The following is a 114,244-nucleotide window of genomic DNA, read 5'->3' on the forward strand; positions in this document are numbered from 1 at the left end:
TTTTTTAGTTTAATTGTGATATTAATTTTGTTTTTATCTTTTCCATAATTAAAAAAGATGCATTCACGAGATTTGGTAAGCTTCTAAATATGAGACCATATGCTCCAGACCATGGCCGCAAAAACATGTTTATGTTTGGTTGGAAGAGTTTCCAACAAAGTGAAAATCTCTGCTACAGGCACATCAGTTGAAATTATATTCTGAATATGAGACCATAGTCCTAAAAGACGCCATGCTTGGACCGTAAAGGAACAATAAAAAAATAAATGTGCCATATCTTCTTGATCGAAATCACAACTGACGCAATGTGTGTAGGACATTGTACACCTTTATCTTGAAGCCGCATCCTCGTCGGTAAGCAACCCCTACACATCCTCCATATTAAGTTTTGAAGCTTGGGAAGTGTTTTAAGTTTTCAAATACTTGACCAATTGCTGGGACGGCGAAGGTGAGAAGATTCGATAAGTTCCTCGACACATAAACGATAGGCGCTCTTCACATAATATTTTCCATTCTTTTTAGCCTTCCAAATTAAACGGTCTGACTGTACATGAGCAACAAGGGACGTACTCATGATTTTATCTGCTAATTTTGCACTATAGACCTGTCTGACAACACCTCATTCCATCTCTTCTCATTTGGGAGCATCAAGTAGCATGGTGGACATAATGTGCGCCTACAATATTAGTAGCGATGCATTCTCCATTCAAGACCCAAGGTTCTCCCAAAATAGGGATAGATCTGCCGGTACCTATACTCCAACGAGCACCGCCGCGGACAAGGAAGTGAGCGCGCAAGATACTACGCCACACGTAGCTAGGATTATGACTAATAGAACCTGTGAGATAGATATTGTTTGTAAAATAACGTGCTTTGAACAACCGGGAAACGAGAGAGTCTGGTTCCGTTAGGAATTTCCAACCTTGTTTACCTAGCATGACAAGATTAAAAGTGATAAGATCTTTAAATCCCATTCCTCCACTGGTTTTGTGCACATATAAGTTCTCCCAACTTAACCAATTAATTCCTCATTGCTTAGTGTACATGACCCCACTAAAAGGAATTTATCATCTTTTCAATCGTGTTAATGAAGCATGCAGAAAGTTGAAAAATGCTCATCACATACGACATAATGATTTGCAAAACAGACTTAATCATAATTTCACGTCCTGCTTTAGATAAGCATTAATGATATATTAACATAGTGTGAAATAAAATAAAATAAAATTTTATAATTATACTAATATAAATAAAAGCTTTTCGTGGAACTTTTTCCATTCAACTTTTCCCTTTATATAAACAGTTTTATTTACATATTAATATTTTTTTTTTAATTGAATAACTATAATTTTCAAATATTTACACTTTTATATAAAAAGATAGACGTATTTAGTGATATTTTTCTCCTTATCCTCCACTTAAAGTTTTCTTTTACCATTATATTTTTCTCTACCAATCAAATAACTTATTTTTTTTTTTAAAATAATCAGATAAAATTTTATAATTTCTATTATTTTTATCGATAAAAGCATAATGACAAGAACAATACTAACCAATAAATGTGGTTTTAATTGATTTAGTTCGATATTGACAAGAACAATACTAACCAATCATCGGATTCATCAAATTATTGGCTTTGTTTTTACACCTCCTAAATACAATTGTACACAATTTCTTTTAGTTATAATTTTTTTTATTTGGAGAAAGTGATTAAAAAAATTTCATTTTAAAACTTTTTTTATCAGATAAATTAACTATATTAAATATAAGTAATAAAAGATACATTTAGATTTTCACTTTTCATAAATTTTCGAAGTTTTTCATTAAAAGGATAAATATGTGAAGAAAAGTTGTTTGAAATGAATTTTTTTTAGGAACAATATGAAATTTTAGAAAACTTTAGGGATTCAATTTACAAAATTTCATAAAAGTTTTATGTTGGTTTTTGTATTTTGGGTTTCTAAAGTCTATTTTTGAAAAAGATTTTTCATCCAAGGTTCCAACATTTTATACGCATAAAGGTTTGAAGCCAAAGGAGAGGAGGTGGAAATAATAAACTTGAAGCCAAAGAAAAGCTAACATCATTATGAATAAAAATATATTTTCTTCAATAGTGATTAGTGTCTCTCTCTCTCTCTCTCTCTCTCTCTCTCTCTCTATATATATATATATATATATATATATATATATATATATATATATATATATATATATATATATATATGTTGCTTCAAAGACATACAATTTACAAATCAAATCTAACAACCTCTTTCAAGATTGATGACGAAAGCTTACTCGGTATTTAGTACTTGTTGTACTATATATTTTAGTACAATTTACGTGTTCCATCCTTACAAGTTTTCTAACTTGATCAGTGTGTAAGCAACAATTAAATCATTTGCTTGTTCTTGGAAACTTCCCTAACCAATTAATTTGCTTCTAAGAGTTTACTTGTTATATAAACTATTCAAAGAAATATGACTTTGAAGCTTTCAAAGTCTTAGGTCATTTTAATTTTTCTTTATGTATATAAAACTTTGTTTATACAATTTTTTCAAGTAAACTTCTCCAAACTAAAACCTTTGTTCCAATGTTGGTTCTTCTTCTGAAACCAATTACATTTATTGTGGTAACATTATGTAGTTTATTAACTCGTTTAATCTTCAATACTATTGCTTATACATTTGTGTTGTTAATTCAAGGTTTAAAAAGTTCTGGTGAAGGTTCACTTGGAATATTTCAACAAGTTGCTGAGATCATAAGGGCATGTTTTGAGTTCATTCTTCAGTTATTAATTGACTCAATAATTTCTATAATGTCTTCAATGTTTGATGTTGTTAAAGACACCATCACAGGATCAGTTTCTGCTACAGGTTCTATAGCTGCAGAACTTGCAGAGAAATTGAAGAGTTCATTTGAAGAATCATTGAAACAGGTGCCAGAGCTATTTGAAGAAGTCTTGGAAATGATGTCAAATATGGTAACAGAAGTGTGGAACAATTATAAGGAGGCTGTTGGATATGTTACTGAAAATGCTTGATTTTGGTGGTTATATGATTTGATATTATTTATCATTTTTAGTAACATTGACATTAGGGAGGTTAGTTACTAGCAAGTTTTTTTAAGACATATATATCCTTTAATTTGTTGAAGTCTATATATACTATCTTTTATCTCTTCTTGTTTTTATTTGGATTAGTTCATGTTTGAATTTTCATTTGGAAGAAAAAAATATAACTTTTGCCAAATGCACATGATGGACTTTCTTTAAAAAAAACTGGGGAAGTGAAAATTATTATTAATAACAGTGGTAACCCGTTTGGGTTGGAATGTCACTCCTACGTCGTAGGTAAGGGGAAAACGAATTGTTTATGCGAAAAGGAAATAATTGTTGTGATTCTTTCAATGAAATAACTTTTTAAATTGACTGATTAATTGATTATACAAATTAATAGTGGTTTGATAACATCAAATTTATGTCTAATAAGTAGAACTCGAGTCTAGAAAAAACTCATACGTGTATCGAAGGAAGAAAAAAAAAGAGTAACATGTAATTTTTTAATTTAAATGGAGGTGGGTATTATAATTTTTTTTTTAGGCATAATTTTTTGAAGCCCGGTTCGGTAGAGCCTCTTGCACTTGATGAGATAAAACCGCAAGTGCACGGTCTTACCGAAGTAGTATAAAAGAGTATCGTTCCCACAGGGAGTAGTTCAATTTTAATTAACTTTTCAGAGATGATTAGAAGAGAGAAGAGAATTGTAAGTTGGGGGTTTTCAAGCGTTTGAAAGATAATAATAATAAAAAGAGCCTTGGGATCGTTGGTTTCCTCTAAATGACAAGTCCTTCTCAAACCAAAACTATAAGCTTATAATGTTATGTTAGACCTAATTTCTCAAGACAGTTTCTCTTATGTTCCTCTAGCAACCAAGCATATTTCGCTGACTTGATTACTATCAGATTTTGGTTCCTCTAACAACCAAGCCTATTTCGCTGACTTGATTGTTATTAGTTCCCTTGAAGATCGAAACTATAAGTCTCAAAGATTGCAAAGCCTATTTCGCTGACTTTGCAATCCTTGTCTGAATTCACTTGTTCGAATATCAAAGCTCCACTTTCGTTTTATGAATTGATATTTGAAATAATGGACAAACAATTATCAAACCCTCCACTTTCGTTTCCATAGTTTGATAATGGTTGATCCATGTTAAAGCGGCGAATTCAGATAAGAAATTAGGGTTACATAAGATTAAGGCTTAGAGCTTGGTTTGATTAGGATTATGTCATTTAGACTTATCCAACAATCCCAATACAAGGAGAAGTCTACTCACTCATGTTCATCGTAGACATGGGGGAGAAGAGAGAAAGCATGAAAGTAAATGACAAGAAAATAAAGGGAAAAGAAAAGAACTTTAATTAGAAAAGCAATTGTCACTTATTGTATTCCAAGTAAAGATGAATATTTGTGATGGATGCCTACTCTATTTATAGCATTCGATCGACTTAAAATCTAAGCTATTACATTTGGGCTAAAAATAGAGTAGCTTAAAATATAAGCAAAAGCAGCAAAAGGCACTCTGGAGGGTGGCACGGCCGTGCCAAGGCTAGCACGGGCCGTGCCAAGCTTCTGACTTGTGGGAGACATATTTTTGTTTCTCAATCTTCATATTTTTGCATCCAATCGGCTCCAAGTCCCTTTCTTTTGCTCCAAGATTCAATCCATCCAATATTTTTTCCTGAAATATAATAAAATGCAATTTAAAGTAAACTATCCTAAAAAGAAAATAATACTAATATAAAATCAAATAAAATCTAAATAAAACTAGACTAAAAAGCATATTAAAATAGTCAATAAATGACTCATCAAACTCCCCCACACTTGAATCTTTGCTTGTCCTCAAGCAAAATGCATAAACATAGTAGCACAAACAGTTATATCAAATGACAATTCAATTAAAGCACATGTCTCCTCAAGGGCTTAAATCCCAAATGTACACTAATCACAAATTCAAGCATTTCTTGTAATTTTTTATTCAACCCAATGATCAAGTTTCAAGTGAGTGTGTGTGTGTGTGAAGTCCAACCCTTTTCTTGCTCCTGTATAAGATAGGCATTATTAGGAAACATGGTCTAATCCTAGCACTAAACCAACCAAGAAAGATTCATTCTATAATTCATATAAGAGAGATGGGAGTATTTGAGAATCTTTGTTCTTTGCCATTTGCACATTCAAGTTCTTTATTTAAGGAACAACATCTTCACGTAGGAAGTCGGAGGGCCTACCCCCTTCCCCAATCTAGATTCAATGATGCTTTTTAAAGTTTTTCCTCAAGATAACAATCATCTTCACGTAGGAAGTCGGAGGGCCTACCTCCTTCCCCAATCTAGATTCAATGATGAGATCTTGGAATTTATTTTGGCTTTTTGGCTTTTTATGAACTCCCTTATACTAACTTACTCATTGGAGAATTTTATTCACTTTAAAACAAGATGTGGGTATATCAAGAAGACTTAAAACACAAGAGTTTGCTTTTATGTACAAGAATCAATCAAATAAGAGGAGACAATGAAAATTTTTGTGTCATGATATTTTCAATAAAAAATAGCTACTTAACCATGCCTTTTACAATAAAACAAAACAAAAGAATAAAGTTCAAGGGAGTTTGGAAACACTACGACTAAAGACACTTTATTAGGCTCCCCCCACACTTAGGAGAAGCATTGTCCTCAATGATTCAAGATAAAAGAAAAGTAAAAGAGAAGGAGAGGTAGAAGAAGAAGAAGAAGAAGAAGAAGGAGGAGGAGGAGGAGGAGGAAGAGAAAGAAGGGAAGAGAGGAAGAGGAAAGCTCACATTTTTATCATTGAGGTCCATATGGAGGACCTTGGAGGTGAAAATGGTGCATCATGTTCCGAAGCATTTGGTTATTTTCTTCGGATATGCGGTTGCCCCTTTGGACATCGTTCCTTATGCCCATTAGTTCAACACCTTGCCTTTGTTGCTCGGTGCTTATTCTTTCGACCTCGGTAGTCATCCATGCCCATCTTGCATTTTCATGTGTTTCACCTTCATCAGGGTCATGGTGCTCCTCATCATGATGCAATTGTGCACCTTCCTCTTCTTGGTGCAAGTGTGCACCTTCTGCTTCTTCATTATGTTGGTCTATGTGCACCTGTGGGTCATCATGAACATACAACAAATTTTCTTCCACCTCGGTGTTAGTCCGAGATGGGTTAGGCAATAAAATCAAAGTGGGCACATTAAGCTTGAGTGTATAAACAAAGGGGATTCGGGGTTTTATGAAATTCATAGAGATAAGGGTTTCTATGTTGAGTCTATTGTTACCCTCAATCTTGTTTATCCCTTGGTCTTCACTTACGCCTAACCGTCTAGCTATGTATGTTATGATACCACCAACTACTATTTCTCCCCTACTATCGGACCTATTTCCTATAATGGAAAGGTAGTCAAGCAAGTAAAAACAAGTGTTAACGGGTTGGTTGTGCAGCATAGCCCAAAGCATGAAGAGTTCATCGTTCCTAGTGTTCCCTAGTTCTGTCCTTCCCCTAATAGTGCAAGCCATTACCCTTTGAAGGTACCTAAGTACGGGGTTGTGAATGTTGCTAGCTTTGTTGGCATGTGTGTTAAACTGGTCAAGACCTGTAATTCGCTCCCAAAAGGCGGCGGGTTGATAGTTAACCGGTTTTAAATTTTGATCCCAAGAGTCGTGGATGAACCTCGCATTGGCGAAGCCCATCTCATCACAGAAGTGTTGAAGAGACATCTCGTAATCAATATTCATAAGCCGGAAAGAAAATCTATGATTAGGGTTATCGAAATTCAACCTATCTTTCGTAAAAACAATAGAACTTAAAAATTCATAGGTGAAATTCTCATACCCTCTCATAGGTTTCAACATATCAACCCATCCTAACCTTTCTAGCAGATTAAACACATTATCTTTAATTCCTAGCTTATTCAAGTCATGGTTATCAGGGTATCGGCAAGGATGTAAAGGTTTAGAGATTAGAATTTTATACCTATCCCTTTGCTTGTTGTCCCTGAAGGTGATGCCATGATTCTTGGCTTGCGTTTTCTTCTTTGGAGGAGGTCCCCCGGATGAGCTTGCAACTTCTTTACCACTTCTCTTTGAAGCCATTGCCTTGACCTTGCTTTTGGTGTGGTGGTGGTGATGGTTTGGGTGTGGGTTGTTTTGGTGAAAAAAGGTTGGTTTAGTGATGTGGTGAAGGTTTAAGTGAGTTTGAGGGGTTGGGTTATGGAGATTGGTGAAAAATTTCAGGTTTTTGGGTTAGGTTTATTGGGGTTACGAATTTGGGTGATCTTGTTTGGATGGGTGAGATTGGTTTTTGAATGGGGGGTTATGATTGGAATGGTGTTTGTGATTGATTGGGTAGAGAAATTTTGTGAATTGGTGATATTTGGGGGGGGGGGGGGGGGGGGGGGGGGTTGTGGAGGTTTGAGGTTGTATGGTTATGGAGGTTTGAGAGAGAAGGTTGAAGGTAGAGGGATGTTTGTGTTTGAGAGTGAAGGAAGAAGAAGGCCAAAAGGTATGGTTATACCTACCTGAGATCGGGCACGGCCGTGCCAAGCTTAGCACGGGCCGTGCCAACATTCTGGAATACGGGCCGGTTTTGGTGTGTCAAGGTCTGGCACGGCCGTGCCAAGGTTCTGGAAGGCGAGGCTTCAAAATTTTCTGTTTTCTTGAATTCTACTCGGACAATGACCTACAAAATAATTTAAAATAACAAAAACAAAACAAAAGCAGTTAAATGCGTGGGTTGCCTCCCATGAAGCGCTTCTTTATAGTCATTAGCTTGACGTTTAAAGAAAGTGTCCATTAGAAAGGATCAAAGATGTTGTATTGTGTAGATGACGCTAAAAAGCGTTCTTTCACATTATGTTCTTTGACCATATTGCAATAATAAAGGGCAGGACCTTCCTTAATGTTTTCAAACTCAAATCCTACCATGTCTTCACTCACTTGAAAAACTATCCTACCACTCTTACGTCAACTATAGCACCCGCAGTAGCGAGGAAGGTTCTTCCTAGGATCATAAGGAAATCATGGTCTTCCTCGATGTCAACAACCACAAAGTCAGTTGGGATGTATATCCCTTCTATCTGAACGGGGATTTCTTCAACATATCCAGCTATTGGGATAACAGAACGGTCGGCTAACTTTAATATCATCTCGGTATGTTTCAACTCTCCTATTCCCATCTTTTTAAAGAGGGATAGAGGCAACAAACTAACACTGGCTCCTAAATCACATAAGGCTTTGTCAACGGTCGCTTTCCCTATCACACAAGGGATGGCAAAACTACCTGGATCTCTAAGCTTTTGGGGTTGCTTCTTGACGATTGCACTACTTTCCCTAGTTAAAGCTATTGTCTCTTTGTGATCTATAGACTTTTTCTTTGAAAAAATTTCTTTTAAAAACTTGGCGTATAGAGGCATACGAGACAAAGCTTCAGCGAAGGGAATCTTAATGCAAATCTTTTTAAGTATGTTTAAGAATTTAGCGAATTGAGCCTCCAAGTTGAGCTTAGTAAGCCTTAATGGGTTAAGGGCCTTGTTCTTATCAAGTGGTTTCTTTATCGCATTCTCCTTACATAGAAGAAGGTGCGAGTGGTTATATTCAGAGACTTTGTATATACCGGCCTCTTTCTTAGAGGGAGTGGGAGTGGTGACGGCTCTCTCGTTGGTCCATTGGTAGTGATTCTGAGCCATGTCTTCAATCAAAGCGTAAGCCTCCGTATAGTTTTTGTTCATTAGAGCTCCACCTGCAGCTACATCAACAGACATCTTAGTGGTATATGACAAGCCATTATAAAACGTGTGGACTATAAGCCACTCTCTAGGCCATGGTGGGGACAAAGTCTAAGCATTTCCTTGAAACGCTCCCACGCCTCATAGAGAGACTCCCCATCTTTTTGATTGAAACGCATGATTTGGTCTCTAAGCTTAGCGGTTTTAGATGGGGGGAAAAATCGGGCAAGGAATGCTCGCCTCATATCGTCCCATGAAGTGATGGAACCGACTTCTAGGGAATGGAACCAAGCGCTAGCTCTATCCCTTAAGGAAAAGGGAAAGAGATGAAGTCTTACGGCTTCTTGGTTCTCTTTTATGGTGCCACTGAGTCTTAGGAAGGAAGAAATATGGAGATTTGGATCCTCAGTGGGTGATCCAGAAAACTGATTTTGCTGCACCAAATTGAGTAGTGCAGGCTTGATTTCGAAGTTATTACCCGCAACTGTTGGGTACACGATAATAGCTTGTGGCTCTTCCGTTGAAGGAGTAGCATACTCTTTGAGAGTGCGTTCAGCCATAGCAGTATTATTTTGTGCCTCTCTCTTTTTCTTATGCAAAAACCTTTCGATCTCAGGAATAAATTTTCCGAGACTTTTACTTCTTCGCATAAGAAACCGAGAACCCAAGAAGTTAGTGGTAATACAAAAGAAAGAAGTAGAAGAAAAGAAGAAGAGAAGAGAGTTCTAATCACAAACAAAGAGTTAATCAAATTAGTTTACTCCCCGGCAGCGGCGCCAAAAACTTGTTGAGATAAAACCGCAAGTGCACGGTCTTACCGAAGTAGTATAAAAGAGTATCGTTCCGACAGGGAGTAGTTCAATTTTAATTAACTTTTCAGAGATGATTAGAAGAGAGAAGAGAATTGTAAGTTGGGGTTTTCAAGCGTTTGAAAGATAATAATAATAAAAAGAGCCTTGGGATCGTTGGTTTCCTCTAAATGACAAGTCCTTCTCAAACCAAAACTATAAGCTTATAATGTTATGTTAGACCTAATTTCTCAAGACAGTTTCTCTTATGTTCCTCTAGCAACCAAGCCTATTTCGCTGACTTGATTACTATTAGATTTTGGTTCCTCTAACAACCAAGCCTATTTTGCTGACTTGATTGTTATTAGTTCCCTTGAAGATCGAAACTATATGTCTCAAAGATTGCAAAGCCTATTTCGCTGACTTTGCAATCCTTGTCTGAATTCACTTGTTCGAATATCAAAGCTCCACTTTCATTTTATGAATTGATATTTGGAATAATGGACAAACAATTATCAAACCCTCCACTTTCGTTTCCATAGTTTGATAATGGTTGATCCATGTTAAAGCGGCGAATTCAGATAAGAAATTAGGGTTACATAAGATTAAGACTTAGAGCTTGGTTTGATTAGGATTATGTCATTTAGACTTATCCAACAATCCCAAGACAAGGAGAAGTCTACTCACTCATGTTCATCGTAGACATGGGGGAGAAGAGAGAAAGCATGAAAGTAAATGACAAGAAAATAAAGGGAAAAGAAAAGAACTTTAATTAGAAAAGCAATTGTCACTTATTGTATTCCAAGTAAAGATGAATATTTGTGATGGATGGCTACTCTATTTATAGCATTCGATCGACTTAAAATCTAAGCTATTACATTTGGGCTAAAAATAGAGTAGCTTAAAATCTAAGCAAAAGCAGCAAAAGGCACTCTGGAGGGTGGCACGGCCGTGCCAAGGCTAGCACGGGCCGTGCCAAGCTTCTGACTTGTGGGAGACATATTTTTATTTCTCAATCTTCATATTTTTGCATCCAATCGGCTCCAAGTCCCTTTCTTTTGCTCCAAGATTCAATCCATCCAATATTCTTTCCTGAAATATAATAAAATGCAATTTAAAGTAAACTATCCTAAAAAGGAAATAATACTAATATAAAATCAAATAAAATCTAAATAAAACTTGACTAAAAAACATATTAAAATAGTCAATAAATGACTCATCAGCACTCCCCAAGGTCCGACCATGTTCTTAAATAACGCATAAATTTGGGAAAATACGTTTGTTCTTTCACCCCCAACAAATCGTTGATAATTCCAAAATTACCCTCATTATCATTTAATTTTTACATTTATATTCTTCACTCTATTTTCAACATTTCTGTGTCCAAGATGAGTTCACCCCCACAAACCATGGCAATGCATATTTCCCGGAAAACTATTTTGAACATGTCTGTTTAATTCATTTTTAAAAGCGAGAAAAGTTTTAAGGCCATTTCAAGTGTGTTACTTTTTCGGAAAACACAAATATCAATTTCTGAATTATATAGTCAGAAAGCGTATGTAGAAAAATTCATTTTTTGTCAAGAATTATATTGTTTTTTACTGAAGTATAAAATATTGTCGGACTTAGGGGGTGTATTGGATTATGATTTTAAAGGACAATTTTTGTTTAAAAAAGTCTTGAAGATTTTAAAAGACTTTGCAAGATTTTGATGACTTTGATGATTTTAAAAGACTATTAAGGATTTCAATGGATTTAATTCATAAGATTTTAAAGGATTTGAAATGATTTTATGGATTTCAAGAGATTTCAACCGATTTTATGAATTTTAAGAAATAATTGAAAAAAATATCATAACACACTCTCTTTCACAAAATCTCAATAAAGACTCTTTTATTTATTTTATTTTATTTTTTACGGGAGAGCTAGAGCTAGAGAGAGAGTGAAGGAATCAGAGAGAGCGAGAGAGAGAGAGAGAAGTTTTTTACGGGAGAGCTAGAGAGAGGTTTTTTTACGGGAGAGCTAGAGAGAGAGAGAGAGAGAGAGAGAGAGAGAGAGAAGGGGAGAGAGAGAGAGAGAGGAGAGGAAAAGAGAGAAGGGAGGAGAGAGAGGGAGAGATAGTAAAATCTTAAAAGAAAAAAACAATCCTAAGAAATCTCATGTTTTCATGAAAGACTTTTTCATGCTAAAATTTCACTAGAAAATCCCACAAAATCCATCAAAATCTGATTTATTAAACAAACCTTTGAAATTTGAATGATTTTGAATACCACTAGACTTTTTTTAAGTGATTAAGAGTCTTGATTGAATACCACAAGACTTTTTTTAAAGGACAAAGAATTTTGATTGAATAACACAAGACTTTTTTAAAATTGGAAAGAGTCTTGATTGAATACCACAAGACTTTTTCATGATAAAAAAGTCTTTTAAAATCCCTTAGATACATGATCCAATACACCCCCTAAAAATGATTTGAGTTATGTTTGATTTCAATCATCTGACGTGATAATTTATTTACTCTCTCAATCATATTATAATTTTGTTTTTTTTTTTTGTTTTGGAAATTCATATCATTAATTCAATTTTTCAGGACAACCGATGATGATATTTTATCCAATAGCGTTTGTGTTGTGATGTTTCCAATATAAAACTCACATATCAATTCAGTAGTATTTTTTTTCCGACATAAAAATCAACGTTCAATTCAACTTAAACAAGTTTTCAAAGTAATATTCTAAATCAAATCAATGTAAATAAATCGTTGTTGAAATTCTCCGGTAAAATCAACACACATGAAGAATGCACATGAGTTTTCCAAAATCTAAAAAAAAAAAATCTGGAAACTTGAGTGAATGCAATTTTATGTGAAGGTGAACCGGACATGTTTAAAATAGTTTTTCAAAAAATATGTACTGCCATGTGATGAGTCTTTTATTATCTATTTTAATATGTTATTTAGTTTCGTTTTTAATTAGATTTAAGTTTATTTTATATTTATATTATTTCCTTTTTGAACTATTTTACTTTAATTCCATATTGTTATATTTTAGGAACGAATATTTGATGGATTGAGTCTTGGAGCAAAAGAAATGGATTTGGAGTTGATTCGGTACGAAAATACGAAGATTTGGAGACAAAATATATCTCCCCCAAAGTCAGAAGCTTGGCACGGCCGTGCCACACTCCAGAACTACTTTTGCTGCTTTTGCTTAGATTTTAAGCTACTCTGTTTTAGTTTACTTGTGGAACATTCTAGTGATTGCTTAGATTTTAAGTCGAATGTAAACTATAAATAGAGTAGCTAGCCATCACAAATATTCATCTTTTCTTGGAATGCAATACGTGACAATTGTCTTTCTAATAAAAGTTCATTTTACTTTCTTATTATTTACTTTTATGTTTTCTCTCTTCTTCTCCTTGTCTACAATGAACGTCAGTGAGTAGACTTCTCTTGTCTTGGGATTGTTGGATAAGTCTAATGACATAATCCTAATCAAACCAAGCTTTAAACCTTAATCTTATGTAACCCTAATTCCTTATCTAAATTCACCGCTTTAACATGGATCAACCATTATCAAACTGTGGAAACGAAAGTGGAGGGTTTGATAATTCTTTATCCATCATCTCAAATATCAATTCATAAAACGAAAGTGGAGCTTTGATATTCGAACAAGTGAATTTAGACAAAGATTGTAAAGGCAGCGAAATAGTCTCTACAATCTTTGAGACATATAGTTTCGATCTTTAAGGGAACTAATAATGATCAAGTCAGCGAAATAGGCTTGGTTGTTAGAGGAACCAAAATCTAATAGTAATCAAGTCAGCGAAATAGGATTGGTTGCTAGAGGAACAAAAGAGAAACTGTCTTGAGAAATTAGGTCTAACATAAGGTTATAAGTTTAATAGTTTGGTTTATGAAGGACTTGTCATTAGGATGAACCAATAATTCCAAGGCTTTTATCTTTTCTTTTATTATTTGCTTTTAATTAAAAATACAAACCTTTCTACCTTATAAAATCTTCAGTCTAATCATTATCTAAAGTTAATTGAATTCATAACTCCCTGTCGGAACGATACTCATATTTTACTACTTCGGTAAGACCGTGCACTTGCGGTTTTATCTCATCACCATAGTATGTGGGGGTGAACTCATGTGGGACTTATGAATGTTGAAGATAGGGTGAAGAATATTTGTGTAAAAAATTAAATGATAAAGAGGGCAATTTTAGAATTATTGATGATTTTTTGGGATGAAGGTATAAACGTATGGGTATAGGGTATAATTTTCATAAGTTGGACTTTCCCAATCTGTTGAAATTTTTTAATTTGATTCTTTTTGGATCTTTGTTAAATAATGCGTTGTTTTATTCTTTTTAATATCTTGTTGAGATAGATTATTTTAACTTTACTAAAAAAACCTACATACTTCCCTAAAAAAAATTATGCCTCCTAACATTATCATTTAATCACGTTATAAAAGAGGCAAGCAATCTTGCATTCATTTGAAGTCATATGTGTTAGATTAAACAATTGCATCTTTCATACTACCCAAAAAAAAATTGCATTTTTATGTAATGAAAGTTTGGTGGTTGAAGAATAAGATAGAACCATTTTTTTTTCATCTATCTTTGTTTTCCTCATTCATTCCAGAGGGGTGGTTTAGGGCTAACTTTTTGTCCGAAATAATCCCTCTCAATCGTTTTTCTTCATTCCTTTTATTTAAATAAGTGATTTTCACTTATATTTAGTTTTTTCCTTTTGTGATTTTTCCGTCTTAGTACGACTTTGGTTTGTTCGTCGTTTTGATGCGGCTTTCTTTTCTTTTTCCGTCTCGTTGGATGTTCATTCGGTTCAGATCGACAAATTAACTCCAATTCAGTGAAGATTCAATTGATAACTTTGGCGTCTTCAATGTTACCTATTTGAATGCATGAGTATTTCTAGACACTTTGCCTTCGTCATATTTGTAGGCTTTGCCATAATTGTAGGTATTTTTCCATTGTATGCTATTACCGTGGATGCCATGAGTTTGTTTGTAAATTCATCCTACTCGATTTTAGCGATTTTGAATTTGTCTTGTTTGATGTGTTTCCTATCAATTTGAATAAATGTCTTTTTTAGTAAAAAAAAGGTAAAGAAAGTTTTGGTTCAATCAAGTCTTCCAAATCATTTCAATTATAAAAGATAATATGTTTTAATTCTATAAAATAATATATTATAATTAAAGGTAAAAGTGGAATAAAAAGTTATTCCATTCCATCGACTTTTCAAATAAAAAAATCGAAATTCTATTCCGTTAAGTAATAAAATATCTAAACAATAGAGTGAAATCTCTATTCCACTTCATTATGTTCCGCTCCATTTCATTGTTTACATTTTGCTCAACTTTAGTTGTTTTAATATAAGGTTAAATATGTTTTTAGTCCTTACAATTAGAGTGACTTTGAAAAATAGTCATTTCCTTTCAATAAATGTTTGTAAAATCCTTAAATTCTTATTCCTTTTCCAAAATTGGTCCCTATGTTTTATTAACAGAAGATATGACAATGAGTGGGGCCCATTTTTTCATCTTATGTGACAGATTCAATTGTAAAAAATAAATAATTCAAATTTAGTCTAATAAACCAGACAACATTCATCTTCTACATCTTCATATTTCTCATCTTCATTCTAAAATCATCTTCATCCTTTTCTTCTCTTAAAACCAAAATATAATAAAAAATCAATCCAAACAAAAATTTAAAAACAACAACATAAGCTAGTAGTAATAGCAACAACAACAATCTCAATGAATTTCTTCCCTCTTTTACATACCCCAAAAACAAACTCATTTTTATTCACCCTCATCCAATCATCATCGGTGACGGAGCTTGGTATGGGCTGAGGTGGGCCACGGCCCACCCTCCCAAAAACAAAACAATTTTTTCTTTCTTTTTGAAAATACTAAAACACCCCTTGTATAAAAGAAAAATCCAAAATGGCCCACCCTCTCCACTAGTCGAGCATGGTCCTTCCTTCCCTCAGGCTCTTCTAACATGGTGTTTCATGCAATTTTCAATTTCAACTTCATCTCTTTTTATTGTCTTTTCCTGTTCCGCTTCCAATTCACCCAATCGACGTTTCCATAACCGAGTTGAAAGCCCTCATCGCAGTCTCTCTCACTCTCACACTCCTTATCTCAGTTTTTTCACTTCCAATTTGAAAGTTTATTTACCGTATCTTGTTGTTTTGAATTGATAGGTGTTTTGTTGTTTTATGTGTTTTGTTTTGTTGTTTTTTCACTCCTTACCCCCAGTGGTTTTGACCGCCTACCTGTCTGTATGGATGGGTAGACGAAGTGCAGGATTAGTTGCTTTGGTGAGTTGCTTGGATAGCGGGAGCAATCTCTGTTATCGGTTCCGTAGAGTCGTAGGATAGGCTCTGATCTAGGATTTTGTCTTACGATTTATTATAGATTGTCTATCCTGGATTTATTTATGTTTTGGAGGATTTTATGTTGATGTATTTGATCTCATGACATGTATAATTTTGAGGTGTATGGTTTATATCCGCTGCGACTGTTGAGAATTTTTATACATGCATGTTGTTGTTGGCGTGGCGTCTATTTCTTGAATATTTATATTATTCGCGTGTTTTATCGCTTTAATAAAAATAGGACGTTACAGTCAACATAAAAATACATTGTTTTTAAAAATGTGAACTATATATTAATAAAATATATGTGAGTGTGAACTATATATTAATAATAATGTATTTAAGTAGTTTTTTTACAGGAAGATGTCAGTATATATTTATTTATGAAACTTAACGTGAGCTAATAAAATATATATTTGAGTATACGAACTATATTAATGAAAATACATGTGAGAATATGTATTTTTACGGGACAATGACAATAATTGGTTAAAATCAATTTTTTAGTGGAATTGGCTAAAATTATTGTTTTTAAATATCGTCAACATAAAATTACATACTTTTTATTTTAAAAATGAGAACTATATATTAATAAAATATATGTGAGTGTGAACTATATATTAATAATAATGTATATGAAGAGTGTTTTTTTTTTTTGTTTTTTTATAGAAATATGTCGGTATATATTTATTTATGAAACTTAACGTGAACTAATAAAATATATGTGAGTGTGAACTATATATTAATAATAATGTATTTAAGTAGTTTTTTTACAGGAAGATGTCAGTATATGTTTATTTATGAAACTTAACGTGAGCTAATAAAATATATATTTGAGTATACGAACTATATTAATGAAAATACATGTGAGAATATGTATTTTTACGGGACAATGACAATAATTGGTTAAAATCAATTTTTTAGTGGAATTGGCTAAAATTATTGTTTTTAAATACCGTCAACATAAAATTACATACTTTTTAAAAATGAGAACTATATATTAATAAAATATATGTGAGTGTGAACTATATATTAATAATAATGTATATGAAGAGTTTTTTTTTATTTTTTTATAGAAATATGTCGGTATATATTTATTTTTGAAACTTAACGTGAACTAATAAAATATATGTGAATATATGAACTATATTAATAAAAAATACATGTAAGAAAAGGTATTTTTACGGGACAATGAGAATAATTGGTTAAATTTTTTTTATAGGGGAATCGGCTAAATTATTATTTTTTAAATATCATCAACATAAAAATACATTGTTTTTAAAAATGAGAAATATATATTAATAAAATATATTTGAGTGTATGAACTATACATTCTTAAAAATGTATGAGTATTTTTTTTATCGGAATATATGAGTATATGTTTCTTTATAAAACTTATCGTGAACTAATAAAATATATGTGAGTATATAAACTATATTAGTGAAAATACATATGAGAATAGGTATTTTTACGGGACCCATGAGAATAGGCAAATTCTATAGTACATTCAATAAATTTGGGTGTATCGGTACACCAAGTCGTAAAATTAATAATAAATTAGTTGTTTTATTGAAGAAAAATAATTATTTTCTATCATTGACAACTAAGATAATTAAATTTTATATACCAAAAGCTTCGACGAAATAAAATTTAATTTTTAAGAATTTTTATTACTCATAACAATGAATATTGATTATTTTTTATGACAAAATGTAAATTTTGTAATATGATCCTTATAAACAATGAAATGATGGTTTTTCTTATGAAATGATGTTTTCTAAAATATAAATATTGACAAATACTTTTTTATTTCATTAAAGTGATCTTTAATTTATATAATTTGTGAAACAAGAGTATTAGTACACTCAAAATTGTGAGTGTACCATAGAAGTTCCCATGAGAATAATTGGTTAAAATTAATTTTTTTTAAGGGAATTGGCAAAAAAAACATCGTTATTGTATTTAAATTATCTAGACGATACTAAAAAAATCCACAATTCATATTACTATATTTCTTCTGCATCTACGTCTATGAAATATTTTCCTATGTAGTTCGTAGAATCAATTGATATTGCCTTTTTCTTTTTAAGTTTCACTTACTATCATATATATATAATTCATTACACTTGCATCAAATAATTATTGTCGAACAATATACATAAATACTAAGATTTAAATACATTTTATTTTCTTCACCATGAACAAAAATAATTTCACTTTTCCAAGGCACCCGTGTCGATACGCGTTGTGAAGCTGCGCTACCCGTACTGTAGCACGGGTATCTCGACTAGTTTTTGATAAAACAAGTGCTTTTTTCAACACTTTTAATCTCAACCATTAGTTTTCTATTTTGTCACATATCACACATCCATAATAGTAAATGAGATAAATGGAGCAAACTCAAATGGAACTAAAATGGACTCAAATTGAGTCTTTTAGCATACAATTCAGATTTGGATGTTATCAACAACTTGTATTTTGTCCTCGTCTTTTTAATAAATAAAAAATGGTTGGTCTCATTCAATTTCTTATTCATCTACACAAAACTCAACCATTCACTTTCTAATAAACCCAAGTCCCTCAATCTTATCTTTAGCTTCTCTTCTAGCGGCTCTCACTCTCTCACATACTCACAAACACCAAACACGGTCGAATCAGATCTACATCTCCTTGAATATTTTAAAAGTTAAAAGCACGGTTAACAATTTTAATGTTCATGGCTTCCTCAAGTTCTTCTTCCAGCACCAACTTATTCGTTGCGGACCATCCTGTGGGGGTTGAATCTCGTGTACAAGAGGTTATTCAACTGCTGAACACCGAACCATCAGAAGAAACTCGAGTGATTGGGATATGTGGTACTGGAGGGATTGGCAAAACAACAATTGCCAAAGCAGTTTATAATAAAATCCATCACCATTTTGAGGCAAAGAGCTTCCTATTAAATGTCCGGCAAGTTTGGGAACAAGATAATGGCGAAGTTTCTTTACAACAACAACTTCTTTCTGATATCTACAAAACAACAGATATAAAAAAGATAGAAACAGTTGAATCAGGAAAAATGATATTGCAGGAAATGCTTCCACAGAAGAGGATGTTACTTGTGGTGGACAATGTGAATGAACAGCATCAATTGGATGCTTTGTGCATAAGTTGCAAATGGTTTGGTCAAGGAAGTATAATAATCATCACAACAAGACATAGTTATATGCTTTATTATCGAGTTTATAAAATGGAACCGATGAACATACATGAATCTCTTGAGCTTTTTAGTTTGTATGCATTCAAGCAACCAAATCCTATTGAAGATTTTGCTGACCTTTCTAGAGAAGTTGTTATGAACTGTCATGGATTGCCGTTAAGTCTTGAAGTCATTGGGTCCTTTTTGTTGACTACGAGAAGGAAAACAGAGTGGAACAGTGTATTAGAGAAACTCCAACAAATTAACAGAATGTATCACTTAAGTCATGCCAGAGTCCAAGAGATTATAAGAATAAGTTTTCATGGTTTACGTGATGGTGATGTGGAAAATATGTTTCTTGATATAGCTTTAAACTTATGTGGGATGGACCAGGATGATGTGATTAAGATATTAAAAGACAGTGTATATTATTCTGCAGAAATTCGAATAAGAGTCCTTCTACAACGAAGACTTGTAACTGTGGATAGCAAGAACAGGATTTGTATGTATGGTCCAGTACAACATTTTGGAAGAGATATTAATTGCAACGCTAGTTTCAACGTGTAGCGTAAGATATGTTTTTAAGATATGTATTTATCATTAATATATGCTTTTTTGTTTTTATAATAAATAAATAGTTTTGAGGGAACCGGAAGCAAAGTGGACGTTAATCAGTTTTTCTGAAGTTTGTTTGTGAATAGAAATTATATATCAAAGTTCAAGATTAAAAATTAATATATCCTCCCCTGTCACTATTTTCAGCTATTACGCCAGCTTTGATATTTTTTATTTTTTTGGCTTAATTGCACTTTTCTTCCCTATCTTTTGCTAATTGTGCAATTTTGCACCTTTTTTTTAACCAATTTTGCACCCCATATTTTGTCAATTGTGTTTTGTTCAAAATCATCATTAAAAGAGGGAAAAAGGGCAACAAATCGGATGCAAAATCAAAAAAACAGAAGAGGGGTGCAAAATCGCACAATTGGCAAAAAGATAGGGGGCAAAAGTTCAATTACACACAAGAAGGTTCATCTAACCAGAAAGATGGTAAAAAATGGGGTGCAAAATCGCACAATTAGCAAAATATAGAGGAAAAGTGCAATTAAGCTTTTTTTTTTTTATAATAAATTTCAGGGAAAGCTGTACGACGTGTACGACGTGTTCTTGAGTTTCAGAGGGATAGATTGTCGTGCAAAATTCATTTCACATCTCTATACTTCTCTTCAAAATGCCGGTATTCATGTTTTCAAAGACAATGATGAGATTCAACGAGGAGATCAGATCTCATTCTCACTTTTGAAAGCAATTGAAGAGTGTAGAATTTCTATAGTTGTTTTGTCTAGTAATTATGCTAATTCAAGATGGTGTATGTCAGAGTTGGACAACATCATGAAAGTTAGCAGAAGGGAGGGTCGGATGGTTATACCAGTGTTCTATGAGGTAGATCCCTCAGAAGTACGACATCAAACCGGCATGTTTGGAGACGGTTTTGAAAAACTCATCTCAAGAATTCCGGTGGATAAATATACGAAGATGAATTGGAAAACAGCGCTCCTTGAAGTTGGTAGTACAGCAGGGGTTGTCATTCTAAATTCCAGGTAATAAATTTAATTGATTTGTCTTTACTTAGTATTGTCAGCTCCTTTTGCTAACAACTTTTATGACAATTATTTTTTTCTCTCTTTTTATTGGTCAACAACAATAGAGAGAAAAAGGAAAAAAGAAAGTAAGAATATAATGTGAGTATGAGAGAGAAAGTTGTTCAAAAGTTGTCAAAAAAATTGTACAAATATCATTTTTCATTTAAATTATTGTTGTACTCCTATGCAACTATCTGTCTAGAAATTTTCCAAAAAATTGTTCTTAATCCAATTGGTATTTCTAATAGTATATATGCTATATCTCTTCCGTAAACTAAAAACAATAAATCTTTAATTTTTAAAGAATTTTGAATTATAGCCAATTTAAATGATTCAATTAAATTACTTTTATTTTACATTATTTTTGCTTGGATGAAGTAATAAAAAATTGGGTTTTGTTAACGAGTGTCCTAGGGCACTCTTTAAGCATTTTAAATCATGAAATTATTCTTTAAAAAGGTGAAATAGTTCAATTTTCAATGCATTGAATACACAACTTTTCATAAAAAGTTACCATTTATGACCCTTAAAAAGTGCTCCGGGGCAATCGTTAACATGTCATCATTTTTGGACAATTTTATAAATTTTAATTTTTTGGACCAAATTTAAAAATTGAAATTATGGGTCAATTTGGAAATTTTAAAAATTTTGAGGGGCCGAAGTATAATTCTTGGAAAATTTGAGAGGTCAATTTGCAATTTTATGAAAATTTATTGGGATCAATTTTAAAATTTCAAAAAAATCGAGGATCAAAACGCAAAAATTTGAAAAAATTATAACCATGAAGAAATTCGAAATTCTTAACTTTTAGGTGTCAATTGCTCTAAATTTAACTTGAACAAAATACTTCATAAATTTCCATCATTTTGAAATTTTTTCAAATTATCATCCAAACAATGAAATTCATCCCTCAAAACATTACATTACCTCAAAATGTCCCCCCATCAAAACACACTTTTGGGACAATTGTCAAATTTTATAGACTAAAATATGGTTTTAGTTCATTCAAATATGACTCGTTTTGGTTTAAGTCCCTGTAAAAAAAAATTGTAGAAAAAGGTCTCTGCAAAGTATTTTGTTTGTTTTTAAAATGGTCCCTCCATGGACCTTTTTCTACAATTTTTTTTTTACAATGACTAAAACTAAAATGAGACATATTTGCAGGGACTAAAACTATATTTTAGCCAATTTTATATCAAATTGGTACGTATGCAATGCAATGCAATGTGTTTGCCTAGTAGGCGTGTTAACTGTTAAGGCCACACCAAAGTAGGACTCCCTGCCAAACCAGCTTACTCTATAATGTATCGATGGCAGTTGAAGATTTGTTTGGCAGAGAGAGAATCAACCTTAAAGGTCTGTTTGATTCGAGAATTAGGAGGGGAGATATTTTAATTAAAAACGCATTTGGTTCACAAGGGGAGGGGAGGGGAGGGGAGGGGGAGGGATTTTAAAATTATTTTACTGTTTCACACTTAAACTTAATTAAATAAAAGAAATTATTTGTTTTTACAATTTCATAAAACGACGAAAGACAAATACACATCTAGGCCGTTTATTTTATCTCAAATTGGCTCATATATTTTGCACAACAAGACATGAATAAGTGATTTAACAGTGAAAAAAAGGAACAACAAACAATAATAAACTGAATTAAAATAAGATAATAATAATAATAATAATGATAATAATAATAATAACAAGGTCGTTGGCAACAACAAAATAGTAGTATGAGTAGTTTGTAGTGTACATGCAACAAATAAGAGTTGTTACAAGAAAATAATGAAAATATAACAAAATAAGAGTTGATAGATAATAATAATAATAATAATAATAATAATAATAATAATAATAATAATAATAATAATAATAATAATAAAAGTTGTTACAAGAAAAATATAACAAAATAATAACAAAAATTGTTACAAAAATAAGATATCTAATAATAGTAAGATTGTTACAAAGATAATATAATCTAATAATAATAAAAGTTGTTACAAGGTTAATATTTAAATTTGAAATTAATTTAAGGATAATTATGGCAATGCAATAAATTTTTAAAGAGAATAGCTCCCCTCCCCTTCCCTTATAAAAATTGAACAAAACACTTCAAATTAAAAATCTCCCCTTCCCTCCCCTCCCCTCCAAAATTCTCGAACCAAACGGACCCTAATTAAATGAGTAATAGTCAATTTCCCCCTGAAATTGTAAGTTTCATCAATTACCCCCCTGAAATTAACAAAATTTCAATTACCCCCCTGAAATTTCACAACGCTAGTCAATTTACCCCCTCCGTCAAATTTTTCTGTTAGTGAACATGACGTTTTGCAAATACCCCCCTGAAGTTTTGCACTTATGTGCAAAATGCCCCCCAAACTTTTAAATTTATATTTATTTTTTTTCTTAAAAACAAACAATTAATAGTTAAATATTAAAGTTAACTATTAATTTTGGAGTTTGGAAAAACTACATACATATATACATCAAAATAGGGGAAAATGTGTATTTTTAAAGTGACAATAATGATTATTTCTAATACACAAATTATTATTGTTAGAGGTTTATAAACAAATTAAAAATCAGATTTAAATTTATATTTTCTCCTTCACCATCTTAGTTTTTAACTCCTCCAACTCCTTCAACAATTTGCTCAAACCATTTAAACTACACAACCCCCAATATTAATCCACAAATCATTCCATTATCCTCTAGTCCTCTTATACAAAGGTTATATTATCGTTCATGCGCTTACTATTGGGTTCATAATTTGTAGGAATGAAAGTGAGGATATCAGGAAAGTAGTAGCCCATGTTACCAAGTTACTAGACAGAACAGAATTATTCGTTGCAGACCATCCAGTGGGGGTAGATTCTCGTGTTCAAGATGTTGTTCAACTATTGAACTGTCACGAATCAAAAGACCCTTTACTGCTTGGAATATGGGGTATGGGAGGGATCGGCAAAACAACAATTGCTAAAGCTGCTTATAATAAAATTCGTCACGATTTTGATGCAAAGAGTTTCCTCCTAAATGTCAGGGAAGATTGGGAACACGATAATGGGCAGGTTTCTCTACAACAACGACTCCTATCTGATATCTACAAAACAACAGAAATAAAGATTCGTACTCTTGAATCGGGAAAAATGATATTGAAGGAAAGACTTCAGAAGAAAAAGATATTTCTTGTGTTGGACGATGTGAATAAAGAGGACCAATTGAATGCTTTGTGCGGAAGTCACGAATGGTTTGGTGAAGGAAGTAGAATAATCATCACAACAAGAGATGATGATTTACTTAGTAGGCTTAAAGTTCACTATGTGTATAGAATGAAAGAAATGGACGACAATGAATCTCTTGAGCTTTTTAGTTGGCATGCATTCAAGCAACCAAATCCTATAAAAGGTTTCGGTAACCTTTCTACAGATGTTGTCAAGTACTCTGGGGGATTGCCGCTAGCTCTCCAAGTCATTGGGTCTTTTTTGTTGACAAGGCGAAGAAAAAAAGAGTGGACGAGTTTATTGGAGAAACTAAAACTCATTCCCAATGATAAAGTGTTAGAGAAGCTCCAATTAAGTTTTGATGGTTTGAGTGATGATGATATGAAAGAAATATTCCTTGATATTGCTTTTTTCTTTATTGGGATGAACCAGGAAGAAGTAACTACGATATTGGAACACTGTGGGCATCATCCAGATATTGGAATAAGTGTCCTAGTACAACAAAGCCTTATAACTGTTGATTGAAAGAACAAAATTGGAATGCATGATTTACTAAGAGACATGGGAAGAGTGATCGTCCGCAAAAAATCAAGAGAGGGAGGCAAGGAGCCTAGTAGGTTATGGCGTTACAAGGATGTTCATTATGTGTTGTCAAAAGACACTGTAAGATCTTCTTATGTGATTTTTGCTTTATATATCTGTCATCACAAAGTCTTGAAATATATAATATTTCCTTTTATTGTTATTTCTATTTTAATAGTTGTTTATTTTTCCTTATGCCACTCATTAGATTAAGGAGTTGATTAGTTGTATTCTCTTCTATAGAAGGAGCACAATTTTCATTGAAAAATAACTCTAAAGTTATAGAGTAATTTCTACATGGCATCAGAACTCCCGATTTTCGGGGTCTTGCTTCCACATAAACCCTAGCCGCCGTTATTACGGTACTTTTTGTTTTTCTGGTTTTTGATATCCAGAAATCACTGTTCACGTGTGCCCTGTTCATACCGTGATTACTGTTTACGTACACTGTTCACATCGGTATTATTGTTTATACCGCAATATTGTTCATCCGTGCATTATTCATAAAATAAAATAAAAAACTCAGAATCTTAGCTTGCAGTTTTCTGAGTCGGATCAAAAAGTGAAAATAGAAAGGGGATGAATAAATCTAAGGCTAGAAGAGAAATGATGCGGGAAACAGTGATGACGGGTAAGACAATTTTCAACTCATCAACCGAAGATCGTGCACTCCAAGATACTTCGGATCGAGTGCAAAAATCTTCCTCAAACTCACTTACGTTCACAAATGAACAATATACAAGCTTCTTGAGTCTCAAACAACTTCCGGTATGTTTTCTTTCGGTTCCATTGCCCAAAAAGGTAATTTTTTAGAGTCAACCCTTCTTAGTGTCAAACCAAGTCGTACTTGGATTGTTGATTCAGGTGCTACCGATCATATGACAAGAGAGTCTAGTATGTTTTCTTCCTATAGTCCTTGTGCAGGTAATTTAAAAATTAAGATTGCTGATGGTTCTCTTTCAGTCGTGGCAGGAAAAGGTTCTGTCATTATTTCTCCATTGTTAACCCTTCAAGATGTTTTACATGTCCCAAATTTGTCGTGTAACCTATTGTCTGTCAGTAAATTAATCTGGGATAAAAGGTGTCAAACTCATTTTTTTGATACTCATTGTTTGTTTCAGGATTCAATCTCGGGGAAGACGATTGTCAGTGCTAAGAAGAATGGAGGACTCTACTACCTTGAAGATGAACTTGAAACTGGACATCAACTTGGACAAATAAGTTCTTTCTCTGAATCCTTTTTTGTTTCAAATAATAAGGATGATGTTATGTTGTGGCATTTAAGATTGGGGCACCCAAGTTTCAAATATTTAAAAATCGTATTTCCGAAATTGTTTTTTGGTCATGATTTTTCTTCTTTTCAATGTGAAATTTATGAATTTTCAAAACAACACAGAAGTTCTTTTCCTGTCCAAACATATAAACCTTCAAAACTTTTTTCTATTATTCATAGTGATGTTTGGGGGCCTAATAGGATTAATTCTTATCCAACAAAAGATGGTTTATCACCTTTACTGATGATCATACTAGACTTTATTGGGTATATTTATTAAAAGAAAAATCAGAGGTAGGACAAATTGTCAAGAATTTTATTAAATTAGTGCAGACTCAGTTTAATTCCACTATACAAGTTTTCAGAACTTACAATGGAACTGAATATTTTAACACAGTTTTAGGAAACTTTTTTTTTTATGGAAAATGGGATAGTTCAGCAAAGTACATGTGTTAGCTCACCCCAACAAAATGGAATCACAGAGAGGAAAAATAGGCACCTTCTTGAAATGGCTAGAGCCTTACTTTTTTTCCACTAAAGTTCCAAAATACTTATGGGGTGAGGCTGTATTAACTGTTGCACACTTAATAAATTGTATGTCATCTCTTGTTTTAAACCTTAAGACTCCTCTCGAAACCTTTTAAAAATTCTTTCAAAGTGCCCCTATTTCAGCCGATTTGCCTTTAAAAATATTCGGATGCACTACTTTTGTCCATGAACACAAACAAATAGGCAAACTTGAACGCGTGCTAGTAAACGTGTCTTTGTTGGATATTCCCCCACCCGAAAAGGATATAAATGTTTAGATCTCAATTCTAAACGGTTTTTGGTAACTATGGATGTTACTTTTTTTTGAAAATAAACCTTTTTTTTTAGAACGATCATCTTCAAGGGGGGAAATCAAATGAAAATTCATCTTATTTTTTTTGAAGATTTAATTCTTTTCGAAAATATGTTTATGTCACATAGTTCTAGGCCATTTGTATCTAAAGAAAATGCCCCAGATAATGTAAGTGAACATACTCCTTCCATGAGTGAGGATGTCACAAAATTAGTTGCAACAAACCAAAATTCTAATAATGACTCTTTGGAACCTAATGATAATCAAGAATTGATTCAAATGTCACTACATGAACATCCTTATAATGAAACAGAAAGAAAGTTTGGAGAAGTTGAAGGAACTTGGAAAGGAATAATTTATGGAAGAAGGAACCATGATAAGGTAGTAGAAGACTTGATTCCTCAGCACAGTCATGAATCTGAACCGAGGGAGAATCAACCTATAAAAACAAACAAAGGTAAAGGTAAAATTTCTCCATTTTCATGATCCTATTCTTGATTTTCCAATAGCTCATAGGAAACCAGTTAGGGCTTGCACCAAGCACCCTATGTCTAGGTTCGTATCATATTCAAATTTATCCTCCTCTTTTTCTGCATTTACCTCTCATTTGTCTTGTATAGAAATTCCAAAGAATGTACAGGAAGCTCAAAATGTTCCAAAGTGGAAGGAAGCTATGTTTGAGGAGATGAGAGCTCTTGAAAAGAATAACACTTGGAATTTTATGACTTTACTAGTTGGAAAGAAAATTGTGGGTTGTAAGTGGGTGTTTATTGTAAAATACAACTTTGAAGGTTCAGTAGAAAGATATAAGGCAAGGCTGGTTGCTAAAGGGTTTACTCAGACACATGGCCTGGACTACTCAGATTTTTGCTCATGTTGCAAAGTTGAACACTATTAGGATCCTCTTATCTCTGGCTGCGAATTTTGATTGGCATCTACATCAATTAGATGTAAAAAATGCATTTCTTAATGGTGATCTAGAAGAAGAAGTGTACATGGATGGTCCTCCAGGTTTTGAAGAAAAATTTGGGTCAAAGGTGTGCAAATTGAAAAAATCTCTTTATGGTTTAAAGCAGTCTCCAAGAGCTTGGTTTGAAAAGCTTACTCAATCAGTAAAGAAACAAGGATAGACTCAAGGGAAGTCATATCACACTTTATTCATATTGTACACTCCTGGTGAGAAAATTACTATTCTAATTGTTTATGTTGATGATATAGTTCTTACTGGAGATGATGTGACAGAGATGGAGAGACTAAAGAGAAACCTCGCAACAGAGTTTGAAATCAAAGACTTGGGATCTCTAAAGTACTTTCTTGGCATTGAAATAGCTAGATCAAAGAAAGGAATATCGGTATGCAACGGAAGTATGTTCTTGATCTCTTACAAGAAACAGGTATGAGTGGATGTAGACATGTTGATACTCCCATGGATCAAAATTTGAAACTTTGGGAAAAGGGGGACACACCTGTCGACACAGGAAGATACCAAAGGTTAGTTGGGAAATTGATTTACTTGGCACATACAAGGCCTGACATTGCTTTTCCCGTTAGTGTTGTTAGTCAATTTATGCATGCCCCTTATGAAGAACACGTTGATGTTGTCTATAGAATTCTGAGATATTTGAAGGATGCCCCCGGAAAAGGCCTATTCTTTAGCAAAACCAATGATAGAAATGTGGCTATTTTTACTGATGCTGCTTAGGCAGGATCCATTACAGATAGAAAATCGACTTCGGGTTATTGTACCTACGTGTGGGGAAACTTGGTAACATGGAGAAGTAAGAAGCAAGATGTAGTTGCTAGAAGCAGTGCAGAGGCTGAGTTTATAGCAATGGCCGAAGGAATTTGTGAGGGTCTTTGGATTCATTGAGTTCTAAAGGAGCTAAAGATGACAGTAGAACTTCCATTGAAATTATATTGTGACAACAAGGCCGCAATAAGTATAGCTCATAATCCAGTTCAACATGATCGGACGAAGCATATTGAAATCAATCGTCACTTTATAAAAGAGAAATTAGATTCTGGAATACCATGTCTCCCTTTTGTGCCTTCAAATCAGCAAACAACTGATTGATATCTATGCACCAACTTGGGGGGGGGGGGTCCTTTTACTGTTATTTCTATTTTAATAGTTGTTTATTTTTCCTTATGTCACTTCTTAGATTAAGGGTTGATTAGTTGTATGCTCTTCTATAAAAGGAGCACAATTTTCATTTAAAAATAACTCTAAGGTTATAGAGTAATTTCTACACAAAGACATAGAGTATATAAGCATTTTAGTCCGTAAAATTGTTAAGGTTGGTAAATTTACTTCCTCAAATTACGAAATACCAAATTAGTTTCTTCAATAAAGAATATCAATCCATTTAGTTTCTGCGTCATATTATTTCTTGAATAAACCTCCATCAAAACCAATAAAAGAGATAGATTGACATTAAACTTGTGGCGCAAAATTTGAAAGAATGACTAAATTGATCGTCTGTTGCAATTTCAGGGACTAAAATACCTATTTACTCAAAATAGATTATCCAAATACCACTTACCTAAACTATCTATTTTATTTTGGTTCACAGAAAACTTTAGATGTCAAGGGACTGACTTTAAAGATGTCAAGAATGGACGCCACAACTTATTTGGAAACTAAAGCATTCGAGAAGATGAATAAGCTTAAATTGCTTCAACTTTCTGGTGTACAACTTAATGGAGATTACAAATATCTTTCGAAAGATCTTATATTGCTTTGTTGGCATGGATTTCCTTTAAAATGTACACCAGCTGACTTTCATCAAGAATGTATCGTGGCTGTTGACTTAAAATATTCCAATCTGGAACGAGTGTGGAGGAAGTCCCAGGTACAAGTTTAGTTTTCTTCTTGATCTTGTTTCGATACTAATTAATTTTTCTCTTAGAAGTAATAAACAGGAGTTCACTTCAATGGTTCACTGTACATCTACTTAATTATTTTTCTTATAAGGAAATCAAAATAATAAAAGACAGAGTAGAGAGGGTCCTCTTACTCTTACACATCATATACTTGCAAGAATACTCAGCTATACAAAAATAGGAAAGAACCAAGGGGAAAAAAGTTGGACATCCTCAATAGGACGTCCATTCATCTCTATTGGAAGTCCTAAAATTACTATCATTAGTTTACTCAAAGTTAAATCATCTCCCTGACCTGGTATTTTTGCTAAAACTTCAATATGATGAAGAGAGGTTAATATTTGTTAGGAGGAAAGGCTAATAGTCATCTTTTAATAATTGCTCTTAACAATTCTATTTGTTTCTATCTAATTTTTTTTTTTTTTTTTACAGTTCATGAAGGAGCTGAAGTTTCTTAATCTTAGTCATTCTCATAACCTGAGACAAACCCCGAACTTTTCAAACTTGCCGAATCTTGAAAAGTTAATACTCAAAGATTGCCCAAGTTTGTCCTCGGTTTCTCATAGTATAGGACTTCTCAAGAAAATTCTTTTAATAAATTTGAAAGACTGTACAGGCCTTTGTGAACTTCCAAGAAGCATCTATAAATTAGAGTCGGTCAAAGCTCTCATTTTATCTGGATGTACAAAAATTGACAAGTTGGAAGAGGACATAGAACAGATGACATCTTTGACCACCCTGGTTGCGGATAAGACTGCTGTAACAAGAGTGCCCTTTGCAGTAGTAAGATCAAAAAGCATTGGATTTATTTCACTGTGTGGATTTGAAGGATTAGCACGTAATGTGTTTCCTTCAATTATTCAGTCTTGGATGTCTCCAACAAATGATATCTTGTCATTAGCTAAAACATTTGCAGGCACACCAGCTCTTGAACTCTTGGATGAACAAAATGATAGTTTCTATGGTCTACCATCTGTTCTTAAAGATCTTCAGAATCTTCAACGTCTTTGGTTGGAATGTGAGTCAGAAGCTCAACTAAATCAAGCTGTTGCAAGTATTCTGGATAACTTACATGCCAAAAGTTGTGAGGAATTGGAAGCAATGCAAAACACAGCACAATCCTCAAATTTTGTGACTTCAGCATCCACTCATTGTTGCAGTCAAGTTCGCGGTTCAAGCTCACAAAATTCCTTGACATCACTTTTGGTTCAAATTGGAATGAACTGTCATGTCGTTAATACGCTCAAAGAAAACATTTTCCAGGTTCTCTCTTTCTCCCTTTCTTATTTGACAGTTGCCACACACACACACTCCTCTCTGTATTTCTCTGTATATCACATAATCACACACTGACACACATGTAATTTAGATATTCTTCGAGAAAACATTTTACTTTCTTCCTCTGTCACCTCCTCCCTCCCCTGTACACCCACGGTGACACGGTACACCTATTTTTATCTATGTGTATATATATCACTGTCACACACCTCTTTGTACTCTCACACATTTATAAGCTGGTGAATAATATTTTTATAATTGATTGTTTCCTTATTTATCCCATTTACTCTTAAAATTTGTCATGTACTATTATTTAAGTGTATAACTAGAATACCAATAGAAGTATAGAACCAATGTGGTTGAATAATGTTTCATTTTCTCATATGTGGTATGTACAGAAAATACCTCCCAATGGGTCTGGTTTACTCCCCGGTGACAATTATCCTAATTGGCTAGCCTTCAATGATAACGGTTCTTCTGTAACTTTCGAAGTTCCACAAGTGGATGGGCGTAGCTTGAAAACCATCATGTGCGTTGTCTATTCTTCTTCTCCTGGTGATATAACATCAGAAGGCCTTAAAGTTTTGTTGGTGATAAATTGCACAAAGAACACCATTCAGCTCTATAAGAGAGACGCATTATTAGCTTCCTTTGATGAAGAGATGTGGGAGAGAATAGTATCAAATACAGAACCAGGTGATATAGTGAAGGTTATGGTTGTTTATGAAAACAAATTTATCGTGAAGAAGACTACAGTTTATCTAGTCTATAATGAACCAAATGATAAAAAGATAAAGCACTGCCTTGAGTCAGATAATAAGGACATTGGATCTAGTGGTGATGGAAATGTAAGTAACAATGGTCTAAATTTGTGCTTCCATATGCAGATTTTTATTTTATTTTTTATTTTGTTATAATGTAAGGAGCCAATGAGAATTTATGAATCAAATTGGATTAATTGGCAGTGTCATTTCTTATAACCTATTATTTTGTTATTAATTCAATCTACCTTTTTGTTTTGAGTCTAGATATTTGGTAGACTCTTCTTCAGACTTCCTTCCCTTGTTCGAACTGTTCTGATTTCACGACCTCTCTGGCTCTGTTTTCCTGTTATTCTGTTTTGGTGGACTCGCATTCTAACAAACGAAGAAGATTAAGGTAGGAACCTATATGACTGCATCCTATTACAAAGTGAAGCCTTGTATTAATAATGATTTCTTCTTGCTAATATTTGATATACTTGCTGATATAGACTATTTTGTATGAAACAGGAAATGGCATCCCAGAGCTCTCAAGGGACGAAATTACTTTGGGAGATGTCCAACAATATTTTAAATTGTCGTCGTGGTTAACTTTAATGTTGCAGAAAATTACAGACAAATATAGTTGTAGATACCTCAAAAGCATTTAAGTTGCGAATGAAAATGCAGTTGCGGACTACAATTTAAAACCAAGAAGTACAAAAAAGAAGCGGAGAACATGAAAGATGGGTTGATGTCAGTCAGCAGGGCATATGAGTAGGATGCAAAGCAAGTCAAGCAGTAAAATTGATGTATCAGACAAAGCTAACAAGAAGGGGTAGAAAATTCAAATAATAAGGAATGTTCTCCCAATACAAATGAGTCATAGATCAGAGTATCTTTCTTTGATCTTCATTTCATTTGTGTTGTTGATATTTGGATTTGTGTTGAAAGGGATAGGGGGATTGATCTCCCAACTCATATTTATTGTTAGAGTTGTGGATATGTGCTTCCTGGTCCTGGGAGACATCGATAATCGTATGTTCAAACCCTAGGCTCTCTTGGATACGTTCTTTTTTTTGGATACGTTCTGGATAAACATATTAATTTATAACTTCTAGCATAAGCGCTATCGTGATAATCATTTATGGATAAATTATTTTTTATCATAAAAGATAAAATAAAGTTAAATTGGTTTGGCATAAGTTGTTTTTAAAAACCTATCTTGAAGAATTTATAAAAATGGGTTCAAAACAGCTTACAAACAATGAAACAAGTGATAAGTTTGTTTTGTAAATGCTCTCGAAAAGTCTTGTGGTGCTTATGTTATGTTAGTAGATAAAGTAAAATATGCAAATTCAAATAGCCTTTACTAATCCAGTATATTTAGACTCTTCCTTATTAAGCTCTCAAGTAGCAGTAATTTATTTTTAAAATGTATAACTTAACGTGCATGAAGTACGTTTTCATTGTGCTACTATTCTTTTAACTTGCTTAAAGTTCGGTCTAAACTTGCAAATGAGTCGAGTTGAGTCAAATTTGGTTCAATTCGGTTCGATAAAAATTAGATCAACACAAAACTCAACTTGAGATTGTCATTAGTTTTTTTAGCTCAAACTCGATTCGATTCAAGTTCAGGAACAATTCGGCTCGAAATTCTGTTCCCTACTTTATTCTTAGTTGAATTAAGTCATTCTTTTTAAGGAAAAGTCATATTCAACTATCACATTGATTATATATTTGATACTGATAGTTGGTTAGATCCATTTTGGTCGTTGGAATCTTAAAACATTAAACCTATTGACGTATCCTTAAGATATTTTGCATTAATTAGGAACTGGTTATATGATAATTCTTCTAGAAGCGAACACACTTTCTAGCCTAAGCTTCTCTGAGTTTGACACAATTATCATTTTTCCACTTAAAACCCCTCCTTTTTTTTTACACACACACGTTATACAATGGTTATTTATATAATCGTTTATGCACTTGCTATTTTGTTCACATTTTGTAGAGATGAAAGTGAGGATATAGGAAAGTAGTCGGTTAGGTCTGTTTTGTTCGTCAAATGGAGAGGAGAGAGAATGATACTTAGAGAAGAAATTACGGAAAATTTGAGACCAAAATGTAAAATTTGAAAAATTATAAGAATTAAATTTTTTGAAATTCTTAACTTTTAGGTGTCATTTGAGATTCTCTAAATTTAATTTGAACAAAATACTTCATAAATTTCTATCATTTTGAAAAGGCTTAATTGCACTTTTGGACCCCTAACTAATTTAAATACAAAACAGCCCCCTATGTTTTGATTTTTTGACAGTTTTGGACCCCCAGTCCATTGTTGACTCGGTCAACACTGACGTGGCACCCTAAGTAAGGTGCCACGTGTCAATTTTTTAATTTTTTTTTGTCTTAGGGGTTACCAAAGTTATCATTCAAATCGGGATACACAAAGTTTATAACCCCTTCGATCTAACAACAACCGACAATGTTTTCGATATAAAGGTTTTCCAGTACCACCGTAACCATATAAGAAAAAGAAACCACCGTCGTCAGAACCATCAGATTCCTTGATCTTGTCATGCACGCATCTTTGTTCATCAGTCAACATCAGTAACATATCAGCGCGTGTCTTTTCCAGTTCATCCTTGTTGTAATTTAGCTCATCGACGATAAGCTTGTTTGTGAAGGTTGGCATGTTTGCTGCGTTTGGCTTGGGCATAGATTTGAAATCAGTAAGCGAACGTCTGTTTTTCTGAAGCACATTTCAATTTCAAACAAACACAAGTTCTTCAAATCATCGGCACCGATACGCAGATTTGTATATTAAATGTAAAGACACAAAATTAATATTAGAACCTTTGCATTCATTTGCGTACAGGTTGAAGAGAAAGTAAAAATCTAAGCTTTACATGAGAAGCCTTTATATTTAAATGTATCATTATGTGTTGAAACATGCTTATTTTCTCCTCTGTCTTTCTCCTAAAAACTCAAAATGCTAGGGAAAATTGTAGCCTCTTTTGAATAATATAAAGTATTCTAACATAACAATAAACACAGTTGCATCAATTAAGACGTCTTCGATATAAAGATATCTTCCTTCCAAACAACACTTGATTCTAAAACTCTTGATTCATCATATGTTAGTGTTTTTTTTTTTAACATAGAACACAAACCTCTAAGAAAATTCAAAAAGCAAGTGAATTGTTTTGGTCTCATAGCCTCTTTCTATAGATTTTCAAGCTCACTTTGAAACACCGAACTCAAATTATTTGCCATGATTAGAACAAAAACCAAAACAACCACCATAAGTAACAAAAAAAAGTGAAATACAGAGCTTAACATCATGAAAAAACACACCATAAAAATATATAATCTCATGCTAGAAATTATATAAAACAGAAACTCACAACCCTGTTTAATTCTTCAACTATTTTTAATCAAAGCTTAAATCTTTTCAAAACAAAAATTAACAACGACCAATCGAGCAAATTGATTGGTTCAAAACTACAGCACTTGAAAACCCAATTGCTCTATTTTGATTCTACGCTAAATAGTTGCCGAATTAAAGCTCATGTAATTCAGAGGGAAAACAATAGAAAACTTCAAAAGTATATAATAAAAATCATCAAATGTTCCAAATATGATAAAAAAGAAGAATCAAGGAGACCAATAACACTCATCATGGGAACATTTTAGGATCGAAGAACCTTCGAGACTTTTAGCACGAATCTCGGCGAAAGAACTTCATCCTTCGGTTCTTTTTCAACTGAGTTATCTAGCTTCATGACTTATATTACATTCTTGAGAAAAAAATCATGAGATTAAAACTATATTATTGGAATCAAAAGAAACAATCATGAGAGAAAATAATCATCAAAGAAAAAGCACAACAATAAACACGTTTCAGTTTTCAATTCAGAAAAAAAAAAGTAGTCCTTGATCCACAGCTCCGCGGCTTTGAAGACACACAGTTCCTACACTCCACCGTAGTGCCACCACACCAATGTATTTATCATTCATGAGCCAAATCACGATACAACCCATTTCCCATGGTGGGCATGACTTCAGTGACACGATTTCAAGACGGTTAGGTAGGATGATTTCAATTCTAGGTCAGAAATGGAAGATATTTTAATTACAAATTTATGATTTAAAAGAAACACAAATTTAAAATTCAATAAAAGGAAACCTAATTGGAAGGGTGATTGTAAGAATAATACCTCTTTGCAGATTCCTGATCTTCTTCAGCGGCGATAAAAAGAAACCTTTTCCGTCGATCAAAACTAAATAGATTTTAGCGACCTTTGATTAGGAGTAATCTGAGAAGAAAAATAACATATTCGTTGAAGGTATTACGGCGACAATGATTGTAACGGATCGCCACAGCTGACGACGTGGAAGATGAGACAACGGAGGGAGGCAATGGAGAGAGAGTTCGGCAGTGGTGGGTGAATATTGGAAAGTGGAGGAGAATATTGGTGTGAAGTGTACGTTACCAATGCACTTGTGACTTAAAATTGAAAGAAAGTGTTTATGAGGAACAGATGGATTTGGAGCCAAAAAATTAGAAATAGGGTTTGGCAATTAGGGTAAACCTAGGATTATACTCCGTCCGTTTCAAAATATAAGCAAATTTTACTTTTTAGGTTCATTCAATTAATGATACATACATCATTAATTGAATGAACCTAAAAAGTAAAATTTGCTTATATTTTGAGATGGATGGAGTATATAAAGGATTATAGGTTCAGTTCTAGTTCCCATGTTGCCCCTCCTTACATAAATATATTCACTAGTTTGTCGTTAAGTGATGAAATTAACCATTCAATACCTCATAAATAATTTTCTCACTTGTTTATAAATCAACATTATTATTATTATTTTTGAAAATCCACATTATTATTATCTAAAAATAAAACTCTAATTAATAAATTTAACTATTAATTAGATCTTGGGTCGTTACATCAATCATGGATGTTTTTCTAATATATTACCTGGAATAAAATCATGTGTTTGTTTTGCGTATTTTGAGGTGGAGCTGTAAAAAAAAGGGTGGCGAGAAGATTTAAACCAAAAGAAAAATAACATTTCTCTTTTCTTTAAACATCACAAATTTATTTTCCTTAAAAAAAAAAAATCAATCACAAATTTATTTAGTTTACTCTCTTATATATGGGACATGATATGAATGATACAAATGTGTTGGTATATATACAGGAATGTGATTAATCAAGAAAGTCAAGCTGTTTGTTGATAAGAATTTTGTTAGTCATAGAATTTTGTTAGAGTCATAATTCAGTTTAATTTGATGAATGGTAGTGTTAAAGTGTTCCTGGTGGTGATGTGTATTATTGTAATTGAGAAATTAGGTTATAAATTTTAAAGGAATGTGTAATTGTTAAAGGTGTTCGTTTAACAACCGAATTAGAAGTCTATGTGGAGGTAAGCATCACCACGTTGAACCGTAAAAGCTTAAAGATGGTTGATACACACAAACACGAGACTGATGAGTAGGGGCGGATCTAAACATTTCATGTATGTAGGGCTAAAATTTTAAAGAAACAAGATCAAATATCTTCATGTGTCCTTTAAGTTTCATGTTTGTTTCAGATAGATCCTTTAAGTTTCTGAGGTTTCAGATAGGTCCTTTAAATTTCGAGTTTGTTTCGGATAGGTTCTTTAAGTTTCTAAGTTTTCAGATAGGTCTTTTAAGTTTTGAGTTTGTTTCAGATAAGTCATTTCTATCAAATCAATTATGGCTTAACGGAGGTTGATAGAAAGAACATATCTGAAAGAAACTCGAGACTTAAATGACCTATCTGAAATCTTAGAAACTTAAAGGATCTATCCGAAACAAACTTGAAACTTAAAGGACCTATCTGAAACCTTATAAACTTAAAGGATTTATCTGAAACAAACATGAAACTTAAAGGATCCGGAGAGGTATTTGGTCAAGAAACAATAATGCAAACTATATTAAAAATAAAAAACAAAGTTTTATTTATAAGGGGTAATAGTCATTTTGGTCCCTGAATGTGTAAGGAATAGTCATAATAGTCACTCAATGTATCAAAATTTTAAAATATCTTTGATCATGTGCATTTCGTTAGTCCAAATAGTCTCTAACATTAAAATACGTCGTTAATATTGTCATATTAATCATTCAATATACTTACTTATTGTCATTTCATGGATTATTTTGATTAATAAAATGCAAAATCAGAGACTATTTTAGAATTTCCTACATTCTATGTAGTACTTTTTATAGTGTATTAACAAAAAGTCTCGTACCGACGTTCACGTCTATCCATATTTTAAATTTATATTTTACTATATATATAATTTTATATTATATACTTTAATTTAATTTTTTTATTTTTGCTTTTACAAATTTAATTTTGTAGTCGAATTACCTTCATTCTTTGTAGTCCTTTAATTCAAGTTTCACTTTCATTATTCAATATATATGATTTTAAATTTGACTTTGAAAAAAAATGTTGTTAAAGGAAAATTTGTGGGTTCCTTATTATTTATGATGTAGATTTAATTTGAAAAATAATTTTGTACAAAAAAAAATTGAAAAAAAATTGAGTTATGAAGGGAGAAAATTTCCTTAAAAATATTATATAAATGTTACAATATAATATTAATGTTAATTTAATATAAATGTCAAAATAAATTAGTAAAATCTATGAAAAAGTTAAAAAACTTCTTTTTTTTTTTAGCAAAAATAAAAAAACTCCTTTATCCTATAATATGTGTCCGGTTTTTTTAAATATTTCAACTTAAAATAAAACGACCATTTCAAATTTCAATACAATATTATTTACTTTTTTTAATTGTATCCTCTATTGATTCATGTTATACAGGTAAATTACGTAAATTCTAGTATATTATGTAATGTAATTTGTTGTAGTTCAGTACTTTCTCACTTGAATTCAATGTTTATAGAGGTAAATTAGGTTTTATTTCTAAAATTAGGTATTACATATAAATTCTTGATTCTATCAATCCATGTCTAACTTTTGTCCCTATGCTTTAAAGTTAACCATGGTTGAATAACTACTTAAAATATCCAAAAATTATACAATTATACTGCCAGATACATCAAATCTCTCACGTGGTTTACAACAAATCAACATGTTTCTCAACACTTTACTTGATTCATACATTGACCACTCTGATAGTCAAAAAAATATAACGAGAATGCCTGACTGTAGCAAAATGCTTGCTACATTAAACTGTGGTTTCAAACACTCTTGGGATATCAATAGGATGTTGGAAAATGAAAGAATTGGAAAGAAATTACTATTGATGCTTTTGGACACTCTAATCAAGGGTTTTGTTAAGAAAAACATCCGATAGTTAGAGTTGAAGGCTATTTCAGATACTCTTAAGCTGTTAGAGAATTCACTTTTGACGGGGGAGATGGAGTATCGAGTCTCTTGATCAGGGCTGTTCCTTGGGGGTGCAAACAACTCTATAGAGCTGGGCTTTCGAAATTTTGGGGCCCAATTTTTTTATTTTTTTTTTATAAATATAATGCATCTGATAATTGTATATATATAAGTAACGTGTAGATATGTTGGATAAGTTCAGATGACTGAGTGGTAATAGTGTTTGTTTTTGCTTGCAATTTTTGGCCGATACTTGTAGAATAAAATAACAAAACTCTAACAACAAAAATTATAATTATTCTCTAAAAAAGTAAAATAAAACAACTTTTTTTTTTCCTCTTTAAAAACTGTGTTTTTTTTCTTCTAGGGACCTATATTTACTTTTAGAGCCGGGTCTCCAATATCATAGGAACGGCCCTGCTCTTGACTAGCAGCGAGGATAGTAGACCCTAAAAAAAGAGAAAAATGTCATCCAAATCCAAATTGATTTGAACCCAAAACTTTTTTTTTCTTTTGAAATGTGAAACAAAAAATTGAAGCGTAAACAAATTGATCTTACAAATATACCTCTTTATTTAAATTTTTACAAAAAAGGGTGACAAAAATAAAAACAATCTATACATGTATCCAATTTTTTTTACATTTTGCATGTATAAGAGACGACGACATTTTGAGAGATGGGAGGTGAGAGTTTTGATTCAGAAGAAAGTGATTGAAATGAGCGTAAGAGCTAGTCATTAAAATAGACCATTAGAATATTTTATGTGGTATTATTTAAAAAGATATCATTTATTTGGTATATCCAGAAGTCCTAGTTCAACTGGCAAAATGCCGAAATTGTTAGGCCGGATATCATGACCGGGGTTCGAACCCTGGTACCTCCACTTATGTGTGTGAGTTTATAATGGCTTTGCCATTTCATCTATCTACCAAAAAAAAAAAAGATACAAAATTTTGATGTAGTACTTTTTCTTCTAATTATACCAATGATTTATGTGTTAACCATTTTATCTTTTTAATAATATTATTTAAAATTTTAATTAACAATTTAGTTTTTCTAAAGAAATTAAAAATTTAGTTAAATATCATTAAAATAGAAAGAATCCCATTATAATAGGGAATCATTAAAAAAGAATAATATTCATTCTAAAGAGAAATTTTTTGACTTACTAAAATTATTTGAGTGTGGAATATGCTAAAAAATTATAACTAGATGATATTTTTTTTAAAATGAGGGCGTAATAAGCTGTTTTGTATAAATAAGTTGTTTTGAATAAGTGGTTTTTGAAAATGAGATCGTAATAAGCTGTTTTGTATAAATAAGTTGTTTTGAATAAGCTGTTTTTGAAAATGAGGATATATTAAGCTGTTTTGTATAAATATGTTATTTTGAATAAACGATTTTTGAAAATGAGGTCGTAATAAGCTGTTTTGTATAAATAAGTTGTTTTGAATTAGCAGTTTTTGAAAATGAGGTCGTATTGAGCTGTTTAGTATAAATATGCTTTTTTTGAAAAATAGATCGTATTAAGCTGTTTTGCATAAATAAGTTGTTTTGAATAAGCTGTTTATGAAAATGAGGTCGTAATAAGTTGTTTTGTATAAATATGTTGTTTTGAATAAGCGGTTTTTGAAAATGAGGTCGTAATAAGCTGTTTTGTATAAATAAGTTGTTTTGAATAAGCGGTTTTTTAAAATGTGGTCGTAATAAGCTGTTTTGAATAAGCTGTTTTTGAAATAGAGGTTGTATGAAGCTGTTTTGCATAAATAAGCTGTTTTGAATAAGTATTTTTTGAAAATGAGGTCGTAATAAGCTGTTTTTGCATAAATAAGCTGTTTTGAATAAGTTGTTTTTGAAAAAGAGATTGTAATAAGGTGTTTTGTATAAATAAGCTGTTTTGAACAAGTTGTTTTTTGAAAAGAGGTCGTAATAAGCTGTTTTGTATACATAAGCTGTTTTGGATAAGTTGTTTTTGAAAAAGAAATCGTATTAAGTTGTTTTGAATAAGCTGTTTTTTATTTTTATTTTTTAAAAGAGGTCATAATAAGCTGTTTTGTATAAATAAAGCTATTTTGAATAAGTTGTTTTTTAAAAGAAGATCGTAATAATTTGTTTTTCATAAGATAAGCTGTTTTTTAAAAAGAGGCCATAATAAACTGTTTTGTATAAATAAGTTGTTTTTAAAAAGTGATTGTAATAAGCTTTTTTTTTTTTTTTTATAAATAAGTTGTTTTGAATAAGTTGTTTTTTAAAAATAGATCGTAATAATTTATTTTTCATGAGATAAGTTGTTTTGAATAAATTAGAAGTTAAATTACAAAGTATAACAATGTATTGATTTTAAGAGGAAAAAGGGTAAAATAATAAAATTATAACATAAGCCCTCCATCTCCTTTCCTTACTGGCTTTTTAACTCCCAAATAAGGGGAAGGTTTTCCCTCCTTTCTCCCTTCCCTCCCTTTCCTTCCCTTCTCCTCCTTAGTCTTTCCTTTCCTTCCCCTCAAAACTCGCAAACAAAGCCTTAAGTGTGGTGATGTATGCGGATTATGCTACTGTGAAATTTTTTGATACATTACTCGTATGATTTATCTTAAATGCTGTAGTCCTTTTAAAGGTCCTGATGTTGGGTGTAAATTTGTTGTTGAATTTTCTGACTCTATCAAATGTTTTTTTGGCATATATGATTTTTTTTTTTTTTTAAAACGAACTTCCACATGCACAATGGCAATTAAACTCAAGTGGTTGATGAGCACCACCAAGAATAAATTGTTTAAAAGAATCTAAATTTCATTCGTGAAATAATTCTTAGTTAAATTTTATTTAACTTCCAACCAAACTCCAGATTATCATGACCTCTTTCACCTGAGAATCGGAAGGTTAACACCAAAAGAAATGAAGCACTAACTTGTCTCGTAAAAATTGGTGCAGAAAAGTCATTAGTGTCTTCCTTAATGGTTTGGATTTGGAAGGCTTTGCTTTTGAGTTTGCGTTAGTTGGTTTTTTTTTTTAATAAATGTTATTTGTAATGTAAAACTTGTATATATAGAATGATATATTATAAAATAAATTAAAAAATAGAAATTGTGACATTAAAGAAAGAATCTTGAAACATTGTCGTTTTGTACTGAGAATGACCGAAAATGCCAACTATCTTTTTTTGGAGTGCATCTTTGCTCCATTTAGGGAGCCTCCATTTATACCATTTCACTTCATAGATGTTGGACATGTGGCAAATATAAAACCAATGGTTGAGATTAGAAGGCTTAGAAAAAGCATTTATTTACCGGAAAATAAACACACGCCTCTGCTCTTCCTCCTTTGCTCTTCCTCCATTGCCGACCCTTTACGTCAATCATCATCTTCTTCCTCCATTGTTCTGTTTCTCTTTGTTCTATTTTTCTCATTATCACTGCTTATGTCTCTAACTCTTCTTTTTGATGGGTCATAAAAATTAAGTATGATTCCAAGTCTGGAATCAACAACACAACCACCGTCTTAAACTCTCTATTCTCTTCAAGCCACCGTCACCAATTTCATCTCTTCTGGTTTAGTCGGTTTCTTCTTCTTCTTTTTTCATGAACATCTCTCTTTTCATGTAGTAACTATTTTTCTTTTCAATTTCAATCTTTACATATTAATTAGCCTATTTGTAAGTAACTAATTGAATAAACAAAATTGAAATGGTACCAACGTCATGATTCTGACCCTTTTGATAGCAAACAAAGTTGAACGGATGATCAAAGGATGATTTTTTTTAAAGACTAATCCATAGTCAAATTCTTAAAAGTTTGTAAATTTATTATCTTAAATTTGAGATTGTATGGTGCCCCATGTTAGTAAATTCAGATTTGACCAATGTTTCAATTGTGAACCTGAAAGAGATTTGGTAATGAAAAACACAAACCAGAAACAAGAAAACAACACAGACGTTTTGTACCGGAAGTGGAACGACGGTGCCTTGGTGGCGGCGCCGGCGAAAGGGAGATGGAGGGGCGGTGTTTTTATGAGATGAAGAAGAAATGCGTGTTGTAACATTGGAGGAAAAGAGGATAGGCGTGTGTTTTTGTTTTTCAGTAAAGAAATGTTTTTTCTAAGCCTTTTAATCTCAGCCATTAATTTTATATTTGCCACATGTCAAACATCCATGAAGTGAAATGGTATAAATGAAGGCTCCCTAAATGGAGCAAAGATGCACTCTTTTTTTGGGTACAAAAATGGAAACTATTTTATCCTTTACGAAAGTAAAAAAAAATGGATGATGCCTACTTTTAATATAACTACTTTTAATGTTGTCATGAGTTTTCAAGCAAATTGAACCAAATTATGTTTTGTATCAAATGAATAAATTGTTAAATAGCAACCATAAATTGACCAAGCCATCGATCATGACATATTAAGGTCAAAGTGATTCAAGCAAGTTTTGCATAACACCATGTCTTATTGGGGACTTATTTGCTCCCAAAATACATGATATTCCTCTTGAATCTTAGATACCATGAATTCTTTTTGCAATTGTAAGAGGTATTTATAAATAATAGCTATATGAAAATCCACATTATTGTTATTATCTAAAAATAAAACTCTTTAATATAATTTTAACTATTAATTAGATCTTGGGTCGTTACATCAATAATGGATGTTTTTCTAATACCTTACCTTGAATAAAATCATGTGTTTTTTTTTGTTGAAGGAAGTACAATCATGTGTTTGTTTTGCATATTCTTTGAGGTGGATATGTAAAAAAAAAAAAAAAAAAGATGGCAAGAAGATTTAAACCAAAAGAAAAATAGAATTTCTCGTTTCTTTATTTTTTTAATTTAATTTTTATATTTCTCTTATATCAAACAACATCACAAATTTATTTAGTTTTCTCTCTTATATATTGGATATGATATGAATTATACAAATGTGTTGGTATATAAATAGGAAAATGATTAATCAAGAAAGTGAAGTTGTTTGTTGATAAGAATTCGGTTAGAGACATAATTAAGTTTAGTTTGAAGAATGGTAGTGTTGATGGCATTTGTGGCGGTGATGTGTATTATTATAATTTTTTTTGAGGTTAATGAGTTTTGGTCAAAAATTGAGAAATTATGTTATATATTTTTTTGTGAATTTATACTCAAATCATACCAATAATTAGATTCATTGAACGAATGGAATTCAATAACCAAAAAATCCAATCAACAAAGTCTAAGATAAAACCACAATCAAAGCAAAGAAATACAAGATAAAGAGAGTTGAGGAACAAACACATCAAAATTTGGTTAACCAGTTGAGGAAAAAAAGTTGTTCATTTAAGTGTGTGAATTATGAGGATTATGATAGAGATCCATTTTTTCGATTCATTACACGAATCATTTATCTTATATGGTGTAGTCCTTTTAAAGGTTTTGATGTTGGGTGTATATGTATTCTTGAATTTTCTAACTCCAACAAATATTATTGTGTTATGAAAAATTGAGGGAAAATTATTTTATTAAAAAATATTTTGTGGCAGCAAACAATAAAGTCATAACATTTAACTCTTTTTTCCATGTTATTTTTCCTTTATTCTAGTCACAATCATGACTAGAAAAAAGGTGAAACTTTCCTCTAATGTAAATGATGCTAGTATAAAAGCAACATACAAAAAAAGGAAGAAGAGTTTATTGAATAAAGTTTGATGAACTAAGCACCCTTTGTGGAATTGAAGCTTGTGCTATAATGTATGGCCCTTATGAACCACAACTTGAGATTTGGCCATCACCAAAGGGATTTCAAAGTGCTCTCAAAATCCAGGACTATACATGAATTGGAGAAGAGCAAGAAAATGGCGAATCAAGAGACTTTCATGAAACAAAGTGTTATGATGGCCAAAAAACAAGTTAAGAAGCCAAGGAAATAGAATAGGGAGAAAGAGATAACAATGCTCTTCGTTCAATGAAAAATTGAAGAAATAAAGACCACAATAGAGAGAAACGGTATGGTTTACGAGTGTGGTCCATATTATATATGTTCTTCGATTTTTAATTAAAACATGAGCATTGACATCTATTTATCCCTATTGTCTTTCCTTAGTTTCTTCGTTTGTTCTTTAATCTTCAAAACCCTTTGTTTCTTGAAAGTCTCTTGATTCATCATTTTCTTTTTCTTCTCCAATTTAATCATAATCCTGAATTTTGATAACACTTCTGACTCCCCCTAAGTGATACCTAAATCTAAGGTTATGGTTCATAATGGTCCTAAACTATAGCTCTAACTTCAATTCTACAAAGGATGCTTAGTTCTTCAACCTTATTCAACATACCCTTCTTCGTTTTCTTGTATGTTTCTTTTCTTGCAGCATCATTTACATTAAATTCAAGTTTTACCTTTTTTCTAATTATGGTTTTGACAAGAACAAAGAAAAAAAATTGAAAACAAAATTTGATTGTTGTGACTTTCTTGTTCAATGAAACAAAAACTTTATTCTTATTAAAATGAACTTTTTCCTCCCTTCTTATAGCACAAAAATATTTGACAAAATTAAAACACTTACCAACACACTTACGCCTTCCACATAAGGACCTTTAAGAATCTCTTTAACTTCACTTTTTTGATTAATTACTGTTCCTCGTTCCCCTGTATAAACCAACACATGTGCATCATCATATAAGAGATAAAAAATAAATAAAATTAAGATATTGTTTGATACAAGAGAAATAAAAAAGAATAAATCATATATGTGATAAATTGATCTTTTATCCCGTCTTATTGTAATAAATTAGTCATAAAACGTACACATCTTATATTTTTCTTTCAATTTTATGTTTGCCTTAGTTAAAAAGAATTTACATGATTGTTTTGATATTAATGTTCACACTAGCCGGTTATATTGCTTATTAATTTTAGACAGTTTGCTTTTCTGATTTCTAGAAGTTTCTGATAATACATGGAAATGACCGAAAAACCCAACGATAGTTAACTACCTCCAGTTTTTTAGTTATGTGTCAGCGGTTACCGCTAAAAGTATTTTAGATATTTCCATGTGTTATTAGGAACTTTTGAAAGTCAGAAAAACAAATTTCAAATACATGTTGGATGGATGTGTCATGATTGATATATCTTAATTAATTTCGGTTGGTTTTGGCATGATTCATTATCTAGCCCAATTTAATTACATTGGTTTGAATTGTCTCAACAACATATATTTTTGAGTATTACTTTTCCCACCCTATAGGATTTTTGCGCGCCCTGCGTTTTTTTTCTTCCAAAAATGCTCTTAAGGTAGTCGGATTTCATAATCCGGAATCATGTTTACTATTTCGGATTTTATAATCCGGACAATTCTTATGTATAATCAGCCATCAGAATCTCTCACATTTCTCCAGTTTTGAGTTTTACTTTTAAAAACAACAAAAACACTAAGTAAAAAAAATGCTAAAAACCTGTCAAATAAAATCCTAAAAATATAAAAATAGCTATTTGTAGGGGTTTTTGAGACCAACACAGAAGTGGTTTGGTTATGACGCAACCGCGAGGCTGATCACATTGGCGGTAACCGCGGCTACATGGTGGAAGAAGAATTTAGATGAAGGGGGTAAGGCTGAAGAGGGCGGCGGTGAAGGTTAGAGAGGTCAGAGCAAAATCAAGAAATAAGAGAGAGGTTAGAGAAGAAAAGTAGGTTTGTTTTGCCAAACAAGGCTGAGATTGACGGTGTTTGAGGGATAAAATCCGGCGGCGGCGAGAAGGAAAAAGGCAAAATCAATTCACTGCTTATAACTCACACATCGTAGTATTTTTAGTCAAAACAAAAATGCTACATTAAAGTTTTGTCACTCTCAGTAAAAAAACAAAAAATGCTCAAACTAACAAAGGATTATAAATTAGTTAAAAATAAGACTGTTAAAAACAAGATGGTTTGATGAAATAAATTGCATTGGAAGATGACTTGGTTACAGTTTGGTTCAGGTTAAACCTATTTTTGTTTCCACAACTTTCTGAATTGGTCTTATTGATAACCAAACCAACCAATATTTTTTTTGGTTTGTATCGGATCAGGACTCAGAAGTGAGAATCAGATTATTATTATTATGGTTCATTATTAAACCAATATTGAACTTTATGCTCATGCTCGCTAATTCTAAGAGTAATACACTTTGTTAGCTAGTCACACCCTTACACCAACATACATATATGTGTATGTCTATTTACTGAAAGAAAAAAAATAATAATAGCATAATCAACAAACCAGAAGAAAAAGTAAAAAGAATTCCAAAATAAAAGAAATACAATTGTCTTGATAGATCCAGGCTTGTTAAATAATAAATAAAGAACAAAAGGATTTAAAAAATATTAAAGACACAGTCCAAACTGCAACATTCAAAACACTGTGAGAACTGAGAAGGCCAGGTTCTAGAACTTGCCAACCTTTTCCACTCTAATGAAATTCTTTCTTTTGTGCCTGATAATAGAAAGAAAAAAAAAAAACGTGATTAATCAGCTAAATGATGAAATGACCTAAATTTAAAACAAAAATTCAATCAAGTAAATAGTTGAAAAATAAATTTACTTTCAACTAGTCGAAACCAAGCTTTCAACATAATTTTTGGCACAAAACCACCGTACTAGATTTCTAATTCTAATTTCCTCTCCTCTATTATCTCTCAAGTTATAGAGAATGGCCGAGTTGGCTGCATCAAATGCCAATATTAGTGTATCACCATTCTCAGAAAGACATAACGGGAAGAAGGACAACGGACAAGGATACTGCAGGGAGCTTCCATTATTTTCATCGTAATCAATAGGAAGACTTAAGTAACTAATTTTAAGGAACTGAGTCCATGACTTGTCAACTCCAAATTCCTTCATCTGCCATATGATAAAATGGGTCCCATGAAAATCATGAGAAAAACATAGGGAGTCCATCAAGAAAGATAGAGTGGGCTCAACAGACGTCACTTCATCAAAACCAAGAGGGAGTAGAAATTGATTGTATGTCTCCGTCCTCAAATCAAGGGAGATGATCACAAATTGGTCAATAGTAATAGATTTCAATTCAAAATTACATGGGCATGCGTTTCGAATGGCCAACCAGTTAACAGTGCCACTCACATACACGCCAGCATTAATACCCAGATGAGTATGGGGACAAGTGGAAATATCCATAAAAGGAGCCACAGGAAAACTTTGAATATGTCTCCAAACATTATCGCCAAAATTGAAAACTCTCACCTCGTTGATCTTTTCATAGAACGCCACAATCTTATAATCGTTAATTGAATCATCATAACCAAACCAAAACCGCCAAAGTGTATAGAGTGACTGTGTGTTTATCATCTCATAACGACCACACTTACGAAGGTGAAACTCGTCGTGAAGAAACAATATTTTGTTAGATAATGTCTTGGTTGCTGGGTTCCATAAATATAGAAAAATCTCTTCATAATTAGAGTTGGTAACGTAACCGTGCAAGCAGAGCAGTCCATTGCAGGAACCAACTACTTCGAGGCGTCTGTCTAGGGGGAAGCCAGGTTCTTCCAAGAAAGGGCTGTCGAGGAAGCAAGGTTCATGAAAGTAAGGGTTATGGGCGAGGGTGATGGAGGTGTTTTGGATCAAGCGATGCAAGGGGAAACATACCATCTTAACATCATCATAAATTAATGTAAGGTGTGTGTTTCTTGCAGATCGATTAAGGTGGAGTTTGACGAAAGTAGGATCAGATATGAGAGTCTTCCATGACTTGGAGACGCACTTGAATCGCGTAAGAGACTTCACGTCAAGGAATGATAGGATTTCTTCGATAAGGTCATTGTAGAGGACTCCAGCCCGTGACTCAACTTGATGGGAATTCATCAGAGCTTTGCTGCTGGAAGTGAAGACCGCTAGAGTTCACCGCTAGCCCTAACACACACGACAATATCTTTTTATTCACACAAAACATCCTTATATTTTTATTTATTTTTAACAGAGAAAAAAAAAAGGAGATAATTATACGAAGATTTTGTTGCATGCTTGCACCTTTTTATTTTATTTTTTTATTTTATTCAAACTAGTAAGTTATATTGCGGTAATCTATTTCTTCTATTATCTTCTAACTAAGAAATAATAACAAGCAAAAATAAAAATTATTTGACACCTAGCATTATTTTTATCCCTTTGTATCTTACGAATCAGTTTTAGATGAGAGAGAATGTAATTGTCGAAATATATAGATACTTTTGTAACGAAAAATATCTTTTATATAGTTGTATCTAAAAAAACAAAGAATTTTAAAAATAAATACATAATTCTTATTACGATAAACAACACAATAGATTCTGTTTTTTTATAAAATCTCTAAAAAAAACTAATTATGAAAAATGTGAGAGAATGTAACTGTCAAAAGATATGGATACTTTTGTAACGAAAAATGTCTTTTATATAAACAAACTAAATTTTTTTTAAAAAATATATAATTTTTATTACTATAAACAACACAAAGTTGACTCTGATTTTTTTATTATAAAATCTCTAAAAAAAATAATCTCTAAAAAAATAATCTCTAAATTCTTAAATGTAAAAATCACTTTTATTTTTATTCATAACAAATTACATACATAACGAGGGAGTTTGTTTTAACTTTTTTAAAAAAATTACGTTAAAGGGTATTTTATACGTTTGTTACAACTTTTAAAAAAAATTATAATGTACAAAAAAATCTAAAATTTATCTATTCTCTATTCATGAAAATTAAAAACCAACAAAAATACAATTATGTCTCATTATAATTATTTGACACATAAGCATTTTTTAACATTTTTGCCTCTTTTGTAACAAACAAATCTCGTTTTGATGAGAAAGAATATAACTGTTAAAAGATTCGGATACTTTTATAACAATCTATTTGACACTTAAACATTTTTTAGGCCTTTTGTGTCGTTTGTACCAAACAAATCTCTTTTAGATGAGAGAGAATGAAACCGTCAAAAGATTTGTTTGAAGGGGTAACCGTCAAAAGATTTAAATACTTTTGTGACAAAATATATCTTTTATATAGTTGTATCAAAATAAACTAAATAATTTTTAAAAATATATAAAAAAAATGATAAACAATACAAAATAGATTATGATTTTTTTATAAAATCTCTGAAGAAATAATCTCTAAATTTTTCAAAGCTGAACAATAACAAGATCTGGCGATTTGATGAACACTAACTAAGATGATATTTTTTCATTCACTACAAATCAAATCTAGTCCAATTTTCAGAATTATAACACTTAGAATTAGAGAAAGTTAGTCTCACCTTTACCTTAGGTTAATCGATCGAAATCTTCTCCTCTTTGGTTCTCCTCTTATCTTGGTTTCTCCCTTTTTCTTCAAAAACAGGTTTCACGTGAAAACTATTCTGACTCTAGTTTCTCCTATTTATTTCCTCAACCCTCTTTATCTTATTTCCACTAATTCCACTAAACTCTAAATTCCAAAACACCCCCTTTAGCTTAATATTATTTTATTTTCAAATCTTATTCTATTAAATAATAAAATAAGCCACGTAATAAATCAACAATACACCACATAATCATTTAAATTACATAAATCATATAAATAGTGTAACGCCCTAGTCGATATTTTTATTTATTTATTTTTATTTATTTAGAGTCTTTTATATGATTTTAAATAATATTTGTGAATTATGTGGTGTGTATTATTTTATTATATAGTTTATTTTATAATAGTTAGAATAAGTGGGAAATTAGTATTATTTTGGTGAGTGGGGAGTTAAATAATATTTATTGGAATTAAGGGGGAGTAAAATGAAATAAAGGGAAGTTAAGAAAGAAAAGAGTCAGAAACATTTTTTTACGTGAAACTGTTTGTTTTGGGAGAAAAGGGATAGAAGAGCAAGTAGAGCCAAGGAACCAAATTGATGTGCATTTCTTTCAATTGAATTAAGGTAAGGGTGAGTTTTACTTCAGTAGTATAGATATTGAATTCTGATTTGAGTTTAACAGGTTTTTGGTGAGAATTAGGAATTATGGGTTTGTGGTGAATTAATGATTTTGGGGTAGAGATTGTTGTTCTGATGTTAGAATTAGGTTATGGTTGCATATAGTACTTAGGTACCGTTTGGCCAGACTTTTTTTCCGTCTAAAAGCTACTTTAAAACAAAGTTAAAATAAAGCTCTTTAAGAAAAAGACTAAAGCTGTTTGGTTTCTTTATTTTTTTTAGTTCTAAAGTTATTTTTGAGTTAAAAGCTGTTTGGCAAAATATTATACAAAACTTTGAATTTATTATTTTTTGGTGGTGTCTGGGGTTCGAACCCGGGACCTTGCATATATTTATGCATTGTCTATAAATAAAAAAACTTTGAAAAAATGTTTAAAATATAAAAGATATATTTTTACCAATACTATATTTACTCAATGACGTTTATTTTGTGTAACATGGATACAAATTTGTATCATCATATAAACGACTTGTTAAATATTTGAATTGGAGAAATAATTTAAGGAGGCTCAAATAATAACATAAATAATATCAAAGTAGTTTGGAAAATTAAAAACAATAATCATCTTTTTTTTATTTTAAAAAAAAGACATAAATCATCACAAACTCAAACATTTCTACTCTCCATCAACGCAACTCCTATTTGATTTCTAACTTTATTCATGTAGCCTCCATCTTGCACTCTTCCTGGATTATATGAACTGATTTCTTCATTTATATTGCTTTCTTCGTCATGCTCAATCATATATTCAGAGATAACATCTATAATATGTATATGTGTGTGTGTATATATATAATGAGAATAATTGATTTTTTCTTTTCCAATTATACTCTATAACAAATTTTGTTATAAGAATACCATATTTTTAGTGTTGATCAAAAAGATAAGAATTTATATTATATAATATTATATTTGTTACATTGTTGGTGTCATTGAAAAAGATATGTTTAGTTTTTTTAATAAGAAAAAGATATGCATAGTTTGTTACAATACAAATGTGTAAATTATATATAAGTATAATTTTTTTAGGCAACTGCACTTGTACTTTTAATTAAAATCAAAATTTTATAAAAATAATTATACACATTACACAACACTAACAAAAATTATACGCATTAGCATAACAAAAAAAAAAAAAACAGAACGAGGAACATAAAGTATTACTCTAAACGCTAATGTGTGTGTGTATTTCCGTGGTTGAAGAAAGGGAATAAAAATATTCGGTGTCATTCATTGATAGCGTGAATACAAATATTTGCGAGGTTTTGATGATAAAAAGATATTGAAATTAATATATAAGTGATAAAAAGATAATAAAATTCCTTAAAAAAATAGATAATAAACTTAAATGGAACGTCATTAAAAAATTAAATGAACCGGTTAAATAAAATAAAATGGAAGAAAAAAGCATATTGAAAAAATAAAACAGAAGGTTGCCGACTGGAGTTGAAGAGAGGTGCTTGTGAAATAAATTGGGGAGAAATAGTTTTTTGAAGTAGCATTCAACAACTTTTGGTTAAAGCTCATTCCATTCAATTTTATGCATTCTAAAAAAAGTACTTTTTTTCGAAGGTACTTTATTGAAATTGTGTTTGGCCTAGCTTCTCCTTAAAAACGTAGAAAAGCTGAAAAAAAGTCGGGCCAAACCGTACCTTAGTTCTGCATCTGTAAACCAATTTGCGGAGTGAATTGGAGGAAAATGGGATTTTTGGGAAAAACCTGCATTCTTCCCGTACAGAAGTTCATCGCCCGCCTCGCGAGTAGCCTTGTTCGCCAAGGCGAGTGAGCAACTTCATGGCTCGCCTCGCGAGCAGAACCACTCGCCATGGCAAGTTAGTGAGTGAGATTCTGGATTTTCAAATTGTTGTTATAAGCTGTGTTTTGGTTAGTTTAATGTACCTAAATGATTTTAGAGAGGACTGGAGCAAGTTTTAGATTAAAAAGATGAATATGGAGCTTAGAATTGAAGTTTTAGTAAGAAAAATGTCAAAACTCCCGGGAGCACCATATTTTCGTTCGCCTCGAGTTCGCCTTGAACTCGCCATGGCGAGTAACCCGTTTTCTGAGTTCACCATAGCGAGCAGATGTGCTCGCGAGGCGAGTTGCCCAGTTTTGAATGCTGATTGTTTATTAAATGAATGGTGATGAATGATATTGATGTTTAAGCATGATCATGATTAATTGTGCATTTTTCTGGAATTACTGAATTGATTCTGATGATTGTTGTTGACAGAATGTATGCTTTTATTGAGTTAAGTTATACATGAGTTGCATTATGGAGTTGTGAGTCATATACATATATATGCATTTGGTCGAGTTGTATGTAGATATACACAAGTGAGTCAGTCGCATATGCATAAAAGCGGGAGAGCTTCTGCCCTGGAACGCCTTGTCGTTCAAAGCGGGAGGACTTATGTCCTGGAACACCTTGTTGTTCAAAGCGGTGAGGACTTATGTCATGATGAATGCTTTAACCATTCAAAACAGCGGTGAGGGCTTCGGCCCTGATTATGGTACCACATGCATATTTGCATTTATTGAGAAGTCTAATGTGTTGTCTTAGCAGTGTTGTTATGTCAGTTGCATGAGTCAGTGTTGTCATGTCATTTGCATGAGTCGGTATTGTTGGTTGTAAATGTCATTTGATGATAATGATGTTGTTTGATGATTATATATTTATACATATATTATGATGAATTTGATTTGATGATGATGATCTGGTTATATTTAGGGGGTTAGATTCAATTGATGAATTTTAATATCTATATTTTATTGTTGTGAATCTCACCCCTTCTGCTTGAAAATGTTGCCCTTCCTATAGGTAACTTGCAGGTGATACTGAGTAGTCGGTGGTGGCTCAAGTGTCGTGTCTAGGGCTCTGACACATTCGGGATGGGTTTACCTTGTTTTATTTACATTCCTTATGTATCAATTTTGGAACTTGCTGTTATAGCCCTACTGTTGTTTGAATTTATTTGATGAGGCTTTTATGCCAGGATAATTTTATGGAGAATTAAACAGTTGTTGTTGTTGTTTTGATGAGAATATTCCGCTGCTAAATAAATGATGATTTCGATGATTGTTTAATAAATAGTTTTTATATTCTATTTAAGAATTTTGAAAATGTAGTGTGACATGCCCGTTTGGGTTTTACTCTGATGTGTGTTTAATTATTATTTAATTACTTTTTTGGTAACGGGGTGTTACAAATAAACTCTAAACTCAATAAAATAATCAAATAATTAAATAGGGCATTACATGTAAAGCATGCCGCCATCGTCGATCCTAAGCCAGGATCAAACTCTCCATGAGATTCCTAGTTACATGACTTATAGTTTTCTTGTTTGTAGACAAAGCTGATTCTGAATTTCATTTCAATGAATAACTTGTATTCACGGGCTTAATATTCGCCGGGAGTTCCCTCCCATAGATATTATATGGTCCTATACCACCTTATGTCAACCCCATATCCAATATCCATGCGCTTAATATTCGCGGGGAGTTGCCTCCCATATATATAATACAATTCTATACCACCTTATGTCAACCCCACAAGCCTCTTATCCATTCGCATTGCATATCGTCATCAAAATGGAAAAATTCACATTGCACTAGGTTTAGGGATAATCAGATTCGAACCGATGACTTCCACCACGTCAAGGTGAAACTCTACCGCTGAGTTATACCCCTTCCCTTGCCCCAATCGATAAAAAAACCGACTAATCCTAAGTCAAAAGGTCGAGAAAAAACTGGCTTCTTTTCACAATCTTACGCATATGAAAATAATGGACAAAATGGGATTTGGATTCAATTGTCAACTCCTTCTATCTGAAATAGGATTACCATGGATTTGAACAATAGCACATGATTTTCCCCATCTAACTAAAGACGATTTTCTATGAACAAGATTTGGATCAGTGTTCTATACAATACGCGTAAGAAAAGAACCCAACTCAGTATTCTTAAAAAAATGGATAAATCAGAACTAAGGATGAGATGGATGAATCCTTCTTTCTCGTGCCAACGATCTTACCATTTGCGAAGTAACTGGAGTTATTTTTCCATTCCCATTCTAAAAATTCTTATGAGTTTCTAACCACCACCACCACCCCCCCCCCCCCCCCCCCCCCCCCCCCCCCCCCCCAAAGACCCTAAAAAATGTAAATTTTCTTCTTCTTAGGAACACATATACATATAAGATTTATCACTACAACAAGCATAATGGTAATCCATCCATTAACACATAATTTGTAACTTGCTATCCTCTTATCTAGTATTCAATGAAAAGGATGATTCATTCAGATCGACATCAGAGTCCAACCACATTGCGTTGCCAAAATCTATGTTGTATATTAAGAGGTTGACCTCCTTGCTTTTAGGATGGTACAATCCTCTTGCTGCCTTTCTCCTCAGCCCACAGCGATTAAATGGAAGACTCGTGCCAACAGTTCATCACCCAAGAAAGGACTCACTGAACCGAGATCACTAACTAAATACTAATATATATCATAGAATATAAAATACTAATGAAATAGTAATAGAACTGTCTTTTCTGTATACTCTCTCTGGTTCCGTTGTTATCACACGCTTTACACAATTACAATTATTGATCATATAGACAGATAGATATCTTTTCAACATAGGTCATCGAAAGCATCTCGAAGACCCACCAAAGCACGAAAGCGGGGATCTTTCCCAAAAAGGATTTCTATTCTAAAGGGTGCATAACCGCATGGATAAGCTCACACTAACCTGTCAATTTTAGATCCAATATGGGATTTTATTTAGAATGTATTGGGAAGGAATTGAAATGTAATAAGATTGATTCATAGAGATCCAAAAGAAAAAGAATAATCTTCTACTTTAGAGAATAATAAAAAATGAAAAGTGTTCAATTAGAACATGAAAACGTGACTGACTGAATTAGTTCTCGTTATTTTTTGGGAACGAGTGGAGAATATTGAACGAGGAAAAGGATCCAATTACTTCGAAAGAATTGAACGAGGAGCCTATGAGGTGAAAATCTCATGTACGGTTCTGTAGAGTGGTAGTAAGGATGACTTATCTGTCAACTTTTCCACTATTACCCCTAAAAAACCAAACTCTGCCTTACGTAAAGTTGCCAGAGTACGCTTAACCTATGGATTTGAAATCATTGCTTATATACCCGGTATTGGCCATAATTTACAAGAACATTATGTAGTCTTAGTAAGAGGGGGAAGGGTTAAGGATTTACCTGGTGTGAGATATCACATTGTTCGAGGAAGCCAAGATGCTCTCAGAGTAAAGGATTGCCAACAAGGTCGTTCTAAATATGGGGCAAAAAAGCCAAAATAAATTATTTTAGCCCCTATAAGTTATAAAAAAATGGATTCTCCCTTTTACGATCATGTCACGACGAGGTACTGTAGAAAAGGTTAACCGTATTATGAAACACCTATGAATAATTTATTTTTTTTAAGAAAAGGGCAAAATGGTTATTCTAGATAAATAAAAAATTAAAATGCATTAAAAATCATAAAATGGAAGTTTCTACAAATGAAATTTTGTACAAATAAAAGACATTAAACGTGAGTGAGACCAAACCACCATTACTTCTCCTTCTCTCACTCTAACACCAAACCCTCTCTCTCTCTCTCTCTCACACACACGCACAAACAAAATTCACCATTGTATGTATCTCCTTCTTATCCTTCTATCACTCAAAAGACCAAAATCTCTCTTGCCTCTCTTCTCAAACCCTTTCACTTTCTCGTCTCTAAAAATGTACTCTTCTAACTCTCTCTTTCAAAAACAATTATGTTTTAAGTTAGAAAACAAACTCCAAACTTCACCTCCTTCGAATTACAAGCAAACACACACTAAAATTCTCTTAATTGATCGAAAGACCAAAATTGTAAAGAGTATAAATATGAGTTTGTTACCGATTGCAACTAACTTTTTCATTTCAAATTTTCCCACTCAATTTCACTCTCACTCTTTTCTCTCTCTGGTTCATTGCTCTTTCATCCATGGTTTTCCCTCGAGGAATGGCTTCAGATACTGGAATCTACAACCTCCATGATTTTTCAGGTTCTGTTTAACTTTTCCTTCAACATTTATAACTGTAATCTATTTTCAATTTCAATTTTGCATTTCTATATTTGCTATGAAGTTAGGTTTCGGTATTATTATCAATTGAATTTTGTCTTAAATTCTTCATGATTTTATTATGGTTATGTTATGTATGTAATGCAGTTGTCTTGAGAAACATGCAATTGTTGTATAGTTGAATTCAATTCATGTTATAGAGGTAGCATAGCAATAATCGTTCTTGTTATCAAGATTTATGTTTTCTTCACTTAGGGATTGGTGTGTGTGATTCTGAATTTGATGGAAAGCTCTTTTCTTAAGGCATTTCATATTTACTTGTTTGTGGCTGACCTAGGGCCTGTTTGGATTGAGTTATTCGATCTTATCTACTGACATAAGTTTTGTTAGACTGTTTTGGAGAACTTATGAAACCAACTTAATAATCTGTTTTCACCTTATTTTCATAAGGCCTCCAAGATAGCTTATGAAAACACCTTATAACCTATTTACAAAAAATAAAATTAACTTTATTTTATTTTCTGTGCCAAAGCTGTTTTATAAGACTTATACATAGATTTGCTTTTTCATAAGACTATTTGTGCCTGTTTTCATGGAAATCCATATGATAGCAGTGGCAACAAAGAGTCTTTTACTTGAGCATTTTTGGAATTAAAACAGTTCAGTTCCCTTAGATCATAGGTTTTAGCCTTCACTTCATTACCGATGTATGAGCATTCTATAAATGTCTGATGTGATAACTGGATTCTAGAAATCCATGATCATGCACAATGGGATAGATGTTTGTTATGACTTGAATTCCATGATCAAATGCAATTGGTTCCTATTTTTACTTTCATTTTCTTTTTTCATAATGCCTACCTTGCTGCTCCTGATTTTTCGGATGCGTATTTTTTTTTTGGGGTTAAACAGTACAATATAAGTTTCTTTTTAAAAGATATCCAGAACTTGCTTAGATTTAAAATCTTCAGTGTCTTTGATCTGTGTTAGATACTGGTTCAGATGTGAAGAAATACCGATGATAATTATCTGTTATTATCAACAATGAAGTGAGTTTCATGGAAGTCCATCTGATGGCAGTGGCTATAAGAGTCTTGTACTTTTAGTGATATAACTAATATTTTTTAATATTATTTTGAAAATGGAGTTCAGTTCCATTAGAATATAAGGTTTAGGCTTTGCTGCATTACAGATTTATGAGCATTTGGTAAATATCTGATTTAAGTATGACAACTATGTTATAACTGAAATTAGATATCCATGATCATGCACAATGGATTTTCCTCTTTGAGACATTTGCTTTTGTATTGAAGAGATAGACATGGTGTACCATTTAAGCTAGTAGCTGTTAAATATCCGTTTTGAATAAAGCTTGTACATTTAATGCATTTAGTAATTGGTGTGGGTTTTCATCTAATCTGCCTAGTGATGCTGGATGATTAAGCAATTACTTTCGTTTCTATTTGACTAACATTTCATATTTTACCTACCTGGTAGTTTTGCTTGTTTACATGACCATTTGTGCCTGTTTTCTTTTTAATGGAAAGTGGAAAAGAATCCTGTGGTGTAGGAGTATTAAGTGTTGAGCAATGCTATTGTTTACGAAACTTATAGGCAAGAAAGCGAAAAATTGCTCTTAGAATAATGACAAAAACAAAATTGTGGTACATAGTACAACACGTGCGCCATTTTGCAAAATTATGGGCCCAGATTTATTCTTTGCTTATGAAAATGTTAGTCAAGTATAAATGGGACAGTCCTTTATTTATGACCACAAATTTGAAGTAGAACCTTCTATTAGGTCGTCATTTCTACATTACTCCTAATGATTTTTATCTAGCATGCAATAATCTAAATTTAAATTTAATCTAGCATGTATTTTGCTTGAAAGTCCTAATAATGCTAGGAAACTGCGCAAGGGCTTTGGCCTTGAGTCATGTAACTATCATATCTGTTATTAGGAATGAAATAACTTGCATGGAAATCTCATCTGATGGCAGTGGCAACAAACAGTCTTTTACTTGAGTATTTTTTGAATAAAAATGGTAGTTCAGTTCCCTTAGACCATAAGTTTTAGGCTTTACTTCATTACAAATGTATGAGCATTCTGTAAATGTCTGTTGCAGAACTTTTTCACTTGAATTAAATTAGGTATCATCTCTAAAATTAGATATTAAATGATTCTATTTTTTAATCCACCACTTTCTGAAATTAGGCAATCAAACTATGTACTGTTGAAATTTTGCTTTGCTACTCTTATGCTTAATTTGTTTGTTATTTGTTAATCTAGGTTTTTGTAATCAAAATTCCTTGTCAAAGGAATTGGTTCTGAAACGCGATAAAGATGAGTTAGAGCTGGACGTCATAGAGGAGATCATGGCTGCTTGTACCTACAATAAGAAAAAACACCTCTCTAACGAGGAAGTTGGAAGAGTTATGGTGGAACTATTGGGTAAAAAGAAGATTGATGATTCTGTTTTAGAGGAACTTAGGAAAATGTTAAATGACAGGCCATCATGGGTTAACTTTGTAAACTGCATGTTAGGATTTGACTCGGTTGGAACATTTGCTAAGGAATTGAGCATGTTTTGGACTCTTTACAAGGCATTGCAGCATTCTCATTCTGTAGATTGGAAACATAATGGTGTCATAACACCGACATGTGCAATGTATCTAATCGATAGATTAGCACTTCAGGCCTCACTTTGGAGCCAAGGTGACTACCTCTATGCCACTAAGTCAACCGTGGTTGAATGGATACTTAATGAGAATATCGAGAAATATTCAAACATACCGTCAAATACATCAGATCATCTCTCACATGGTTTACAACTAATCAACGAGTTTCTGTACAATTTCCTTGATTCATATACTATCCACGCTTGTGGTCAGAAAAGTAGAATGAGATGGATGGATAACACAAAAGGGGATTCGAATGTTCAAGATACCGAAACTGATCTGGTTGTATGGCTGACTGCAGCAAAATGTTTGCTGCATATAAACCGTGGTTTCAAACTCTCTGGGAATATCCATTGGCTGTTGCAAAATGAAGGGATTAAAAAAAAATTACCCTTGAAGCTTTTTGACACTTTAAGCAAGGGTTTTGTTGAGAAAAATATCAAGGAGGTGGAGCTGGTGGCTATATCGGATGCTCTGAAGCTGTTGGAGAATCCACTTGTCATTGTGGAGTTAAAGAGAAGCTATAAGAAAACAAACAATGCTCCAAGTTCTGCTATTCTTCTGAATTTTGAGACTTGGCAGGACAGGAGTAATTTGTGGAAGGAATTATTTCCCTTTGAAGTGGATCAGCAGATCAAAAGTGAGAAGAGGAAGGGCATTGAAAAACCTTCTTTGAATAACAAGATGAAAGGGAGTGAGGCAGGTTGCTCAAGTGAAGTGGAGCAAATCAAGAGAGAGAAGATGAAGGGCCCTGAAGAAGCTTCTTCAAAGAAAACTGATTTCAGTTGGTTGGATATAATAACGAAATTCGATCTTGACAATGGAAAAAGCGAACGGGCAAAATTGGATCTCATGCGCTACTAGGTATGTGGTGAACTTAATAATCTGTTTTCAGCTTGTTTTCATAAGACCTCCAAGATAGCTTATGAAAACAACTTATAACCTATATACAATATAAAATTAACTTTATTTTATTTTTTGTTATAGAAATTTAGCTTATACACAAGTGCTTATCATGCATGATAAACACTTGTGTTATAAGCTACATATAAGATGTTTATCCAAAAACGGCCTTATCTGGCAACGTTGGTTTTTAAGTGATGGGGTTTTCCCTGAAACTTCTATGTGATGCTGGGAAACTGTGCCTGGGATATGAGTTATGTTGAAATGTGAAATGAAATTCATGTTGATCCCACATGGAATTGGCAAGTAGTTTATTTTTGGTTTCATGTTCAACTGGTATATGCTTATCATTTTAGCTGCATTTGTATGGGTAGAGATTGCAGCTGCCATGATGTACATGTTGTTTATCGGTTTTAACTATATGATTATAATCTTTTTGAATGCCATTGCTCTGTGATTTTATGGCAAGATGGTTATAATATTTTTGAATGCCATTGCTATGTTATGATAGATGTATATGAATTGAATTCCATGATCTAATTCAATGTGTTTGTATTTTGTTTATATTTGTTTTCTTTTTAGTATTTAGTGATACCTATCATCCTGCCGATTTTCAGGAAGCCCATTTCTTTTGGGTCCAGAAATACACTTTTCTTTTAAGTCTTTTTTAAAGAAATTCAGAGCAGGTTAAGATGTAAGATCTTCAGTGTCTATGCTGTGTAGTGAGTCTCATACTTCGTATTGGATTATTCGATAAATTTGAATTTAATCTAGCATGCATTTTGCTTGAAAGTCCTAATGATGCTAGGAAACTGCGCAAAGGCTTTGGCCTTGAGTCATGTAACGATCATATCTGTTATTAGGAATGAAAAAAATTTCATGGAATTGCGATCAGAATTGCCATATGATGGCAGTGGCAACAAACAGTCTTTTACTTGAGTATTTTTTGAATAAAAAGAGTAGTTTAGTTCCCTTAGACCATAAGTTTTTTATGCTTTGCTTCATTACAGATGTATGAGCATTCTGTAAATTTCCGATGTATGAATGACAACTATGTTATAACTGGATTCTAGAAATCAATGATCATGCACAATGGGTTTTCCTATTTAAGATGTTTATTTTTTCTATTTAAGAGATAAACTTTTAAGCTAATGGCTCTTCACACGACACTATTTTAAATGATACAATTTAACATTTTATACAATAATTTTGTAATCTGGATCTATTTGGTTAGCATTAGTTTTATTTATATTTGACCGCCGCATTTTCATGGCATCTATATTATTGATGTCATTGTGAGTTTCGTATAACACTCTTTTCTAAAAGCCTTCGATACTTACAATAACTTTTGTGTTCATAGTTGCCTAGTTCTAGCAACATGCATTTCTAGGTGAAAGGCTTTGAGTTCTGTTGAACTGTGAAATGCATTTCATGATGATCCCTCCTGATGGAAGTGGCGGATTGTTTTCTTCAGTTGTCATTTATGAATTGTTTCATATTGAGTGAAGTTTCAATTGACTATTATTTTGAAATTGTACATCCTTGTCATTTTAGTAACTTAGTTGCATTTGCATCTGCAGAGATTGGAGCTGCTATGATGTACCAGTTTTTAACCCATTTTAATCCAAGGCAAGGTAATTATAATCCTTTTGAATGATGCTTTTGCTATGTGATAGACGTATGTTATGACTTGAATTCCATGATCAAATGCAATTGGTTCCTATTTTTACTTTCATTTTCTTTTTCATAAAGCCTACCTTACTGATCCTGGTTTTTCGGATGCATATTTCTTTTGGGTCAAACAGTACAATATAAGTTTCTTTTTTAAAAAGATATTCAGAACTTGCTAAGATTTAAAATCTTCAGTGTCTTTGATCTGTAGCAAGGCTTATACTTCATATTGGATTAGTTGATAAATATGAATTTAGTCAACCATATATATTTTTCTGGTAAAGTCCGAATGATGCTGGGAGACCGGCAAGGGCTTTGAGTGACATAGCTATCGTATATGTTATTATCAACAATGAAATTAATGTCATGGAAATCCCTTATGATGGCGGTGGCTGCCTTGTACTTGACTATATTTATTTTTATATTATTTTTAAAGCGGAGTTTAGTTCCATTCGACCATGAGTTTTGAACTTTGCTTTATTACAGATGTATGAGCATTCAGTAAATGTCTGATTTAAGTATAACAACTATGTTATAACTGGAACCTAGATATCATGATCATGCACAGTGGATTTTCCTGTTTGAGTTATTTAATTTTCTATTGAAGAGATAGACACGGTGTACCATTTAAGCTAGTAGCTGTTAAATATCCATTTTGAATATTAATCGTGCACATTTAATGCTTTGATTTAGTAATCTGGGTCTAATTGGTGTGGGTTTTCATCTAATCTGCCTAGTATTGCTGAATGATTAAGTAATTACTTTCCTTTATATTTGACTACATTTTCATATTTTACCTACCTGGTAGTTTTGCTTGTTTACATGACTATTTGTGCTTCTTATTTTTTTAATGGAAAGTGGAACAGAATGCTGTGGAGTAGGACTATTAAGTGTTTCCTTTCGATGCTTGAATTAAATTATAAAAAAGTACAAGAGCTTTTTGATGATTGCTTTCCTTGTAACTTGCATATTCTATTATGGATTGGATTGCAGGGTGACAACTATTAATTGTACGGCTCAAAAGAGAGGATAGAGACAATGCAGGAGCTTCTTCAAAGAAGCTGAAAAAAGAAACTGAAAATGACTGGAGTTTGTTCAAACGAACTTAAGAAGAAAGCTAATACTGAAAACAGATTTTCCTTTTGAATCTTTGGAACAGGCAGATTATTAGACTTGCAAAATGGTGGTAGAAAGGTTTAGTACATAATGGTGATGCATATATGGTGATGGTTGATACTAGATTACTAGTGTATGTCTATATGTTGTGCTGTGTCTTTGAAGTGTCTATATGATTCTAAAACTTGCATGTCTATATGCATTTATATGCGTTCTTTAGCATCATCTATGTTGTCGTGTGTATGCAACAGAAAGGTACAGTACATAGTGGAGTTCAATGCATTGGCTACATATAAATAAATGAAGGTTTTTTGTTGTTAAATGTCGAAGTGTGATGAAATGATTTTAACGACAAAAAAAAGAAGTTTAACTTAAGATATTATAGGATATGAAATGCAGTATTATAGGATATGAAAAGCGGTATTTAAACGGTATATAGAAATTTAACATGTACTGCATTGATTTATGTATATAGAAATTGATTTATATTAACTTTTTTGGATGTAATGAAGTGTTATAGGATATGAAATGCGGTATTTAAAAAAAGTGGTACCTATAATAAATAAATAGCAATTTTCTTAAAAGCAATATCCATTAGCTTAAGATTCAGAATGGTAAATCGAAATTCCAACCGAAAGATTAGTAAAGAGAGGAGTTTTTTTTTTGTTGAAAGACGAAATGATAATATCTACTAGAAAATCACATATAAGTGGAGATTTTTTTTTTTGAGACTAACAACATTAAATAGGACAAAATTAATATATTTTTTACAATAAAGGATAAAGTTAGTTAATTTTATATAGAACCAATGAATGAAATTTACTTTTTGTTTATATTTGAAATTTGAGTAGTGAAAATTTGATCTCTTTGAGCAAATAATTAGGGGTTTGCATCCTAATTTTTGTATTAAAAAAAACTCAATCCACCTCATGTCTCTATAGGTTGACTTTTTTTTTATCAGATTCTCTATCAGGTCTTTTAATGCATAGATTATCAAACCGAATAAAAATACATAAATTACTTTTTTGCAGGGAAAAATACATGGATTATTTTTTTGAAAGAAAAAATACATGGATTAATAAAACCAACAAAACGCAATGCACATTTGGTATATACATTATTACAAATTAATCTAAGGCGAATCAAAGATTGAGTTTTGTTAGCCATTACCGCAAGAGCATTAGTTAAAGAATTCATAAATAAAATTGTCTTGAAAATTTGTATTTTTACTTTAAGCAATAATTACGCTACTTCTTATATATATATATATATATATATATATATATATATATATATATATATATATATATATATAAACCCACTTGTTTTTGTAGTTTAATCAATATTTCTAGACATCGTTTAACATTCTTCTTCAAATTTTAAAGAGTTCTCTTTACGATAAAATTTAAAGAAATGTTAGGAACATTTTTTTTCCCCTTTCATGGTTCTAACCAACAATCATTTAGGTGTAGATGTGTCTTACAAATTAAGTTCTCAAGCATATGCTCTTATTGAGTGAATTAATATATCTCTCACATTTTGGGAATGAGACCCATAAAAATTCAAATTGATTTCACTCAATAATGTTGGTAACACTCCTCTATATACATATATCATTCAAATTAATATATCTCTCACATTTGAAAATTATCTAAATGTTGTTGAGTCAACGTTACATTCTGATGAATATTTCCGAAATAGAAAACATTGATCACTTGGAAAGCTTAGTCAAAATGTTGTTTTCATGTACTTAGAAAGCTTAATTCTGCTCTAAAGGTACCATTGGCTCAGTTATGAATAAAAAGTTTGGCTTATACTGCTTAGTTTTAAGCTTAACACCCTTACCTTAACCCTTTACAATTTAGAATGGAGAGAATGAGAGGATTTTTTTTTTTTCTTTTTTTCTTTGGTCTCTTTAGGTAATTATAGGTTCAGTTCTAATTCCCATGTTTCCCCTCCTTACATAAATATGCACTAAGTGATGAAATTAACCATTCAAGCCCTCTTAAATAATTTTTTCACTTGTTTATAAAATCCACATTATTACTATTATCTAAAAATAAAACTTTAATATCATTTTAACTATTAATTAGATCTCAATCATGGATGTTTTTCTAATACATTACCTTGAATAAAATCATGTGTTTTGTTTTTTTTGTTGAAGGAATAGTGCAATCATGTGTTTGTTTTGCATATTCTTTGAGGTGGATATGTAAAAAAAAAAAAGATTACATGTTGAGTCAGAATCTCTAATATCAATTATATTAGCCGAGTTATAAGCTGGTGTCAGAGTTATAAGCTGGTGTTAGCAGTCATACAATCTCTAATATCAATTATATTGGGTCAGAATCATAAAAGCATTACACACAATTTATATTGAATAAACTAGAATAACTTTCATAATGATTCAGAGCTACAGATTACATGGTCATGAGTTAGAACAGAATCATCTATGACCTAATCAATGGAAATTAGCCACTCATAATAAAAGAATTTAAGCAACAAGGTTAAAAGAAATTACAAAGAGATGTTTTGCTCATCAGAATTTCTTCAATCCGTGATGCCTACTGTCTTCTATCTCTCTATGCGTGCGTGTGTCTTGCTTCTGACATCCATTCTTTCCCAAAACCGTCCTTTTCACCGAAAATCAGATCCTCCCCTTATGTGTTGTGCAGCTGGCTTTATATATATCCTTCTATATTCTAAAGTGTCATTTTCCTTTTGTTCCAACTTGTGGCCTCGGGTCAAACATCACTTTTGGGTCAAAGCCCAATTGCCTTGTTTCTAACCTCACGTGCTTCCCTTTTGTTACAATTTGTAATCCTTTTCCACATTAATTCACAAACCATGTTTTTGTTTATTCTCTACTAACCATATTAATTTACCAATAGAACATTACTTGACTCATTAAATTAATAACAACAATTTATTTAAAAGGACTCTAATTTAAGTACTAAACTAATAAAAATTGACTAAAATCTCAATTAAAAGTGACTCAAAAAATAGTGTATGACTGACTATCATCACAACCCCAAATTTGAACCGTTACTTGTACTCAAGGAACCAACTTAAAATGAAAAATAACAGTAAAATAACACTTACTTCACCAATGGGCATATCAAAAGTTCATCTCCCTAGTTAGCAAGTGATAAGCTAACTTGCTTGGTAACACATCCATTCCACAACTTCTCGCAACAATATTGAAATATAACATGGTTCACTTAGTCGACATGTAGAACTATACTATATTACCAAAACTTGAAAAATTTCTAAGAATCAATCAAAGTCAATATTATGTACACTTTTAAGGACTTTTTAGGTTATAACGGGGCTTAGGTTAGGGGTGGGATCATTTGGAAAGTAGGTTTAAGAAAACAATGGAGTTAGACATCATCCTACTGATCTAAAGCACACCACAGACCACAATATCATATCAGGGGACTAGAGATTTTTTTTTATTTTTACTAAATGAAACAACTAATCACTTTTTGACTATTAAGCATTTTTTTTTTAAGCTGCAAATTTGACAATTCAGCTTATTTTATCATGCTTATTATTATTTTTATAGCACAAAGTGATTTTCTATTCCGCTCTCTAGTACCCCTACCCCAAACTTAGAGTGTTGCTAGTTCCAGGAGCAACCCCAAACTTGAACTTTTCAAAATAACACACATAAACATGCCTAACTCCAACAAAATTTTGGGTACATTCCTAAAGTCTCTAGGCTTGTAATGTGGTTAGTCACCGAAACAAGGGGTCTAAATCCTAGTGGCTCAACTTGGTTTAAACAAAGGATAATTCAATATAAACAAAACAAAGGTGGGCTACAAAGGCTCAAGGTACTAGCAATTTGCCTTAGTGTGTATAATATATGACCAATCAATTACAAAGAAAAATCGCAAATCATAGAAATAGCATCTACATGGAAACACTCATATTTGTAAAAATGAAAAATAAATTTCGGCCATAACCTGACAAGCTGAGGTTTCTGGAAGTTGTGGTTACCTAAGCATCTTTTCTGCCGTACGCTTCCCTTATAGATCATGCAAACACTACCTCCTTTGAACTTTTGACAAACCATTGATGAAATCTTTGTTACTGAACCGGTAACTTTAAAAAAAAGTAAATTCATTAATAATAAACGATGAGTTATTGAACAAAATAAAATAAAAAATAAGAACTGACGTGGACTTTTTTTTTCGTCCATCTTTTCACTTTTTTTTTTCTTTCTTCTTTTTTTTTTTTCGTTTTTTTTTTTACTGAATATAAATACCTGGAAAAAAAACATTAAAAAAAGGATGAGTTGCCTCCCATCAAGCGCTTTCTTTTACGTCATTGAGCTTGACGCTTCAACCACTGTTAGGGTGGCAAATATGACAGGAAAAATATATCATCCTTCTTCTTCGTTTTGTTTGGTAGGAATTCCATGAACTTCATAGAAAGAAGCAGATGCTTCCATGCTCCCATTGTTAAACTTTTGAAATTTAAGCTTTCCCACCTTAAAGAAGGATATGTATTCATTTGCACATGAGTGAGTTCTTCAGACCCCATTTGCTGAGACTTCAGGTAGAGACCAACCCTCATTACTTGTGGATTGTCGTCCACCAAAGTAGCTTGACACTCAGTCTCCATCTCAACCAACTTTTGCTGAGACTCGTATGCTTTCTCAACAAGATTACCACATTGAACTTCAAATTTCTCAAATGAAACTTGATTTGACATCAAGAAACCATCTAAAATATTTTGAAGTTGAGAGTTATAATCTATGTTGACCTCTTCATGCTCTTTTTCTTTAACTATGAATTGCTCCTCACAAAATAGACCACCATGATAACCTCCACAAAATTCACAAGTCATACTCAATCTTGTTTCCAAATCCTTTATATGTAGAGAGATCATCAATTTTTCATAATAGAGGATATTGATCTCTTCAGAATGAACTAGTAATCGACTATCCCACATGGCTACAAAACTCAGAGAAACCTTTCAGTAGCAATGCACAAAGAAATAGATATGACGAGCATAAATCATAATATTTTTTCTATATATAAACAAAAATATAAATGACAGAAATCCTAAATAATAATAACGAAATTGCCTCGTTGAAATAATTCAACAGTCCCCGGCAGCGGCGCCAAAAACTTATAGAAAATTAGCAAGTGTACTAATTTATATCGAAGTAATAATTTAATTCGTATCCACAGGGACTGTTCTAATCTCTACTTAGCAATTTCATTAATATTTAGGATGTATGTAAATGGGGGTTGCCCTAGGCAGTTGGTTTGATTGCATAAAAAGTAAATAAATGACTGAAGAATAAAATCGGTTTGGAGATGTGTTTAAAGAAGGGATTAAGTCTTTCGATTCATCTGTCCATCGCTCATTAGTAATCTGCATCTAAATCATATGATTGCTATTCAGTTTACGACAATTAACAAAATAGCTCAGGTCAATCCCTTGACTCAGAACCCTCTTTTCTAATTATAATTCCCTAATTCCTCAGGTGAACCTATAATCATAAAAGCATTACGCACAATTTATATTAAATAAACTAGGATAACTTTCATAATAATTCAGAGCTACAGATTACATGGTCATGAGCTAATACAAAATCATCTATAACCTAATCAATGGAAATTAGCCACTCATAATAAAAGAATTTAAGCAACAAGGTTAAAAGAAATTACAATGAGATGTTTTGCTCATCAGAATTTCTTCAATCCGTGATGCTTACTGTCTTCTATCTCTCTAATGCGTGCGTGTGTCTTGCTTCTGACATCCATTCTTTCCCAAAACCGTCCTTTTCACCGAAAATCAGATCCTCCCCTTATGTGTTGTGCAGCTGGCTTTATATATATCCTTCTATATTCTAAAGTGTCGTTTTCCTTTTGTTCCAACTTGTAGCCTCGGGTCAACCATCACTTTTGGGTCGAAGCCCAATTGCCTTGTTTCTAACCTCACGTGCTTCCCTTTTGTTACAATTTGTAATCCTTTTCCACATTAATTTACAAACCATGTTTTTGTTTATTCTCTACTAACCATACTAATTTACCAATAGAACATTACTTGACTCATTAAATTAATAAAAACAATTTATTTAAAAGTACTCTAATTTAAGTACTAAATTAATAAAAATTGACTAAAAACTCAATTAAAAGTGACTCAAAAAATAATGTATGACTGACTGTCATCAAACAGGAATGTGATTAATCAAAAAAGTGAAACTGTTTGTTGTTAAGAACTTTGTTAGAGTCATAATTAAGTTTAATTTGAAGAATGCTAGTGTTGATGGTGTTCCTTGCGGTGACGTGTATTATTGTAATCTTTTTGAGGTTCATGCGTTCTGGCCAAAAATTGAGAAATAAGGTTATAAATTTTGTTGTAAATTCATATTCAAATCACACCAATAAACTTAGGCTCATTGAACGAGTACCGATGGAATCCAATAACCAAAAAATCAAACCAACAAAGTCTAAAACAAAACCACAATCAAAGCAAAGAAATACAAGATAATGAGAGTTGAGGAACAAACACATCAATATTTGGTTACGCAGTTTGGCCCAACAACGACCTAACCTGGGAGAGAGAGATCTCCAATACACTATCAATATGTCATCACAAAGAGTTGCGAAAACTTTGTTTTATCAAGCTTTGCAAGAGAAAATCAAATTTCTATCATTTTCTCTTTTTTTTTCCCTTGGTCAGAAAAGTTACAAAAGTGATAAAGGAATTCAGCTCCCAATATTTTGCATGAACATCCCATAAATTTCTCTCATTCACCCTCTAACAATCACTCAATCATTTTTACTCTACCAAGTTGTTTCACATGTGCTTTCCAACCCGTAACTCTCATCCCATAAGGCATCAACCCTTTTCCCGTAGAATGTGCATTGTGTATCTTGTAGCATGCCCTACATGTTTATTGTGCACTATAGAATGCCTTGTGTGAACAAGGCGTATGAGATAGTGTTAGAATCCGCAAAAGTGCTCCATACATGTCAATTTGATCTATTTTCACATTCATATTGCCTTGGAAAAAAGGAAAGCATTTTTCCACATTCAACATGAGATTTTAAGGCATAAACAACAACTTTGAATTGGTTATATTACCTCATTAGGAAAGGTTGATTGCAATGACGTGAGAGATTATAAGAAAATTGTTGAGGAAAAAAGGTTGTTCATTTAAGTGTGTGAATTATGAGGATTATAATAGAGTTCCATTTTTTCGATACATTACACGTATCATTTATCTTAAATGGTGTAGTCCTTTTAAAGGTTTTGATGCTGTGTGTACGTGTTCTTGAGTTTTCTAACTCCAACAAATATTTTTGTGTTATGAAAAATTGAGGGAAAATTATTTTATTAATAAATATTTTGTGGCAGCAAACAATAAAGTCATAACATTTACTCCTTCTGTCCCAAATTGTATGTCGCTTTAGAGAAAAAAATTTGTCTCAAATTATATGTCGCTTTACAATACCAATGCAACATTAATGTTACTTTTCCTATTATAACCTTAACTATTTATTACTCTCTCTTCGTTCAATTCTTTCATTTATCTTTCTCATATTATTATTAAGGACAATTTTGTAAAACAAATCATAATATATCTTTTCCACACAATATTAATTACATTTCTTAATATGAGTGAAATGTCCAAAACGTCATACAATTTGGGACGGAGGGAGTAACTCTTTTTTCCATTTTATTTTTCCTTTATTCTAGTAACAATCATGACTAGAAAAAAGGTGAAACTTTCATCTAATGTAAATGATTCTAGTATAAAAGCAACATACATAAAAAGGAAGAAGAGTTTATTGAATGAAGTTTGATGAACTAAGCACCCTCTGTGTTTTTTGAATTGATAGGTGTTTTGTTGTTTTATGTGTATGTCTTTATAAAAATTTTAAGGTATGTAATTTATTTATTTTATCAACTTTGTGCTTTTGTTTTTTTATTTACGACGTAAATTTTGTGTTTATATATTAAAGTTTGTACTTTATCGTTTATTTTAGCGGCCCATCCCAAACTTTTTTTCTGACTCCGCCACTGATCATCATCTCTCAAGAGTTATGTCCCTTCATCACTCACCATATTTAAAATGACTGCCTAGAAAATCAACAAGAAATCCATAAGCTAACAAAATCAGTCAAAGCTAAATCTGAAAAATCATAAACTACTCGCGTCATTATTTCCGATGATGATTATGAGAATTATGCTGGAAGATCTGAAAATTCATATTCTTAGTGATTATTTTTCGATTAAATATTCTTGAGCACTTTTGTGAAATGGAAAAGAAGACACAACATTTAACTAATAAGGATTTATCTTCTCTAAAGTGAACAACACACTTTAAAATGTAAAGTGGGTAATCAACGGTAAATATTTTAGATGCATCATAAAAAAATCACAAGTTTGTTGTAGTAACAACCCTTGATTTTTCCACTTTTTTTTTATAAGGCAAGAGTCCAATGGCATGAAAAAGGAAGAGAAGATAGTCCAACGGATTCGTTGACACCAAATCTCAACCATTCATTTAAGTTTGATCAAAGGCTCATAATTCTCATTAAATGGTCTCCATAAATTTTCAACTTTCTTGATGCATAGAATCATGCTCTTTATTTTCATTTAAGGTAAATGAATATCGCTTTGTATCAATTAGTGCTTGAAAGACCAGCAATGTAATCAACCACCACTTATTCAAGAATCGTTTCTTCTAATCGGTCTCAAATTATCTACTATACAGTCACCAATTATTCACACCTAGAAGAGTAATTGGCTGCTCCTTTGCATCTTCATTCACCTATAGCTAAATTGCTCATATGAATCACAACCTACGTAAATTTACTAAATCAATTGAAATCTAATTGTATATTTTTATGTTTTTCTTCGATTGTTGGGATTCAAGGCGTGGAAAATATACATGAATGAAAAAGCAATTGCAGATATGGATGCATAATAGATAAAATCAAAAGTTATAGATTTGGTTAAATGAAAAATCCCTTCAAATTAAATAGAGTTGGCTGCCAATTATCGGTGTACTGAAAACCACAAGTTGCTATCTTTGATTGGTATGAATCAAGACTAGAGGTGATTGGTAGTTGAGATTAGTCAGAACATACATGCTTCCATTGTTGTTCGTTTAATGAGTGTGTGATCATATGAAAGTATATGGTGAAGGCTCACCTGAGTTAATTTAAGAAACAATTACAACCTTTGGATTAAAAAAATTGATGGTTGAGATTTGGTGTTAACGAATCCGTTGACACCTGGTGTCAATGGATCCTGACTATATATATATATATATATGACATATCAAGTTAGAGGAGTTGTTAAAATGAGAGATGAGAGGAATAAACCTCAACCATTAGATCAAAATCAATGGCTCACATTAAAACTCTTATTTTAGGGACTCATAGACTTTAATTTTTCTCAGTTTCCCATTGTCTTTTCATTTCCCAGTTTTCTTCATCTCTTTCTTCGCCGTTTTCACTCTTCATTATGCAGCTGCAATTGACTCATCACTAGTTTCTCTTTGATTGTTAGCATAATCACATTAATCATTATTATGAAAAATTCAATTTATGTAACTCATGCGGTGACAAAACAAACCCAGTAATGCTACTCTTTACCATGACTCCTCCATCACAAGCCTATTGCAATTCCAATTGGCCGGAAGATGAATAGATTTGACGACATCCCCAATTTCGTCGTTGGTGTTCATGTTCGCCGGAGTTCATCGTCCGTGTTCCTAATCGCCGGAGTTCGTCGACGGTGTTCCTGTTCCTTTTTGGATCTAAGTTTTGATGTTCTTTAATATTACTTGCTAAATTGGATCTTTCATGATAATTGGTTGTTAAATTAATGAAAGAACAGCTAGAAATATATAAAAAGAAAGAAAAAAAATGTATTTTAGTGATGAACCAGGTGGAGAGGAATACGGTAAAGAAGGAAGGTGAAGAAAACTGAAAATTGGAAATGGGTAAACCAAGGGATGATGGAGAAATTGAGCAATATTAAAGCACATAAGTCACTACAATAAGAGTTTTAATGTGAGCCATTGATTTTGATCTAATGGTTGAGGTTTATTTCTCTCATCTCTCATTTTAACAACTCTTCTCACTTGATATGTCCTCTCCAAATCAAAACCTCGGAACACCACCGTGGGTGACAGTGACACCAAAGAAACCGACCCTGTACGAGTTTTGAGACCAACACAGAAGTTGTTTGGTTATGACGCAACCGAGAATGATCACATTGGCGGCAACCGCGGCTACTTGGTGGAAGAAGAATTTGGATGAACGGCGTAAGGCTGAAGAGGGCGGCGGTGAAGGTTAGAGAGGTCAGAGCAAAATCAAGAAATAAGAGAGAGGTTAGAGAAGAAAAGTAGGTTTGTTTTGCCAAACAAGGCTGAGATTGGCGGTGGTTGAGGGATAAAATCCGACGGCGGCGAGAAGGAAAAAGGAAAAATCAATTCACTGCTTATAACTCACACATCGTAGTATTTTTAGTCAAAACAAAAATGCTACATTAAACTTTTGTCACTCTTAGTAAAAAAACAAAAAATGCTCAAACTAACAAAGGATTATAAATTAGTTAAAAATAAGACTGTTAAAAACAAGATGGTTTGATGAAATAAATTGCATTGGAAGATGGCTTGGTTACAGTTTGGTTCAGGTTAAACCTATTTTTGTTTCCACAACTTTCTGAATTGGTCTTATTGATAACCAAACCAACTAATTTTTTTTTTGGTTTGTATCGGATCAGGACTCAGAAGTGAGAGTCAGATTATTATTATTATGGTTGATTATTAAACCAATATTGAACTTTATGCTCATGCTCTCTAATTCTAAGAGTAATACACTTCGTTAGCTAGTCACTGTAACAGCCCTTTTTTTAGCTAAATTTATTTTAATTATTTTTATTATGTGTTTTATATGTTTATGTGTGAGTTATCATCATTGGGTGCATTTTTATGGGTTTTCGTATTAGAAGAGTATTTTGGTAATTTTGTGAGGATGGGTAAAATTATAATTTTTAGTGGGAATTGCTTTTAGTAATTAGTGAGAATGGTTATTTCATTAAGTTACTAGAGAAAGTCGAGATTTTACCGTTAGTGACATTTTACCGTTATTAATTAAAATATCGTTTGGAGTGTAGTAATATTTTTGGTTTGAATAGAAATGGGTTAAGCCCACTAGAAACTAAGTTAAGCCCATTAGTAGAGATAACACTAGGGTTGTGTTAGAAGAATCAATTCATTCATTTCACAAAAATATTTCTAGAGAGAGGTAGAGAGAAAGAGGTGAAGAGAAGAGCAAAAGGGTTTTGGAGAGAAGAGCTTTAGGAATCAAGTGGGTGACTTAGGAGCTGAATTGAAGCAAGAGTTTGGGTTAATCTTCTTCTAAGGTAAGGGGGTTAGTTATTATCATAATCATGTACAATTTTTGCATTTTCTCATGTTGTATGAAAATGGGTTGATGAACAATTGTTGCTAAATTCGTGCTCTTGCTGTGATGCTATTTTCTTGTGCATGAATTGATGATTATGGTATGTTTGTGGGTGAAATTACATGTTTCAAAGTATGTATAAATGTTAAGTTATGAAATTATACTTAATTGATGAAATTTGATATGTTTTGATTGAAATGAGATGTAAATCATATGTAATTGATGTTGTTGTTGCTGAGATATGTTGTTGATTATGATTTATGGCTTGGGTGTTCATATATCATAATTGTTGATGAGAAATAAGATGTTGGTGGTGGTTTTGTGAAATTGATGAAGTTGAGTTGAGTATTCATGTGAAGGACCAAATTGAACTTTGATATTTATGGTTGTTGACTGAAATTTTGTTATTGTTGGATGAATTGAATCTAGGAGAATTTCTGTTTTCATGTTGTGGTTATGTTAGTTGAGTTGTTGGGAGAAAACGGGTTTTTCATGTGAAATGTCGATGTTTAAGCGTTCTCGCCAATAAGTGATTATGTGAGGTTTTGGAAAATGACTTTTGGGATGGTTGGAACATGAAATTTTTGTAGATTATGATAGTGCCAAGTGTTAGGAGCATGTAGGTGAAAACTGCATCGAAAATGGATTAACGGTTTGATTTTAATGCGCGAAAACGTAGAAGTTGAATTTTGCATAGTCTGCTACTGTCAAAATCATGAAGCGATCTTACAGATCGTGAGGTGATTTTGACAGAAACAACAAATTTTCTGCATAGCCTGATGTTGTCGAATCATGAAGCGATTTCGCAAATCATGAGGCGATTTTGACAGCAACATCAAATTTTTCTACTCAGTCTGATGCTGTCAAAATCATGAAGCGATCTTACGAGTCATGAAGCGATTAGGGCAGCCTAGAAACCTTAAAAATGCAATTTTCTTTGATCCAATTGTTTCCAAACTTATTTCTATGTATAGGGACTTTATCCTAATCATCTAGGGGTGTTTTTATGGAAGAATTAACCTTGTGAAAAGGGGATCTAGTGAATCTTTATGTCGTACTGTCTTATGAATTGTTGTGACCATTCTTGTATGACTAAGTGAAGTTGTATGAATGGATGATTGTATTTTGGATATGATAATTATCATGAGAGGTGTATGCCATCTTACTTAAGATGTAAGGAATGTTTGAATTTGTGAAACTATATGTGATAGTTGATGATTGAATGACATTGTTGATTATTGATAATCATGTTGATGGGTGATGGTGAATACTATGATTTATTTGTATGTGGGCATGTTTTCTTGATAATGCAATGTTGTGGAGATAATCAATATAATTGGGTGTCGTCCTATATATTGAGTTGAGATTGTGAATTGTTGTCGCATTATCGAGTCCTTATACATGTCCATGCATCATAGTCGAGATGAAATGATGTTTTATTCATTATTGGGCTCCGGCCTAGCAGAGATCTTTTGGGATCTAGTTTTAGGGCTTCGGCCTGGCAGAGATCTTTTGAGATCTGGATACGATGTTTTATTCGTTATAGGGCTTCGGCCTGGCAGAGATCTTTTGAGATCTGGATTTGGGTGACGACCTTTTTGGAGATTCGGTACCACATGCATTTATGTGTCAATAAGTGCATAACATAGCATGAGTCCTATGTGAATTATGTGATTGGTGATGAAATGAGATGAATGAATGTTGATAATGATTGTTCAATGATTGATGTTTGTGAGTGAATATTTATGATTGGATAATTACTCATGCGATTGATGTATGCTGATATGAGTTATCAAGTCGTGATATAAGTATTTATGCATGACTAATATTATTCAAGTACATGATATTATTTGATTTGATTATTATCTGGATTATGATAATGTAATGCTCACCCCCAGTGGTTTTAACCGCCTACTTGCCTGTATGGGTGAGTAGACGTTGTGCAGGAGTAGTGCTCGGTGAGTCTTTGCGTGGGATATCGGGAGCTTTCTCCGATATCGGGTCGTGTCGGCTCTGATCTAGGCTTGTCGTGTCGGTCTAGATTAGGTTGTTTATATTTTCCTTTGGATTATCGTTTTGTTGATGACTACCCGTATGTTTGGGTTTTGAGATTTATTTTTGAAATATGGTTTATTTGCTCATGGCATGTATATATTTGATCACTCAGATTTATATTCCGCTGCGACTGTTGAAGTTTATATACATGTCTATCGGTTTTTGAATTTTGAATATGACGTAATCTCTATTTCTTGAATAAATGTATTATTCGCATGTTTAATTGCTTTAATAGAAATAGGAGCGTTCCAGTCACACCCTTACACCAACATACATATATGTGTATGTCTATTTACGGAAAGAAAAATAAAATAATAGTAGCATAATCAACAAACCAGAAGAAAAAGTAAAAAGAATTCCAAAATAAAAGAAATACAATAGTCTTGAGAGATTCAAGCTTGTTAAATAATAAATAAAGAACAAAAAGGATTTAAAAAAAAAATTAAAGATACAGTCCAAACTGCAACATTCAAAACACTGTGAGAAATGAGAAGGCCAGGTTCTAGAACTTGACAACCTTTTCCACTCTAATGAAATTCTTTCTTTTGTGTCTGATAATAGAAAGAAAGAAAGAAAGACAAAAAACATGATTAATCTTTGAGCTGAATGATGAAATGACCTGAATTTAAAACAAAAATTCAATCAAGTAAATAGTTGAAAAGAAATTTACTTTCAACTAGTCGAAACCAAGCTTTCAACATAATTTTTGGCACAAAACCACCGTACTAGATTTCTAATTCTAATTTCCTCTCCTCTATTATCTCTCAAGTTATAGAGAATGGCCGAGTTGGCTGCATCAAATGCCAATATTAGTGTATCACCATTCTCAGAAAGACATAACGGGAAGAAGGACAACGGACAAGGATACTGCAGGGAGCTTCCATTATTTTCATCGTAATCAATAGGAAGACTTAGGTAACTAATTTTAAGGAACTGAGTCCAGGACTTGTCAACTCCAAATTCCTTCATCTGCCATATGATAAAATGGGTCCCATGAAAATCATGAGAAAAACATAGGGAGTCCATCAAGAAAGATAGGGTGGGCTCAACAGACGTCACTTCATCAAAACCAAGAGGGAGTAGAAATTGATTGTATGTCTCCGTCCTCAAATCAAGGGAGATGATCACGAATTGGTCAATAGTAATAGATTTCAATTCAAAATTACATGGACACGCGTTTCGAATGGCCAACCAGTTAACAGTGCCACTCACATACACGCCAGCATTAATACCCAGATGAGTATGGGGACAAGTGGAAATATCCATAAAAGGAGCCACAGGAAAACTTTGAATATGTCTCCAAACATTATCGCCTAAATTGAAAACTCTCACCTCGTTGATCTTTTCATAGTACGCCACAATCTTATAATCGTTAATTGAATCATCATAACCAAACCAAAACCGCCAAAGTGTATAGAGTGACCGTGTGTTTATCATCTTATCACGACCACACTTACGAAGGTGAAACTCGTCGTGAAGAAACACTATTTTGTTAGATAATGTCTTGGTTGCTGGGTTCCATAAATATAGAAAAATCTCTTCATAATTAGAGTTGGTAACGTAACCATACAAGCAGAGCAGTCCATTGCAGGAACCAACTACTTCGAGGCGTCTGTATAGGGGGAAGTCAGGTTCTTGGAAGAAAGGGCTGTCGAGGAAGCAAGGTTCATGAAAGTAAGGGTTATCGGCGAGGGTGATGGAGGTGTTTTGGATCAAGCGATGCAAGGGGAAACATACCATCTTAACATCATCATAAATTAATGTAAGGTGTGTGTTTCTTGCAGATCGCTTAAGGTGGAGTTTGATGAAAGTAGGGTCAGATATGAGAGTCTTCCATGACTTGGAGACGCACTTGAATCGCGTAAGAGACTTCACGTCAAGGAATGATAGGATTTCTTCGATAAGGTCATTGTAGAGGACTCCAGCCCGTGACTCAACTTGATGGGAATTCATCAGAGCTTTGCTGCTGGAACTGGAAGTGAAGACCGCTAGGTTCACCGCTAGCCCTAACACACACGACAAAAGTTATATTTTTTTTGTTTTGTTTAAGGAACGACCATAGTTATATAAATAGTACTTATTAGATAAAAACAAATATTAATTATAAATTTAAATCTAATATATTTTTATGAAATATTTTAGGGGAATATATTTATATGAAATTTATTTTAACGGATTTCATGGTCAATCTTTAAGCCATATCTTTTTATTCGCACAAAACGTCCTTATCTTTTTATTTATTTTTAACAAAGAAAAAAAAAGGAGATAATTATACGAAGATTTTGTTGCATGCTTGCACCTTGTTTATTTTTTATTTTTTATTCAAACTAGTAAGATATATTGCGGTAATCTATTTTCTTCTATTATCTTCTAATTAAGAAATAATAACAAGCAAAAATACATAATTATTTGACACCTAGCATTATTTTTATCCCTTTGTATCTTACGAATCACTTTTAGATGAGAGAGAATGTAATTGTCGAAATATATAGATACTTTTGTAACGAAAAATATCTTTTATATAGTTGTATTGAAAAAAACAAAGAATTTTAAAAATAAATACATAATTCTTATTACGATAAACAACACAAAATAGATTCTGTTTTTTTATGAAATCTCTAAAAAAATCTAATTATGAAAAATGTGAGAGAATGTAACTGTCAAAAGATATGGATACTTTTGTAACGAAAAATGTCTTTTATATAGTTGTATCCAAACAAACTAAATTGTTTTCAAAAAAATATATAATTTTTACCACTATAAACAACACAAAGTTGACTCTGATTTTTTTTTATTTTTTTATTATAAAATCTCTAAATTCTTCAATGTAAAAATCACTTTTATTTTTTTTCATAACAAATTACATACATAATGAGGGAGTTTGTTTTAACTTTTTTTTAAAAAAAAACTATTTTTTAAAAAATTACGTTAAAGGGTATTTTATATGTTTGTTACAACTTTTAAAAAAAATTATAATGTACAAAAAAAACATTTTATATGTACAAAAAAATTACTCAGTGACAGCTTCCCCTGTTTTGTGTTCTTGCGTCTTTTTCACACATTTCTGTTTTGATTTGACCTTTGGTGTAAACATGAAAGTTGTTGATAATTGTGTTATCTTTCCAGTGGTCTTGGTTTGACATGAAAATCTTTTGTGGATAATTTAACATGTTTTTACGAAGATGTATGAATGAATTATTGTTGTTAAATATGATGTTATTCATGTTAATGAATTGTGAGATTAATTACAATGTGAAGTTGAAGTTGCTGTCGTTGCATTTAGTTGTGTCATTGCATAATCATTGTCAAGCGAAGGGGGTTGTAGCCTGTCAAGCCGAATCACGACAATAGCGAAGGGAGTTGTAACTCTGTTATTTATAAGTGAATGGGTCTGTAGCCCGTCAAAGCCGAATTCCAGCATTAGCAAAGGGAGTTGTAGCTCTGTTGGTACCACATGCATAATCGCATGGCATTTTATTTGTTGAGTCGCTGTTGTGCATTGTTGAGTCGTTGTTGTTGTATTGTTGAGCGAAGTTAATTGATGATTTGTAGTTGGACTTATGTGAATCATTGTTAATGATGAATTGCTGTTGTTTTGTGTTGGTAAATTCTTCTACATGAATTATTGCTTATTAGCATTGTTAATGATGAATTGTTGCTGTTTTGTGTTGTTAAATTCTTTTACAGAATTATTGCTTATTATTATTGAATGTGAAATCTCACCTCTTCTGTTTGAATGTTGCCTCTACGTGGGTAACGTGCAGATAACCAGGAGTAATCGCTAACGTGAGTTGATTCCTCGTGTCGTCATATGAGTCATGCTCTGATACATAACGGGATGAGGATGTTTATGTGTTTTGTTTTTCCTTTCTTACGTATCTTTCTATAACTTGATGTTGGACCACTTTTAGGTGGATTTTATTTATGTTGTTGATGTTGAGGCCTTAGTGCCAAGTATTATTTAAACGTTGAATATTTTCCGTTGCAACAATATTGTTTTAATTATTGAAAGCAGTTGTTTAAATAAATAGTGGACTTAACTCTATTTACATTTAATGATATTTTGAAGAGCGAAATGTGACATCTTGTTGTGATGAACTCTGATTTATTTAATATTATTTTTATGTTGGGAAAACGGGGTGTTACAACATGAAACAAAAGAAGGGAGCTCCTATCAACTTGTTCTGACCTAGGATAATAATCTTATGAGTGTCGTTCCACCTGTCACTTCACCATTTTTAAACGAGGAAAGGTCATCCAACAATTTTCGATTGTTAATGGCTCTTCGCTTCTTTATGTTTATTGAGGTGTGAGGCAGTGTAAAACCAAACAACCTAGAAAAGTATTAGTTCTCTCTGAAAAGGGTGTTACGAAGATTTTGTTGCAAATTTGTTGATTTCCAACTTCGGATTTGTTGTGATTCAAGGTGTGTTGTTCAACCTGACCATATGCCCTTGGAAGTTCCTGGATTTTGAGCCTATGAAATCCAAATAATCCCCTGTTCCAATCAAATCCTTTGCACAAGTTGTGAAAAACTCAGTTGATATATCTCACAGTCAACTGCCACAACCTTGTTTGAAGGGAGATTTTGTCTCTATTAAGATTTATGAGGAAGAGTACATGAAAGGAGTGGATGGTTGTAAAAATGACCCCCATGGCAGATTGATTTTGAAAACGGGGGAGAAGTCTCCTATTGCGCGAGCTTTGTGATGACATATCATCTTACGTTATTCTTAGCATGTTTTTCAGTCAATTTCAGTAGATTTTAGCAGCAAAAAGGAGGAGTATTAGAACGACTGCCTATGATTTCAGGACTTTTGTAATATTTTCTATATTTGAGTTTGTAATTCTAGTTTTCTTGAAACATAGCTATTTGTAGGGGTTTTTGAAGTAATTCACGAAGAAATCATGCAAATCGGCAAATCAAGAACATCTGAAGAATTGTCAAGACTTTGGGAAGACCAAGAATTGTCAAAACTTGTATGTTTGTTTTTGTTGGACTAAAAGAATATGCTCGCCATTCAAGACTCTTTCACTTGCACCCATACTTGCCCAGTCCAAGACTTTGTGAATTTTCAGACCCTATCTAAGGTCTTTTTTGCCTCTGACAATACATTTGCAGAAGGCTTCCTCTTTCTCACAGTAACATCAGCATAAGAAACATTGACCTCGTCCTCCAAAACTTCATCGCTAGCCACATGTTTCTTGACATTAACAATTTCAAGCTTAACACATTCTTGCTCAATCTCACTAATATGTGCCTCTCTTTTCACCAACTCAAGCCATCCCTTCCTCAAATGAAGAAAAATGGCAATATCCATGGAATTCTAAATAAACAAAAAAAAAATTAAACGTCGATAAAAAATAAATATCCATGGAATTCTCGCTGAGTCAGATGAACAATGTTGTTGATAAATGTTTGAGAGTTAAAATTTACAATGTGGCAGACATCTATGAATATTTTTTTTGAAGAAAAGGGCAAAATGGTTATTCTAGATAGATAAATAAAAAAATAAAAATCACAAAATAAATATCCATGGAATTCTCGCTGAGTCAGATGGACAACGTTGTTGATAAATGTTGGAGAGTTCCTTTAAAAAAAATGTTGGAGAGTTAAAATTTACAATGTGGCAGACATCTATGAATATGATTAATCAAGAAAGTGAAGTTGTTTGTTGATAAGAATTTGGTTAGAGACATAATTGAGTTTAGTTTGAAGAATGGTAGTGTTGATAGCATTTGTGGTGGTGATGTGTATTATTATAATCTTTTTGAGGTTAATGAGTTTTGGTCAAAAATTGAGAAATTATGTTATAATCTTTTTTTTTAATTTATACTCAAATCACACCAATAATTAGATTCATTGAACGAATAGAATTCAATAACCAAAAAATCCAATCAACAAAGTCTAAGACAAAACCACAATCAAAGCAAAGAAATACAAGATAAAGAGAGTTGAGGAACAAACACATCAAAATTTGGTTAACCAGTTTGGCCTAACAACGACTACATCTGGGAGAAAGAGATATCCAATCCACTATCAATAAGTCATCACAAAGAGTTACGAAAAATTTGTTGAGCGAAGTTAATTGAATATGTCTCCAAACATTATCGCCTAAATTGAAAACTCTCACCTCGTTGATCTTTTCATAGTACGCCACAATCTTATAATCGTTAATTGAATCATCATAACCAAACCAAAACCGCCAAAGTGTATAGAGTGACCGTGTGTTAATCATCTTATCACGACCACACTTACGAAGGTGAAACTCGTCGTGAAGAAACACTATTTTGTTAGATAATGTCTTGGTTGCTGGGTTCCATAAATATAGAAAAATCTCTTCATAATTAGAGTTGGTAACGTAACCGTACAAGCAGAGCAGTCCATTGCAGGAACCAACTACTTCGAGGCGTCTGTATAGGGGGAAGTCAGGTTCTTGGAAGAAAGGGCTGTCGAGGAAGCAAGGTTGATGAAAGTAAGGGTTATCGGCGAGGGTGATGGAGGTGTTTTGGATCAAGCGATGCAAGGGGAAACATACCATCTTAACATCATCATAAATTAATGTAAGGTGTGTGTTTCTTGCAGATCGCTTAAGGTGGAGTTTGATGAAAGTAGGGTCAGATATGAGAGTCTTCCATGACTTGGAGACGCACTTGAATCGCGTAAGAGACTTCACGTCAAGGAATGATAGGATTTCTTCGATAAGGTCATTGTAGAGGACTCCAGCCCGTGACTCAACTTGATGGGAATTCATCAGAGCTTTGCTGCTGGAAGTGAAGACCGCTAGAGTTCACCGCTAGCCCTAACACACACGACAATAGTTATATTTTTTTTGTTTTGTTTAAGGAACGACCATAGTTATATAAATAGTACTTATTAGATAAGAACAAATATTAATTATAAATTTAAATCTAATATATTTTTATGAAATATTTTAGGGGAATATATTTCTATGAAATTTATTTTAACGGATTTCATGGTCAATCTTTAAGCCATATCTTTTTATTCACACAAAACGTCCTTATCTTTTTATTTATTTCTAACAAAGAAAAAAAAGGAGATAATTATACGAAGATTTTGTTGCATGCTTGCACCTTTATTTTTTTATTTTATTTTTATATTCAAACTAGTAAGATACATTGCGGTAATCTATTTTCTTCTATTCTCTGCTAATTAAGAAATAATAACCAGCAAACATACATAATTATTTGACACTTAGCATTATTGTTATCCCTTTGTATCTTACGAATCACTTTTAGATGAATCACTTTTAGATGAGAGCGAATGTAACTATCGAAATATATAGATACTTTTGTAACGAAAAATATCTTTTATATAGTTGTATTGAAAAAAACAAAGAATTTTAAAAATAAATACATAATTCTTATTACGATAAACAACACAAAATAGATTCTGTTTTTTTATAAAATCTCTAAAAAAATCTAATTATGAAAAATGTGAGAGAATGTAACTGTCAAAAGATATGGATACTTTTGTAACGAAAAATGTCTTTTATATAGTTGTATCCAAACAAACTAAATTGTTTTCAAAAAAATATATAATTTTTATTACTATAAGCAACACAAAGTTGATTCTGATTTTTTTTATTCTAAAATCTCTAAAAAAATAATGTCTAAAAAAATAATGTAAAAATCACTTTTATTTTTATTCATAACAAATTACATACATAATGAGGGAGTTTGTTTTAACTTTTAAAAAAAAAAACTATTTTTAAAAAAATTACGTTAAAGGGTATTTCATACGTTTGTTACAACTTTTAAAAAAATTATAATGTACAAAAAATCTAAAATTTATCTATTCTCTAATCATGAAAATAAAAACCAACAAAAATACAATTATGTCTCATTATAATTATTTGACACATAAGCATTTTTTTAACATTTTTGCCTCTTTTGTAACAAACGAATCTCGTTTAGATGAGAAAAAATGTAACCGTCAAAAGATTTAGATACCTTTATAACAATCTATTCTCTAATCATGCAAAGTAATAACGAGCAAAAATACAATTATGCACCATTCTAATTAATTATTGGCAAATTCTATGGTACACCAAAAAATTTGAGTGTATTGGTACACCAAATCAATAAATTAATAGTTAAATATGTTATTTTTTGAAGAGAAAAAATATTTTATATCACCTATAATTATAATAATTAAATATCATTTACCAAAAACATCGACAAAATAAAATTTAATTTTTCTGAATTTTTAGTACTCATAATAGAGAATTTTGATTATTTTTACAATAAAATGTAAAAAAATTAGTATGATGTTTATAAACAATGAAATAATGTTTTTTCTTAAGAAATGACATTTCCTAAAATATAAATATCAACAAATAGCTCTTTATTCTATAAAAGTACTAGTTAATTTAAAGATTTTTAAAGTAGGAGTACCGGTACACCTTAATTTGCGGGTGTACCGTAGAAGTTCCCTTAATTATTTGACACTTAAACATTTTTTAAGCCTTTTGTGTCGTTTGTACCAAACAAATCTCTTTTGATGAGAGAGAATGTAACCGTCAAAAGATTTGTTTGAATGGGTAACCGTCAAAAGATTTAAATACTTTTGTGACAAAATATATCTTTTATATAGTTGTATCAAAACAAACTAAATAATTTTTAAAAATATATAAAAAAAATTACGATAAACAACCCAAAATAGATTCTGATTTTTTTATAAAATCTCCGAAGAAATAATCTCTAAATTTTTCAAAGCTCTGGCGATTTGATGAACACTAACAAAGATGATATTTTTTCATTCACTACAAATCAAATCTAGTCCAATTTTCAGAATTATAACACTTAGAATTAGAGAAAGTTAGTATCACCTTTACCTTAGGTTAATCGATCGAAATCTTCTCCTCTTTGGTTCTCCTCTTCTCTTGGTTTCTCCCTTTTTCTCCAAAAACAGGTTTCACGTGAAAACTATTCTGACTCTAGTTTCTCCTATTTATTTCCTCAACCCTTTTTATCTTATTTCCACTTATTCCACTAAACTCTTCTAAATTCCAAAACATCCCCTTCAGCTTAATATTATTTTATTTTCAAATCTTATTATACTAAATAATAAAATAAGCCACGTAATAAATCAACAATACATCACATAATCATTTAAATCACATAAATCATATAAATAGACTCTAAACCCAATAAAATAATCAAATAATTAAATAGGGCGTTACATGTAAAGCATGCCGCCATCGTTCATCCTGAGCCAGGATCAAACTCTCCATGAGATTCCTAGTTACATTACTTATAGCTTCCTTGTTTGTAGACAAAGCTGATTCTGAATTTCATTTCCATGAATAACTTGTATTCACGGGCTTAATATTCGCCGGGAATTCCCTCCCATAAATATTATATGGTCCTATACCACCTTATGTCAACCCCATATCCAATATCCATGCGCTTAATATTCGCGGGGAGTTGCCTCCCATATATATAATACAGTCCTATACCACCTTATGTTAACCCCACAAGCCTCTTATCCATTCGCATTGCATATCGTCATCAAAATGGAAAAATTCACATTGCACTAGGTTTAGGGATAATCAGATTTGAACCGATGACTTCCACCACGTCAAGGTGAAACTCTACCGCTGAGTTATACCCCTTCCCTTGCCCCTATCGATAAAAAAAACCGACTAATCCTAAGTCAAAAGGTCGAGAAAAAACTGGCTTCTTTTCACACTCTTACGCATATGAAAATAATGGACAAAATGGGATTTGGATTCAATTGTCAACTGCTTCTATCTGATATAGGATTACTATGGATTTGAACAATAGCACATGATTTTCCCCATCTAACTAAAGACGATTTTCTATGAACAAGATTTGGATCAGTGTTCTATACAATACGCGTAAGGAAAGAACCCGACTCAGTATTCTTAAAAAAAATGGATAAATTAGAACTAAGGATGAGATGGATGAACCCTTCTTTCTTGTGCCAACGATCTTACCATTTGCGAAGTAACTGGAGTTATTTTTCCATTCCCATTCTAAAAGTTCTTATGTGTTTCTAACCCCCCCCCCCCCCCCCCCCCCCCCCCCCCCACACACACACACACACACACACACACACACACACACACACACACACACACACACAAATTTTATTCTTCTTCTTAGGAACACATATACATATAAGATTTATCACTACAACAAGCATAATGGTAATCCATCTATTAACACATAATTTGTAACTTGCTATCCTCATGTCTAGTATTCAGTGAAAATGATGATTCATTCAGATCGACATCAGAGTCCAACCACATTGCATTGCCAAAATCTATGTTGTATATTAAGAGGTTGACCTCCTTGCTTTTAGGATGGTACAATCCTCTTGCTGCCTTTCTCCTCAGCCCACAGCGACAAAATGGAAGACTCGTGCCAACAATTCATCACGCAAGAAAGGACTCACTGAACTGAGATCACTAACTAAATACTAATATATATTTATATATATAGTAATATCATAGAATATAAAATACTAATGGAATAGTAATAGAACTGTCTTTTCTGTATACTCTCTCTGGTTCCGTTGCTATCACACGCTTTACACAATTACAATTGATCATATAGACAGATAGATATCTTTTCAACATAGGTCATCGAAAGCATCTCGAAGACCCACCAAAGCACGAAAGCGGGGATCTTTCACAAAAACGATTCCTATTCTAAAGGGTGCATAACCGCATGGATAAGCTCACACTAATTAACCTGTCAATTTTAGATCCAATAGAGAATTTTATTTATGAGGTATTGGGAAGGAATTGGAATGTAATAAGATTGATTCATAGAGATCCAGAAGAAAAAGAATAATCGTCTACTTTAGAGAATAAGAAAAAAAGAAAAGTGTTCAATTAGAACATGAAAACGTGACTGACTGAATTAGTTCTCGTTATTTTTTGGGAACGAGTGGAGATTATTGAACGAGGAAAAGGATCAAATTACTTTGAAAGAATTGAACGAGGAGCCTATGAGGTGAAAATCTCATGTACGGTTCTGTAGAGTGGTAGTAAGGATGACTTATCTGTCAACTTTTCCACTATTACCCCTAAAAAAACCAAACTCTGCCTTACGTAAAGTTGCCAGAGTACGCTTAACCTCTGGATTTGAAATCATTGCTTATATACCCGGTATTGGCCATAATTTACAAGAACATTCTGTAGTCTTAGTAAGAGGGGGAAGGGTTAAGGATTTACCTGGTGTGAGATATCACATTGTTCGAGGAACCCGAGATGCTCTCGGAGTAAAGGATTGCCAACAAGGTCGTTCTAAATATGGGGCAAAAAAGCCAAAATAAATTATTTTAGCCCCTATAAGTTATAAAAAAATGGATTCTCCCTTTTACGATCATGTCACGACGAGGTACTGTAGAAAAGATTAACCGTATTATGAAACACAAAAAAATTATTGGCTTATGAAATTATCTATCGAGCTATGAAAATGATTCAACAAAAGATATAAACAAATCCACTAGCTGTTTTACGTCAAGCAATACGTGGCGTAGAAAAAACCAATGGATATTTACAATGTGGCAGACACCTATGAATAATTTTTTTTTTTTAGGCTTAATTACATCTTTGGTCCCTTAAATAATTATGAAATTTCACTTTGGTCCCTTAATTAATAAACGTCTCAAAATGGTCCTCTAATTCAGCTCTGTTCGCCAATTAAATCCACTCCGTCAGTTTTTATTATTATTATTATTATTATTATTATTATTATTATTATTATTATTATTTTCTAACTCAATATTCAAGCCCGACATAAAAATAATCCCAAAATTGATAGCAACTTTACGCATCAATTTTGTTGTTTCAGAACAATCTTAACTTTCGTAAAGCCTAACCCTTCCGCCAATGACTAAGCCTCCGCCATCCGCCTTGCAACATTTGTGAAATTAAGGTTTTGATTTTTGTGTTTAAAATAAGATTTGAGGTGAATATAACATTAATTCACGATATTTGAAGATATATTTTAGTAGAATTTTTTTATTTAAAGAAAATGATGAAGATTCAAAGGAAGAAGATGAAGATGATGAACAACTGCCCATTTTGATTCATAAAATTTATCAGTTATATTCAAAAAAATTATTCTTCCCATGTTGATTGTTCAATTTTGTCGTTCCCAACTGCCGCATTTTTCAATTTTCGTGAGAATCGTCATGATTTCAAATATCGTGAGAATTGTTGTTATTTTCAGTACAACGTCATGTATGATGACTTGATTTTTCTTTTTGATTTGATTTTTCTTGGTTGTGAGGTAGTTAATTATAACAATTGAGTAAACCATCCATTGTACTTTGAGGGCTGCTAGCAGGTGTTGCCGTTGTGATGTTGTGGGTGTTTGCTAGCATTTTTTTGGTTGTTGCTGAAATGGTTATGTGATGAGGCTTTTGTTCTTTTATTTGGATTTAAAGGCTTTTGCTGATAGTGAGACAAGTCTATGTGTGTTAACAGATTTTATTAGGTTGACTGCTTAAATAAATAAATAAAAGTCACGATACCTGATGCGGTTCTAGAAACAACGACAATTCTCACGATAATTGGAAATTACAGCAATTTGGAACGACAAAATTGAACAATCAAAATGGGAAGAAGAATAAAAAAGAAACAAAAATTGATCAATATGGAAGAATAAAGAAGAAGAAATTTGAAAGAAGGAGATGTTTTTGTTCTCACGTTCGGGGTTCTGGAATGGAATAAATTTTATGAATGTAAATGATGAAGTTAAGAACATCCAGATGAAAGAAATTTGATGTAAAATTTTATTTGTTATAAGTCTTGTAGTGTAAATTAATTAAGATTGAACACCTTAATATAAAAAAAATTAAATTAAATCATTTGTTGTTTCAAAAAAAAAAATTAAATAAAAATTAAAAGTATTAAAAGTTACCTTATGATTAAGATTAACTCTCCTTCAAAAAAAAAAAAAATTAAGATTAACTCTTTTATTTTTAGAAAAAATCTACTCATTTATTTGAAATTTAATGTTACCTATGTATATTACATTTTGATTGGTTGATATCATGAGAGGGTAACGTAGGCTTCACCCAAAATATCCCCACTCATATATATATATATATATATATATATATATATATATATATATATATATATATATATAAAAGGAAAAAATTAATACAAAATGAACTGAGGGATATAAACCTAACCCAGCCAATCCACACAAAGTGTATGCCAATCCAATCGGATGATACAAAAAAATAAAAACAACATCGGTGGATGTCTAACGTGTGATGTATGGACTAATCATCAACACGAAATGGATCTAAGAACCAACAACTCCTTGCGACAACAACAAGCATAGTGTCTCTTTCGAGCAAACCAATCTAACATCAAAGGTTGATGCAAATTTTTAAACCTCTCCCAAGTTATATAGTGCCAAACTTCGTGAAGGTGAGAGATTCGACCGCCAACACGGATACAGAACCCCACGCCTACAACCCGCTATGCTACGACAAAAAGCTTCATGACCATTTCTAGCCAAATCCATTAGAAAGCAACCCAAATCCAATTGAAGGTCAAATCGAGGGATGGTCATTCAATGAGTCTGAGACCACGAGCACCGCTAACACGGTAACACCCGCACCCACCAATCGCAGAAACAATGGACAACATGTACATGACCATTTCTAGCCTAGAAAACCTATTAAGAAGCACATCCATGATCTTGGAGGAGTAATACAACACTGAGGGATGACCCAACCAGCACAATCAATCGCGAGCATCATAATCAAACTAGAGACGGATCTGCACAAAAACAAACCCATCTTTTCAGTCATGGTATATGAACTGACCGCCAACATGGACATACAACTGCCCCTGCAACAACAAAGCACAACAAGCATCACGACCCTTTCGAGCACGACAAACTCTAACGACAGTGAAGAGACATCTGAACCACGTTAAGACGAATCAGCACAACAGCATAACGAGTCTTATGATTCAACAAAAGCATGGCATGTCCCCTGAAGGCAGCCACACTGTCTTTTTTAGAACCGTGGTAGCATGAACTACCGCCTTTGAGACCAAATCCATATCAAAAGCCTATATTTTGAATGAACCACTGCGAATGAGAAACCAAAAGCAGGGCTCGTTTTTAAGAAACCAAATCAAAACCTCAGAACACCACCGTGGGTGACAGTGACACCAAAGAAACCGACCCTGTACGGGTTTTAAGACCAACACAGAAGTGGTTTGGTTATGACGCAACCGCAAGGCTGATCACATTGGCGGCAACCGCGGCTACTTGGTGGAAGAAGAATTTGGATGAAGGGCGTAAGGCTGAAGAGGGCGGCGGTGAAGGTTAGAGAGGTCAGAGCAAAATCAAGAAATAAGAGAGAGGTTAGAGAAGAAAAGTAGGTCCGTTTTGCCAAACAAGGTTGAGATTGGCGGTGGTTGAGAGGTAAAATCCGGCGGCGGCAAGAAGGAAAAAGGAAAAATCAATTCATTGCTTATAACTCACACATCGTAGTATTTTTAGTCAAAACAAAAATGCTACATTAAACTTTTGTCACTCTTAGTAAAAAAGCAAAAAATGCTCAAACTAACAAAGGATTATAAGTTAGTTAAAAATAAGACTGTTAAAAACAAGATGGTTTGATGAAATAAATTGCATTGGAAGATGGTTTGGTTACAGTTTGGTTCAAGTTAAACCTATTTTTGTTTCCATAACTTTTTGAATTGGTCTTATTGATAACCAAACCAACTAATATTTTTTTTGGTTGTATCGGTTCAGGACTCAGAAGTGAGAATCAGATTATTATTATTATTATGGTTGATTATTAAACCAATATTGAACTTTATGCTCATGCTCGCTAATTCTAAGAGTAATACACTTCCTTAGCTAGTCACACCCTTACACCAACATACATATATGTGTATGTCTATTTACTGAAAGAAAAAAAAAATAATAGCATAATCAACAAACCAGAAGAAAAAGTAAAAAGAATTCCAAAATAAAAAAAATGCAATAGTCATGATAGATCCAGGCTTGTTAAATAATAAATAAAGAACAAAAGGATTTAAAAAATATTAAAGACACAGTCTAAACTGCAACATTCAAAACACTGTGAGAACTGAGAAGGCCAGGTTCTAGAACTTGCCAACCTTTTCCACTCTAATGAAATTCTTTCTTTTGTGCCTGATAATAGAAAGAAAGAAAGAAAAAAAAAACATGATTAATCTTTGAGCTGAATGATGAAATGACATGAATTTAAAACAAAAATTCAATCAAGTAAATAGTTGAAAAGAAATTTACTTTCCACTGGTCGAAACCAAGCTTTCAACATAATTTTTGGCACAAAACCACCGTACTAGATTTCTAATTCTAATTTCCTCTCCTCTATTATCTCTCAAGTTATAGAGAATGGCCGAGTTGGCTGCATCAAATGCCAATATTAGTGTATCACCATTCTCAGAAAGACATAACGGGAAGAAGGACAGCGGACAAGGATACTGCAGGGAGCTTCCATTATTTTCATCGTAATCAATAGGAAGAGTTAGGTAACTAATTTTAAGGAACTGAGTCCAGGACTTGTCAACTCCAAATTCCTTCATCTGCCATATGATAAAATGGGTCCCATGAAAATCATGAGAAAAACATAGGGAGTCCATCAAGAAAGATAGAGTGGGCTCAACAGACGTCACTTCATCAAAACCAAGAGGGAGTAGAAATTGATTGTATGTCTCCGTCCTCAAATCAAGGGAGATGATCACAAATTGGTCAATAGTAATAGATTTCAATTCAAAATTACATGGGCACGCGTTTCGAATGGCCAACCAATTAACAGTGCCACTCACATACACGCCAGCATTAATACCCAGATGAGTATGGGGACTAGTGGAAATATCCATAAAAGGAGCCACAGGAAAACTTTGAATATGTCTCCAAACATTATCGCCTAAATTGAAAACTCTCACCTCGTTGATCTTTTCATAGTACGCCACAATCTTATAATCGTTAATTGAATCATCATAACCAAACCAAAACCGCCAAAGTGTATAGAGTGACCGTGTGTTTATCATCTTATCACGACCACACTTACGAAGGTGAAACTCGTCGTGAAGAAACACTATTTTGTTAGATAGTGTCTTGGTTGCTGGGTTCCATAAATATAGAAAAATCTCTTCATAATTAGAGTTGGTAACGTAACCCTACAAGCAGAGCAGTCCATTGCAGGAACCAACTACTTCGAGGCGTCTGTATAGGGGGAAGTCAGGTTCTTGGAAGAAAGGGCTGTCGAGGAAGCAAGGTTGATGAAAGTAAGGGTTATCGGCGAGGGTGATGGAGGTGTTTTGGATCAAGCGATGCAAGGGGAAACATACCATCTTAACATCATCATAAATTAATGTAAGGTGTGTGTTTCTTGCAGGTGGAGTTTGATGAAAGTAGGGTCAGATATGAGAGTCTTCCATGACTTGGAGACGCACTTGAATCGCGTAAGAGACTTCACGTCAAGGAATGATAGGATTTCTTCGATAAGGTCATTGTAGAGGACTCCAGCCCGTGACTCAACTTGATGGGAATTCATCAGAGCTTTGCTGCTGGAAGTGAAGACCGCTAGGTTCACCGCTAGCCCTAACACACACGACAAAAGTTATATTTTTTTTGTTTTGTTTAAGGAACGACCATAGTTATATAAATAGTACTTATTAGATAAAAACAAATATTAATTATAAATTTAAATCTAATATATTTTTATGAAATATTTTAGGGGAATATATTTATATGAAATTTATTTTAACGGATTTCATGGTCAATCTTTAAGCCATATCTTTTTATTCGCACAAAACGTCCTTATCTTTTTATTTATTTTTAACAAAGAAAAAAAAGGAGATAATTATACGAAGATTTTGTTGCATGCTTGCACCTTGTTTATTTTTTATTTTTTATTCAAACTAGTAAGATATATTGCGGTAATCTATTTTCTTCTATTATCTTCTAATTAAGAAATAATAACAAGCAAAAATACATAATTATTTGACACCTAGCATTATTTTTATCCCTTTGTATCTTACGAATCACTTTTAGATGAGAGAGAATGTAATTGTCGAAATATATAGATACTTTTGTAACGAAAAATATCTTTTATATAGTTGTATTGAAAAAAACAAAGAATTTTAAAAATAAATACATAATTCTTATTACGATAAACAACACAAAATAGATTCTGTTTTTTTATAAAATCTCTAAAAAAATCTAATTATGAAAAATGTGAGAGAATGTAACTGTCAAAAGATATGGATACTTTTGTAACGAAAAATGTCTTTTATATAGTTGTATCCAAACAAACTAAATTGTTTTCAAAAAAATATATAATTTTTATCACTATAAACAACACAAAGTTGACTCTGATTTTTTTTATTTTTTTATTATAAAATCTCTAAATTCTTCAATGTAAAAATCACTTTTATTTTTTTTCATAACAAATTACATACATAATGAGGGAGTTTGTTTTAACTTTTTTTTAAAAAAAACTATTTTTTAAAAATTACGTTAAAGGGTATTTTATATGTTTGTTACAACTTTTAAAAAAAATTATAATGTACAAAAAAAACATTTTATATGTACAAAAAATTACTCAGTGACAGCTTCCCCTGTTTTGTGTTCTTGCGTCTTTTTCACACATTTCTGTTTTGATTTGACCTTTGGTGTAAACATGAAAGTTGTTGATAATTGTGTTATCTTTCCAGTGGTCTTGGTTTGACATGAAAATCTTTTGTGGATAATTTAACATGTTTTTACGAAGATGTATGAATGAATTATTGTTGTTAAATATGATGTTATTCATGTTAATGAATTGTGAGATTAATTACAATGTGAAGTTGAAGTTGCTGTCGTTGCATTTAGTTGTGTCATTGCATAATCATTGTCAAGCGAAGGGGGTTGTAGCCTGTCAAGCCGAATCACGACAATAGCGAAGGGAGTTGTAACTCTGTTATTTATAAGTGAATGGGTCTGTAGCCCGTCAAAGCCGAATTCCAGCATTAGCAAAGGGAGTTGTAGCTCTGTTGGTACCACATGCATAATCGCATGGCATTTTATTTGTTGAGTCGCTGTTGTGCATTGTTGAGTCGTTGTTGTTGTATTGTTGAGCGAAGTTAATTGATGATTTGTAGTTGGACTTATGTGAATCATTGTTAATGATGAATTGCTGTTGTTTTGTGTTGGTAAATTCTTCTACATGAATTATTGCTTATTAGCATTGTTAATGATGAATTGTTGCTGTTTTGTGTTGTTAATTTCTTTTACAGAATTATTGCTTATTATTATTGAATGTGAAATCTCACCTCTTCTGTTTGAATGTTGCCTCTACGTGGGTAACGTGCAGATAACCAGGAGTAATCGCTAACGTGAGTTGATTCCTCGTGTCGTCATATGAGTCATGCTCTGATACATAACGGGATGAGGATGTTTATGTGTTTTGTTTTTCCTTTCTTACGTATCTTTCTATAACTTGATGTTGGACCACTTTTAGGTGGATTTTATTTATGTTGTTGATGTTGAGGCCTTAGTGCCAAGTATTATTTAAACGTTGAATATTTTCCGTTGCAACAATATTGTTTTAATTATTGAAAGCAGTTGTTTAAATAAATAGTGGACTTAACTTTATTTACATTTAATGATATTTTGAAGAGCGAAATGTGACATCTTGTTGTGATGAACTCTGATTTATTTAATATTATTTTTATGTTGGGAAAACGGGGTGTTACAACATGAGACAAAAGAAGGGAGCTCCTATCAACTTGTTCTGACCTAGGATAATAATCTTATGAGTGTCGTTCCACCTGTCACTTCACCATTTTTAAACGAGGAAAGGTCATCCAACAATTTTAGATTGTTAATGGCTCTTCGCTTCTTTATGTTTATTGAGGTGTGAGGCAGTGTAAAACCAAACAACCCAGAAAAGTATTAGTTCTCTCTGAAAAGGGTGTTACCAAGATTTTGTTGCAAATTTGTTGATTTCCAACTTCGGATTTGTTGTGATTCAAGGTGTGTTGTTCAACCTGACCATATGCCCTTGGAAGTTCCTGGATTTTGAGCCTATGAAATCCAAATAATCCCCTGTTCCAATCAAATCCTTTGCACAAGTTGTGAAAAACTCAGTTGATATATCTCACAGTCAACTGCCACAACCTTGTTTGAAGGGAGATTTTGTCTCTATTAAGATTTATGAGGAAGAGTACATGAAAGGAGTGGATGGTTGTAAAAATGACCCCCATGGCAGATTGATTTTGAAAACGGGGGAGAAGTCTCCTATTGCGCGAGCTTTGTGATGACATATCATCTTACGTTATTCTTAGCATGTTTTTCAGTCAATTTCAGTAGATTTTAGCAGCAAAAAGGAGGAGTATTAGAACGACTGCCTATGATTTCAGGACTTTTGTAATATTTTCTATATTTGAGTTTGTAATTCTAGTTTTCTTGAAACATAGCTATTTGTAGGGGTTTTTGAAGTAATTCACGAAGAAATCATGCAAATCGGCAAATCAAGAACATCTGAAGAATTGTCAAGACTTTGGGAAGACCAAGAATTGTCAAAACTTGTATGTTTGTTTTTGTTGGACTAAAAGAATATGCTCGCCATTCAAGACTCTTTCACTTGCACCCATACTTGCCCAGTCCAAGACTTTGTGAATTTTCAGACCCTATCTAAGGTCTTTTTTGCCTCTGACAATACATTTGCAGAAGGCTTCCTCTTTCTCACAGTAACATCAGCATAAGAAACATTGACCTCGTCCTCCAAAACTTCATCGCTAGCCACATGTTTCTTGACATTAACAATTTCAAGCTTAACACATTCTTGCTCAATCTCACTAATATGTGCCTCTCTTTTCACCAACTCAAGCCATCCCTTCCTCAAATGAAGAAAAATGGCAATATCCATGGAATTCTAAATAAACAAAAAAAAATTAAACGTCGATAAAAAATAAATATCCATGGAATTCTCGCTGAGTCAGATGAACAATGTTGTTGATAAATGTTTGAGAGTTAAAATTTACAATGTGGCAGACATCTATGAATATTTTTTTTGAAGAAAAGGGCAAAATGGTTATTCTAGATAGATAAATAAAAAAATAAAAATCACAAAATAAATATCCATGGAATTCTCGCTGAGTCAGATGGACAACGTTGTTGATAAATGTTGGAGAGTTCCTTTAAAAAAAAATGTTGGAGAGTTAAAATTTACAATGTGGCAGACATCTATGAATATGATTAATCAAGAAAGTGAAGTTGTTTGTTGATAAGAATTTGGTTAGAGACATAATTGAGTTTAGTTTGAAGAATGGTAGTGTTGATAGCATTTGTGGTGGTGATGTGTATTATTATAATCTTTTTGAGGTTAATGAGTTTTGGTCAAAAATTGAGAAATTATGTTATAATCTTTTTTTTTAATTTATACTCAAATCACACCAATAATTAGATTCATTGAACGAATAGAATTCAATAACCAAAAAATCCAATCAACAAAGTCTAAGACAAAACCACAATCAAAGCAAAGAAATACAAGATAAAGATAGTTGAGGAACAAACACATCAAAATTTGGTTAACCAGTTTGGCCTAACAACGACTACATCTGGGAGAAAGAGATATCCAATCCACTATCAATAAGTCATCACAAAGAGTTACGAAAAATTTGTTTTATAAAGCTTTGCAAGAGAAAATCAAATTTCTATCATTTTTCCATTTTCTTCGGTTGGTCAGAAGAGTTACAAAAGAGACAAATAAATTTTGCATATTCTTTGAGGTGGATCTATAAAAAAAAAAAAAAAAAAAAAAGGATGGTGAGAAAATTTAAATCAAAAGAAAAATAACATTTCTCTTTCCTTAATTTTTATAATTTATTTTTTGTATTTCTTTAATATCAAACAACATCAGACATTTATTTTCCTTAAAAAAACATCACATATTTATTTAGTTTTCTCTCTTATATATTGAACATGATACGAATGAGACAAATGTGTTGGTATATAAACAGGAATGTGATTAATCAAGAAAGTGAAACTGTTTGTTGTTAAGAATTTTGTTAGAGTCATAATTAAGTTTAATTTGAAGAATGATAGTGTTGATGGTGTTCCTTGCGGTGACGTGTATTATTGTAATCTTTTTGAGGTTCATGCGTTTTGGCTAAAAATTGAGAAATAAGGTTATAAATTTTGTTGTAAATTCATATTCAAATCACACCAATAAACTTAGGCTCATTGAACGAGTACTGATGGAATCCAATAACCAAAAAATCAAACCAACAAAGTCTAAGACAAAACCACAATCAAAGCAATGAAATACAAGATAATGAGAGTTGAGGAACAAACACATCAAAATTTGGTTACCAAGTTTGGCCCAACAACAACTTACGTCTGGGGGAGAGAGGTTTCCAATCCACTATCAATATGTCATCACAAAGAGTTACGAAAACTTTGTTTTATCAAGCTTTGCAAGAGAAAATCAAATTTCTATCATTTTCTCATTTTCTTCAATTGGTCAGAAAAGTTACAAAAGTGATAAAGGAATTCAGCTCCCAATATTTTCCATGAACATCCCATAAATTTCTCTCATTCACGCTCTAACAATCACTCAATCATTTTTACTCTACCAAGTTGTTTCACATGTGCTTTCCAACCCGTTATTCTCACCCCACAAGGCATCAAGCCTTTTCCATTTTAAAGGATTATGATAGAGTTCCATTTTTTCGATACATTACATGTATAATTTATCTTAAATGGTGTAGTCCTTTTAAAGGTTTTGATGTTGGGTGTATATGTGTTCTTGAATTTTCTAACTCGAACAGATATTTTTGTGTTATGAAAAATTGAGGGAAAATTATTTTATTAAAAAATATTTTGTGGCAGCAAATAATAAAGTCATAACATTTAACTCTTTTTTCCATTTTATTTTTCCTTTATTCTAGTCACAATCATGACTAGAAAAAAGGTGAAACTTTCCTCTAATGTAAATGATGCTAGTATAAAAGCAACATACAAAAAAAGGAAGAAGAGTTTATTGAATAAAGTTTGATGAACTAAGCACCCTTTGTGGAATTGAAGCTTGTGCTATAATGTATGGCCCTTATGAACCACAACTTGAGATTTGGCCATCACCAAAGGGAGTTCAAAGTGCACTCAAAATCCAGGACTACACATGAGTTGGAGAAGAGCAAGAAAATGGCGAATCAAGAGACTTTCATGAAACAAAGTGTTATGATGGCTAAAAAACAAGTTAAGAAGCTAAGGAAATACAATAGGGAGAAAGAGATAACAATGCTCTTCGTTCAATGAAAATTTGAAGAAATAAAGACCACAATAGAGAGAAACGGTATGGTTTACGAGTGTGGTCCATATTATGTATGTTCTTCAATTTTTAATTAAAACGTGAGTATTGACATCTATTTATCCCTATTGTCTTTCCTTAGTTTCTTCGTTTGTTCTTTAATCTTCAAAACCCTTTGTTTCTTGAAAGTCTCTTGATTCATCATTTTCTTTTTCTTCTCCAATTTAGTCATAGTCCTGAATTTTGATAACACTCCTGACTCCCCCTAAGTGATAACTAAATCTAAGGTTATGGTTCATAATGGTCCTAAACTATAGCTCTAACTTCAATTCTACAAAGGATGCTTAGTTCTTCAACCTTATTCAGCAGACCCTTCTTCGTTTTCTTGTATGTTTCTTTTCTTGCAGCATCATTTACATTAAATTCAAGTTTTACCTTTTTTCTAGTTATGGTTTTGACAAGAACAAAGGAAAAAAATTTGAAAACAAAATTGATTGTTGTGACTTTCTTGTTCAATGAAACAAAAACTTTATTCTTATTAAAATGAACTTTTCCTCCCTTCTTATAGCACAAAAATATTTGACAAAATTAAAACACTTACCAACACACTTACGCCTTCCACATAAGGACCTTTAAGAATCTCTTTAACTTCACTTTTTTGATTAATTACTGTTCCTCGTTCCCCTGTATAAACCACCAACACATGTGCATCATCATCATATAAGAGATAAAAATAAATAAAATTTAAGATATTGTTTGATATAAGAGAAATAAAGAAGAATAAATCATATATGTGATAAATTGATCTTTTATCCCGTTTTATTGTAATAAATTAATCATAAAACGTACACATCTTATATTTTTCTTTCAATTTTATATTTGCCTTGGTTAAAAAGAATTTACATGATTGTTTAATGTTCACACTAGCTGGTTATATCACTTATTAATTTTAGACGCTTGTTTTTCTGACTTCTAAAAGTTTCTAATAACATATAGATAATGACCAAAAAAGTCAACGATAGTTAACTACCTCTGATTTTTTAGTTATGTGTCAGCGGTAGTTAACTACCGCTGAAGGTATTTTAGACATTTCCATGTGTTATTATAAACTTTTGAAAGTCAGAAAAGCAATTTTCTTAATTTCAAATACATGTTGGATGGATGTGTCATGATAAAATATAGTTTGGGTTGGTTTTGGCCTGATTCATTATCTAGCCCAATTTAATTACGGCTAAAATATAGTTTTGGTCCCTGTAAATATGTCTCGTTTTGATTTTAGTTGCTATAAAATTCTTTTGTTGTTTTTGGTCTTTGCAAAATATTTTGTTTTTGAAAATAGTTCATGTCCCTCCAGGGACTATTTTCAAAAGTAAAATATTTTGCAGGGACCTATTTACTAATAAATGGGTTCAATCATCATGTGTCACATGTGCAAATCATCACAGAAGTGAGGCAGGGGACCAAAACCAAAACGAGACATATTTGCAGGGACCAAAAACAACAACAAAAATTACGGCATTAAAACCAAAACGAAGTATATTTACAGGGATCAAAATCATAATTTAGTCTTTTAATTACATTGGTTTGAATTCGGTTTTTTACACCAAACCTATACCAACCAAACTCGATGATGATCAAGCTGATTTGGGTCATGTCATTAGATCCATGAGAAATACTTTTAAAAAAATTAAAAATTATAATCAAATGACTTTATCCTAAATGTTAACACTTAAATTTAATTGAAATGATTTTAAATCAACATATAAAAGTCTTAACTATATTAACAAAATTAAAAAAAAAAATTAAAAAATTTATGAACTAGTTTGGTTCTCTTGTTCACAAATTTGGAATCAAAAACAAATTATTAAAATCAAACCACTTTAGGTTTAAACAAGGTAGTTCGGTTAGAATCCTAACTTGAATTTGGATAAAATTCCGATGGGATTGTTTTGATTCATTGGTTTAAACAAATCATCCAAACCCATGAAAACGCATACCCTTGACTATTTTATTCGTCCAATTACACCTTCAAACTAAAAATATACCAAAATTAAATCATATTCAAATTCTATAAGTGATATTCAATAACTCCAAAAAAATTACTACCAAACACCAACGATGAAGTTTGTTCGGTTACCATAAATTTTTCTCCACAAGGTAATAATACATGTTCATTACGGTAGTAAAATAAATAATAAATGTACGAGAGTGAAAATAAAAAAATTATGAATTGCATAAGTGGATTTACCTCTTAGAAGATCAACTATACAGAAAAAGTGAGATAAAAGTGGAGTAGTGGAAGGCAGCAGGATACACACAAACACGAGAACGATGAGATTTGAAATTTATTTTGTTTGATGTGTAGACTAACACCTTAGTTATTTAGTTGAATTTCCTTCACTCTACGTAGCCCTTTTTATAGTGTATTAACGAACAGGATTAATTATAATAATAAGATAGAATTTAAAAAATATTTTGGTATTTTCTGAAATAGATATTATTATAATATTTTGGTATTATTTTGGAAAAGGTAGTAGTATAATAATAATAATTTTATTATTACAAAATCATAAAAATTATTATTCACTATAAAACTTAGTATACCTATTAGTAAAACTAATAGTAATAATTTTATTAATATATCTTTTTTACATAGATATAAATTTAAATTAGTAAAACTAATGAAAAAATTAACATCATTTTTAATAATAGAATAAAATATTTATAGAAAAACTTTATTATTAATACTATTATAGAAAAACATTTTAGTATTTTTCTAAAATAGGTATTAGTATAATAATAGGTATATTGGTAGAATATTTTTGTAGGTATTGTGATAAATAATTATTATCATAATAAAACACAAATAGGCAAGTAGAAAATTTGGACCCAATGCTCGTCATGTCATACAACACTATTTTTTTGTAATTTGATTTCACATCCGTATGTGGGTGCGCTGGATTATGCTAGTAGTGTAAGGTTGATTGTTCAAGATTGGGGTTTGTAGTTTCTTTATACCCTTTAGGATTATTTTGTTTTATCGATTTGGGTTGTTTTTTCTATTGTTTATACCGGGATAAGGTCTTATATCCCTCTAGTCTTTTGCACTATTTCTGTTTAATTTTTATCTACTTAAGGTGTCGCAGATCGACCTGCACCCCATTTGTTTTAAAAAAATACTTCATAATAAATATTATTCTTGAATAGGTATGATAAGTTTTTAACAACTACAAGAATAATAATAACAAATTTAGTATAAAAAATGAATAAAACAAATTTTTTTATATGCTTGTTGAATCTTAGACAAATATCATGTGATGACTTAATTTTAATTTGCATAAATTTCATATTTTTTCAATTCAAAAATTTAATTTTTTTTTTTTCTCTTTCATAAAGTTGTTCTTACCACCAAAGCAGAAGGTTAGTGTTCCGAATTGGGCCTCAACTCACGTCACCAGCCCGATTCACAACATCCCTCTAGATTAAAATTCACATATAAACATCTATTATTTGTTGGATTTAGCTACAAGTTCGTGAAAATTTCTTTTATCGGTACTATTTGAATTATGCTTATTTAATATAGATCGTTCTCAATACTTTTCAGTTTCTTTTATCTTGAATCATAACTAGGTTAGAAATCTTTGACTAAGTTCACCTTTTTAGTTAAGACCGGTATATTTTATATTCTAGAGTCGGTCGTCGAGAGATTGAGAATTCATCTTGTATGACTATAATAATTTCCTACTAGTTCTAGAGAAGCAATGTTGCACAAAGGGGCTTAATCACAAACAACAAATCTTGCATATCCCCCTCCCCCAATTTACTTTATTTATTAGTACCGAAAAGACGGCACTTGTGTGCCCGTCTTTCCACTATTTTTATTGCGCTAACGTTTGAAAATTAAGAACGGTGTTTTTTTTTTATGAAATTTTGATTTTGATTAAAAGTAAAAATATAAATGCTTGTTGCATTCAAATTGTAACAAAATAAACTAACCATGTTTATCTATTTCAATGACACCAACAATATAACAAAAAAAAATCTAAACTTTTATTTTTGTAATGACATCAACAACAATCATTATAGAAAAAAGTTATTTAAAGGTATATTTGGGATAATGAAAAAGTTAGCCCAAAATCTCATATTTTCTTTATATAAAGTAAGTAAGTACAAATATATTCATCTAATTTGTTACATTTTTTAAAGGATAAAGGAAAAAAATTGGAAAGATAATCATATAGTTTGTTTCACTTGAATTTTCTCTTATCTCTTTGTTATGTGTTATTTGTATTGAAAGTTTATGGTAATTTTGAAAAGATAAAAAGTCAGCCCAAAAAAACCAAAACATGTTATTTTCTTTATATATAGTATAGATAAATTTGGTTGATTGTCGTGTCGAAAACAACAATCTACGTGGAGATGATAACATACTACTTTATTACTTAAAAGAGTTTCTTGCACATGCCAAATTCATCATCAATCCACTTGTGTTATTTTAAATGCTTGTATTACCTGTTTGTGTTAACCTGTACTTTTGTGTGAACTTACTTAGTTAGATTTTAGGCTTAATTGATCTGTCGGTCCCTTAACTTATTTCTTTTTTTCAATTTGGTCCCATAAGTATTAAATTTGTCAATCGCGTCCCTTAACTTAGCTGACGTTACCTAATCTAGTCCTTTCCGTCAGATTTTGTCAAAAAACGTTAGTTTTGTACATGTAAGCGTGCCATGTGTAAAAAAACTTAGATGAGTAAGCATGTATGAGTCAGCAGTATATATGAGGGCTAAAATTGTGAGGAACAAAAATTAGGGTTTCAAAAACACAATTTCCCCTTCTTCTCCTTCTCTCTCGCGCCTCTCTCTCCATTTCCATCTTCTTCTCTTCTTCTCCTTCAACTTCTTCGTTGGCAAAATTCAGGGTATGTCAAAACAAGGATCCAGAACACAGTCACGGGTTTGGGTACAGGATGAAGGTTTTGTTTCAACTGGATCCAGTTTTAGGAGAAGACCAAACATGGAATGTAAGTGTGGAGATTTTCCAATAATAAGAACAGTGAATGATACTTCAAATCCGAATTGTGGTAAGAAATTTTGGAGTTGCAATAATTACAGGAATTCATTTGAAAAAGGGTGTGGGTTCTTTAAGTTGATAGAGGATGAAGAATTTTGTACAGAGTCCAAAGATGAGGGATTGGAACTAAAGCTGAAGAGTGAGAAAACAAAGAGGAAGAACAAGAAGTTGACGATGGATTTAGCAAAGACAAAAAATTGGTTAAAGCTGTCACTTGCTTTTGGCTTTGCTTCCTTTGGGACCTGTTTGGTATTAGGGACAATTATACTATGCAAATAGGTCATAATTGTTAGTGAATTAGTCTGTGATGAAAGTGTTGTTAGGGATTGTCACTGGTTTAGGTTCTTATTGTAGTTTTCTTGTTTTGTTTGCAACTATGTTATGTTATTAGGTAATGAATTGTAAGTCTATATGAAGATTAATGAAAATGATGTTATTTGGAAAAAATTCCAAGCATTTAACCTGCCAATTTTTATCATTGTTGGAAATAATATTGCAATGTGATAATGATATCAAATTCCAAGCAAATTTTTGATATCATTAGTATGTATTTAACCTGCCAAACTCTATAATGTCACAAAATTGAGAACCAAAATATAGCTGATATCATTAGTACTTAACCAAAAAATAAGGTCTTAGCCATTACACAATTTGTGCAGAATATGACACCAAAAGCAAATTAGATGTTCTAGACATAACATGTTCTAGACATTACATCAATACTACATAATCAGAATTACTTAAACAAAAGGGCATAAACTAAGTTAGATGTTCTAGACATTACACCAATATGCATAACCAACAGTACTTAACCAAAATGGGCATAGGCTGTTCTAGACATTACAGTTACAAAAAGATAAATTTAATGTGCTTGGTAAAACATCAAATTTACATAGGTTGTGTAGAGGCCACACCATCTTTTCTTGCTTTCTGTCTTGGTTTCTTCACGGCAGGAGGTTGAGGTGATACAACCCTCTCCTTGGTCTTTCTCTTCTTACTCTTTGGTGGCTGAGTTAATGGATTTTGAGTTGATGCACTAGGCTGCTGAGATGGATTTTCAGTTGATGCACCAGGCTGATGAGTTGTTGCAGCCCTTTGCCTTCTTTGAGTTGAGTGAGTAGTACTTTGATTAGTATGAGCTGTCTTAGTTGTTGCAGTGACCTAAGATGGAGCTGATTGTATTGTTGTCTGCTAAGTTGGAACTGAAGTAGTAGTTGCCTGCTGAGTAGATGTAATACCATTTGCACCTTCAGTTGGTGGTTGAGGTGGTGGTGGAAGTTTACAGGTTGACTTGTTATGGCCAAGTTATTTACACCTGCTACATTTGATGCCATATGTTGCCCTTCTCATCTCAGTGTCAGTCTTCCTTAATTTTCCAGCTTCTAGTCTTCTCTTCTTCTTTGGCCTTCCAGGTTGTCTTTTTATGGGTGGTGGTTGTAAATCAGTATACTCAGTCCTCACCCATAAATTCTGTCCATTAGCAGGGTATATAATGCTACTATAACATTCAGCATATCTTTCCTTCCTGAATTCAATAGGGACATATGACTCAATGTCCAAGTTTTGGTGTTTCATACATGCCATAGCATGACAACAAGGCAGTCCTGTCAGAAGCCATTTTCTACAATCACAAACCTGTCTTAACAAATTGACAGAATATTTGTCTCCTTCTAAAGATATGTGTGTGACTTGATAGTCATTTTCACCACCACGCCTAATATGCCAAAAAAACAACATATAACACTTAAGAAAATATACACCATAACTTAAATCATTTAATGTAACAAAGACAAAATTTGATGTAATGAAAATATTACCTTACAAGCCAGTTTCTGGTATAAGATGATTCCTTGTCAAGCTTTTTCTTAATATTAGGCAGAACACCATCTTCATACCTTGAGATTTTTTCTCTATTTTTCTGCCATCTTTCCATCATATATATTCTGATTTCCTCCATGTTAGTAATCACAGGTTTAGACCTTGCATTCACTATGACTGAATTAAAGGCTTCTGACATGTTATTCACCAAAGTATCACACTTTGAACCAGATTTAAAGAAGGCTTTGCTCCAATGTCTAGCTGGAATGTTCATTAGATATTCAAATGCTCCTTCTGAGATGGATTTGATCTCCTTCATCTCTCTTTCAAATGCATTAGCATATGTGGCATTTGCAGCTCTCCACATCAATTGCTTCAGTTTCATCCCTGGGTGCTTCTTTCTGAAATTGTTATACAGATGTCTGACACAAAACCTTTGTTCAATTCCATATGCTAATTCATCAATAGCTGGTAAAAGACCCTGTTTTACAGTTGAACTTGAGTTAGTCTAAAATGTAAATTTGTAATAAATTAAGAAGTTACCTTTTGCTGGTCACTTATAATTGTATATGTCTTGAACAGTCTAGTGCCACCCAAATCATCAATCAAGAGTTTTAAGAACCATGTCCATGATTCTATAGTCTCACCTTCTACAATTGCATATGCAATTGGTAGCATTTGATCATTAGGATCCCTTCCAATAGCAGCCAGCAGCTGACCACCATAATACCCTTTGAGAAAACATCCATCAAGGCCAATTATGGGTCTGCACTTCATGAAACTTTCTTTGCATGCTTTAAAACATACATAAACCCTTTGAAAGTGAGGGCAGAATACTACATTAGGGTTTTCCAAATCACCCTCAGTCCCTTCAAATGGTACAGTTGTAACTCTAATAGTAGATCCTTCATTTGATCTCAGAAGTTCATGACAGTAGTCATACATCCTTGTGTATTGTTCCCTAAAAGATCCATCAACAAGTTCTTTTGCATAACTCCTAGCTCTGTATGCTTTGCTAGAGCATACACCCACATTCCACTTTCTATGTGTTCTATTGATTATATCAGAAATACCCAATTTAGGATCCTCTTTGACCCTTGTATGTAGTTTTCTGCCTAGCCACTTTGCATTCATCAGCCTTGGATTATACTCTTGACTACAACTATGTTTTCCAATTATCTTTCTCAGTTGCCATGTCTCTTGATCTGGTATCTTAACACAGGAAAGTTCCCAATTGCATCCAGGTTTGCATCTGACCCTTACCCTTATCTTATCATTCTTCTTAAACTTGAGACCTTTACCATCATGTACTGCAAATGTCCTGACAGCATCTATAAACTCAGCTTTGGATGCAAAGTAAGTCCCAACCTCCCACTTATAGTCCAACATATTATCAGGTTGCTTGAACAAAGGGTACTTTGGTTTCTCAGCACCTTCCTCATCACTATCAACACCACTATCCAATTCATCACTATTGTGTTCTTCACCTTCACTAAAATGGGCTTCCCTACTTGACTGACCAACTTCCTCAACATTGTTAACAGAGTTCCTGAGACCTTCAAGAATTTCATCTTCAAAAACTGGACCCTCCAAATTCACAACCTTCTTTGGCCTTCCTCTCCTTTTCTTTGGATGAGATTCCCTTTCTTTTCCCTTTCTTGTATCTGTATTGACAGAATCAACACCTGCATAATAACCAAATCACCCTCAGTCCCTTGAAATGGTACAATTATAACAATGTTTCTGCAATCATCAAAGAACATCATATTGACAAAATTATTATAGATCACATGGAGCAGCTTAGGATGTTTCAATCAATGCATTGCCTAAAAATTTGACTATTTAAGCAACTTCAAGACAGCTTAGGATGCATGTTTTAGCTTAAAAATAAACATGGTTTCTATCAGTCATTCAGGCCATAAGCAAATATGCAGAAAAACAAAGTACACTAAAACCTAATTAAACTTAAACCAGCCTGGTCTTACATAATTCAAGCAGTGCCACTTGGAGGTAATATCAAAAGCTACTATTCAGTGATAAAGTTTTCATAGTATATGCACCAGCAATATTTGAATAATAACCATTTATAATTTAAGGTGAGGATATATACTTACCAGAATCAACACCTGCACCTGTAGCAGGTTGTGCATTAACAGAAGCAACATTTGCACCTCCATCAACCACATTTCCATTAACAGAATTAACACCTCCATCAGCCTCATTTGCACCTGGATTTCCATCACCTACAATCACATTTTCTTCACCATCAACACCTTCAAAATGTTCCCTCACTGGATCATCATTAAATGCCTCACCCCTTACTTCTTCATCATCAAGTCCTCCTATTTCATTGTCAAAGTTCCCTGCTAGGCAACAATCATCATCTTCCTCACCAGCAAACCTTATATCCAGAGCACTGTCATCACTCTCACATCCTTCATCTAAGTTTTCCTCCACATCAATTGGTTCTGCACCAACTTCCACACCACCTGCATCAGTTTCTTCATCAACAGCAGGTTCTGCTTCAGCTTCCACACACCTGAACCAGTCTCCTCCACACCAGTTAGTTCTGCATCAACAGAGGGACCACTTGCACTACCTTTACCAACACTAGGTTCTGCATTTATATCCACACAACCTTCCTCATTTATATCAGCACTGATGAGATAAAACCGCAAGTGCACGGTCTTACCGAAGTAGTACGAAAAGAGTATCGTTCCGACAGGGAGTTATGAATTCAATTAACTTTAGATAATGATTAGACTAAAGGTTTATAAGGTAGAAAGTTGTATTTTTATATATTTAAAAGAAAATAATAATAAAAGATAAAAGCCTTGGGGTTATTGATTCATCCTAACGACAAGTCCTTCTCAAACCAAACTATTAAACTTATAACTTTATGTTAGACCTAATTTCTCAAGACAGTTTCTCTTTTGTTCCTCTAGCAACCAAGCCTATTTCGCTGACTTGATTACTATTAGATTTTGGTTCCTCTAACAACCAAGCCTATTTCGCTGACTTGATTGTTATTAGTTCCCTTGAAGATCGAAACTATATGTCTCAAAGATTGCAAAGCCTATTTCGCTGACTTTGCAATCCTTGTCTAAATTCACTTGTTCGAATATCAAAGCTCCACTTTCGTTTTATGAATTGATATTTGAGATGATGGATAAACAATTATCAAACCCTCCACTTTCGTTTCCACAGTTTGATAATGGTTGATCCATGTTAAAGCGGTGAATTTAGATAAGGAATTAGGGTTACATAAGATTAAGGTTTAAAGCTTGGTTTGATTAGGATTATGTCATTAGACTTATCCAACAATCCCAAGACAAGAGAAGTCTACTCACTGACGTTCATTGTAGACAAGGAGAAGAAGAGAGAAAACATAAAAGTAAATAACAAGAAAGTAAAATGAACTTTTATTAGAAAGACAATTGTCACATATTGCATTCCAAGAAAAGATGAATATTTGTGATGGCTAGCTACTCTATTTATAGTACATAATTGACTTAAAATCTAAGCAAGTATATTCCTAGAATATTCCTCGGTAGATTGTGCGCCAAAATAGAATAGCTTGGAGTCCAAGCAAAAGCAGCAAAAGGTCTCTGGAGGGTGGCACGGCCGTGCCAAGGCTAGCACGGGCCGTGCCAGGCTTCTGACTTGTGGGAGATATATTTTGTTTCCCAATCTTCGTATTTTCGTGTCCAATCTGCTCCAAATCCCTTTCTTTTGCTCCAAGACTCACTCCATCCAATATTCTTCCCTGAAATATAACAAATTGCATTTTAAAGTAAACTATCCTAAAAAGGAAATAATACTAATATAAAACTATATAAAATCTAAATAAAACTAAACTAAAAAGCATATTAAAATAGCATATAAATGACTCATCAAGCACCACCTACATCATTTAAGTCCACACAATCTTCCTCATTTATGTCAGCACCACCTACACCAAAATCCACATTTACTCCACTAACATCCTCACCAAAATCATCCAAACAAGGCCCATTTTCTTGGAAACATGTGTTACCTATGATTGGGCCATCATGTATTTCACCAACCAATGTGGGACCAGTTTCACATTCTTTCTCACATGTGGTCCCCACACAGTTGGGAATATTCCTCCATCCATTTTCCACTTCTGTATGGCCTACAACAGATGGTCCATGTTCCTTTTCTTTCCCTTTTGTGGACCCTACAAATGTTCCCTCAAATTCTTTTTCTTTACCACTAGTGGACCCTACAACAGATGGGCCAGCTTCCATTTCATTCTCATGAGCAGAGGGATCAGTATATTTTGCATGCTCAGCCATAATAGGGTATTCAATTAAGGGGTCTAGGGCAACTATCTCAGGCTTACACACAGGGTGAGTTACATATAAGTGGACTCTATCATAGTGTTTAGCAATGTTTTTCATCCTTCTAATCCCACTGTCATCCCTTAACCTAGCAATCTCACCATCAATGTGTGGGTCATAATACCATAGAGCCTCAATTATGGGGTAGCCCATTTCCTTTACCTTCCCTATTATTGCAAAATAAGACCAGAAATCTTCATCAACAGACCAAACATCCTCACAACCATAGTAGTCTAAGTTAGTTAACCCAGTAAACCTACCCTGGTGGTGAAACACAACCTCAAATCTACCTTCCATCTGTTTTAACAATGGATAAAGAATACTCAAATCAGAATATTGGCACAAATTTCGAAAATAAGACAAAAATTCATTGTATTTCAATAATGGCTACTTGACAGATACATCCAAAACAAGGAACAGTAAACCCTAAACCAATAGAATACACAGACAAAATCAACCTTTTTCGTTTTCAAAACCCTAGAAATTCGTAACCCCAAAAAAAGAAACATAAAACCCAGAAAGTATAACACAGACAAAATCCACCTTTAACTCAAATACCTATAAACAGTCAAAAACATCCAAAAGTTTAAGCTTTTTCGTTTTCAAACATGTATAAACAATTTAACTCAAACATAGAAACTCAAATAACAACCCACAAAACCCTAACCCTAACTTTCGTCTCCCAAACCCTAAACAGAAGAAGAAACAACGAAGAAGAAGAAGAAGAAACAACGAAGAAGAAGAAGATACGGAGAAGAGACAACCCAAAAAACCGTAACCCTAACTTTCGTCTCCCAAACCCTAAACAGAAGAAGTTACAACGAAGAAGAAGAAGAAGAAACAACGAAGAAGAAGAAGAAGAAGAAGAAGAAGAAGAAGATACGGAGAAGAGAAGACGAACCTGAGGATCTTCTTCACCAGCCATTCCCGTTCCTTCGTTCTCACCAAGTTCTTCTGATGATTTTCGCTTTCTCTCACTAAGTTTCTCGTTCTCTCTCTACGTTTCTGGAAAACAAAGGGTTATGCCACGTAAATGCCTAGCTGGACTGGACTTAACGTTTTTTGACAAAATCTGACGGAAAGGACTAGATTAGGTAACGTCAGCTAAGTTAAGGGACGTGGTTGACAAATTTAATACTTATGGGACCAAATTGAAAAAAAGAAATAAATTAAGGGACCGACAGATCAATTAAGCCTAGATTTTATTTCCATCCATTCTTTTGTTCTTTTTATTTGATTTCATTTTTTTAAAAATATATTTTATGAGTATGGATGCATCTGATTTTGTTTTATAGGGATTTTTTTATTTGGAGAAAAATAACTTTTATCATTTTATTAAAAATTAAATCAGTAATATATGCTGGAATCTCATCAAAGATACGAAAGCTAGGATTTGATGTAGTTGCCTTAGTTAATTCATGGGCAACCACATTTGCTTGCCTCCTAATAAACTCAACACGAGAGTTTGTTAAATATGAATTACAGAAATGTATACTATTATCCATGATGGAACCAAACTCGGTGATATCTCCCTTCTCTCTATTAAAATAATCAGCTACTTTTTTCGAGTCAACCTCAAAATCAACATCTGTGGGTTGAAGTTCATGTATCCACTAAATTGCATGGTGTAGCCCTAATGCTTCTCCAACTTCTGATAACAATGGTGTAATCCAAATGGTTTTTGAGAGGACATGGTTTCCTGCTGAATCTTGAATGCACATGCATATTCCTACCTTATTGCTATGGTTAGAAAATGAGGCATCAACATTACATTTAAGTCTACCGCTCCTTGGTTCCCTCCATCAGGTATCTCTATCTCTGTTGGCCAAAGTCTGGTCACCATATTGATGGAGACCTGTAGTTGAAGTTGTGTCTACCTGACTTGAAAGATTTTACTTGTGATTAGAGCTCCTTCAACCTTCTAGGAGTTGCTTGGCTCATTCAAGGATTGTGATACTCGAGTCTGACACATGTTGCCACAACTTAAGATTTCTAGATTTTCAGATGCTCCACATTATGGTAACGATAATTTCTATTTAGGTTGATGACAACTACTGCAATAGATTGAATATGATGTTTGGCGCATTATCAAAAAGATTCAGAAATGGAAAAATCAAATGTCAAACATTAGGTGTACTTCATACATCTATGGTCGTCTTGAAATGGCAAAATATTTGGTAGATATCCTCATGGGTATGTTATACGTGATACAAGTTGATGGATTGAAGTTGTGTGTTGATATAGGTTCTTGATTTGATGATGTTCATTAGATAGTTTTATTTGATGATGTTTTATTGTTAGTATAAGCCTTGACTCTTGTTAAAGCACCTAGCAATTCTTTCTCTTTGTGTCATATGTTCCCTTGGTGTCTTGTGTGTCGTTTGCTTGTAGAAAACTTCATTTTTCATGGTCTAAATGATTTTCTGGCCAATTGATTCGATTCACACTATTCTGAATCGTACCATGAAATGTTTCTTCCATTTTTCATGTTTGCATGTGCATTTTGAATCAATTCATGAACAAATGAATCATATTATCATGAGTCGATTCAGTCTTGGTTGATTTGTATCACTGTTTTCTTCTGGTCCTGATTTTTGCCTTATTGAATCAATTCACACTTGTTTGAATCATATCAAACTTCATTTGGGGGCATATGAATCGATTCACATTTTGTTTGATTTGTATCAGTCTTCATGGCTCGGCTTGTTTGTCTTTTGTTGTCTGAATCGAATCACACATTAAGTGAATCGATTCACTATATTGTTTTTGGCCAAATTTGTGCACTTACCACTCTTCACTATATATACTCATATTCTCATAACACCCAAACTACTTAATCATTTGCATTTATTCTCTCTAAAGTCTCTAAACCTCATTTTCCATTTGTTCTTCAGATTAAACACTTTTTCTAAGAATCATTGTGGTCGTTGAGTCATAGATTGCTAGAGTGCTATAGAGATTGTAAGATGATTGCTTTCAAGGATATTGATTGGGAATCAAAGATCTAAAGTGAATTGAGTAATTTCATTCCACCTCCAAGGGTATTGGGGTTCTTTCTAACCTTCTTGACTTAAAGGGGGTCCAACCACCGGACGGAGCAAAGAAGAGTTCGAGTGAAGATCTTCAAAGATTGCACGGGTGATTGAGGATTCGAAGACTTGAAGAAACACCAATTTCAAAGGGTATTTGAAGATTGGGGGAGTGATTGCATGAGAATTGAAAATTAGGGTAATTGAAGGAGTTCTTGTAATCACAACATTGTAATCAAACATTCAATTTTAGTGGAAGTCCTTGGTGGAGACGTTTACCATCAAGAAAAGTAGATGTATCCCGAAGTGAGGACGAAATGGAAAACTACTGTAAATCTCGGTGTCATTTCTGTTCCTTTTCCTCTTTAATTTCGTTTGTTTTGAGTATATATTTGTTTGATAATTATTAGAATTGATTTGAATGTGATCTTGTTTCATTTTGTTAAACTTGACTTAATTCATTGAATTCGGTTTTCTCTTAATTCACATTGTTCACATTTGGATTCAATCTAGTGTCAATTTACCAAACACCTATACCTTGTATTCATTAGTATAATTGATTTAAACTGATATTAGGTTTGGTTTGAGAATTGTATAACTTTGTATATTGTATGAGAATTATTAATCATTGATTGTATTAAGATTTAGCATTTGAATCTCTCAATTCAATAGTAAATCTTAATCCTTTTATCATTGTTATT

At 32.6% G+C, this 114,244-nt stretch overlaps 5 protein-coding genes and 1 non-coding gene across 12 annotated transcripts; 3 read left to right on the plus strand and 3 right to left on the minus strand.

Moving 5' to 3' along the window:
• The first annotated feature begins 8,879 nt into the window (after window positions 1-8,879).
• Window positions 8,880-8,986, plus strand: LOC120577219 (small nucleolar RNA R71). Its single transcript, XR_005643294.1, has one exon. It is a non-coding gene; the product is annotated as a small nucleolar RNA R71 (small nucleolar RNA).
• Window positions 8,987-18,515: 9,529 nt separating this feature from the next.
• Window positions 18,516-32,780, plus strand: LOC11433989 (disease resistance protein RUN1). 6 transcript variants are annotated; one of them, XM_024769480.2, is made up of 7 exons: window positions 24,548-24,690; window positions 25,731-28,214; window positions 29,297-29,575; window positions 30,039-30,869; window positions 31,283-31,732; window positions 31,913-32,042; window positions 32,156-32,779. In XM_024769480.2, the coding sequence occupies exons 3-6, from the start codon at window positions 29,330-29,332 to the stop codon at window positions 32,039-32,041; spliced, it is 1,656 nt and encodes a 551-aa protein (XP_024625248.1). In that variant the 5' UTR covers window positions 24,548-24,690; window positions 25,731-28,214; window positions 29,297-29,329; the 3' UTR covers window position 32,042; window positions 32,156-32,779. The 6 variants fall into 6 exon arrangements, 3 of the variants coding, with proteins under 3 accessions (XP_039683572.1, XP_024625248.1, XP_024625247.1); XM_039827638.1 differs by lacking the exons at window positions 24,548-24,690; window positions 25,731-28,214 and adding an exon at window positions 20,631-20,767; XM_024769479.2 differs by lacking the exon at window positions 25,731-28,214 and having other exon boundaries at window positions 32,156-32,780.
• Window positions 32,781-47,560: 14,780 nt separating this feature from the next.
• Window positions 47,561-48,628, minus strand: LOC11428460 (F-box/kelch-repeat protein At3g23880). Its single transcript, XM_003622843.3, has one exon. The coding sequence runs from the start codon at window positions 48,626-48,628 to the stop codon at window positions 47,561-47,563; it is 1,068 nt and encodes a 355-aa protein (XP_003622891.3).
• A 7,933-nt stretch (window positions 48,629-56,561) lies between these two features.
• Window positions 56,562-63,758, plus strand: LOC11428459 (uncharacterized). 2 transcript variants are annotated; one of them, XR_003006667.2, is made up of 4 exons: window positions 56,562-57,049; window positions 59,358-60,610; window positions 62,230-62,283; window positions 63,314-63,758. XR_003006667.2 is itself a non-coding variant. In XM_003622840.4 (4 exons), the coding sequence occupies exons 1-2, from the start codon at window positions 56,989-56,991 to the stop codon at window positions 60,608-60,610; spliced, it is 1,314 nt and encodes a 437-aa protein (XP_003622888.1). In that variant the 5' UTR covers window positions 56,562-56,988; the 3' UTR covers window positions 62,230-62,278; window positions 63,314-63,758. The 2 variants fall into 2 exon arrangements, 1 of the variants encoding a protein (XP_003622888.1); XM_003622840.4 differs by having other exon boundaries at window positions 62,230-62,278.
• Window positions 63,759-77,613: 13,855 nt separating this feature from the next.
• LOC11438477 (F-box/kelch-repeat protein At3g23880) lies at window positions 77,614-78,894 on the minus strand. The gene has a single exon (XM_003622837.1). The coding sequence runs from the start codon at window positions 78,892-78,894 to the stop codon at window positions 77,614-77,616; it is 1,281 nt and encodes a 426-aa protein (XP_003622885.1).
• Window positions 78,895-92,246: 13,352 nt separating this feature from the next.
• On the minus strand, window positions 92,247-93,017 carry LOC11426981 (F-box/kelch-repeat protein At3g23880). Its single transcript, XM_024770891.1, has one exon. The coding sequence runs from the start codon at window positions 93,015-93,017 to the stop codon at window positions 92,247-92,249; it is 771 nt and encodes a 256-aa protein (XP_024626659.1).
• Between the last annotated feature and the right edge of the window lie 21,227 nt (window positions 93,018-114,244).

This window comes from Medicago truncatula, chromosome 7 (genome assembly GCF_003473485.1).
Source record: "Medicago truncatula cultivar Jemalong A17 chromosome 7, MtrunA17r5.0-ANR, whole genome shotgun sequence".
NCBI classification, from domain to species: Eukaryota; Viridiplantae; Streptophyta; class Magnoliopsida; order Fabales; family Fabaceae; genus Medicago; species Medicago truncatula.

Bases quoted from the DNA above. Each gene is read 5' to 3' on its own strand.
- LOC11433989 (XM_024769479.2), top strand. From the start codon at position 24,568: ATGCATGATTTACTAAGAGACATGGGAAGAGTGATCGTCCGCAAAAAA. The intron at 24,691-29,296 runs GTAAGATCTTCT...TTTGGTTCACAG, and splicing joins ATGTGTTGTCAAAAGACACT to AAAACTTTAGATGTCAAGGG. The intron at 31,733-31,912 runs GTAAGTAACAAT...TTTTGAGTCTAG, and splicing joins GATCTAGTGGTGATGGAAAT to ATATTTGGTAGACTCTTCTT.
- LOC11426981 (XM_024770891.1), bottom strand. From the start codon at position 93,017: ATGATAAACACACGGTCACTCTATACACTTTGGCGGTTTTGGTTTGGT.
- LOC11428459 (XM_003622840.4), top strand. From the start codon at position 56,989: ATGGTTTTCCCTCGAGGAATGGCTTCAGATACTGGAATCTACAACCTC. The intron at 57,050-59,357 runs GTTCTGTTTAAC...TTGTTAATCTAG, and splicing joins CAACCTCCATGATTTTTCAG to GTTTTTGTAATCAAAATTCC.
- LOC11428460 (XM_003622843.3), bottom strand. From the start codon at position 48,628: ATGGTATGTTTCCCCTTGCATCGCTTGATCCAAAACACCTCCATCACC.
- LOC11438477 (XM_003622837.1), bottom strand. From the start codon at position 78,894: ATGAATTCCCATCAAGTTGAGTCACGGGCTGGAGTCCTCTACAATGAC.